The 110,725-nt window shown below is 42.1% G+C and overlaps 9 protein-coding genes and 1 long non-coding RNA gene across 17 annotated transcripts; 6 read left to right on the top strand and 4 right to left on the bottom strand.

Moving 5' to 3' along the window:
* The first annotated feature begins 1,541 nt into the window (after positions 1-1,541).
* Positions 1,542-6,554, top strand: LOC139217071 (SUMO-conjugating enzyme UBC9-like). 2 transcript variants are annotated; one of them, XM_070848350.1, is made up of 7 exons: positions 1,542-1,796; positions 2,100-2,185; positions 2,304-2,387; positions 2,840-2,912; positions 4,481-4,590; positions 4,823-4,902; positions 5,589-6,554. In XM_070848350.1, exons 2-7 carry the CDS (start codon positions 2,120-2,122, stop codon positions 5,650-5,652), a joined length of 477 nt encoding a protein of 158 aa, XP_070704451.1. In that variant the 5' UTR covers positions 1,542-1,796; positions 2,100-2,119; the 3' UTR covers positions 5,653-6,554. The 2 variants fall into 2 exon arrangements, with proteins under 2 accessions (XP_070704451.1, XP_070704452.1); XM_070848351.1 differs by having other exon boundaries at positions 1,542-1,852.
* Positions 6,555-7,695: 1,141 nt separating this feature from the next.
* On the top strand, positions 7,696-9,698 carry LOC139216169 (uncharacterized). The gene is made up of 3 exons (XR_011585560.1): positions 7,696-7,768; positions 9,366-9,476; positions 9,593-9,698. It is a non-coding gene; the product is annotated as an uncharacterized lncRNA (long non-coding RNA).
* Positions 9,699-13,153: 3,455 nt separating this feature from the next.
* Positions 13,154-19,626, top strand: il2rb (interleukin 2 receptor, beta). Its single transcript, XM_070847794.1, has 10 exons — positions 13,154-13,418; positions 15,156-15,253; positions 15,531-15,666; positions 15,857-15,923; positions 16,132-16,225; positions 16,496-16,641; positions 17,214-17,397; positions 17,662-17,767; positions 18,075-18,153; positions 18,777-19,626. The coding sequence occupies exons 2-10, from the start codon at positions 15,175-15,177 to the stop codon at positions 19,554-19,556; spliced, it is 1,671 nt and encodes a 556-aa protein (XP_070703895.1). The 5' UTR covers positions 13,154-13,418; positions 15,156-15,174; the 3' UTR covers positions 19,557-19,626.
* A 6,646-nt stretch (positions 19,627-26,272) lies between these two features.
* c1qtnf6a (C1q and TNF related 6a) lies at positions 26,273-30,559 on the top strand. The gene is made up of 3 exons (XM_070848571.1): positions 26,273-26,299; positions 29,434-29,637; positions 30,006-30,559. The coding sequence occupies exons 2-3, from the start codon at positions 29,442-29,444 to the stop codon at positions 30,557-30,559; spliced, it is 750 nt and encodes a 249-aa protein (XP_070704672.1). The 5' UTR covers positions 26,273-26,299; positions 29,434-29,441.
* A 5,849-nt stretch (positions 30,560-36,408) lies between these two features.
* On the bottom strand, positions 36,409-42,505 carry LOC139217077 (carbohydrate sulfotransferase 12-like). The gene is made up of 5 exons (XM_070848358.1): positions 42,439-42,505; positions 38,919-39,638; positions 38,036-38,188; positions 37,710-37,889; positions 36,409-37,008 (listed from the first exon to the last, which is right to left on the bottom strand). Exons 2-5 carry the CDS (start codon positions 39,282-39,284, stop codon positions 36,460-36,462), a joined length of 1,248 nt encoding a protein of 415 aa, XP_070704459.1. The 5' UTR covers positions 39,285-39,638; positions 42,439-42,505; the 3' UTR covers positions 36,409-36,459.
* Positions 42,506-44,432: 1,927 nt separating this feature from the next.
* card11 (caspase recruitment domain family, member 11) lies at positions 44,433-61,946 on the bottom strand. 4 transcript variants are annotated; one of them, XM_070847745.1, is made up of 26 exons: positions 61,722-61,946; positions 57,758-57,957; positions 57,509-57,646; positions 56,910-57,086; positions 56,177-56,325; positions 55,784-55,963; positions 54,785-54,931; positions 54,251-54,376; positions 53,899-54,093; positions 53,653-53,811; positions 52,874-52,943; positions 52,573-52,775; positions 52,233-52,339; positions 52,076-52,116; positions 51,846-51,969; positions 51,548-51,749; positions 51,178-51,304; positions 50,798-51,041; positions 50,129-50,201; positions 49,945-49,995; positions 48,959-49,054; positions 48,319-48,436; positions 47,232-47,414; positions 46,494-46,615; positions 45,382-45,497; positions 44,433-44,854 (listed from the first exon to the last, which is right to left on the bottom strand). In XM_070847745.1, exons 2-26 carry the CDS (start codon positions 57,945-57,947, stop codon positions 44,650-44,652), a joined length of 3,543 nt encoding a protein of 1,180 aa, XP_070703846.1. In that variant the 5' UTR covers positions 57,948-57,957; positions 61,722-61,946; the 3' UTR covers positions 44,433-44,649. The 4 variants fall into 4 exon arrangements, with proteins under 4 accessions (XP_070703846.1, XP_070703847.1, XP_070703848.1 ...); XM_070847746.1 differs by having other exon boundaries at positions 53,653-53,808; XM_070847747.1 differs by lacking the exon at positions 49,945-49,995.
* A 1,797-nt stretch (positions 61,947-63,743) lies between these two features.
* On the top strand, positions 63,744-71,971 carry ap5z1 (adaptor related protein complex 5 subunit zeta 1). Of its 2 annotated transcripts, XM_070848586.1 has the most exons (18): positions 63,744-63,866; positions 64,723-64,860; positions 65,093-65,273; positions 65,427-65,577; positions 65,741-65,853; positions 66,309-66,483; positions 66,610-66,663; positions 67,950-68,090; positions 68,245-68,282; positions 68,726-68,888; positions 69,008-69,186; positions 69,312-69,454; positions 69,809-69,927; positions 70,467-70,594; positions 70,749-70,846; positions 70,951-71,083; positions 71,272-71,486; positions 71,578-71,971. In XM_070848586.1, exons 1-18 carry the CDS (start codon positions 63,826-63,828, stop codon positions 71,828-71,830), a joined length of 2,463 nt encoding a protein of 820 aa, XP_070704687.1. In that variant the 5' UTR covers positions 63,744-63,825; the 3' UTR covers positions 71,831-71,971. The 2 variants fall into 2 exon arrangements, with proteins under 2 accessions (XP_070704687.1, XP_070704688.1); XM_070848587.1 differs by lacking the exon at positions 66,610-66,663.
* A 72-nt stretch (positions 71,972-72,043) lies between these two features.
* On the bottom strand, positions 72,044-79,699 carry LOC139216665 (monocyte to macrophage differentiation factor 2-like). 2 transcript variants are annotated; one of them, XM_070847855.1, is made up of 7 exons: positions 79,427-79,699; positions 76,602-76,683; positions 75,658-75,818; positions 74,615-74,689; positions 74,413-74,514; positions 74,167-74,236; positions 72,044-73,858 (listed from the first exon to the last, which is right to left on the bottom strand). In XM_070847855.1, exons 1-7 carry the CDS (start codon positions 79,453-79,455, stop codon positions 73,658-73,660), a joined length of 720 nt encoding a protein of 239 aa, XP_070703956.1. In that variant the 5' UTR covers positions 79,456-79,699; the 3' UTR covers positions 72,044-73,657. The 2 variants fall into 2 exon arrangements, with proteins under 2 accessions (XP_070703956.1, XP_070703957.1); XM_070847856.1 differs by lacking the exon at positions 79,427-79,699 and adding an exon at positions 78,026-78,086.
* A 3,204-nt stretch (positions 79,700-82,903) lies between these two features.
* wipi2 (WD repeat domain, phosphoinositide interacting 2) lies at positions 82,904-89,657 on the top strand. Of its 2 annotated transcripts, none has more exons than XM_070847992.1 (12): positions 82,904-83,126; positions 83,939-84,021; positions 84,749-84,918; positions 85,110-85,206; positions 85,644-85,741; positions 86,094-86,186; positions 86,310-86,380; positions 86,545-86,652; positions 87,176-87,340; positions 87,564-87,671; positions 87,784-87,881; positions 88,108-89,657. In XM_070847992.1, the coding sequence occupies exons 1-12, from the start codon at positions 83,053-83,055 to the stop codon at positions 88,218-88,220; spliced, it is 1,278 nt and encodes a 425-aa protein (XP_070704093.1). In that variant the 5' UTR covers positions 82,904-83,052; the 3' UTR covers positions 88,221-89,657. The 2 variants fall into 2 exon arrangements, with proteins under 2 accessions (XP_070704093.1, XP_070704092.1); XM_070847991.1 differs by having other exon boundaries at positions 86,545-86,658.
* A 1,576-nt stretch (positions 89,658-91,233) lies between these two features.
* On the bottom strand, positions 91,234-105,678 carry LOC139216331 (myosin-16-like). The gene is made up of 43 exons (XM_070847426.1): positions 105,469-105,678; positions 105,223-105,366; positions 104,310-104,466; positions 103,866-103,893; positions 103,662-103,758; positions 103,487-103,579; positions 103,340-103,403; positions 103,077-103,175; positions 102,253-102,356; positions 101,903-102,041; positions 101,550-101,651; positions 101,288-101,454; positions 101,031-101,201; positions 100,746-100,922; positions 100,351-100,536; positions 99,987-100,074; positions 99,774-99,891; positions 99,548-99,668; positions 99,168-99,304; positions 98,952-99,033; positions 98,686-98,859; positions 98,473-98,553; positions 98,103-98,249; positions 97,824-97,928; positions 97,650-97,736; positions 97,339-97,484; positions 97,090-97,180; positions 96,634-96,690; positions 96,426-96,512; positions 96,069-96,314; positions 95,838-95,955; positions 95,623-95,750; positions 95,251-95,447; positions 94,989-95,121; positions 94,360-94,576; positions 94,124-94,260; positions 93,718-93,821; positions 93,089-93,281; positions 92,795-92,998; positions 92,498-92,623; positions 92,158-92,328; positions 91,844-92,044; positions 91,234-91,431 (listed from the first exon to the last, which is right to left on the bottom strand). The coding sequence occupies exons 1-43, from the start codon at positions 105,676-105,678 to the stop codon at positions 91,234-91,236; spliced, it is 5,832 nt and encodes a 1,943-aa protein (XP_070703527.1).
* Between the last annotated feature and the right edge of the window lie 5,047 nt (positions 105,679-110,725).

Below are 110,725 nucleotides of genomic sequence, written 5' to 3'. Positions count from 1 at the left end.
AGAAAAAAAAATTGGGATGCTGACGCAGAGGAAATCAAAACCAGTTCAGTCCGGTTCCTGTTCTGGATTTGAGGTGTCTGGCAAGATGCCCGATCCTCAAAACAAAGTTTATGTATTTAGCTTTTGTTATGCAATGGTGGTGCTATGTGCAACAGTACAATGTACAGAATTTAACTCATGTGAGACCAGAAATGTGAACTAATGTGAAAAAGAATTTATAAATGGAGAAGACTCCCATTTTGAGAATGGCTTAGAAGATTGCAGTGAAACTGTGCGCTTATTCCAACCTGCATTATCATCTTTTGTTTCAAGCAATTTAGCATTTTCATCTTTGAACTGTTAAACTTAGCAAGTAATGGGTTATTTTAACCATTGTTTGTGATGTCAGCTGTTGCTACGTTCCACTGAGGTAAAAAAAAAAAAAAAAAAAAGTAGACCAGAACAAAAGAGCATTACCACTGGGCAAATGCGAACGAATATATCATTTTGAACAAATTTTAAAATAGATCAGACCTTCAGCTTCATCAGTGTTTATATGGCCCTGTCTCTCAACCACTTCACTGATGATGAAGTCAGTTTAACATACGCACTGTGTGATGGTATGAACTGTCAACAATCACAATGTAAGCACAACACACAGATTTATAAAGTGTGAATCAATCCATTATATACATATAGATACAATCTAGAAGGACTTTCAGGGAATGCAGACCTCCGCCAAGGCCCATTGGATCCACTCTGAAATGTAATGGGTTCTACCTTGGCGAGCGCAATATGCTTCCACCAAGTTTCATGAAAACTGGGTCATAAACAGACAAATGGCATCAAAAACATAATCTCCATGACAGAGGTAATGAACACAGAAAACTTAAAACACATTATACACACTGAATGCTGGATAAGTACTGAATACTAGAGGTGCTACTGATGTTGCAGATGTTACATGTGCAATCAAAGCCTCCAGTAAGTGTGCTGAGCTTTGAAGCCAATTTGACATAGTGGCCAAACTGTGCAATTACGACAATGACGGCCAAGGTGTTTGGCAATGGTGCTATGGCAGTATTTACTTGAGCTTGATGACAATGCTTTTTGCATTGTATTTTTCTAAAGCTGATATTGCACATGATTGTAGGTGACATCATTATAGTGATTATTATATACCATTTTTGGCTTTGAGAAAAGACATTGATAGTATTATCAATACATTTGAAGCTGTTAAAAAATACAACCACATTTTTCATTATGCAGACACTGACATTTCTAATAGGATAATTGTGCACACAGACAGGTTGGTGTGAAAAATATTAATAAATAAACATAAACCTTTAAAAAACGGGGCAGTGAGAGGTGAATCTTATTGGGGTATATGGTCCTATTTTTTCAGTCTATGGACGTGACTCAAAATGATTGAATCCACCGAACGCGTGAACTGCCCGGCAGGAACGCCACAACAAAGATGGCCGCCCGTCTGTGACGTCTGTTAATCGGTTGTCCCGCAAACTGCCTGAAGGTCCTCAGGAAATAAACAAATTGGGGTCCTTTCTTGCGATAGGCTAGCTGCCGAAACGGTGTCAAGACTCACATTGTTTTACAGAACTGTGGCAAATTGTGAACAAATAACACCAATATCGGTCAATTTTAGTGTTTGGGTAATGTTGAAAAAACCAAAGTTTGATTCGGTTTGGTCACTTACGCCCTAACTGGCTCAGTAGTTTGGTTTTTGAACGTCGAAGGGTGTGTTATTTTTCGGTCGCCGTCAACACAGCAGCAACATTAGCGTTAGCGGAGCAATCAAGGTAACGTCAGTCCTCAAATCCACGTAATTCTGATATTTAGCCAAATAAAACCAGAGGTAAGTTTACCTTAAATGATTAGACGTATCGTTTATTAGTTTGGTAGCTTTTCATTCCCATTTCTGGTATTGTAGTTTCTAAATTAACCTCGTAATCTCTGTTGGTCGCATAAACAAATAGTCGCTAATGTCTTCTTAATGGCCAACGTGTGCTGTAATTGTCCGAATAAACAATTGGCACTGCGGATCTAGTCTAGTAGACAGCCTAAATTGAATAATTAATCTGTTCTGGTTTGTTTTTCCACAGGGAGGCGTTGATGAGCAGCAATGTCTGGCATCGCTCTTAGCAGACTGTCCCAGGAGCGCAAAGCATGGAGAAAAGATCACCCATTTGTAAGCAGCAGCACGGTGGTCCTCATTCAATATCAAACACACACTAAGTAGATTGCAGTTTATTTAAGTTGGACTCAGGCTGCCCAGTGATGTGTTGTGTCTCCTGTAAACCGTGCAGGGTTTTGTCGCCGTGCCCACCAAGAATCCTGATGGAACCATGAATCTGATGAACTGGGAGTGTGCTATTCCTGGGAAGAAAGGAGTGAGTGCACATATCTTAACATAACATGATGTGTACCAATTACTGTCATTACTGCGAGTGACGAAGCCCTCTCATTAATGTGTCCGTTTTTGTGTAGATCTAGCCAGGAACAACATAAATAGGCCATAAACAAGACATTTCAATACATGAAATTCATCTATCCTTTGAGCTCGCTGTAGTAAAAGGAGTTTGCAGGACACGTCCAAAATGCTTTCTTGTTATTTAAGCAGAGCATGAAGGAAACATTGGTCATTATAAATAGGAAGGCAGAAGACACATGTCAAGTTTCATTTTCAGGGGGATTTCTTTTTTACTGTGGGTCCACATTTAAATATGCCGTTATTTCTCAGGACAATTTTTTATGATTACTTTTTTTTAAGTCCTTTGCAATTGTTCAATATCCCTTTGTTGTATTTACTAAAGCTGGTATTATTTCCTTGTTTATTCATTAGACCCTGTGGGAGGGAGGACTGTACAAACTCAGAATGCTGTTCAAAGATGACTACCCTTCCTCACCACCCAAATGTGAGTGCCACTCCACCCTTGGTACATCAGTGTCAATCTGCGTTGAAAGGTCAGAAAGTTCACGCAGCTGTCTATTCAAAACAAAAGCTCAGGAAATGAGAGTTTCGGCAACAAAGTCCATAAGTCAGGTTCAAAAGATGAAAATCCAAATGCAGTGACTCAAAGAATGACATTTGTGAATGTGAGAAACTATTTTCAAAAAAGAATCTGAGATTCTAAAAATAGTTTTCTGGGCCAATTAAAATGTGACACGGTGAGCTGAATTCATAGAAATGCTTGGCTCAGTCGAGGATGTAACGTTCAAGGGTCCATCCCAGAATTTCATGGTGTGATGGTGCTATCAATTTTAAAACTATAAATTCTATATTGCAGGCTAAATCTACATCATTTCTACCCTGTCTCCTAAAGTTAAAGGATGCTGCACTCCACAGATCCTCAGTGTAGACCTCACTGTAATGACCATGATATAGGGGAGTCTAGAGATGGTTGTAACACTTTATGTCTCCTCACCTATTACTCGCTGCATTTGTATGTTAGATATCATAAAGTACCATTATTTGTCTGCTCCAAATAGCAATGTTTCCAACGTGTCCAACTAAACCACAGAATGCACGAGTTGATATGAATACAAGAAGGTAAATCTTTGCAACAATACTGGGGGTGAGTCATAACGATAAGAATAAAATGTTTGTCCTGATCTGTGATGCTGATACTTTTTAACAGGGTTCGTACGCAGTATGGAATTTGATTTTAGTAATCTCAAGGTCTATATATAAAAAAAAAAAAAGAGTACTGGAAATATTTGTATTGCCAGATTACTGTTCTGTTTTCTAAAAAAAACAAATATCATAACTTTATAAAAGTATTGATCATATAAGCAGAGTGGCACTTGGTGCAGCCAAAGTGTTAACCACTGTGCAAGAGGGACATGGGCCAGAGCAAGCTCCATGTCATTGAAAGCAAAGCGAGAAGTGTGGCCTGTGTCTGAACACACACTCCTACGCAGAGCTGCCTCTCCGCCTGCAGAACAGCTCTGCTCCAAGCGCCTCATAACCGTACCAGACATCCCTGACCAAATTAGTTTAAGAGAAAATGTAGCAACATCTTTCAAATGCATATATATATATATATATATATATATATATATATATATATACACACACAGCATCACAAACCAAATATCAACCGTGTCTCAACATTGCAGTTATGCAGTGGTGTATTTATTGATCTTATTCATCTGAATTCAACTGCGTTCATCGTCGTTTCCATGGATACAGTGAATAAACAAGGCTGCATAGATGCACAGATGAAATTCTCTCAGTATCTGCTCGATGCCACATGGCAGATAGAGTATTGTTTGGAGACAGACCTTTTTAAAAGTGTTACAGTTATGAAATATGAAATATTCCACATTTTACCTGAGAGACTCCTCTTTAATCTAATGCAGTTAACATATTAACTTCTAACTGTATGGGTATTAATCTGTATATATAGGTGCAACTGAAATTTTCTGTTTTCCCATCTCAGTCTTAACTTTCTGACTTTCTTTTTCAATGATTTCCACTCAGGCAAGTTCGAGCCACCAATATTCCACCCAAATGTGTACCCATCCGGCACCGTGTGTCTGTCGATCCTGGAGGAGGACAAAGACTGGAGGCCTGCCATCACCATCAAACAGGTCTGAACTCTCCACAGCCTCTCTCGGAAACTCTTTTCAACAATCGAGTCTGGAGGTTAACTTGTCCGCCAGTAATTTACATCACAGCCATTTGCCCTGTGATCAGCTTGTGTGGATCCAGGACGGGTCACTGCTTTGAAGACATGAATGCACAGCTAGTGGGGTTTCAGATAAACCAATAGGCTATCACGCTCACTGCAGTCTGATTGTTGATTGTCGGCTGTGTTTTCAGATCCTGTTGGGGATCCAGGAGCTGCTGAATGAGCCCAACATTCAAGACCCGGCACAAGCAGAGGCTTACACAATCTACTGGTGAGTGTGTGTGCTGTGATGTTTTTATATGGTTATTGAGCTAAAACTTCAGCTCAGTCTAATTTTTTTTTTGTGTGTGTGTCTCTTGAACCTGGTTTCAAGTTGTGATTTTATTCAAAGTACAGACTTATAGATGCCAAAGGCATCACAAAAGCAGGAAGAAATGTTTCCACTTCTTTTTACACTTTGTAAGATAGTTGTGTCTATTACGAAGTAGGAGGCAGACCTAAGAGGCAGTGTTGAAGGTCGCATAGATACATACGCATACACAGTACATGAATACATCATATTATATTGGCATATTAGCGATATCAGCAGCTTCCCCTTCAGACACAGCAGCACTTTTGACGCTGACGCCACTGAAAGTTTAGCAGGCCGGGAACTGAGGGCGACCCCCTCTCACACACCAGCTTCCCCCGACTGGTAAGAAAGTCAGTAGGCAGAGGAAATTTTCACAACTCCTTAAGTCAGTAAAACTAAGGACAATAGCAATAAGCTAGAATAACAATCATGTTTGTCTATTATTACTTAGTTAACCAAAATTTAAGACCGATGGAAATCTCAGGTGTATTGTCGCTATCAGGCGGAATGTAACAGATAATGAGAGGAAGCAGAACCTCTAAATGCACGTGTAGCTAACGTTAGCATGGTTAAAGTGTCTTTTTTTTTTTTTTTTTTTGTTCCAGTCAGAACAGGATGGACTATGAGAAGCGGGTAAGGGCACAGGCCAAGAAGTTCGCCCCCACATAGAGAGGACGGCCGGCCTCTATCCCACCTGAGCAGCCTGAACTGATGGAGGTTTCAAACGGGAGGCAGGCAGCACCTGAAGGACCACTCCAATAAGAATCCAGTTTTGAGTATTATTATACTATCACACAGGTGGCAAGTGACCCTGTTTCTCTTTTTCTTTCTTTCTTTTTTTGAACAACAAACGTTCAATAAGATCATAATTTTACCTGTCTTCAAGAAATATTTATGCATTTTTGATGCATAGCTGATGATCCTAGAACTCCGCTGTCAACACAGACTTTGCTATTTGTAACTCTTGTATAATCCATATCTCCAGTCTTGTCATGAGTGCCGCTAAGATCACTCGCGCCTCCATTAATACTGTAGGTCATGCTAATGTATCGACAGAGCTCTAGAAATAAGATTTCAATGCCCAAACCACTCTCTGTGTAATGTTCAGTCGGTCGTAGCGGAGGGGGAGATTGTTCTTAACGTTCTGGTTTTTATCAAACCCCAGAAGTATTTTAGGTAGCGTTTCACGAATGCGGGCCTGAGCTGGGACAAATCTTAAAGTTTCCAGAAAAGCATCAAAAGAATAGCGCCAACACGTCATATTCAGGTAGAAGACAATCCTGGCACTTGTATATTGGTTGTAAGCTAAACTGTGGCTCAGAAGAGAAGGCGGTTAGCGGAGGGGGCTCACGGGTCAGGGCTGTGCTTCCACCAATGGGTTTAAATGATCCTTCATTGCAGTGGAACGAAGGTAACCTTAATGTCAAAATTCTTTTCGTGAATCCAACTGGGAGTGAAACCATTTGTCAGGGACAGTCATGAGCTTCATGCACATCCAACACCAACACGTCATCTGTAGTATGAGATAGAGGAGAAGCCGCATAGTAAAAGTAACACAAAAAAAAAAAAAACGTTGCTGTGTGTTTGTTTTGGCTCCCGGCCGGTTAGAAATATTATCACGTTCATTTTAGCCCACGATGCTTTTGAAAATGAATATAAACCTGTATAAATCAAAAAGCTATTAAATCTTCAAGTGGATCTGGCTGAAGAGAAGCTGAAGGATCCTCATTGGAATGGCCTCTCAACCAGCAAGAAAGACGGACGAAAGTGCACTTGAGAGGAAGCGAAGGCTTGAGATTTTGTTGCCTCTGAATATGAAATGAGTGCATGTACATAATATAAATAATGAAAAATTGTGGAAGTTATGTTTTATATTGTTTTAGCCAGTTGACATTTGTGTGTGGTATTATAACAAAGAACACAATAAATGGCATAAAATTGTGAAATAAAGTTGAATAAAAACATAAAATGTGTTTTTTTTGTTTTTGTGAATCTCTTTTCAATGTAACTGAAATTATGGCAGCATGATACATGGCTTTGATCAATCTTACACAGACAACATTAGACAACAAATATCTCCCATTTGTTTTGATGCATTGAAAATCGTCATTTATCTTCATTTATGGTATCTGTTTTCACATGTCTGTGCTGTGAGAGTGTGTGGATTTGTCGACGGTCAACACTGCAGTTTTCACTGATAGGATATCAAAAGAAACCAATTTTTTTTTTTCACAGGTGACTTGAAAGACTGCATCTAAAGAGTTTTAGCTTAGATTTCAGCCTGTGTACCATTTGACAAACTGTTATAATCTTCCAAATGTCTTGTCATTAAAGCAGTTAGAGTGCGGCAGTGCGTAGCAAATAACAAAATAACCGAGTAAAATAAGTAAGTGTATGGGTGCATTCACAGTTTTTTTTTCTTCTCTTGTCCAGAGGTGAAACCTGATGTAATGTTCTCAGGTGTCTTGCATGACATTCTTAAGAAATGCAACACCTTTTGTTCTGACTCCACTCTGCTGTGGTTTTTACCTCAGTATGACCTCAATTGGCCAAAAAGACACAAAACCAGCAAAGACGCAGGTGAGAAGGCAGCACTGTTTTTGTCTGTGTGTGTTGTTGCTACTGACGATTTCTTCTGAACACTTTGTGCCGTAGGTGGGGGCAGTAGAAAGCCCTCGGGTGCCTCCCCTGTCGCTGCCTCACTATGTCGATCCTGGATCAGCCCTCTCGCGCCCCAGCAGCTACCACAGCTTGGGCCACTTTCTTCGCACCAACATATTTCCAGGTTTGTGCATCAAGTCTCTAATGACACCAACCACTTCCTGTTAATCTTAATCTGTAACGCTCTTTATTTCATGCCCTGTATTTGCTGTAAGACTATATGGGGAAAGAGGGACTACCTGAGGCTTTACACTTATTTCAGGTCAGGAACTTGTGCATCTGTGATATTGACCACAAGTTGTAATACACTGTTAGGCTGACACAACATTATTAGTTTACAGGCAGTTGCCACATGGACGACGCTGCAGTAGTAAATCAAGGGAATCCAGAGTAGTTGAAACAGAATCTGTTTTATCCTGCTGAATAATTCAGCTGTGAATGTTGCCATGAGCACTGCTACACTGCACACTGTGAAACACCAACTTACTCTCACTCACTCTGTCCGCTTGTGTGCCAGGTGGGGTAACAGTGTTGCCAGATGGGAAATACAAATACAAGAGGCTTGAAATTATCATATGTCGAGTAAAATAATGGTGCACGAGTCAACAGCCTGCAAATCTACGCACATCTGTACTCTTCTTCCTCTTTTTTTAGGTGAGCTGACATTGCTGTGATGCGTGTAAGAGGGTGTGTCTCCATACGTCTGACAATTTGTGTTATAACCTGCTATTATAAAAAAAAAGCATGATTGGAAACCTGTTCATATTCTGCATGAAAGCAAGGCCTTAAGCTAATTATATAGATAGTGAATCAGACCAATCAGATTGACCTCATCAACAGGCTGTTATCTCTTGAAAAGCGGGGCAGCATTTTGACAGAAATTGTGCTTAAATGTTCAAATAAATGCTCACGCTCCCTGTGCCACGATTGGCTGGAGAGAGGTCACGTGACGAGAGATGTAAACACAGTCACTGGTAGCTCATATTTTGCAATCATAATCATTGTACATTGAATGACCATTAAATAGTATAGACCAAAACCAGCTACTCATTGTAAGCGTCACAAAATGGTCAAATTATCATACACCATGGCACTTTTGGCATTATTTATTGTGCAGCGTGCATACGGCAAAATTGTTGTACAAATACGATAAATGACCACACATATGGTATCATTGTGTGCTAAGTTGTTTGGTTGGTATTCAAATCAAGATAATATAACTTTTGAGTGAATGAATCACACATCATTCCTCAAATAACAAGTTGAGTTACCGATAAAAAAGCAGCCATTCTCAATTAAATACCCTCAGAGGTTTTGTTGCTGGAGACTTACTTGGTCTAATTATGAACAGCAGCTCATGGTTGCAGATGTTAGCTGAGGTTTCACAGCTGGATAGACACTGCTGTATATTTCTCTACTTGTGCTGCTGTTCAGCCAAAATTAAGCCACATGTAAGAAGAAGAAATTCATTTTCAAATTTAGCACTATCATCAAATCAAATGTTATCGTAAAATTTTTTTTAATTATTTTCCAGTATGTCTATTTATGGATAAATATTTGAGAAATCATCCCCAGTGGCCTCAGCAAAGTGTGTTTAGTGCTAATTAGCAAATAGTGGCTAACATGTAAAACTAAAATGGTGAACATTATAGCAGCTAAACAAGAGCACATCAGCTTTGACGTTACGTCCCACTGCTGATTCGGCCCACTGAATCCACCAGGTGCTCCCTTCACATGGAAATCGCTCACCAGAGACTCCTACATCAGCCACCCTCTGACTGCCTGGCCCGCCGACCCTCATGTCTGGTACGGCCACAAGACAGATGAGATGGGTAAGCCTCTGGATTTCTCCAGGATTGTTCTGGTCTGTTTGCTCTGATGCCTTTTTTTTTTTTAATTTACACAACCTTCGTTGGTCATAACGTGTCTCTCCGTGGTTTGTCTGCAGTCCAGTGGACAGAGAAAAACATCTTGAACCAGAAGCTCGACAAAAAATTAAAGGAAATGAAAAAAAAGAGCACCACAAAATGAGCTCCTGTTTCCTACCATGCGACCACAACACACACAGCACCCTTGCGATTCACACTTTGGGTTACTTTGTAAATGCAAAAATAAAGTGCGATTTGCAACCATATTTTTCTGTAAGTTTGTTCCTTAACAGTAAACAACCAAGAGGGAGGTTAGAGATGAGATACTACTAAAAAGATTATTGGCTAGATAAAAGATACCTTTGATGCCCCTAAACCAAACTTTAATCAATCTTTGTGCGCTGTTGGTTGTTACAGCAACGTGTGTGTGTGTATGTGTGTGTGTGTGTGTGTGTGTGTACATGTATATCAATACACTTCAAAATGTGTACAGTGAAATCAAACCAAAAATGATCAGTTAGCATGATTCATCTTATTTAACAGACTTGGGGCAAATAAAACACACTATAAAACTAAAGGAGCCTAAACCACTGAATGTGATCAGCAGCTGAAAGGTTTATGTGTGTCTGCGTGTGTGATGTGTAAATGCAGCACAATGGAGGTGGTTTCAACAGAAACCACTGAAACTCGCTTTTTGTCAGTAACTGCTGCCTCTACTATCAAGTCGGGCCTTTAAATGAGCCTCTGCAGAGGTAATCTGATCCAACCTTTACAACGCAGAGACAAGACTATTAGAAATTGCGTACAATGATTCGACAATGCACAATCAACCCTGAGAATAAACCCGAGCTGAGGTGTTCAGTCAGCGCCGAAACTGCCTCCTTGACTCCTTGACTCCTTGTTGAAGCTTGTTTAGTCTGCATCACGTCAAATGAGGTGTTGAGAATGAGAATGTTTAGCCACCATAAACTCATTGTTTGTCCAATACATTGGTTTCTGAGTGAAATGACCTCAGCTGTACTTGTGCTCTGTGTTCATTACCAAATGTTTGCATGATAGCACGCTAAACAACAACAACCTGACAAACATTAGCCTGCTAACTTGTAGCATTTAGCTCACAGACCCGCCGTGCAACCACAAGCACAGCCTCGCCGAGCCACTAGCGTGGCCGTGTCTTGTTCAAGTTTCCGTTGACTATAAGGGCGATAACCCTGTTGGAACTGAACGTGAATCATATTGTGGCAGGTTAAAGTACAACCATTTTCACCACAGGATATTGAGCTTAGTCACATCTGGCCTCTACTTACAGGAATTGTACATATTTTAGTGTTTGACTTCTCCATAAGATGAGTCAATAAACTGTCAAACGAGAGTCAGTTAGTTGTCTTTAAGAAGTATTTTTGTAAGTAGCACTGTGTAAGCAGTAAAATGTTGGAGTTGCGTCATCGTTTGGTTATAGAGCTACATGTTTTGCAGTAAGAGTGTGCCCTCCCTTGTCACTGCTCTCACCTCCTCGCCACTGAGCACCCCCCTCTGCCTTTGTGGTTTGTCGACGGAGTCTGTTTTCTTATTGCCTTGCGAGCACAAACATCGCAATGGTCTTTTTTAGCGACTTCCCGCCTCAGGCACGGCGGACTTTGACCTTTCGGCGAATGCTTCTTGCAACTCCCCCGCATGCTTCAACCCCCGTGCTGCCCTTGTCTCTCCTGTTACCACTGCTTGCTGATGCTGACACCTAAGTAGCTGCAGGAACTAGCGCGGGGGGGAGGGGGGTGCATTAGATCGCCCTCTGGCCTACTGCAGGCTTGGCCCCACGCAAAGCACCCAAACCAGTCGGCTGCTGACTGCCAAGTTCAAACATATTGTATTGCAACACTTGTTGTATGCGTGAAGGCTTTGTGGTTTGTAGTCCTATGTACAGAGCGTGTTACGCAGCCTTCATTGAACTTTAAGACGTGCATTGATCTTATCCCCTCCGTTTGCCGTGCCATACCTACCGCACTCACATGACATTTGACTGCACGGCTTTGAGTGTCGCTCTTATACATGCTACTCTTTTTCCGCGACGACTTAATTTTCTGCATCTAGTACAAGGATTAGTTTCGTTCTCCAATCTCCGATCAGGACACATCAGTCTTGTTTCGTTGCATCGTGGAGGCCCTGACATGATGATGATGATGATGAGTAGGGACTGTATGAAAACTATTGGGGTGAAGTTTGGGGTCTAAACTGGATCATCAACAAGATGGCGCCGCGAGAGTGGCAGCCAGTTGCAGCAGCTCCTCAAAACTTTTCTCGTTTCTGCCTTATTTTTGTGTGTTTCCCGTGTTTTTTGTTGCTTTTCCATATATTTATATTTATATTTATTTTTTGCTATTGCTATTTTTTCTTCTACTATTGCTTCTTTTCACTCTCCCTGTTCAATTGTTGCTGCTGTAACATGAAAATTTCCCCCTATGGGGGATCAAATAAAGAAAAAGTCTAAAGTCTAAAGCTCTCGCGGCTTATTGATATTTGGTTTGGACGCTCCTCTTGACTTGAAATGCAAGTTTTTGCTGCTATTTTTACAGACTCAGAGTAATACAAAGTATAACATATTTTCAACAACAGTCAATAAATGAATGATCATTTATCATTACAGACTGAGCTCCTCGGCAGTAAGTAGTTGAAACTAGTTCCCTGTTCACGAGTCAGAACATCAGCGATGCTTACATGTTAATGTGTATTTGTTGTGCTGACATGGGACATTCTGCATACTTTTACATTTGGTACTTTAGGTATATTTTCATGGCAACACTTCTCTAAAGGTCAAATGTTTGGTTCCAATTAGCAGAATGATTTTTACAGTAACTCTGCCAGAAAACTAAATTGTAATAGAATAGAATAAATTAATCTGGGGCATGGAAACACTAAAGCCCCTTTGCTGACCCAGAAAGATCAAACTACCTTTCATTTAGCAAACAGAAAAAATACATAATCCTCCCCCTTTTCTTACCCCACACGTCAGACGTGTCTCTCACACATTTGAAACTGAGGGAAGTTGATTAGATAGCAACGGACAAACAATCTCTTGAGGCCTGTGGCTATACGAAAAGCTTGGTGACCTTTGAGTGAGGAACAGTTTGCTGCTTCCACTTTCAACCTCTTTTCCTCTCTCCCCCCTGTAGAAGCACCGGTGGATATATATCTGTTTGTCTGCAGTGGTTGCGGCTGTAACAGCAGCGGTTTTGATGCTGTACAACTTTTTGTGTGTGTGTGTGTGTGTTTGCATTGTTCATAACCCCCTGGTTCTAAATCTGGTAGCTTTTGCCTCTTCAATCCTCTGATTCTTCAATTTCAGCTGAGTTTCACTAACATAAACCACTTCATAAGACAACATGACAGTTTCTTTTTATACAGCTCACTATACATTGTGATTGAAACCGGATGTGGTGTCCTGTGTATTTGTTGTTTTCAGTGCAATTATCTTTAAAGCTGTGATTGGGTCCAGGTAGCTGCTGCTGGCGAGCAGGAGGAGGTGCTCTGCAACAGAGCTCACCCCTCCTCACTCCCCCGTCGTCTCCACCCCGGCTCGTCCTCTCTCACCCTCACACACACACAGCTTCACCGGGCTTCCTGTAAGCCCCAGGCGCAGGCTGTGGTTACCAGTGGAAAATGTCACTGGGCACTTTAAAGAAGAGAGAAGGGCGAGAATGAGGAGACAGAGGGATGAGTGTGAGTGACAGAAAGTGAGTGAGGGGGAGATTGCGCAAGAGAGTGAGATAGTGATGTGCAGGTAGAAAGAAAGAGGGACTGAAAGAGTCAGAAGAAAAGGAAACCTTCTAAACTCATCAGTTCGGTGGAGGAGATGACAATGTGCTTCCTCTCAGGGACCCCCAGCTACCCTTACTGAACAAGTCTCATCAGGTACTGTATCACTTTTTTTTACTGATGATTTTTTTAAAATAACTTGACTCTATATGTTCTAGTATTTTAATGTATGTTTCCTGATCTACTGATGTAGTGACAGTGAACAGTTATTAGTAACAGGTTGTTATATTGTAATATGCGCATTGATTGCAGTACCACATCAGCTCTTTTAATTCTAGTTGTACGCAGTTCAAGCTTAGAGGGGAAAACCAACGCCTGATGACTCAAACTGGTGACAAATGTGTGACCTTATGGAAAACATATCTGATAAATGTACAGAGGACTATTTTTTGTCTATTCTTGTGTCCCATACGCTTTCTTAAGCAGGATTGCATGACAATTTGTGTCCACACTGGACTGTAAAAGAGATAAGAGAGACTTTATTTATACCATAATAGGGAAATGTATTATTACAGCAACAGGGGAGACAGAAAAGGTGCAGTAACAAGTGTCAGTAAAAGAATTTGTGCAAAAACAAGGGATATAACTATATAATAATAAATGCAAATATAAAAATATGAGAAAAAAATACATGTATATAAAATAAAAAAGTGGGACACTGGGGCACTCGATGGTGCACCAGCACAGGTGCCATGTGTTTTCAGTCAAGTTTCACTTATAACTGCTTGTCGCCTTGATGATGAGTATTTTGCGCAGTGTGGATCCACTAACGCTCTCTCACTCTCATAAGCACTCTGCTGATGATGATTGGCTGATGTAGTTTCGACATTCAGGTTTCAGAATTGAGTTTCTCTTCTTAAAACAAAAGAAAGTCATATAGAGGTTTGGGTAACTGCTCTCAGTCCACCGTTGCTATGTGGTCATCACCACCACTTGAGTGGGTGCACATATTACCAGTTGAACTTAGATATACTTTAAATGCTGCTTTTGGATTCAACTTTAGACTTCCTTTTACTGTGGTTGGGGAAGTATACAGATTCCTTACTTAAATAAAGAATTAAAGAATGTTAAGTATTAATATCACACTGTAAAAAGTCCCTGCAAGTATAATCAGGACAATGTACTTAAAAGCAAAACTGTTATACTATAATTTATCATATCATTAGATTACAATTACTCATGCAGGATCTTTCTGTTATAGTTAGGTGAGGTGGAGCTCATTTTTAAGCTCATATTTTGGTTCGGACCGAAATGGATGATTCATTCATTATGGATTAATCTGCCCATTATTTTCTCCATTAACCGATTGATCTGGTTGGTAAATATTCTGACAATACTGAGAAATGCCATCACAGTTACCAGACAGCCCAAAGTGATGCCTTCACAAAAAAAAAAAAAGAAATTGAAATAATTAACATAATTAACATTATACACATAATTAGCATATGTTTTTGCATGAAAAATTAAACGATGAATCAATCTATTAGTTGATTAATCAGCTACAGTACTTGTATGTACTGTTGGGTAGTTCAATTTATAACAAATATCTTTTATGAGCTCTTCATATGTTTTATGTGCAAAAGTCTTAATTTATAATGTAGCTAAAGCTGTTAAATGTAGTGGTATAATATTTCCCTCTGAGACGTACTGGAGTAGAAGTAGAAAGCAGCACGTAAAGAACACAACCTCAAATTTGTTGTTAAGGACAGTAACAGTTTTCAAGATCCTTTCTAGTATGTAATCATTTTTCTGATGAATATGTTAATGTGTTTCACACTGCTGATTCAGAATGTCCGTCTGTTGTTTTTATGTTATGATCCTCTCTGTTCACAGTCATATTGTCGTCGTAGTGATGCAGATCCTGTGGTCCTTCTACATCCTGGTGGTTCTGTGTTCGGTGGATGCAGCCCACTCTCACGAAGGCTCGCAAGGTACAATCAGGGTTGTAACTGTAACAGATTACATGTGATGGTGATTACGTTATCAGATTACAAAAAAATGTAAAACAAAAATCAGCCCTGATTGCATTTGACAAAATTTGGATATTTTAAAATCGATCATTTAAAATTTGCATTTAAACTGCTCATTTGTAGAATACACACAGTACACCTGTAGTTTGTCCCTGTGTCATTTTTTTGAGGGTTATTTGAATGAAACAGTGTCCTAATCTCTCTCTTTTTGTCCGGTGTTATGTCCCTGTTACTCAAGGACTCTCTTGTGTGAATGACTTTATCAACAATGTCAGCTGCACATGGAACAGCTCTCTTGTGGCTCCTGGCGAGGACTGTTGGATCTTTGGTGTGAAGAAGACCTGGAACCACATGAAACTTCGGAGCCAAATAGTGTAAGATGTTAGACATATTATACTTGTCATTGCTGGCCAAAATGTTACGCAGTGGAAATATCTCCATGAAGAGAAAAAAAACAACCTTTTTTGTTACGGCCTTTGGAAATGAAAACATGATAACAGCAGCACTCTCAGTTGGTCAAATCTGCAGCAGTTAGTAGTGTCCTTTTTTTTTTTTTTTACTTAGGCGAAGCTGCAAGCTGAATCAGCACCAAAACTCTCCTCCCGGCTGCAGTTTGCACTTTGAAAATCAAGTAAGTCGTTAACATATATCATTCATAAGAACATGTAAACATCTAGTGGATTTCTCGACCTAACCCTGTTAAATCACTGTTTGATATTTGAATTTTTATATCAGCCATCATAGAGAAAATATTGCACCGAAATAAACATTAAATCCATAATAATAATCAACAGTCAATTTCTGTCTTCACTGTTTGATCATATTATGGATCCCTCCAGATATTCAACTCTTATGACAAAATGCCCAACATCAGCATGGAGTGTAATGGCACGTTGGTGGAGATCCTCAAAGAATATCACCCAGTCAGTCACAGTGAGTGGCTTTTACTTACTTTACTAACCTGTTTCCTTTTTATGTTGCTTTTAAAAAGTTATTCACAAATCTGGTTATAATAGAATGACATGTTTATGTTACGTGCCATTGGAAACATTTTATGATACAAAATTCACCAATTATGTTCGTGGATGTCCAAAAAAAAGTTACACAGAAATAACTTATCAACTTTAGTGGACCTTGTTGCATGCTTTTCACACGTTTTGTGTGTGTGTGTGTGTGTGTGTGTGTGCGTTCGTGCGCATACAGTCAAAATGCATCCTCCAGGTGTTCCCAATGTCAGCAGCACCGCCAATGTGACCTGGATATCATGGAGTCCAGGCAGCCCCATCACCAAACACCTCACGGTCTTTAACTTCCAAGTTCAGATCAAAAATAAAGGTCAGACATGGAAGGTGAGAGCCTTGCACCTGCTTGCATGACATAACATTTTATAAAAAAAAATACAACACAGAATTACTACATTCTTTATCACAACATGCTATTTGAGCATAATAATAAATCAAGCACATGGAGGCTTTGTGAGGCACAGCAGTGCTAAACGCTAAACGCTAACATCAGCATGCATATGCTCACAGTGACAATGCTGACATGTTTAGCAGGTTCAATGTTTACCATGTTCACCGTCATGTTGGCATGCGTAGCACTAAATCGAAGTATAGCTGAGGCGAAAACACAAAGTTGGCATATCGTTTCCTCTTAAGTTTATATGGCATATTTGTTAGCAAACATCCTTCAGCTGTGTTTGCGATATTCACTCTCTTTTAGCTCTGTTTTTGGTCTCTTATCTTGGTTTAATGCCCTGGTCACGGCAAGCAGGGCAGTGCTTGTTTCACACATGAGTCAAACAAATACAAAAGGACTCGTGCTGCTCATTATCTAAATTTCTATGACAAATATTTTGAGATTCTGGTTGTTAAGATACACTGTAATTTCGATGTTGTGCCATTGTTCCATCTGTTGTCAGGAGGCCCGAACTCTCTCCACTCAAGAAAGAAAGCTGAAAATAAATTCTTGGCAACTTGAGGGGCACTGCCAGGTCAGGGTGAGAGTCAAACCCTCTGAAAAGTATACAAGCCACTGGAGCAACTGGAGTCCAGCAACATCCTGGGTGGGAGAAACAAACATGGAAGTAATATCACAGGATCAAGGTAACAACAAGAGAAACACGGTGCATTTCCAGACAACTAAAACCACTCAGACCAAAAAAGTAACGTGGAGGTGCTTTTTTACAGACTCAAGTAGTCTGGTGAATGGTTACATTAGTTTTACTAAGCTTCTTGCAGAAAATGCAGGTTTGACCTTGTAAACAAATAAGTAAATTACTATAGATTAGAAGAGAATAAAGATTATTTATTTATCTATTCATTTTGCATGTGCATTTGACACTTTGTAATGACAGCTCTCTGTTTCAGGGTGGATTCTGGATCAGACATGGCTGCTAATGTGGGGAGTGATGTTCAGCTTTGGTCTCATCCTGGTTGTAATGCTGGTCCTTTACAGAAGTTGTACAAGCAGGGGGTGAGCATAATATCAGCATGTATGTGATTGTGTTTGTGTGTTTCTAGCCTTGCTGGCACTGTTTCCAGCATGAACGCAACTTTGTTGGGAACAGTAATTCTCGTGGGGACTTAAGCCCAGTCCTACTGCGGCAAAGATTAATCTCTGAGGTCCAGGTTAAGTTTAGGTTTGAACTGAGAAAATGTGATTTGAGGTTAGGCTGTCCACAATGAATGTAAGTAAATGCAATGTCCTCCCAACAATAGCTGCTCAGAATTGTGCAAACATGCCATGTGTATAATCTGGTGGCTTCCGTTTGCTGTTTCAGGCTCCGTAAAGGGAAGCTAGTACCAAACCCTTCAAAATACTTCTACACTCTTCACTCGGTCCATGGAGGAAATCTTAAGGTAAAATAAAGATGATTTGTTTCTAATGGCAAACATATCTCCTCTCTCCTAACTGGAGTGCCTCAGGGTTCAATGCTGGGACCAAATGTATTTATTTATTTATAGCTGCGCTATATATACAGTAGGCCTGGTAACCCTATAGAAATGCAATATCACACTATAATACCATCAATACCATTTCTATCAAAAGTATTACATTCAAAATCTTACTAAAGTTTTCTGTATTTTTTTTCTGCAAAGTTAGTTCTTAGTCAACCTTCACCAAAGTTAACTTGGGAAGGAGGCAGAGCCTTTACGGTTTGGGGCTCCTCAGCCACTGAATGACCTCTTTGCCTGTTTTCAGTTTAAAGTGTCTCAGTCATTACCAGTAAAAAGGACAGAGTTGTAGCCACAGTTTGTCCCAGATTACAAAACTCAAAATTTGAACCGTAAAAAAACACGCCTCTTCATCCACACACTCACATACAGAGCACTTACAAAAAATGAGAGATAAACATTCACTTTCACATACTGTACACAAAAATACTCAAGACATTCATGGTTATAAATTTAGGTAACACCCACTCTACTATTGCATCATTCTACAAGTGCATTTTCTATTGTGACTCTCTCCTCTTCCGTAGACATGGCTGAATCCTGCCTCAGCCTCTGAATCTTTCTTCATGACCCGGCCATGTGATCACATCTCCACAGTTGAAGTGTGTGAAAGCTGGGATGTGGTCCCCTCCACCTCTCCCTCCTCCAGCTCCACCAGCGCCCTGCTTCACTTCAGGAGCTACCCCTCACCTGGCTCAGACACCAGTGGGGTTGCTGACAATTTCTCTTCCTCTTCTTCATCCTGCTTCTCTAACATGGGCTACTTCATGTCCAGTTCCTCCAGCAGCTCAGCTCGAACCGAGGCCAGTCCTGCCTACTTCACTTATCAGGATGATTTCCACAATCTGCACACCAGCCACAACCTTCACCCCTCCCTTTGCCCCTCCCTCACCATCTCTCCAAAATGTGATAGCTTGAAAAGGGAGCCGCAGAGCCCAGACTCTGGCTTTGACACGGGAAAGGAAGATGAAAAGAACAAAGAAGATAAAAAGGTTGCGGATGTGGAGGGGGAGGAGGTTTTGGATGATCTCCAGAGCTCTCCTCTCCTCATCCTCCCTCTCCAACTTCCTTCCCAGATTTGCCCTCCCTCCTCTCTTCCACCCCCTCCTAATGACCCCTGTCTAAATCAGGTATCCCATGATAGCCATCAGGTGGATACACCTGTGGCAGCTGCTAGTGGTAGCTATGCAGCCTGGCCTTTGGCTGGTGCCATGTGCAGATCTTCCTCTATGCCTGTGGAGCCCTGTAAAACAGGGTATCTGACCCTCAAAGAGCTGCAGACAACATTCAGCAATAAATCCATCTGAAAACATAATGATAATGTTATGTATCTGGAAGAATCCAAGTGTGTCCATTAAATAAATGATCGCAAATTCTTGAAAAATTTGTCATTACTTTGTAAGTAATCTCGCTGATGGTTATTTGCTAATCTGATAATGGATGTGACAGTGAATTCTTTTTCAGGTTTGACTTAAATAATTGTATTTTTACAAATTCCATCATATTTATGCTTTAAACCTGCACTGATCCTTTTTTTTTTTTTGGTTGCATGTTTTGCAAGTGAAAAACTAGTTGAAAGCATCTTACTTAAGTTTTCATGGTGAGTGTGTTAGCAAACTGTTGCCTGTTGATACATCCAATGGACACTGAGCTGTATTGGCATTTATTTTGAGTCAAGCTTCTGGCAACTTGATGAATGTAATTTTCTTTTTTGCTCTGTGTTGGGCTCCAGGAGAATGTCAGGCTCTTTAGCCACTAAATTCTATGTTCATGCTAGTGCTGGACAACTAGCGTAGAGAAGGTTTATCAGAGCACTTTTGCTAAAAACAGCCACCTGCTGCTTGTGGAAATGAGGTAGATAAGAGCAGTGAGAGTGAACTAAAAGAATAAAAGCTGCAGACCGGGAAACCAAAACAATACGGCAAAGTGTAAGAGTGTAAGATATATGTACAGAGTTTTTTTTAAACATCAACCAGTTGTGTCTGCTGCTGTTTATACATGCATACTAACTGGGATTGCTGGGGCATTATGGGGCTAATACAATGTTTTACAATACCTCTGAACATTTCAAAGCAAAGCATAAAAGTAGATAGTACTGTAAACCAAAGGCAACTGTCAGTTAATAATGACACTGTTGTTTCAAAAATACACAAAAATGCACCTTTGGACTTTACTTTAAATCGTGCAAAGACATATTAGCTTTTTAAAACTACTAACTTCATTTCATAATAAAAATAAAAAAAGAAAAGAAAAAGAATTGTTTTTTTCCTGCGAACAGATTATGATTTAAACGTGTTTTGATTATGTAAATTGTAATACGTTACTTTAAATAAAGAACATTATAGCATTGTAGCATATGATGTGTGTTATCCAGGCTGAGTGTATGAAACTAACCAACTCTGCAGTGGCATTGCAGTGCAGATGTTTTTGTCAGCCGATCTAATTTGTTTTTTACTTTATGGAGTTTAAGAGATCAAATCCACAATCGTCAATCATCATTGATTAGAATTGTGTTAATGTACACAAGCGTAACAGATTTACTATGATGTTTATCAGATTGCTATTTCTGGATTCATGAGGTTGGCGATAAATGTTGCAGTTCTTATCTCTACATATTTAGTATATTTCCGTTGCACTCAGTGACATCTGTGCTTAGACCAAACAAAATAAAACCTCTTGTAGAAATGGGTCACCCTTTGACTTCCTGTGTCGTTGTGGAATGAGGGCTGAGGGGTGGGCATGTGAGCCGACGTGATGGAGTGTGAGAGACCGCCTGAGCTGCATGTGTGCGTGAAACATATGTGTGATTGAGTGTGTGTGTGTGTGTGTGTGTGTAGTTGTGAGTGTTTACATGTCCTGTCAGGTGGTTCTGGTGGTGTGTTTGAGAGTGAGCGTGTATTAGAGTGTGGTTTGACATTTAACTTTGACACAACCAGCAACATCCGTTCACCTCACATAGAATTTACAATATTTTGCAATGTCAGTAAGAAACCACACAAGATGTTGCTTTTCATCAGGGTTTCTCAATCTCTTCTTTCCATTTTAATAGCTTAACCTGTTGTGCATCATACGCAAATTATGTCAAGCCACTGCACTGATTTACACACAAATGTCGCAATATTTGTAATACAGAGAGCACTTTTATGTACTTACTTTGTTTGGTATTCAAAACCAAAATCTGGTGGCTAATTATGCTCATCCAAAGTGTTTGAGTATAGCGTCTAAGTAGAACTTGCATCCATCCAGCTCTAGGTCAAAGGTCTAAGGTCAGTGGTGTAAATGTGCTCACTGACTCTGCAGGTTTGTTACACCATACACACAAACAAATCACTGGGTCAAAATTGATCCAATTTGAGTCAATATTATCACAAATGCATTGAATTATTGTATTGTTGACAATCAAAACACAAGGACATGATTAATAATCCATTGCAAATAATTGCATGTACATTTAAAAAGAGCTAGAGTGAATTAGAACATGTTGCTACGATGCCACATTTTATTGTATTTTAGTCTTACAAGAGGAATATAAAAAATAGCATTCAAAATAATCCTTTATCTTGGGTTTTATTGATGATCCACTGGTTTTTCACCCACAAATTCAGATTAAGATTATCAAAGTATTTCATCTGTGCTCTCCTTTTTAACCCCGTGATTTTTAATGTGAATGAATGTTTCTATTTCTTATTTATGTCTGAGAATAAGCTGAAGTATCTTTGATGCACTTTGTTCATTCTACCACTAGGTGACATTAGATAACTGAACAAAACCCTGTATGACGTCTATTCGGTGCGGACGAAAAAAATAGAATCTAAATCATTGTACACTCATTCCCTATGCTTTGTTTCAGTAAGTGTGATGTTTATCTGCTGATTATTCTAGCAGTGGCCAGCAGGCGTCAGTCCAGCTGGATGGCTTTGCAGATTTCCTCTTGGTGCTCCGTCAATCACAGAGGAAGCTTTGACCCAGGAGATGGAGTGAGAGAGGCAGAGAGATCATAAAAGAGAGAGAGGGGGAGAGAATGGCTACAAAACCCTGTAAATTCTGCTGAAAAACCACAGAGAATTAGGAGGATGTGGGCTTGGGCTGACTGTGTGTCTCACCCTCTTTCTGAGGAGCAGAAACAGAAACCCATGACAAGCATGGCTGTCAGGATGAGGAGACACAGCAGGCACAACCACCACAGGGGCCACAGACAGATCCATGAGTAAGATGTGTGGATAACAAGGTATTTATATTTAACACTAGAGCCTGTATGATTCTAGTCCTTGGTCTTTCATGGTGATTCTTGAACTTTCATTATAGTTTCTGTTTTGTTTAAAGTGAACCTTCACATCTGGCTGTTATAGTGAACAGGGACACAACAAGCCTGGCTCTGTCCAAAGCTTAGAAAAGCCCTCCAATCTTCAAGTCATAACTTTGTTTAATCTGTACAAACATTATGTTATGTTAGTTATGTGCCAAGGAACCAGCAGAGACTCCAGGAAGTTACAGTCTGACAGATAATGCCACCAACCACAAATCTTTGTTTTTTTTTAATGGAAACAGAAGATAAAACGTGCTAATAAGTGAGCTGAGGAGGTGCCGATGGGTAGATTTTATTCCCGTTGGACAGACCCATTTATATGTATTTCCCAGCATTATAAACCTGCTTAGAAAATAGCTTCCTCTTCATCTTAAAAAAATAAAATTAAAAATCCATTTACCAGTTTAAAACAAACTCATCTAACCTCCTACTAGAAGTTGCGCTGGAGTTGCCAATAAATGGAGGTTGTTGTCACAGGAATGTGGTAGCCTGTAGGGTAGAGTGGTTAATAATTCATTACTAGAAATTTACTTCATTGTAGCAAATGATAATGAAATGTGTGCATGCTGAGATGGAATTGCTCATGATGTGGGCACCAGATTCGTCAGCAAACACAGCTGTTCAGGCTTCTGAGTAGCTACAGTGTGCTCACTGACCTGCTGTGCAAACCAAATGTCCATTTCTGAGCTGAACCACAAGAACGTTTTGAGGTCTGAAATTTCAACTCACCTCTGGTTTTCCACTTTGCATGCCCCATGATTATGTTAGCCACTAACAATACGCTTTTGGGGCTGTGGAATGCAAAAACCAAATCTGCTTTTGGCCTTTTTTAGCACAGTAGAGCACAAATACCTGATCTTCGTCTGCTGATCGATTTAAACCCAGCCGCACTTCCACTCCTAGTTTTTCTCGCAGGTTTAAATCAGTTTTAATGAGCTGTAAAAGTGAGCAGCTGTGCTGTGGTGTCAGCAGCCATCACACCCTGAAGAGCGCATGGCTCACCTGGAAGGTCAAAGGTCGTGGCACTTTTTATTACCCCATTGTCAGACAGTTAGAGCAATTAGATGTGTGGTGTGGTGATTGTGAGATGCTGCTGCTGGAGCTCTTAAAATACCAAATTGAGAGTTAAATGCAGTTTCTGATTTAAGACTGCAGCACTTTCAAATAAAACACCACCTGAAAGCAAACCAGAGGAGGATTATTGGGGTCAGACAGACCGAGACAGACAGCAGAATTATGAGCTCCTCTGGGAGATGAGCGTCTGATTCCTAAAGACAACAGATAGTAAATGTTTGCAGGAAGATGTCATAAAGGCCGGAAAACCAGAGGAATGTTCTCCTGATGTAACTGCCTAACAGTCTATGAAACCTCATCCCTTGGGACCCAACGGAGGTAATGTCCAACAGCTGTGCTCATGTTACACGTGTGCACAAAGTCTACCTCATCCTTCCTCTTGTTCTCTGACAGGACTGTGGGGTCATAAAATAGTTATTGCTTGGAGTTATTTCAAATAGCTTTTCATCCTCTGCACCTTTCTTCAATAATAATAATTTTTTCTTTAACTAAATGTGCACTAGTTTAATACAGTGGGCGAATAAATGCCTTAATGTGTGTGCATGTCTATGCAAACAGCTAATATATTACTGCCTTAAAATGGTGGTTTCCAAGCAGCACTCGATCAGTGTGAGGGGTCTGTCATCTTTGCTTTTGGACACTTATGTCACTTCACCTCGAAGAAATTATTAAAAATCGATCAATCTGAGAGGAAAACATCACTTTTCTTGCAGAGACTGGGATGAGAAGACTGATGCCACACAAGCAGCAGCTGATTAGCTTAGCTTAGCATAAAGACTGTTAACAGAGGGAGACAGCTAGCCTGGCTTTGGCCAAGGGTAAAACCTACCAACATCTTTACAGCTCATTATAGAACATGCCATATTTTTTATTTGATCATTCGGAAAAAAAACTGTGTAAAAAACATGTTGCTGTTTGTAGTCTTTATGCTAAGCTAAGCTAAGCTAAGCTAAGCTAATTAGCTGCAGGCAGTAGCCTTGTATCACCTGTCAAAAGAGTTGCATAAATCTATGAATCTTCTCATTTCTCAGCCAAACAACACCATTGAGATGTGTTTAAGATATTCCACCGATAAAATCATCTATGATGTTTTGTTAAATTTTATGTAGACGTGTGGTAAACTTTTGGTGGAAAATCAAATGAGGCATTTTTCATTCATCCACTTTCTGTAATAATGTAAGATCCACACCTCATCTGATGAAATCTGTTCATAACATTTTGTCTTTTCATCTGCCTAGAGGTGTCCTGGTGTTGCTGATCTGGGGTCCACGTGAGAGATTTATTGTCAAATGAAACCTGTTGTATCTGGTCAAAACAAAAAAATCAATCCTGCAACGCTGCAACACACCACGTGCCTGCGTCTTTTTAACTGCAGTTAGAATCCATCACTTTCTCTCTCAACGCATCTATTATAGTCTGCCCTGTAATCACATTTCTCTTTTGCATTGAAATACTGTTGAAATCTATACTTCCAGGCCTGAACTGAGACACCCTCCTTCTCTCTGCTCAGCTGCAGTAGCTATACTGGGAGGAGTTCAGCCCAGAGGAAATACAGACCCAGAAGGGAAACAACCAGGAGTTTAGTGACTTTGGGAACAGGCCCTGGAAAGCAGTGGTGGAATGTAATTAAGCACATTTGCTCAAGTTCTGTATCTAAGTTCAAATTTGAGGTACTTGTACTTTACTTGAGAAACTTATTTTTGTGCCACTATATAGTAAAAAAACTCCACTGCATTACGGGGGGGGGTTGTACTTTTTAGGCCACTACAATTACTTGGCAGCGCTAATTTACTTAGCAAATTAAGATTTCTGCACACAAAACAACTCAACTGGTGAAAAACATGTCATGGTTGCTGCTCTCAAATGTGAGGATTTTCAATTTTCAATTTCAGTTCTTTTTGTTTGTAATGAATTGGCACTATATGAATAAAGCTTGATTGATTGATTTTAATATTCTCAAGATCTGGATTTTTGGGTGGACGGTACGAACATGGTGAAGATGTTCAATTTGGACTCTTGCTAATGTAATAGCCTCAATCTGATCTCAATCGATCAGTTGACTAATAGAGAAAAGAATCAGCAGATTGATTAATGATGACAGGAATCATTCGTTTCAAAAATATGACAAAAATAGAATATACAAACTAGTTCAAATGAACTGCACCTCAGTCGACTACAACAGTAAAACCCTGCCCCTACATTATTGCACGAGTAAGGACCATCCAACAGTATAACAGTGTGTCATAGTCAGGGAACATCTTTCTGTAAGTACTTTATCAGTTACATCCTATTACATAAGTGAGATCTTTAATGCAGGCTTTTACTTGGAGCAGAGTGTTTTTACAGTGTGCTGTTAGTACAGCAGCTTAAGTCAAGGATCTGAACAGTTCCTCCCACATCTGCCCTGCCTGTCGTAGCTCCAACAGTCACATCGGCTTTGTAAGTTCAGCCAAGACATCTTTTAACTCATGTTAATAGTCAATAATTTGACGGACACTTGTTGCTGGAGTGTGAGGGAAGCTGGGAGGGATCATTAGGAAACTCCTCACACAGACGGAGGGGTGAGAGTGAGGGGAAGAGGGAGGGAGGGAGGGAGAGAGGGAGAGAGACTGGCTCCTCCGTCCTCCTCCCTCCTCAGCGGACTGAAGCGGCTGCAGAGACGTGAAAGAGGTGAGAAAACACGGATGAATGTGTCACTTATGAGCCGGCTGGCCGCTGGTTGCACGAGTGGCAGCATTGTGATGATAATTTTGGATTATTTCATGAAAGCAGCTTTGCAAGTCCGTTTGCTGGAGCTGCACCGGGCTGCACAGGACACACTCCTCCACAGCCTGATGCATGGGTGAACTGCAAAATGTGCAATGTGTATATTATGTCACTGTTTTAACGCTTTGATGGGATGAATGCGCTTAAACTGTTGAAGAATGTCCTGTAAAACTGCAGAATTAATAGTATAATTAACACATGCAGGCCTATAATCAGATGCTTTGAGACAGTATTTTCAAGATATATGAGAATGCAGCATTTTCAAGTTTCCAGTGTTCCAGTTATGTAATACCCCTGCTTAGTGTATGAGCCATGTCAAACACAGTGAATGGCCATCTGTGGTTGAGTCTGCAAATCCCAACAGAACCACAAGCAGCAGATTTCCACAGCAAGATGAATGATAGTAAGTGAAACACCATCAGGACCAACAATAACATTTTGACTGTATATGCACTGTGCAGATGCTGAACTGCTGTTGGGAATGCACACACACATTCTGCTAATGCACATGAACTTGAGAGTGTAGCAAACACGGAGTATACAGATGCCAATGTCTCTTGAATGTCGCTTCTAAATATTTGTGTAGGGAGAGAAAATGGCAGTGCAGTATATGACACAATAGACATGTAAAAAAAAAAACCACCCCCACCCCTGCTACGTATGGATGTTTTCTGTGTCTTTGTAGTAGTTTTGGATCTGTTTCTAGTAATCTTGTGTCCTTTTGTGGTTATTTTGCTTCTCTGTATGTTTGTTTTGTGTCTCTTTGTAGTTGTTTTGTGTCTGTTTATAGTCATCTTGTATCTCTCTGGTTATTTTGTGTCTCTTTGTAGTTATGTTGTGTCTCATTCTGGATGTTTTCTGTGTCTTTGTAGCAGTTTTAGATCTGTTTTTAGTAATCTTGTGTCCTTTTGTTTTGTGTCTCTTTGTGGTTGTTTAGTGTCTCTTTGTAGTCTTTCTGTATATTGTTATAGTCAATTTTTGTTTCTTTGTAGTTATTGTCTGTTTTTAGTTAAATCTTGAACAAAAACATCAAACAGATGTCCAGTAGGCTCACTCAGTAATCCATCCATGTCCCTGACACATATGTAGAGGTGGATAAAACATTAGAAACACCTTATAACATAATGCAGTGCTACAGACATAGACGTCCTCTGAATGGTCAACATTTGACATAGTTTCAACAAACATCAAGGCTGATATATTTTGTATTGTATTAGATTGTGCATTTACCTAATAAACAAAATAAGCTAATTATATTCTAGTCCAGTTTATGTTTTTATTCCAACCAGTACAGCAACTTGGTTTGCATGTTTTATTTTATTATAGTTATAATCCAAGTTTTGTCTCTTCTGTTGATCATAGCAAATCTGCAACGGTGAATGAAGTTGTTGAACATTTAGAATGTCAGTATTTTTGTGGTCTTTTGCTAAGCCTCTATATCCGGCTGTGTATGAAGGATGCAGTTATCAGTATGGATGCAGCTGTATAAACACAGCAGCACACAGAGAATGGCTGATCACTGAAAGTCTGGCAGACAGCCATCGTTTTCCATTGAAAATTACTCTTCTTGGCTCTCTGTCTGAAAAGACCCACTCCTCTGGCTTTTTCTGGATTAAGTAAGCCGTTGAGAGGAGTCAACCCTCCTGGGCTAATTGATGATAAATTATGGGCTGCCTGTTTTTTTTTTCAGATGATTAATGCTCCTTTTAGCCTTGTCCTCTCCCATTATTTTACCATACTTTTGGGACTTCAGTAATTTGGGTGAGAATCGCATTAGTGAGTCTTTGAGGCACCATTTGCCCTCTCAGAGTCACCTCTGTGGACATGAATGGGCAGAAATCTTCTTTGACGATCAGTGAAATACCACTGTGAATGTATGGCCAACTCGTGAACAAATATCTGGAGTTTGTTGCTAGACGCTTTTGTTTTTTTCCATGATTGCTGACGCCTGTTTCTTCTTTTTGAGGTAATAAATGTTTTTTCTGGCTGAGGTCGAAGATTCCTCTCTCTCTTTTCCACTGCTCTGGGAATGACATCCAAGACAAATAGTGATCTTACTTTCTGAGCAGCTGTCGAACAACTGATATTTCGGCTAGTACACGTGTTTCATAAATTGAAGTCTTTGCTACTGGTGAATTTCTTCTTTCTTCATGTGAAGTGATGATTCTTTTATTTTTGTGTTTCCTGTATCATTTAAATGCATTTAAATATACACTTAAGCGCAATAAACTAACTGTCAAAACAACCAAAATCTTTCATCACTATGGTGACAAAACTTCACCCCATTTGTTCATACTGAAATAGCTCATCAATTTTGGCCATTGCTGTCCTCTGATTTGTTAGGTTTAGGCATGAAACGCTCCAAAACATACCCTGATTTTACTGTGAATGGGACCATAATTTACAAAATTAACATCATTCTGTATTGAAGAACACTTTAAACTATCAATTTAGACCATGAACCTGCTTAGAAAGTGTTTACTGAGGTAAACTTCTCATAAACTTTTTTCAACTATTAGACTTGTTTTTGCAACTAGTGGAGTTGCTCCCCTGCTGGAAAGAATGCAGTTTTAGGTACTGTTGGCTTCACTTTCCAGACCACAAAGCTACATCCACTTCTTTTATAGTCTGTGATGTATCTATAAAACATCAGAATTATACCATTGTCACTGGGAGCATGTTGGCATGCTGATGTTAGCATTTAGCTCAAAGCACAGTTACACAGAGCAACAAGCATAACTTGACTTGGTTCGACATGACTTTTGTAACTAATTTAACTAAATTAACTCTTTTTTTATGAAGTGTACCTATTTGTATTTTAGAGTCAGTGTTTTTTAACTATTTGTTAGCCTTAGTACCCTAACTTGGAAGGCACACATAGAGCCTTTACTTGAGGTGGGGCACCTGAAAACAGCGTTGATTAAGTAAAATAAATAACCAGGATCCAGATCAACCAGCAACAATGAATTCAACGCTAAACAGTTCAAAGTTTTCAGGCTCTTCCAATCATTTGATAGTCTGTCCTGTTCTTACTGTAGGCACAACTATGCTGGGTGTCTTCCTCCTTCTGTCCCTCTCCTCCCTGGTGGCTCTGGTGCCTCCTCCGAGTGCCCCCCCTGTGCCCTGCAGGCACTGCTGTGATCACCTGGAGCCATCAGAGGGCAGCGGAGCCCAGCCTCACGCAGCAGTGTTCGGAAATGTGCCGGAGGTCCGCACCTACATTAACATGACTATCCTCAAAGGTACTACATACATAACAGAAAGGGCCATGCCATTTAGCAGCATTAGAAGGCCCCCAAATACTATATATGTTCAACATAACCCTGCTGTTTTCAGCTTGAGACTCTTTTTTGTCTTGGTTTGTGTTGTTTGTGACAGCTGAGTGGTGCAGATATTTTTTATGTGGCATTTAGTACCATTAACAGGTACAGAAAAAAAAAAAAGGACTCAGCTCCATGTTCGTGAGGCTGTCCAGGTCACTGGACAGCTGAGCCAAAGGCAACTTCACAACAGGTCCAAGAGAAGCTAACGCCTTTATACTCAAGTATCCAACAGGTGACCCCAAAACACATCCACAGCACTGATGGTTGGCAAATGTCACTCTGTGCAGGTGACAAAGGAGAACGTGGCGACAGAGGAACACCAGGTAAATCTGGACACGAAGGCCCCACAGGCTCCAGAGGTCCCATGGGCCCAAAAGGCAGCAAGGGACAGGCAGGTCCCCCAGGAGACCCCTGCAAAGTCCAGTACTCCGCCTTCTCCATCGGCCGTCGCAAATCCCTCCACAGCCTGGAGTCCTACCAGGTGCTCCTGTTCGACACCGTTTTCGTCAACCTGGACGACCACTTCGACATGTTCACGGGCAAATTCCTCTGTTACATCCCAGGGATCTACTTCTTCAATGTCAACATTCACACGTGGAACTTCAAAGAGACATATCTGCACATCATGCAGAACGACACGGAGCAGGCCATCGTGTACGCCCAGCCCAGCGACCGCTCCATCATGCAGAGTCAGAGCGTGATGCTGAAGCTGGAGCAGAGCGACGAGGTGTGGATCCGCCTGTACAAGAGGGAAAGGGAGAATGCAATTTACAGCGACGATGTGGATGTCTACATTACTTTCAATGGATATCTTATCAAAGCTAGCGTCGAGGGAAAATGAATAAGAGAGGGGAGGTAAGGCTGAGGATTAGACTGTCAGAAAGCAAACAAATTGAACTGACATGTGAGCACAATGCAATTCACTGTAACATTTCTTTTCCTGGTAAGATAAAAATGGTTTCCAGAGAATGAGCAATACCGCTTTGAGAAAAGGAAAATGAATAAGGAGGTAAAGTGAGGAATATAAATATAAATATAAATATGCCCATGACACAATAACAAAAAAGGGTTTGTGTGGTTACATTAAAGGAGTAGTTCGCCATTCTGGAAAATATGCTAATTAGTTTTTTGGTCAAGAGGTAGATGGGGGTATTCATAGCACTCTTTCATATGTATGGTAAATATTAAGTAACACCTTGCTTAGCTTTGCTTAACACCTGGCAAAAGTGTAGTTTTACAGTTTTACAGGGGGGTTATGTACCAGACCATTTCTTGACGAGGAGCGGAGACAACTTGACGTACACTTTGGTTTTGTACAAAGTAAACAAGCTGGATATAGCATGTTAATTAGTGAGATTAGTGAGTGATATTTAGAGGTGGTGGTTGGTGGACACCAAGTCTTCATGCTAAGCTAGGTTCCCTAGCTGCTAGCTTCATATTTAGCGTGTGAGTGGTGTCAATCTTCTCATCGAACCCACGACAAAAAAGCAAACAGGTGTATTTTCCAAAATGTCAAACAAGAGCTGCTAATGCTCCCTTGTCAATCTCTACTAAGTAAAGAAAATAATATTTTTAGAGAGATTAAGCGAGTATTATATAGTCATACTTGTATTTGGAGGTCCTACTAGACCAGATTTTACACGATTTAATGTTCAGAATACTCGTAATTTATCTCACGCCTGACATGGCTGCTGCAGCTGTCTTATGTTCAACAGATCTGCTTGTGACATCATAAAGGGAGTCAAATCTAAAAAAGAAAAATATATATACATTTTCACACACCTTTACTGAAAGGTGGAGTAGGAGAGAGGATGGTGTTTTCTCACAGTTTGGAGGCCTCAAGGCACATCAGGGTCACATATTGGTATTGGAACTACACTGAAAAGTGCATCTAGCATGATATGGGACCTGTTAAACAAACGATTTGTAATTTCTTTACTTTTAGTGACGTTTAAAGATTGCTGATATTTAGTATACTCACTCTGTGATGAATAGAATAAATTATATGATATGGTAAGAAAGGGTTAGTTAAATAACAGAATCCTTGGTAATGTGGGCTGTTACTGAGTTTCATATGTGGTGCTAAAACATGGTGCTAACTTAACTTTGGTTGTATGAACCTTGAGTTTGTGAAGCTGCAGGAAGCATAATTCATTCTCTCCCAGTAAGACTTATTGTCTTGTATTGACTTTTTTAATTATGGTTTGCTTTTAAAGTTTACTTGAATGTTTTGTGCTAAACAAGTTTTCCAGAAGGTGCTGACTATCCTGCCCCCCCCCCCTCCCTTAGTATCATGTAGATATAAAATGAATGAAGATAAAAAGTGCATTGTACATAAACTGCTGGCCCAAAGGCAGCGTAAAGCAGTCATAGGTTATCTGACGAGTCCAAACAATATTAAATACACTCATGTAGCATCAGTACTAACATGATTATAAATGCCTGTACTAAATCATCGTCATAAATATGGGTTACATTTTCTAAATGTGACCACAAGAGAACAACTAAAATGATAATTTTATGGTCATTTCTGTTTGTTTCTCATCGTTGCCATTCAGCAGCTTGAGTCTAATTTGAAGATATTGACATGGAAGTATCACATTTGCCTTGACATGTGTCATGATTCAGCTCCAGCGGCGCACACGTATAGAAACACCAAAAATGCTCCTTATCAATGCAGTTATTAAATTTTTATAATACACTTACTTCTAAGTAATCACACTAATGTACTATGTTCAAACTAATAATGATTACACAGACGTTAACGTCGTCCTTAAGCCACAAATTGTATGTAGTTTCCCCACCCTGGCCATTGGAGGGCAGTGTACACTCATGATTTGAAATGTTCTCATTTGTCACATTTGAGATAAAAACTCCAAATAAAACAAACAAACCTGACAGCTGTGTTTCTGTTTATCTCAAGGATTAAACTGCTACTGGCATCACCACTGACACTTGTAAAAGCCACTGATATCATGGCATCTGTCTTGTTCTGTCATTTGTCTGCCTGCTAGTCCTCCACGAATGCAGCTTTGCAGTTTGATATGTTTTGATTTAATAGAATGTTGCAAAGTGATTTCTTATAGCTTTGTGAGCACATTTTGTATCATCGTTAATTACTTAATTAAAGGTAGCACAGGGGAAAATAACCTTCATCCACAACTGTAAAAAAACCTTTGGAAAGGTTAGTGGATGGGAAGCCAGTGAGGGATCTCATCCATTTCCCAGATCTTGCCGCACACACACAGCTTGGTCTGTCTCTAAAAGGTCTTGTGATGAAGATTCTGACAAACACAACATTTTGATGAATAAAGACAGACTTTGAAAATGACACGGAGGGTAAATAACTGTGTTTTTGTGTGATAGCTTTAGCATTTTCCAAAGCTTTTTTTCTGTTAACTTTGACTCCATCAGACTCCTAAAGGAATTTGTTTGGTGTCTCACTTATGCTTCAAATCATACACATACAGTTCACCGTCATGGATGTATCGTGACGGTTTCTGGGCGCTAGTTTGGCATGTTAACTTTTCAGATAGAAACATCAAGAGGTTTTCGTGAACTGGCTGAACTGGTGACGTTTTCCCATCCTCTTGTCCTGATACTTGTTAGCTTCTTCCCCCATCCCTGTAAGGCTTTCATGACGATCCTCACTACACAAAGTGATTATTCTCTTTCATTGCGTTGAGACAATACCATGATGAATTATTCTCTGGGCGACAGCTCATAACATTTTAATATGGCAGGTCAATATGAATTTTGTGCCTATTTTTTCATATGAATTGTAAAGTGTCATTATGTGATATATTGCCAAGTTAGAATGGATAATCCTTCTTTAATTCACTTGAAACAAGTAATTTGCACAAAGACAGACTATTCATTTTTCCATCATGCACCATAACCTTTATTTCTCTTGTACAAAGATCAGATGATGCATGACGCCGTAACACTGATGGAAGTGAATGAATACTCTGCATTTCCTCATTTATGAGGGAAGGTTTGTCACACTGAAAAGTCTCTTATGACTACATTTTTACAAAAACATGAATCACAAAAATAGATTTTAGGTTTTTGGTCTGTGACACTATTTAATGTTAGGAATTGGCATGAGGTCGAAATGTAGGATGAGGCTTCGATGCTGCAGCTTCAAACCTTTAAGCTGTTTAAAGCATGAATGCTGTTGAATCATCAGGTCACTGAGGACAAAAACAAATGCACATCAGTCACACTCTTTAACCTTCCTTAAAAATGATTTTCCCTTTACAAAAGCTCCGTGTACTCATAGGGTTTATTCTGCCAGTAAATAAACTGTTTCTTTTTGCCTTACAAAACGATTCAATTCAGCCGAGAACATAAGGAACATACAACAAAAGAACACAGCAAAAATTCAATAGATATGAAAATCTGAGAATCCAAACACTGGTGAGGTGGGAGTGTGTGATGACAAGGTGTGTTTCTTTTTTTCTTTTTTCTTTTCTTTAGCATGGATCTGTTTTTCTGTGTGCATATTTAAACCTACATGGAAAAACACACCAAGTGATGATGACGCACTTGTAGGAAAACCAGCCATAGATGATATAGAATTCCAGCCTATTCAAGTGATGTTAAGTCATAAAGGGGTCAAAGTTTGACACAAACCACGACGCTGCTGATTCGATTCCATCCGACGACCTTTGTTGCATGTCGCCCCCCCACTCCACCTGTTTCCTGTCTGCTTCTTCACAGTCACGCTGTCCAATAAAGGCGTTAATACCCCAAAAAAAACACATCTTTTGTACACTTATCCAAAACAAATGGACCAAAAGACAGTGAAACAACACAGAGTCAATAGCGTGAACATGTACATCTTAGTGACTTGCAGACTAATGTGGCACAGAGCATGTCCATGACATTACGTACAGTACAGACCACGCAGGAATCCTGCGTGTTAAATAATACACAGAGCGATCCGCTGGACACGATCACAAATGACAGAGTCCTCACAGAATCACACAAATTCTCATAAAGACAGTTAGGAAGTTCTGCTGACGCGCTCTGTTGTTTGCTCTTCTTGTGGCGTTGCACAGCTCTCACTGTTTTGTGTTCAAAGTAAAAATTAAGTCCGTCTACAAAAATACTTTTTTTTGCTGTGTAAACGTTTGCAACCAAAGGCACTATCTTATCTTCCCACTCTAGTCATATAAAACATGTAGCCCACTCCATGCCCCGATCGTGATGTGATTAATCCTGACTCTAACCATGATCAAACCTTTGCTTGGAACCTCTGACATCTTGCACCAGCTGTGCTTGACATGCTAGCATCAACCAAACTTGTGGAGTGATGTATCTTGCATAAAACATTGCGCATACTGAGAAACACTCCTTGTCGGCTTCACGTAACGTGTTCAGCTCCTTGCTACAAAATACTAGGTGGGGGAACAACAGCACTGTTGCAGTATCCAGGGTTACCCAATGAAGCTCAGTGTTAACAACTGCGGTTTGTGCACGAAAACTCAAATGTTATCAAATCATCGCCATCACACCGTCATGGTGAAACAAGCAATAAAAGAAAATGTTCCCTTTGGAAAACTGTCTGTTTCAATAAACAGAGGCTCACCTGTGTACATGCAGCTGAGACGACAGCAGAAGAATGTTAAAACTCCAGTTTTAAGCCTCAAAGACAAGCCGAGACAAATCCAGCTATGTAGTCTCATGTTTACTAAAGCTGCTGTGCTTCTGTATGATGAGGCTACAATATATATATATATATGTATATATATATATATATATACACACACACATATATATATATATCCCTGGTCAAATAAAGCAAGCTGCTAAGAAGTGTTTCTGTTAATATGATTTAAAGGACTTCTCCACACTGAAAACTAAAGAAGAAGCAGCAGTGGGGTTTGCTGTTAAGGTGGTGCAATATGTGTTACATAACACAGGGGTGTCTTCTAATTCTGTATTTCTTAGGTATAAAATAATTCTACCTGTTTCTGATGTTGATAGCAGTCATTAGTATGCTACCCCCCCCCCCCCCCAACATAAAAATCCCTTTAATGCAGAACATAAACACTGCACGTGCACAATGTGAAATAAATTAGATGACAACAAACACTCCAGTGCAACTACATTTCTAGTAAGACCTTGTTTTCACTAACCTGCCCCGGATTTTGTGACCTCTGCATCTCTGGTGGTGGTGTCAACAACCAGAGGGCTCTCTGTGACATCACAAACATAAAAGTATGGCTCTGAGACATCACTTCAGCTAGGTATGTTTCAAACATCCAGCTTCAAAACCTGCGCGATCATCACAGTCGGTCACGACACAACTGTGACACCACAAATGACAATGGCAAACATCGACGTGACATCAAAGTTGGGAGTGCAAGACACCGGGCGCCCAGTTTTGAAATAAGGACAACACTGAATGTGCGACATCTTAGGGACACGTTCTGTTTGGAAAAATCCGTCTCCTCAGCTGTCTCAGTCTAGCTTGTGTGCTTCTTGTAATCTTTGTGATTTAAAAAGAACAACAATAATGCATGAAGGCTAGTACCTGATGTCACCCCATTCGTGTGCTTCCTTAGAGTGTCCTAAATAATGTGCACATTCAGTGCAGAATAAACCAGACTGGAGAACACGTCTGCCAGGCCCAGACTGTTGTTGGAGTGTGACATTATTTCATTACTAAAAAAACATTGTGTGTGTGTGTGTGTGTGTGCGTGTGCTGCTGTGTCGGTCTTGTAGAAACATGAGTCACTCATTTAGGATTGAATCTGGTCTGTCGTAGCCGAAGAGCCTAAAGTCAGGTTCATAGAGCTTGTAGAGTTCTCTCCGGGCCTCGACAGGCACTGTGCTGAACCAATCAGCCTCCCAGCTGCTGGCTGTGAGGTTCCTGTGGGAGGTGGGGAACTCCACCACATTGTCCACCCGCAGCTGGCGTAGTAGGTGCTCGGCATCTTCCTCTGCCGTCTCCAGGTGGCCCACAAAGTCATACTGAATCTGACATGGGTGGCAAAGCCGATACACCTGCCGCCAGTGCTCATTGAAGGGCATCTCCTTCTCTGTCTGAGGGTCCAGGAGGTACTGGATGAAGTGGGAGAAGGAGGGATGCACACCCACACCAAACGCCTCGTCCACAGAGGCAGGAGGTGTCGGCTGGTTGGCGTAGCGGCGCAGCATGACCTGCGCAAATCGCCGATAGAAGTCCTCGTTGCGCAGCTCAAATTTATTCCGGTAGGCGGAGATGAGACGCACAAAGGGGTCGCGCACAAAAAGAAACTTGGTATACTTCTTCAGCTTCACCTGCAAAAATGAAGTAAACTTGTGTTAACACATAACATATAGCATCACACATATAATGGACAATTAATTGAGATGGGGAACGCATGGTCAATATTGACTATGGCCATCTTGGTGACATTTTTCTAATGGAGAGAACAGCCTGGAGCAGTTCCACCGAAAACATCTCAAAAAATAAAAGTTTTGTTCTTGCGTGGGAGGCACATAATCAATAAGAGCGAATTAAAGCCCGCAGATGTAATTAAATGACGCTGATATCATGATGTGACACTAGCAGAGGTAAGTTAAAACCCAGATGCACTGCTGGCTGAGGTGGCGGTCACAGAAAAATGCTTTGCTAAATGTGTCTGCGGCAAAAAATGCATGTTTGGGCAAAACACCTCAGCTCAGACACTTGAGAGTGATTAGCTGTTACTGCGTCACAAAAGAAAACATCCAAGAGAGGAGCTCATACCAGTCACACTGCATTTGATGTTTCAGCAGGTGTTACTTTCACAACATTTCACTAAAATTCCAAACAGTTGCAGTCGTGAAGCTCTGCATTTGAGAACAATGCCAATTCACCAGCACAAAGCCTCAGCATGCAGCACATTTAACAAAAAACAGCAATGAATGATGAATCATACTAAACTGTGCTACTGATATACTTTCTTATCATTATCATAATATTATTGTACAGAATGGAGCATAGTATTTGAACTGACCTTCATGAGGTGCCTTGCAAACTTGCCGTAACGTTTCCAGAACTTGTTGAAGGTAAAGTGCATGCTGCTGTTGTGGACCAGGTCCCTGGGGATGGCCAGCGGGTCTCTCTGAGGAACGCCGTCCTGCAGCAGGCTTTCACTGAGGACGATCATGATGCGCTTCCAGTTGCTGCACGCTACCTGGGGACGGGACACATGGGGAAAAGGACATGAAGGGTAATAAAGATGAACAGAACTTACAGTACGAGAGCTTTTAACATGCAGACTTGCATCATAAGTACACTTTATGTTACCAAAAGGATTGACGCGTGTAGGCGTTTGCGTACCTTGGGGACATAGCAGTAGATAATACCGTGCCTGTCGTCCACAATAAGGTGATCCAGCTCTTTGTTGGGAATGTCGTCAAACGAGCGGTTTTTGCCAGGAAATACCACGCTGTCGTTAGCGCACATCTCCTGCAGTAACCTCCTCCGCTGCTCCTGGTTACGCCATTCGATAAAGCACAGACATCTTTGTTATTAGCAGTTGAAATGATTTTCTTACGGTGCAAAAATAAATGTATACAAATGAATCAGTGGATGGCTAATTAAAGGAGACATTCAGGAATTCAAAAGCTATTTAATGTACATATAAATGGATTTATAATGAGTGGGCATCAAATATGTGGTCAGAATCATCATAGTCTTTACTTTAATCAATAGCTCCTGACCTTAGGGCCCTCTACACCCACACAGGTGTTTCCACTTATTGTGGCAGTGCAACAGTTAATAAGAGGGCCAGAGAGATGTCAATCAAACACAGTGTTTACACAGAGAAATAAGCTCTTTGAAAGAAATTCAGGGTCTGTTAGAACTCATGTTGGGACTGTAGAAATGTTAGAACACATATTGTTCTGCATGTGAGTCCACAGGTCTGTCATGGCAGACGTTTTGACCTCTATAGCAGGAAAACCAAAGAAGGAGATAATGACGGCTCTAAAAAACGATTCAGATCTATTTATCTAGCCATGCAACATGCAGCCGGCGTAAATGGAATGCAGCCCCTATAAAAGTTATTATTTATATGTGTTTTTCCTGCTATGACGTGTAAAAGTGTCTTCTGTGACTATGCATTCAATTAACCCAGCCCACCCTAACAATTAAATATGTAATGCTACTAGTACTGTTTCTATTGAAGACAACCATAACAATAATACTGTCAGGTATTAACCTGTCTCTCACGGAGCTCTGCTGCCACTGGAGTCAGGTGAATCTTCCACTCCCGCCGCGGTATATACCGTTCCTCCGCTTTCTCTGATTGGTTGCTTGTATCAGCTGGGGCGGGGTCTGTGGGCTCACCAGTTCCTGGCTCTAGGAACTGATTGACGAAGGCATCGATGTCAGACAGGAAGGACGGGGTTCGGGAGGTTTGAGGCCGCTGCTGGGGAGCGGGGTGTGGGACTTTGGGGCCAGGTGAGACGGGAGTGTGCAAATACAGATGGGAGGCTCCGACGTCATCCCAGTAGATGATGATGAGAAGGATCATGAAGGCCGAGCCCAGGACGACAAAAATGCGGAACATCCTGGACGTTCCCATAGTGACTGTTGCTTGCTACAGGATCACCATAGCAACTGACTATGACTTTACAGGGTGTCTGTAAAGTGCAGCATCACTATGGCAGCAGATTGATATAGTTACCTGGGTCTTTTTACGTTATCACCAGGGCAACAGATTGGAGTTATAGGGTTCTTGCTACAGGGTCACCATGGCAACAAAGTCACGGTCCAGGAGCTCTCTCTCACCATGGCAATAGATAGATGGCAGCTATAGTGGAGCCTGTGGTTGGATGGGGCTTATCATGATGCTGGTGCACTGCAGGAGTGTGCTGTGCGGGAGTCTAACTGACCATCCAAGGATTAACTCTCACCTCTGCTCCATGTCTGCAGCAGCCTGCACACAGAGACAGCACACAGTCATGTATTTCATCTTTCTCAGAAGTCCATTTCTAAAATCAGATTATGCGCTTGCCTCATCGTTGGCTTGCAAAAACATTTTTAACAGACATTTGTCAGCAAAACGTCTGACTATGTTGCAAGTTTGTAAGCACATCTGATGAGAAGAAACACAACAGAGGGTGGAACAGAGACACTTTGATGAAAACCCGACTTAAAAATAAAGAGGAATACACAGACCAAGGCCGTGCACCAATTATTCACAAGTGCTGGTGAATTCCTACCTACGAAGAATATCATGTCTCCAAAAGCATCCAGAGTTCAAGGCAAGAATAAAAACAAAGGAAAATTGGTCTTTTAATATTCCTTCTCTTCTGTAAATAAAAACAGCTTGAAATCCAGCAAGTCTGACAGTTTATTGCCTCAAATTTCTGACAAGGTATGAACTGAATTTCTCCTTCATCTCTCTGAGTTGACTTAACTCTACTCCCAGCAGTAAAATCACAGGTGGTTGTCAAATATCTGCATGCCAGCGGCCTCCATAGACCATACAGTAATAGCTTTTGCATTGCACAAGTATCCTGCTGTACCCATACCAGGCTTCCTATGGATTATGGTGAAACATCAGCACACTTTAATACTGAAGCCCCTCTCAAGAAATAAGAGCCCTTATGTTCACCTTTGAAAAAGGGCCAATAGCAAATATTTTACACACCTAACTATGACATGTTCTGCATGGACAAACACACACTGAAGCGGACTGTGCTCATGCAATAGCCTATAAAAAAACAGCCTTTTCCTGAAAAAAGAGGACCTTCTAGGCCTGAAGAGGCCCAGAAGACAAACAGCGTCTGTTCTACGTTACCTCAATCACAATTCATCTTTCCTAATTCCTACTTTATCTCTAAATTCCACTCCAGTCCATCCTCTCCTTCCTGTGCAGTTTTTAAAAGTCGCTGGGCGTCACTTTTCCATTCCGACACTCTTCTAAATTTGGCACTCTCGTGCAACAGTCCGCATATTATTTCCTCTTTCCTGGAGCTAAGAGGGGACCATTGACATGGAAAATCATCATTCCTCTCTCCAGAGGCTCCAGACTACACTCCTCTTCCTCTCTGCACACCAAAGCCTGTATTGCTGCCGTATAATGTGCATCTAATCAGACATATCAGGGGCAGAAGACATTACGATCTTCTGTCAGTGGTGGAAAGTTAATTTACTCAAGTGCTCTAATTAAGTACAATTGAGGTCATTCAGTATTTCTATTTTATGCTACTTCACAGTAGAAATATTTAAAATGTGTTTTTGCTCCATTACGTTTATCCGACTGGTTGGAACTTAAGACTTTTACACAGAAAACATAGGATCATCTCATAAAATGTGATGCATTCTTGTGGATTAGACAATTTAACCAAGGCTGCAACTAACAGTTATGCTCATTATTGATTAATCTGCACAGGATGGATTTATTAAATGTCTAGTTTTTTCCTAAATCTAAACATATTGATCATAAAATCATGGAAGACCAAGAAAAGCAGCAAAGTTTCACTTTTGGCATTTTTCTGAATGACTTAAACTCAATTGTTAATAATTTATCAACCAACTGTTTCAACTCTAAACACATAATTTAGCATACAAACACACACAAGAGCCATATTTCTGCCCTTGGCTACTTCCACTGTTCATACTTGATGTGTGCTTTGTTAATAATCGTTACATACATATACTTAAAGTACCAAAAGTAAAAGTACTCATAATGCAGAATGGCCCATTTTAGAATAAAGCACATAGTAGCATTGGATTATAATTATCGATCATTAATGTCTTCATCGCTTTAATGATGCAGCTGGTTAATTTAGAGCTAATTTTAATTGATGTATATATTGTATATGTTACACTGCTGGGTAGATTGTGAATTTCCCCTTGGCTTCTTGATAAAATATTTGATTGATCATTTTTTATACTGAGTATATCTGAAACTGCCGACAGATTAATTAAAAAGTAAAAAAGTACTGTTTATAACACTGACAGGAGCTGGAGCTGGAGGTAGATATTTAAAGGGCTGTTTCACCGCTTTATCCCCACATATTGGTTGAATGCTTCAGCCTTGTTGTCCACAGAGTGCGCAGAGGTGGAGTGAGTATTTCTGTACTTCAGTAAAAGTACAAATACCACATGGTGGAACAAGCAGGGGCAGTGTACTCACTGGGTATTTCTATCTTCTGATACTTCACACTTCTACTCAAGAAATACTGTAGCCTACATTATGTGACGACGGACACGTTAAAGATCATATTTCCCGTTTATCTGCCTCATAACTCGCCCACCTTTGTAATATTCACCCCCCTCCAAGTCAAACAGGGGGTAAACATCAAATAAAGACCCGTAAAGCAGCCCGAGTTGAGCCTGTGGCAGATATATCACACCGTCCTGTCCGCTGCAGCCGCCAGCGGATGCCAGACCGGACACAATGTAGCCTTTGACGGGAGAGCAGCGCCGCGGGGACTGCCTGTTCCTCACACCGGGGGGGCTTTCGGCATGCGGCTCGGTTCATTAAGAGCTGTTGGTCAAAAATATGATGCTGAGTGGGAAAAGACGGCAAGGAGCTTCCGCACAGCCCAGTGGTTTTATCGATATGCGCTGACAGGCAGCGGGGGACTAGATGTTAAAGTGCCGCTCGGCGCTGGAGCAACAAAAAAGTCGCGACTGGACTGAGAGCTACAGTGTTGTGTTTCTTTCTGCATTTCTTCTTAATAACAACAAAGACGAGTGAGGGGAAAAAAACAGCATCTTCTCACCTCTTTTCGTGCCCGCGAGCTCCCAGCGCCGCGTCAGCTGAGCCTGCCTGCGATGTGAACCCCGTTTTCTCGGAGATGGAGCGGGAACTCGCGAAGTATCGCGAGAGGATCGCGGCTGAGGTTTCTGCAGAGTGAGCTCACAGTGGGGGGAAAAATTCACTTTTCTGGGTCAGCTCCAGCATAACATGTCTACACTCAGGGATGATTTATGTAGACAGTCTCTCTCCCACTCCCCCTCCTCCTCCTCCTCCTCCTCCTCTTCCTCATCTCCTCCCTCTCCTCCCCCCATGTTCCCTTGCTGAAAATAACCCGCTCTACCTGCAAAAACAAATGTCATCATTCAAAATAAAAAAAATGAAAAAAAGAGCAAAAGAATAATGATGAGGAAATGTGGCTGAGAGGATCTGTGAGTCTATTACTGTTGCCTCAGGCTTAAAATCCTGTTATCTGTGAACTTATTCATCCTGTGACTTCAAACGCAGCAAGGAGCCCCTGCAGAGCAGCTGATACACACACACACACACACACACACACACACACACACACACACATGCAATCATCTGCTTTCAATCATATTTCACCTCCACTCCTGACTTCACTCTCAGCCCTGTGCTCTCATGAATTTGCTTAATATAACTTTGTACCCTGACAGTCATTCTAAATTTGAACAAGCTCACACATGCACACACACAGCACACACACAGCACACACGCGCGTTTTGTGCTTCTTATATGCAGTAAGAAGCTAATATGAGCATTTTTGGGAATATAATACTGCGTATTACTGTGTGCATGTCTTTCCTCGCAGATGAGGAGCTTATCCAGGACCCTTTTGAAAGAGGTTACTCTAAATCCCCTTCTGGCCTGCCCATTTTTGTCAAATTGAACCTTCTGGTGTCCTTTAAAAAAAATGTCTCACTGATTTATAAGCTGCAGAAATCAACAAAGTGACCAGAGCCGACACAGTTTTGGAGTTATGGATAATGTTGATGAATGGACAAAGAAAACATCTTTTTACACGAATCTGTTCAGAGGGGTTTTAAGGGGTTTTAGCACCAGAGTCATCCAGCTAACTGTTAATTAGCTCTTCAGATCTTTGTGTTCTCAGCTGAGCTTTAAAATCAGTGAGCTTGGAGGACGTTTGGCAGCCTTTTTACAACCTAAAGTGATGCATGTTTGCATGGAATAAAGGGTGAAATACAGTGCTGGTGATCAAGGGCTTCAGTGCGAAGAGTATTAGACTTCAAAAGCTTCAAGGTAAGAATCGGTGATGTAATAAGATAAAAGCAGTGCCATCAAAAAACTAAAATCGCATCATTGGAACTTGCTATCATTTCCAAAATGTAATAACAGACCCAGTTAAGGTTAAGTCTGCTGAAACTGTGTTTATTTATGACCTTTTTGTATTCTTTGTATTCATTCTGTGTAGTTTCACCTCTTCAAGCCCTCTGAAAATTACTCAGAATAAACCATCTGAAAAGAGAAAATTACTTTTTGGCTTAACTTCTCACGGGGAGTTATTGCTTCATACTGTATTAAAAGGTCACAAATGGAAAAGAGGTTTACATCGCTAACGTTGGACTTTACAAAAAAAAAAATACTGATTAGACATTTAAAAGCCTGGTGTTTATATGAAGTGTGTTGCCTAATGTGGTGCAAACCTGTAATGTGTTCTCTAAAAAATTAAATGGTCAGTTCTGTTCTACTGTATTATATCAAAATAATGATGACTTATCTCATTATGTGACGTTTCTATTTTCACATTATTTCTGCAACATTCCTCGGAGAAGCACGGCATAAAGAATTTGGAGAAAGCCCTAAATAAATAAAAGATTGACTCGATTTGTCTTTCCAGTGTGAAAACCCGACATTAGCCACTAGAGGACTGTCTAATCAAAGTAAAGCAGGATGACACAGCTCATCTCTCACTTTTCTGTTGAGAAAATGTCAGTAAAGTAATTAAAAAATGACCCTTTTGGATGATTTTCATTGTGTTTATTTTTCTAAATCAAAGGGAAGGCACACATTTACAAAATATATAATGCAAGTATCATAAGTCTACAACAGAGTGTCCACATGTGCATCTTTGAGTCTGAGCATAAATATAATAATATGCATATAAGCGTGATGTACAAGGTTTTTGTGTGTTTAGCGGCACTAAGCGACACATTTAGTTTCATGTACAAACTGTTATGTGTATCTGTGTGTGTATCTACAGGAGGTCCTGCTCCACCCACACCATCTTCTTCTGCTCCTCCAGTATTCGGTCTTTGATCACCCTGATCAGGTCATCGGTCCCTGCCCAGGCCTCGGGCTCCAGGCTGGCGTAGAGGCAGGGAATGCCTTCCAGCTCCTTCTCTTTTGCCCGACACAACCTAACAAACTCCTCCTCCGACTCCACGCGCAGAGGCAACTTCCTGTGTGGACAGGAAACAGGAAGGAAGCAGCGCTGCAGTGGTGAGTGTGGTAATGTTTGGAACACAGTATGTCTGATGAGATCCTGTAGACACTTTGCAACAGTGGTTTGTGTGCTTTGTTGTAATTCTCAGAAAGGCTGCACTGACAGTAAAGGGTTCACAGACTTATTTAAAGGCACGATCCACCAGAAAATACATCAGAGTATCAGGTCTAATTCACACTGACCAGTAATTATAGTGATCACACACAGATAAACAGAGGAATGTATCTCCACTGGCATTATCATCAACACACTAGACTCAAATACAGTCACAGCACAGCTCAAGAGCCACGTTCTCACCATTGTGGAAAGGAAAAAGTTCATGATCAACTCACTACAACTATCAAAACCTCATATATAAATGCTTAGTTTAAGCGAGTCAAACACCGTGTGTATTTTGCATTTGGAAAAAGGGTTGTGGTTTGCCGCTGTGGGTAAGAGGCAGTAGGTAAAAGTATGAGAATGAGTGAGGTTTGGCAGACATACCGTAATTTCTTGACATTTTTCTCACAGATCTTGACGTAGATGATGATTGGGTAAATCTCTCTGCGCAGAAGGTCTTTGACGCAACTCAGCTCAGCCTCCAGCAGGCAATGTTTGCCCTGGTGACGGGTGGAAAAAATGGGCAGATTCTATACTGTGAACTGCGGACACGTGCGTACATGATTGAACACACAGATAAGGCACACCTCACATAACACAGCAAAAAACAATGCAACTGTATCAGAAAGTGTATCTATTTAGATTTTTGATAGCTGCCATATTCTTTCTAAATATATTTCTTTTTTTCTTTTATGTTTCGCCCCTTCAATTGCCAACAGCCAGAATGTAAAAATAATGCTCAGTTCTGAACCTTTTCAATTCCTCATTAACCACTTCATATTCATTCATGATTAAAATAAGTGTCCATCCATTGCATTTTATCATATTGTTTCGGCTTTTTCAAGGCTTTTATAGTTTTTATCTGTAATCACACATGAAGTTTTCTGTTCTTTTTGTAACATGCTCATTATACACTTCAACCGCTTTCATCTTAAACGACACTTCAATTGCTTTCACCAGTTACACGTCATTGTGAACAGATTTTTTATACTTCAATGACTACTTGACTACTTCCAGATTTTAGACGTCAGCTGGAAAAATGGGCAGATTCTATACTGTGCGTACCACACAGTACACGTGCGTACATGATTGAACACACAGATAAGGCACACCTCACATAACACAGCAAAAAAACAATGCAACTGTATCAGAAAGTGTCTTGATCAGATGGGACGAAATTACAAAAATTAAGTGTAAGCAACAAAATCCACCTATCAGCACATCTAGGACTCTCTAATTAAGACCTACCTTTGGGCAAAGTAATGCTAGCTGTTTCCCCCTGTTTCCAGTCATTATGCTAAGCTACGCTAACCGCCTGCTGCCTCCAGCTACATATTGACTGTACAGATGTAAGAGTGGTATTTCAAACAACTCTGTTACGTGCAAATGCTTCTAGAATCGGAAGGACATGAACAAATACATGGGCAGATAGGTGCAGGTGCATACACACACACACACACACACACACACACACACACTAGTAAATAAAAGCACACCTTAGCAGCTACAGCCTCTATGTTTTCTCGGGTGATGCATTCAAATGTGGCGTGTTTTTCTTTGTAGTGAATGAACGGCTCCACATTCTGTTTCAGATGAAACTCTTCCTTGGACAGGGTGTCTAAACAATAGAAGAGACAATATAGAAGTAAATTACAATAGTTACAGAAAGAAAATATTATAAACATTTGTGAAACTGCTGTGACTGTGTTCATTTGTTAATCATCACTACAGCACATTTGAGGTTTTTGCCCTGGGGAATCTCTACGTAACAAAGGCGTCACAGAGTCTCTTGGCTCGCCAGATGTTCCAGTCTGTACTCCGGCAACTCGTCTGACCCCCCTCTCCTGGGAGCAGTCGGTTTGTCGTGGGACAGAGGAGTTAATTCTCTCTGAGCCTCACAATAATTGTTACTTTTTCACATTACAAGTGCACTGATTTAAGTGTAATATCTAAAACATCCACGTGCCATTGTCATGATTTGCATCATCCTAATTATCAACTAGGCCATCTTCCTTCATGCCCTCACCATGTCTCTGGTTACACTCCTTAACATTTACACTACAGTGCAGCACAATACCTGACCTGAATCTCAATAGGAGCTTCCTTCTCCCGCCTTCTCCCTCCTTGACTACCTGTCTACCTCTCTCCGATCTCCTCCAGACTCACATTGGGAACAAGGCAGAAATATTCCTTAAAGACCACATGTTTAGCAATGAGCTTCCCCACTCCCTGACCTGGTTTGCAGATATTAAAGTCCATGGCTCCCCCCATGTTGAGTATTTTCTGGATAATGGTTTTGGCCAGAGCGGTGGGAGTGAATAGGACCGGTCTTTTCCTCTGGGTCCGCTGGGGGGTGACGGGACTGTAGGGAATCAGGTTCAAACTCCTGCTCAGCTCACTGTCTGGGTCAGCAGCGTCTGTTTCCAGCCAAGACAGCGCACATACAAAAAGATGTACACACGATGATATATTTTGTAAAAGATCATATATAATAAAACAATGGTTTTCACATAATTACTGAGCTTGCTTTCCGTGATGCTCGCTCATATTCTCCTATTTATACATTTCTTTTTCTGGACACTCTTCTGGAAACTTAAAAATGTTCATTTAAGACATTCGAGTATCTATTTAGATTTTTGATAGCTGCCATATTCTTTCTAAATATATTTCTTTTTTTCTTTTATGTTTCGCCCCTTCAATTGAACAGCCAGAATGTAAAAATAATGCTCAGTTCTGAACCTTTTCAATTCCTCATTAACCACTTCATATTCATTCATGATTAAAATAAGTGTCCATCCATTGCATTTTATCATATTGTTTCGGCTTTTTCAAGGCTTTTATAGTTTTTATCTGGAATCAAACTTGAAGTTTTCTGCTGACGTCAGCTGACATTTCAGCTGCTTATAGTGCACACACATCAGCACTTCCACTTCAGCTAAACAATCTGTACCGCGTACACGCCAACTGACAATTCAGCTGCTTTCACTGGTTGGTCAACCGACATTTCGACTTCTTTTGATCTCTTGCTCCTCAGATGACAATACAACTGTTTTCACTCCTCATCAATTGACATTTTAACTGCTTTTTTAGCACTTTCACTTCAACTTTTCAGCGCATACATGTAAATTTGCACTCATTCGGGGCTTAAACTTAAGCGGAAATTTTCAGCAACTCTATCTGGACTGCTAATTCAACCACTTTCAGTGTTTGAATTTCTGCTGCACCTTTGAACACAACTTGCCGGCATAATTTAGTAAGTTTTCCTGTCCTAGATGTTTCTAGATGTTTAGTTTGTTCCCCCTTGCGTCAGTCTGCACTCACCTTCTGGTCTAAGCGTCTCCAAACCTTGTCTGGGTAGTATTGTGCAGCCTGAGTTGATGATCCTCACACGCTCACTGCTGTTCATTCGCTTGTACTTGATATCCACCTTGCTGACGAGCTAAAAAAATCCAAACAAACACAGAAAAATATTACTGGAGGCATCTGAGCTGTACTGTCAATTCACTCATTTTTAGGAAAATAGCTGCCAAGGCTGTGAGCTCTTATTAATAATTCCACCTGGGGGAAACATTTTGGCATGAAACTCCTCAATCATTCATTACTATAACTTCCTCTGACTCATGACTTTGTTTTAGGTCACACCAGCAACTGAATAAGTATGGCACAGTAGCATGGTTTAACAATTATTACTGTTATTTAGCAGAAATGCATGGTTTAAAATATACTAAACATACAAAATGGCACTTGAAGCTATTTATAGATGTTTTGATGTTGTTTTGCAGTTGTTAAATAAAAAACCATGACATATTTTTGGGGTGAAGCGAAGTATTCCTTCACAGAGATGTTTCAGTGCATTCAACACAGGACATCTGAGCCCGAAGACTGTGGAAGAGGTGCGCCATTGTGCCGAAGAGACTAAAGCCTTGTTGTACAACAGGAGGTTTTGTTTGCACCTCATTACCTGCAGTATCTGAGTGAGGAAGACGCTGGCTCTAGACAAGCGTGGGCTGGCTTTAAGCTCAGGAGAGGGGCTGGCTTCTTCTGGCTGTAAATTGTTCTACAGAGGCACATACACACAACAGGTTAACAACATTTTTCAGTAGGAGTGTGAAATTCTGGCTTGAAATAGTACAGAATCTATGAAATAGTAAGTGTAATAAAAAAATAATATATAGTATATAATAAAAATAATAATAATAATAGTAAATAATAATAGTAAGACAAATAAAAAATTATAAATAGCCTGTAAACAGAAACTAGTGAAGGGGATAGTGACAAGTAATGTAAATTATTTGGCAATAATGTAAATCATTCATGTTGGGCGACATTACTAACAACACCAAGACTTAACACACCAATAATGATCATTAGAGTACACCCATCCATTATCTACAGAGCTTCTCCTTAGAGGGCCGTGGGGGTGCCAGACCCAACTGACTTTGGGTGAGAGGTGGAGTACACTCACAGCCATTCACACACCTCATGTTTTTGGACTGTAGGGATGAAGCTCAAGTATCTGGGGAAAGCCCACGCGAGCATTGGGGAGAACGTGCAGACTCCACACAGAAAAGCCCCGGCAATCAGGTTCGAACCCAGAACCCTTCCTACTGTGAGGCGACAGTGCTAAACACTGCACCACCACGCCGCTCTTAGATTAGAGTATGAACATCTTTAGTCAGCGTACTAAATCAGCCACAGTCCCCTGTTATAAGTATTTCTTATTGGAAAGTGACGGGGCTTAATCAAAAGTAGGGATGTCCAAATCATGTTTTTTTTTATTCTGATCATTAAATATTAAATATCTGCTGACACTGAGTAATAATTTTCTTCATACATTTTTAAAGTATATATACATATTTTTCTTCATACAACTGCACAGTGCATACGGCCTGTATTAAACTTAGTTAAACAATTGAAATATGTTTGACAGCAGAATAGCTAAGCTACCTGGAACAAAGATGGTCCTTTGATGGTTTCCTGATTTTTTTTGTATAATATCTGTGGAGAGGAGTTTTTGCTTTAGTCATATGGTGAATGTGATGTTATAATAATGCCATGCATTTAAAAAATATGTGCGTGTGTTTCACTTTGCTGAAAAAAATGAGGCAAAACTATTCAGGAAGTTTCTTACCCTACTGTTGCTCTCCTCTTTCCCCCCTCGGCACATTAACTTCTGAATCTTTACCAGGAGCAGCTGCTGGGCTCTATGTTCACACATTTACACACACAAGTGACACAAGTGTATCAAGTCTTCAAAAAATTCTTGAACTCATGATACTGGCACGATCACAGAAGTAAAAACAACATGTACATATTATTGTTTAAGAGTCTGTTCTCCATTAAGCTGCTTCTTGTACTTGTTGGTGATAAGAAAAGAGTGTGGGACTCAGTGGGAAAAATGTACAGTGGTTCAACCCAGTGTTTGTGTTTGTGTTTGTGTGCGTGTACGTGCATGCGTGTATGCGTGTGTGTGTGTGTGTGTGTGTATGTGTGTGTGTGGAAAAATTTTCTGCTGCGCTAAGGAGATCAGTGAAACTTTGCATCCTGAAAGCGGATGTAGACCCCTCAGACCCCTGTGAAACTCTGCATGGTTGCTCAACTGTTGCATTATGCTCAGACTCCTGCAGTGCTACAGCAGAACAGATGCATGGTACACATGGTTACTTTCAGTATCTAAGTGGTCTTTCACACCACGCTGGGTTTGTAACTTATGCTTTAAATATGCAGGCTTCAAAACAAAAAGGTCTAATCCAACTCTTAGAGTCAAGTCTTCATGTCAGAATGTCAGTACTGTCTGTACCGTGAGTTGCTGGGTATGGTGCCACAGTCGGCCAGGTCGGAGCCGGTGTAGGGGTCGACACGAGCACAAAGCCACTCAGAGCGGCCCTGGTGCCTGGTGTCAAGCACGTGCACCACCTCATCACAGCGCATGCTGAGAGAGCAGCTGTCTGATTGGCTGGAGATGTTGAGGTTGACCCGTATGTAGAAGGAGTCGCCAGAAGCCAGTGTGCCATCCGCTAGGTCCCTCTGAAGACGACGGAAGGCTGAAGCACGCACACAAACACACAGTGAACTGAATTTGCATCTCCTGTATATGTATATCACACAAACAGATACATAAATACATATACATAACATCTACATACAGATACATAAAAGTCCACTGAAAACAACACTTACAGTCATAGTTGGCCCGATAATGCAGATTGATTGGTCCAGAGCAGTGCTGCAGTGTCCAATGGGCTTCTTCCTGAGTGCTGGTATCCAATGAGATGCTTTGGTTCTCCCCACGTATGCATCCCTCAAGCTGGTCAGCCAATCACAGCACAAGACAGATGTATGACGGATCAAATCATTCATGTTTTTGGTGTGTTATGTCTAATTTTGGCACTTTTTGGCAAATTAGTCCCTACTATAGATGATGCTTAAGGGACAAGGGAAAAAGAAAAACAACATCTGAAAATATAAAGAAATACTGGGTTGTTGATGGTAAAAACGTTTTAGTCTTTAGTCTGTGGAGTTCAGTGTACTTAGTGAGTAGACTACATACCAACAAAAGGTGGTGGCCTTCTCGTAGCCCCACCTTCTCAGCGATGGAGCCCGCCTGGACAGACGAGATGAAAATCCCACTGTCGTTGCCGCCAACCAGAGTGATGTCTTTTAGCAGGTTGTCACCGGGCAACGACAGCTCCTGCACCGGCTTAAGGGAAGAGCTGACCCTCGAGAAGGAGGACAGAGACGGACGGAACGGCCTGCGCACAGACGTATGTACACAGACACAGTGGAATATGCTTATAAGTACGCTTGACTTGCATTGATCCTTTTGTATGTGAGTGTCTGTACTGTACCTCTCCAGAGAGAGCTTCCTGAAGATGTTGTTGACCTGCTCCAGGTCGTACGTGTCCATCCCCTCTGACTGATGGGACGACGAAGATGAGTGGACCGAAGGTGGACCACGCTGTACGTCATCCTCTAAGGAAGGCACAGGAAGAGACAGAGAGATTAATAAAAATGTTGAACTGGGGATAAATGCAGTCAAAAAGTAACATTTTGGGAAACGCGTAAAAGTATACTTTACCAAACTCCATTTCCATGTTGTCACTATCAAAGTCCAAGAGGCTAAAAAAACACCAAACATCAGACTACTTTGAAGCCATTCATACCAGGAAATGAATTGATGCTTTATTAAATAGTTCAGATTAACTGGCACATAATCTGGCATTGGCGGTGACTACCTGCGGGGGTGGAAGTCATATTCCTTCTCCCTCTCTCTGCGGTAAAGCGATGCCTTCTCTGGCGGCTCGGGGAGTATGGACAGGATGCTGTCGTTACGGAAACGCAGCTGGAGATTTTACAAGTGAACAAAGCAGAGGTACCAATCACACGCTGGAAACTCAGGTTTTGTCGAGTCAAGCCAGCAATGTATTAGAGTTTGAGAAATAATAATCATTTTCATCAATAATCATTTTTGCCCAACACAGAACAAAGCGATACAAGATCCAGCATTTTTCTATATTAATCCCTGAGATGAAGCTCTGTACTACAGCAATCTTTCTTTTAGAGAGTACATCTCACCATACTTGGCCTGCTGGACTGTTCCATTATGGTGAAGGGGAGTGGGGAAGGTAATGGGGACATGGAGGAGGAGAGGGGTTGCGCTGAGGAAGGTAGATATATGGGGGATATCGGCATGCTGGGGGAGGAAGGGAGGGAGTTGCTGTGGATGTGTGAGTTTGGCATCTGGATTTCCAGACAATCTCCTCCGTTGACCGGCAGAACTGAGAGTAGGAGACAAATGCGTATGAATTTAGTCAAAGGAAATCTCATTGTCATGGTGGAATACGTTGTATGAATGAGCTATGTGACCGTGTGTTACCTGCAGAATGAGTGGCCTCTGAGTTGATTTGGTGGTCTTTGGGTACACAGACTGGAGACCTAACTCTGTTCTAAAATACAAAATACAAAAGTATTTTAGTCACTGTTTAAAACCTTTTACTTTACTGTACTTCCTCTATGACCAATGACTGAGACGTAGATAGGCCTGAGTTTGACTGTTAAAAGTGACATTTTGTTAATATACTTTTAAATTCAAGAAAGACTTAAGAGACAGAGGTTAAAACAGAATATGTGTTTTGGGGTGATTGTACAAAATATTGTGGTTTAATTCCACCCCTTGGTACATATACTATATTAAATATATTGAATTGTTCATTTCACATTTTTGGGGGGCGATTTCGAATCGAGAGTCACACTCTAATACTCTGTACAGATTGTAAAGCTCACTGAGGCAAATTGTGATTTGGGATTTTGGGCTATATGAATAAAATTTGAAGTGACTCAACCACTAAGGAGGCTTAGAAAGAATAAATAAATCCCTGTCTTTGATTGTTCTTCCTCATACATTACATTAACTACATGAATAATTATATGATCACTAATAATTTGATAATAATAATCATTTTGCTCTTAAAGGCAACTCTAGCTTTGTAAGTAGGAGCAAGTAGCTTGTGTGGTATTGTGGTAAGTAAGTAGCCTTTTTATCCTACATTGGATCTTCTTTTGTGAGTGTGATACTTAGTTTGATAATTATGGACCCTGGTCTTTGCCATAGTGTCCAATAAGTTAAATCAGTGTGAGTAGTGGACAGTGGCTGACCCCTGCTTTGAGGTTTGGTCTGCGTTTTAGCCGAGGCTCCTCAGATAAGAACTTATCCTCAGGCGACTCATCGCTGGACCATTCTGATTGGCCCTGGACTGGCTTAAACTCCTCCCCCTGAGAGATGATGGCCGGAGGCAGGTCCCTCGGCAAACTCTGCTAATACGGAGAGAAAGAGAAATTTAATGGAAACATCAGCAAACCTTCAAATTAGGCGTGTACATCATTCACTCTACTGTATCTCACCTGGTCCAAAACAATGTCCTTGGACAGCCGTCGCAGGCGAGACTCTAAGGTGACCAGCTTGGCTTCTTTGCGTACAATCTCGATATGGAGTTCATCGCTCTTCTCCTCCAGCTCTCTGATCTGCTTGCGATATTTGTCTTTGTCAATGAGACTCTGGGAGAACTGGTGCTGGGCGTCATCTCTGGCTCGAAACGCCTGCAGCAGTTAGGGAGAAAAACTTCATATTCAGGAATACAGACAAACGTGCAAAGTTACTTGTGGTTGTGATGTGCAGCGGCTAATGTCTGTGTATATGTGTGTGTGTGTGTCTGTGTGTGTGTGTGTGTGTGTGTGTGTGTGGGTGCATTTTCACCTGGTCCCTCTCCTTCTCCACCTCCTCTAGCTGTATACTGAGGGTGTCCATGCGGTTGCGATACATCTCACAGTCCTTCTGCAGTGTGGAGCACTTTAGCTCCAGGTCCTCCTTCTCCTCCAGGTACTACACAAACACACACACACACACACGCACATGCACACACACATAGACAACACAGGTGGAGTTATTTATAGTTAGACAAAAGCACATACGGGAAGAGAAAACAGAGGGAGAGAGAAGAAAGACCAGATTACAGAGAGAAAGGCCTGAGACGAGATGGGGGTTTCTGCACAGGGCGTGTTTCATAGATGGTCTCATGGGCATTAAACTCTCTGGTCATGGGTTTGTGTTTCTAGGGTGTGTTTTTGCGAAGCTTTGTTTCTTCTTCTGCTTCACATTCGTACAGTTCCAGACAATCATGCACTCAAACAAGGATTCAAACAAGCATCCATCTTGTCACAGGACCACATATCTACCTTCAACATCTCGTATGCAAATATATACTCGCTTGTTGGTTGTAGCATGTGTTACCTTATCTCGTAGCTCCTCTGCCTGTCTCACTTCTTCATGGAGGTTGTAGAGGCGGTTGACCAGATCCTGTCTGTCTTCTAATGCTTCCTGTCTGTCATGTTCCAAAATGTCAAGGATGGCCTTGTCTGATGCAAGTAGGGGGCAAGGCTGCGTATTAAGAAACACACACATAGTTTGGTATGAACTTTTTAAAAAACTGGCAGCTGGATAATTATTATTGAAAAGCAAGAGGGCTCCTGTAAGAGAAGATCTCAGGAGGACTTTAAATTATCGCTCGACTCTGCAGTTCAGCTCAGCTCTATGGTGCAATTTGGGCTCCTTCAGCACATTGTTTTGGTTTTACAGCCTCCAACTTTACTGTTTGGGTTCATTCTCACTATTCTAATTAGCATATTTTTAGTATTATTTCAGCAGGAGGCAGCTGTTTTTATCAAAAAGCTCTGACAAGCCCACTGTGTGCTAGCACCATCAAGCAAACACACAGTTGGCAGCTAAACATAGTGGAGCATTCAGCATCTAAAGAGCCAGATGATCTCAGGAGTTGGTGGAGACCAAAGCAGAGCTTAAACCAGAAGGAATATTGGACTTATGTACGTTTGCTAGCCAGACAAAAACAGCTCCAAACTGATAGAACTAATGTCGCTCCACATCTGTAAATCTTTTGCTAATACGTAGCCACATGCCCTGAGGTGGCACAAACAAATCAATTAACATGTATGTTATCATGTTGGCCTGCACATGAAGATTAGAGGTAGCTCATAGTAGGTTGTTAAAATCATCCTCAGCTTCTGCACTGGCAACAATTGTAGAGAACAGAATACAAAAAAATACATTTATAGGCAACCGTGCTGTTTGCCAGTCAAGGCCAAAGCATTAAACTGCTGTTGAATAAAATCACAGCCGTTCTTGATCTACCTGAGCAGTTAGACTACTCGAGCTTTGCAGGATCCAGAGTGTGTGTGTATGTGTTCGTGGTTGTGTGTCTCAGGCAGGTCATACCTGTATGATGGACTGTAGCTCCTGTAGTTTGATCTTGAGCATTTCGTTCTCTCTCTCCAGCTCAAAGATCTGCTCTCTCTTTGGTCGGTTCTCAATGTCGTTCTTCAGCTTGAGACTCTGCCTCCTCTCCATCTTACATTCTTCCTCCAACTTGTTCAGCCTGTGCTTCAGCTGATCAATCTATTTATGCAGAGAGGACGCTGAATTAATATTAGATATCGATACCAGCATTAAGCTGAGAGTGAGCTGGTTAATTAATGCCCTAAAATCCCCACATTTCCTCCAAGATCATTGCTAATGTTTTATCATGAATTGTCATTTCTTTCACATTTTTTACACAATACAATGAAAATGTATAATTGTGTTTTCATGCATTCAAATGTCGATCAGTACCTCTAGCTGCAGGTCTCGGCTCCTCATCACTGCCATGTTCTTCTCCTCACTCAGAGTGGCGTACCTCATGGCCAGTTTGTAGTTTTCATCCTTCACTCTCAGCAGCTCATCACTGTAGGTGTTCCTCTCTTCTCTCAATTTATTGAACCCTGGGGAACCAAGCACAGTCATTTATACAGTGACGGTAGCGCACAAGTGTGTTGTCCTGATTCACACATAATGGCAATCATTGTAAAATATGTAAAAAAGTATGTAAAAAGCATAATATGGAAGAATGCCAAATTCATTGTAAATGAGCACACTACAGCTTATAAGCCACAGCTCAGCAAAGCTTTATATGTAACCAATGTAGCTGTTAAAGTCGTTGGTTTCGGCTTACACAGAAAAGAAATATATCTTTAATCTTCATCATCAACATCATCATGAATAGCGTTCACACAGAAAGTCTGTTAGAGAACTGGTCTGAAACATATCCTCTCTTTTTTATTCAAATTACTTTATTAACATGAATGTGCTTAGTGAACCAGCTACACAGGACATGATGGTAAATGCCACATCATCCTAGTTTCGAAATTCGGCGAAGATTGACAATGTGATTGGAACTCAGCTGTGGCATACTGATAAGGCAGTTCTGTTTGTATGTGTGGTGGTAAGTTTTCATTTTGGATGTAATGCTAAACCATTTGGGACACTTATTATCTAACATTAGTAAAATAATGTGATGTATTTTTACTCTGCTGGAAGGCCTGGAGCTCCTGATTGGCCAGCCGTAGCTTCTTCTGCTCGTCCTCCAGGGTGCAGTTCTTCCTGCTGAGCTCGACCTGCTGCAGGGTTTTCACTTTGGACTGCTGCTGCAGCTTCATCACCTCGTTCATCAGGAACTGGGTCAGACCCTCGTGACCCTCCTCCACTGCAGAGAGGAAACAGCAGGTGGAGAGTAAAACATATTCTGTGTATATTGCGCCACCTGCTCTATATAATGTATGTACTGTAAGGTGATTTGGATAAATCTCAGTAGAAGCAGAGCAAGCTCTATAGAGAGCATTGTTGGGTTGGACAAGACCAGCTGCACAACGGGCAGTTATACATGTTTCTTTTTCATTTCTTAAAAAAGTGATGTACTATAATGATCAGATATTTTCCTCACTTCTTGACACATTGTTTGGGGCAAATGGTTAAAAATCAGCATGCAGTATTGGTGGCTTACTTCAGAGATACAGCATATTGTCCATTAAAACCCATATCAGTCGAATTACGATGAAAAGTGTAAGTAAAGGTTGTGTGTCCATGCGTGTGTGTGCGTGTGTCGGCATCCAAAGGTGTGTCTCTCACCTACAATGGTGGAGAAGCGGCGCGTGGGATCCTTCCCTGTGACCAGCTTGTACAGGTCAGGGTAGTAAAACTCCAGACTCTCCAGAAATGCCACATATCCACGCTCTCCTTTAGTGTGGAGGATGTCAAGTAGTCGGCCTGACAGGGGATTGATTAGCACACTTTAAGCTCAACACCCGCCAAAAGAACATGCCTAATACATCAAAAAGGGAATTCTACTTCTACATGCGCACACATCCCTCCACCTACTTGTGCGGTTTGCCTTGGAGACCAGCAGCATGGAGTTGAGGATCTCATCCTCGTCCTGCTCGTCCAGGACTTTGCACTGGCGGAGGTAGGGGGTGAGCTTTGCTGGGGAGATGGTGCGGCACAGTTCGTAACGTTTGCACTCGACCTTCTCCCACAGCACCTCCACATCATCAGACGTCCCGTTTTCCATCTCTTACGCCCTGAAAAGTGGTAAAACCAGCAGGGGCTATTGGCTGTGTGTGCGCAGTACATTAAAGTATATTATGACTGGGGAGTATTTGGTATATGTGGTTGTTTTCTAACAGATTTCCCATGTATAATATTCAAATGCTGAGTGCGCAAAAAGTAGGAACAAAGAAGCCATTCATTTTGGGTTTTGAGGAAACAGAGGCTGACATCATGTTATCTCATCGTGTGGTTATTTTCCACAAGCCTACAGGATTTTTAGATTTACCAAATCTAAAAATATGGGCAGAAATATGAATATGATAATAATATGAAATACAACATTGCAGTTTTATTAATACGTTTTCATTCAAGCCATAGTCAATATCCTTAACAAAACAATAAAGATCATTTATGTCAAATGAATATATTTTTAGCTGTGTGATTGGGGCGTTCTCTTTCCACCAGTCTGAAAGGAGGCATCTTAAAATAGGCCAAAATCTGAAAATTCAGCAGCCTGTAGTGTCTCACCATGCTGCAGCTGAGTAACAAGCTAAGGCGCAGGACGACACGTGCTCGTGCTCGTGTTCATGTTCGTAATGATTTTTTTTTTATCAATTAAAGGCTCCATGGTAAAGTAAAGAGCAGAATAGCCTATGTAAATTCACTCTACTCTACATTAAAGTTAACAGTGCATACTACAACTTTAAAAAAAACACAAATGAACACCAGAAGATGCACTAGATCCCTTTGAGGCAGACTGTGGATGGGGTGTGAATGAATGAAGGAATATAGTGAATTGAGTTTTGTACCTTGTAGCTATTTCCTAATATTAAAAGGTTTTTTTTTTATTTACGACTGACGTGCATGTGTATGCATGCGTATCTGCAAAACAGAGAACTCATGATGTCTAGACAGAGCCGGAGTGAGTCTTTGCACATCTGGGTCCCACACATTCTCCATTTCATCCGTTTCCCTCACAAACACATGAACTTTAATCAACTGATGTCTTTCCATTTGCCTCGATTTTTTTTTTTTTTTTTGAGAGACATATTTCTACTCTATCTTCTACTCACTCCCACTTTTTTTCCTCTCGCTATCATTTCACTCTCTCTCTCTGTTTCTCTCTCACACACACACACACACACACACACACACACACACACACTGTCCATCTCCAGGATTTGCATGCTGCCTGGCCAGTGGGTGTTATCCTACAATCCTGCTTTGTGACTTGCAGCCTACAGTTAGGCAAATCTGATGCCGTTAGTCACGTAAACACACACAATCACACTTACTTTTGCATGAAAATGTTGTCTGCACACACACTGATTACACCGTAGGCAAAGGATGCATCAGTTTTACTACAATTCAACACAGCTGTCAGCGTGTGAATAACTCAGCTCTTATCAGAGACTTTCTACATCTTGTCATTATATTAAAACCTTTTCAGATATTTAGACACTCACATATTCAGCTACTTTTCAGTTGCAGTCGGACGCAGACAGAATTATAACACCCTCTCAACATTTGAGCCTATTATTTGTATCTACAATGTGTATATACTGCCACAGTCTCTGCCACAGATGATGAAACCGCAAGCGCTCACACCAACACACATCCATGCACTCATGCACATGCACAAGTACACAGTGCATGAAGGCACTTGTTGAACACACACATGCACACACACACACACACATAGACACCTTCGGTAACCACATGCATGTTTCCTCTTCTCTGTTCTCTTATTTTGGAGTTCATTTTCGAGAAAGCTCATCCTTGCTTCCTCCTTTTCAAACCAGATGTGAGTACTAGTTCTCTTCCTGTATTCTGTTTTAGTTCTTTCAGTCGGTGGCTATGTTTATAGTAATGTGGTCAGGGGAGTTGATTTTTTTTTTTTTGTTTTTTTTTTAGCAGTGTGCGTGTGTATGTGTGTGTCCTCAGACTAAACCTTGCATTTTTTTTTGCTTTTTTTCAGCTACTGCAGGCTGTGACTTTTGAACCACACTGTCTACTGTCCTATAAAGGTGTATAATTAGAGTCAAGTGGGTGTAAATTTGTCGGATGAGATTTCACACGTTTCCGTTCTGTCTGAAATGTCAGTATCTCAGCCCCACACTGCTCTTTAATTTGGGTGTACACACAAGTCCAAATCAAATCAGTGCATATGAACATTTCATGAATGACTGCGGAGATTAAGATGAGTTTTTTCATCCCCGCAGCATCTGCATGGGATGACACGAACACGGGTGTTCATCTACAACCACATGTATCCGTCCCATGCGTCACAGTCACTCTATATTAATCTATTGCTTCTCATTTCTTGCTTCATATTGCATTTGTATGTTTCTGACTTTTGTATTGTTGGTTCAGTTGTTTCTAGATGAGACATTAAAGCAGATTTGAAGACTAAAGGAGTAACCATTTTCATTTATGGTTTAGAATTTCCAGTGATGACTATGCTGACGTTAAGTTCTGAAGCTGATCTAAATGTATTTTTTTATCCAGCTGTATATTCAGACCGAACAGACTCTGTGTCTCCGGATCTCACACAGATGTTTTGTGACAACTCATTCACATGATGATCGATGTCAGTTAAACTCATGAGCGGAGCCCAACAGATTTTGTGAGACGCATATCTGTAATTTCCTGTTTGTTTTTCTTAAAAAGCCAAACATGTATGAGTTTGTATCACGTAGTGGGCATCGCCGTGGCCCAGATTCACTACACTCTCAGCAGACAACTCCTATACTTTTCACAGTGTCGAAAGCAATAGTTTAATCTCCTTATGGCTTCACAGTCCATGTCAATGACAAAAGGCTCAATGATCCTATGGGGGCTGCATCCAGGTCGACTGTTGGTATACTGGACTGGGATTGGCTGGCCAGCCAGCTGATGTGCAGATATGACTGGTTCAGGTGTACAAAGCATCATAAAGGCTCCATTGTCCAGCAGAATAGCTGAAGCTTATGGGAATTTGATATCAGGAGGGAAGAGAGACAGAGAAAAGGGGGCAGCGCTCCAGCTCCTCTAAAGGCTCACATATGCAGTCTGGTCCGCTTATGTCTTCCCTATGGAGCGTTTTCTGGTTTATTAACACTACGCTTGAAAAGTTAACACACATTTGCTGTGAGGTTCGATTGGAAAAATCGTTTTTCATGTGCAGAATTTCTCGAAGCAATACATGAAGTGGAAATGATTGCATCATAATGAAGGAGCAGAAAGCCACCACATCAGTGTGAACGCTCCGCGCTGCATGATTCATGTGTCTCTGTCTGCATCTCCCTGATTCTCCCTCACTGGATCTCATTGTCTCCTGCACCTGCTGCTGGAATCCCAAACATTTTGATAATGCCAGATGATGGCCAGATGATGACAGGGGTTCGGTGATTGTGTTACCAAAACCAATAAATCTCTTCATATGCAAGCCAAAAGGCTGTCGAGCAGAGGCAAAGTTCAGGTTTCTTATCCACAGGTTCTGCTGATAAACAGCACTCAGATACACAGAGTGCAGGTGCAATAACTGATTTTCAGACTGAACGTGCAACACCTTCAGCAACTTCTCAGGGACAAACATGCGCATGTAAGTGCTCTGGTCTTTAGTCATGACACCACTGTGACAGGCTGTCATCGCTGCGGTGATCTGAGGTGTAATATCACATCTTCACTTGTCGCTTTTTCATTTCAAACCGGCACAAACGTTTATAAACCTGATGGCCAACTTTTCAAACGCATTACAACGCTTAACGTGCTTGGAAAACGCGGCTGATTATTATTTTCTGATCATTTTACCTACCTGAGGTGCGACGGAGAAGTGGCCCAGAGAGTGAAATCAAACTTGGCCGAGGTGTGGTAGCCTGTTTGTTGTTTTGCGAGTTTTGGATTCAAGAAACCGGTTGTTTCGCCATCAATCCATCAGGCTCAGGTCGTCTCCATTTATCTAACATAAAGAGAGAGAGAGAGAGAGAGAAAGAGAGAGAGAGAGGACTTAAAGAAGGACTGGAGAGCGCATGGAGCTGTGGCCCCGACGCACCGCCTGGGATGTAGACAGACAGAGAGAGAGAGAGAGAGAGAGGGAGAGAGAGGAGGCGGGCGGTGTGAGCTCAGATGGAAATAACAAGTTGACAGCAGAGAGGTGAGGAAGAGCCTCTGTGACCTCAAATACGGTCACAATGGCTGTACGAATATCACAGTATTACAAAATGACATCCATACCCTCCCTATGATTATTGATCAGTAGGGAGGACTTCATGGCTCCATTATTAGCCTCTCGTGCAGGTAGGTAAAAGTTTGTCTCATCTAACCTCACTATTCACTCCTCAAGCACAAAAGGATAATCTTCTCTTCAAATATAAAAGGACTCAAGCAGCCTACAGATGTATCTTTCATTCCAATTATGTGATGGCTATTTGCGTTTTAGGATTTGACATACAAAACTTATGATGATCTTGTGAAATATGATGCGCTGTTGTAGATTAAACTTCACCACCAGATGTGGTGGATTGTAACTAAGTACATTTAGTCAAATACAAATACGAGGTAGGCTATTTTACTTGAGTATTATTTTACTTTCTATTCATTTTTCTACTTCTATTCCACCAAATCTCAGTGGCAAATATAGTGACCTACTTTTAAACTTTTCAGATTACACTTTTTCACACCCTTTCTGCCCACTGAAACCCATCTATCTTCAAATGTGCTGATTTTGAATTGTAATGCCTCTGATAAAGCGATGGAGTAAATGGTCCTTTGTGGGTTGAGAAAATGTTCCTACCTCTTAAGTTAAATAAACTATTAAGAAATCAATATATAAAACCTGTTGATCGTCACATAGGTGAAAACAGATCATGAAACGCACAGTTATTTTCATAGTGTTGAATTAGTATTTTTACTTAAGTAAGTGATCTGCATACTTATAATCAGCTATAACATTGACTTTTTTTCTGAGTTATGAGTACTTGTACCCCTTGTACCAGTACTTTCCTTGTAATGGATTATTTTATGGCAATGGTAAACTTTTTCTCAAGTAAATTTATTTCTTTATTTATTCAGATCGATCCCTTTAGCTTCCGCTACCATGGTTGCTAATCTTCCTGGGGTCCACAAGTAAATGATCTGATTACTAGTAAAGGCTGGATTCAGATCCCTATCATCTGGAGTAATTAGTGGGGAAAATGTATGATATTACATCTAAGATGCAGTACAGAATATTATAAGCTATCTAAAATGGAAATATGGAAGTGCAATTACCTTAATTGAGTAGTAGAAGAATTTGGCTAAAAATAGCTTGTTTCTGCAGTTTTTCAGTAACATATTGGGGGAAAGTGTGTTCAAGAAAACCTGTAAATTAGGGGCTTTATTCCTCAAGTATCAGTGAAGTAACCAGCTGTAAAATACTCTATTATATCACTGTTTGGTCCTCATGGAGAAAATGTTCCCTGGACGATAATCTAAAACCAAATGTAAATGTTAAACTGCATTTTGGTGCCTAGTGGGAAAAAGTAAACAGGAATGTGAGGTCATTTTAAAGGAAGTAACCCTAAAGTCATATAAGATTTCCTTTTTTAAAAAAAATAATATATGAATTGTACTGTTTTTAGACACATGTAATCATTAGCTTTATCAACATCATGGTTATATGTGTACTGTGATTTGTGCTGTGTGTGTGTGTGTGTGTGTGTGTGTGTGTGTGTGCGTGCGTGCGTGCGTGTGTGTGTGCGTGCGTGTGTGCGTGTGTGTGTGTGACACCATTAGCGGACAGCTGCTCCGTGACGTCCCGTTTAGAAGACGGAACTACAGGGTCGATCATGTGATTGCAGTCCGGACTTGACTAGGTGCTACACTGTATACCTTCTGCTGCAGACAGAAAACAGCAGAGGAATGTACGACTTTCTGTCAACATGTACTCTCACGGCTCAGAGAGTTTAATTAAACAAGCTCGGTAAGAAAGGATTAAAAGAAAACTCTCTCCGCCATCTTCGGCTCTTTTATCCTGCTGTCATTTCCTCTGCTGAGCTAACAAGGCTACGGCTAGCTGCTAGCTAGCCTGTCAAAACATTGATATGTCTCTTAAAGTTTTTAATGTTTACGTTAATTTTGCGTCACTGTCGCAGCTTTTTTTAAAATCACATTTAAGACTCAGCACCTGTTGTGTTACAGTAGCAACATTATTTTATCTGTAAATAGTCTAATAGTCGGTCTAAGTATGCACGAAAGAAGAACGAAACAATTTTATTTTCACGAGAACCGATAATACAGAATATTTTGTTACTCTTTCACTTAAATGGCAATGACTTATCAATGCTGAGCATTTCAATGTATTTTTATTTATTTATATTCTATTAATATTGCTAAGTAAAGGCTCTAACTTCCTTTATCTCTTACATTGACATTGACATTTTGCACAATTTACTTTTGATACTAAGATCACATTTTGTCCTGTAAATCATTGTGTGATTGCAGGATTTTCCTTGTAATGGATTATTATAGTAAACAGCGGGTATAAATGAACTGTACATTAATATGTCTAGTAGGACTGCAGCCAATAGTCAGGTCAGGTCTGTTGTGTTCTTAGTAATGTTGCCAACAACAATTAAATACATTTAAAGTGGTCAGTCGCTTTTGTAAGACTGTAACTGGCAATATTGGGGATTATCATTACTTCCCACAGGTAAACGATCTTAAGGCTCAACCAGTTATCATATATGGAACAGATTAATGTCGATCAGGTGGCAGAATGTTTTAGCAATAAGCCTTTATTGAGACAAAACCAGGTACACTGTGTATGTCATTTCCAGGGAGATCCAGGAGTCTGAACTGCAGAAGTTTAACAACAGATTAGTCAAGCTGCTCCAGGGGAAGGAGCTCGGCCATGAGACTGTTGACTGCCTGCAGAGGCTGCACCTCATCCTCTCTGCCACCAAGTACACCAGGACGTAAGAGCTGTTGATTCGTTCACGCCTTCCTGTCTTCATTCCATTTAACTTGCTCTGTCAGTCTCCCTCCCTTTCTCCTCCCCATTTACTGTCTGTGGTGAGACAGAAGATGAGCTTCACCTTCCCAGACATCTTCTTCTATTTGCGCTTCAGACTCTGCGATAGTCAATATGAACGTTTACTCATAACACTCCGGCCACTGTCTTGTGTCTCCTGTTGTCATCGACTAAAGGCTGCCTCCGGAGCTTCAGAAGAGGATTTTATCACTCCTCTCATCACCTGTGGAGCAGCTTCAGGTGCTGAGCTCAGCTGTGCTCAGAGAGACGCTGCCCCTCCCTGGTCAGGAACTGCACTACAACCAGGAGAACACCAGTCAGCTCAACAGCCATGCCGCTGCCCTGCTGCTCTCACAGGTGTGCAGTAATGCATGCGTTTGTACGGCTTAATCCAGATGCTAAGATTATAGGAGGCTGTTTTTTGCCTCTCAAAGTGTTGGTGATTAATTTTTTGTCAATGAACTGGTTGATTAAGTCATTAATCAGTCATATTGCCACTATCCCCAACAGGCTGGATCTAGAGCAGATCTATCGTCTCTCTGCGCTCAGCTCCTGCGCAGTCTGGAAAGCCGACAATCAGAGCCGCCGGCTCACTCGCTCACACACACCCTACCGATCCTTAACACCATCCTCGCACACAGCCCTGAGTGCCTCACTGAAGGTAACAGGCAGATTGTGGGCCAAAGTTTCCTGCAATTTTACAGCAAAGTAAAAACAGACTACTAACATACACGTAAATCAGCATCCTTTGTTTTGTAAAGTTGTTCCCACACGCAGAGGAGAAGTTTTCATGCAGTTCTCTCTCTGCTCCTGATTTGACACAGATCACATAACCCTTGTGAGTAAAAAGCTTGTTGATTGGCTGCGATATGCTAGCATCATCCAGGGAGGCGGTACTTCCTCTGGAGGATTCTTCACAGGGCCCAGGTCACGTCAGGTGAGCAATCTACTTTCTTAATGGGCCTGTAAAGCACACTCGAAGTTTTAACTCCTTTATTAAGTTAGGGATAATATACAACAAGCCAGTTGTTATTGCCAAACGAACCCTGACGGGGTGATGTGGAGAGGAGGGAAGGGATCCTGCTTATTACACAGCTTTGCACTAAAGAAATCAGCATACTGAGACAAAATACTTACTTAAAAACAATGTTATTGATTTAAAAGTGATTTTATGGCTTCCGCTTTCAGACAGCGTCCGTAGCAACAATCTGTTATACATAGAAATGGTCTGCTATACAGAAATAACAGACCGTAGACTGCCGTAACTGACCAATCAGAACAAAGAATTCAACAAAGCGTTGTAATAATGCAAAATAACGAAGAAGATACAAACATTTCATCAGGCTTTTCTACATCATCATATCTATTGTATTTGTGTGTGTTTTCTATCAGCCGGTGCCCATAGCAGAGCTGGATGGGACGGTGTCAGGTGATTTCTTCACTGTGCTGTGTGTGGGCCAGAGTTTCACTGACGACCAGTGGATGAACGTCTATTCCTTTTCCTTTCTTCGCCATTGGCTTCTCACCTACCACTCTGTTTCCAACAGCAACACCACAGCCGACACTGGTATGGCACCCATACAAAATGCAACCATTTGCCATCCCATGCTAGAGAGGCTCATTACTTCCTGTCATGGGCTCATTTCATATCAGCCATCTCAGGTGACCTAATTTGTGTTTTCATCATCTCCAGCAAACAGGCTACAGCTCAGCCTCTCCCTTTCCCACTCCCACTCCTTTTCTAATGGTAAGACATGTGAGTTTGTGGAGCCTCCCTGCATGCCTCTAAGAAGCTGTAAATACACATCTTCTGTTTAACTCGGGGGCAACGCGGGTCAACACTTGATATGATCATGACTCACAGCCGCGCTTCATCTAACGAACCATCTCACCAGAAATCCTGATCCTTGCTGCACTTTCACTGGTGTGGGCCCCTTTTTTAATCTTCCTTTACTGCTCTCCTGCGTTTGTGAACATGAATGAATCACTGTGATGAATGACTAATAAGCTGCTCTGACTGATTGGGATCCTACTACACTAAACACGCATCTGCCATAGAGCTGCAACATGTCGCTTCTGGTGAGAGAATGAAGAGCAAGCCAGATTCTGTCTTTTGTGATTTTGGTTGTTTTTTTTCTGAGCTTAGATCTTAGAACAGTTATTTCTTTCATCTCTCTAAAGGAATGTAATTGGGTCGGTGATTGACCTAACTGCCTCTAAGCCATTCTTATAATGTCTCATCTAAACCTCAACAGCAAGCTTATCTTAAGGCTTTTGGTTTAAAGCAGCGATGGGCGGATGAAGTATTATGAAGCTTGGGGGCTTTTCTTTCTATTTGAGGCAAAAATAAATTGGAATCATCAGGGCTTCAAACGCAGCAGCAAGGTGACATCAGGTGGTTTTCAGAACTCACTCAACCCTTCAAGACCGAAGCCGAAGCACCACAACACCTGACTGATTTTTAAGTTTTAGTCTTGTGTGTGTGTGTAATAAAAGTCCTGCGTGTTAGTATTAAATCAGTAATAGAGCCATTTTCAATATTTTCTAGATGTCACACAAGAGCACAGAGATCTCAGACCAAAACAAATGTATCTGCAAAACTTTTCAAACTGAACAAAGTGCTTTCTAATGCCAACAGGGAAGTTTGAAGATTCAAATGTCATCAGTCACATGGTTTTCTTCATTTGACACAAGATCTGAGACAGTGTATTGAAACAATGTGCTTCACAGGAGTGAAACAAGCTTCGGTATCAACCGCCCATCTCTAGTTTAAGGGTGGAGGTTTCTCGTACAATAGCATGCAAAGTTTCTGGTGGCTAAACTGAGAAGTTACTCTTGGCTGGAATCATAGTGTTTGTTTTCTGTAAATCGAGAAATTTGACATGATCTCCATAGACAAAACCTTTCTAATCCTCTAACTCCTGCCCTCTGTTCAGATTTGGCAACAAGAAGTCTGAGAAGACATCAGGCGGGATTTAATTTCGTTAAATCATCATTTATTTGACCTCTCATTCCTGGCCTCCCATGTTGCAGATGACCGGTCGGAGGTGGACGGATCGGTGGTTTCTATGGTTTCAGCGACTTCCTCCTCCAGCCGATTGCTGCCTCCAAAGGAGCGCCTGAGAGAGAAGGCCTTCCAGTACTGCCAACGCCTCATTGAACAGAGCGATCGCAGTGAGTGTGTGTCCGTCAGACTAGTATGTGAGAGAAAATGTAGTCATGTAGTTGTAAATTCTGATTATTTAGCTTATACAGTTACGCAACTGTACATTATAGTTTACCCCGTGTGAGCATGAGCAGTTGTGATGTGCTCTTCTCTTTGTCTCAGAGGCACACAAAAGGACAGACACAGACCTGCAGAAAGCGGTGAGCCTGTTTAACATTTATTAACATAAACATATAGCACATTCATACACACATACTGGATTCAGTTTCCTATATGTCCTCCTAGTCCTATCCACTATATGTGGTGCATGGGCACTAATCCAATTCAAGCATGTTGTACTGAAACAAAAATCTTCATCAATAATTACCCGTTGAGTGTATTTTTCTTACCTCCAGTACGTTAGCAACTTTGACATTCAGATTTAGAATATTTTCCTCCTCAGAATGATCAATAAAGTAGTGTAAAATTGTGTAGCACGACTCAACTCTTCTTAATTTGGGAGAAAATGTTCTCTTTTCTGTTACTCTACTCTTGGTTATTCCCTGCACACCTACGCATTTAACAGCTGAATACAAATTCAGAAAAACAAACACCAGATTTTATACTGGTGCCCTTATTGTACCTGTCCTGTTTACTCTCGTAGTGTCTGGTGGAGGCAGTGTGTATCCTGGACTGTGTGTGTGCAGAGGATGCCTCGCTAGTGTACCGAGCGTTCCCGTGCGTTAAAGCGCTCTTTGGTCGGCTCAGCTCAGACCTGTCGTTTGCCAGAGTCATGCTGCCCATAGCACAGTTCTACCTCAACCATGGTGTGTGTACATATATATATATATATATTTATGGTGGTTCTTTCACACCAACCTTGATTCACAAATATTGAAAGCATTTGATGTTTAAAACAACTAAACATGTACTTGATCTTATGTAGGTGAGATGGCTGCGGTGGATTGTGAGAGTGTGTGGAAGCTAATGTTTGGCCGATTCCCTGCCGAGCTGTTCAACGACCAGTTTCTGGCACATGAGCTCTTACGCTTCCTTCGGCTGAACCTCGAGAGCCTGCAGCTCAGAGTCCCACAGTACACCCACTACTTCCCAAACCTGCTGAAGGTGAAAACCAGAAAATCCACACAGAGATCCCTTCTACTCTACACATGCATACTGAAGGCGAGTGAGCAGTACATGTACAAGTGAACAAGTGAAGGATTCACAAGCTGTCTGCTTTCTGTCTGTAGTTTTTGGCGTGGGACAGCCCGGCGGCGGTGGATGACTTTGTGGATCTGCTTCCCTCTCTGGTGACTGCTGGAACTGCAGTGGAGCTCCTCCACACTCTGCTGGACCTGCCCTGTCTCTCTGCCACACTGGTCTTGCAACTCAGGTACACAAACCAAAGTGCCCACAAGAGTGATTTGACTATGTTCACATTTTTACCATCATCTCACTGTGTGCGTCTGTCTGTCTCTGTCTGTCTCTGTCTGTCTCTGTCTGTCTCTGTCTGTCTCTGTCTGTCTCTGTCTCTGTCTCTGTCTCTGTCTCTGTCTCTGTCTGTCTCTGTCTGTCTGTCTGTCTCTGTCTCTGTCTCTGTCTCTGTCTGTCTCTGTTTGTCTCTGTCTGTCTCTGTCTCTGTCTCTGTCTCTGTCTCTGTCTGTCTGTCTGTCTGTCTGTCTGTCTGTCTGTCTGTCTGTCTGTCTCTGTCTCTGTCTCTGTCTCTGTCTCTGTCTCTGTCTCGCAGGTCAATTTGCTTGCCCATTTCCGAACCAGGCGGACGTGGCCTCCTGTCACTTGATGCGTTCCGAAGCCCCTCTTTCCGTGGGCTTTTCCTCTTCCTGCTTCGAGGGGAGGCAGGAGCGGGTAATTATAGTCACACAATTCAAGGAACAGTTTGGCATTTTGGGAAATACAAAATACGCCCCATAAAACCACCTGTTGTTTTATATCACTTTGCTTTTGCACATACAGAACACGTTCATATAGAGGTGTTGGTTGGCAGATTATTGTTAGCTATTAACAAAGCCAAGATAGCTGTTTTTTATGCTATGCTTGTGGTTGTAGCTTCATATTTACCATGACATGAGAGTGGTATCTTCTTTTGGAACTATCGGCAAGAAAGTGATGGCAAGAAAGTATATTTCATAAAATAGTGAACTATTCCTTTAAAGACAGTGGTTTAAAAATATGTTATTGAAATATTTATTCATGCCGCAATCAATATTTATAATAAAATACATAAATTTGATGTAGATTAGCTAACAACAGTGTATTTCAATTCCTTTCTACAGTGGCTAACATGGCATTTTGTTTCCACAAGCAACAGTAGTAAATAATAAAGGGTGACCATGGTTGTGAAGACATAGATAACCGAACCACTGCTTTTCTTTCTTTCTCCACAGGTGACACAATAGACCGGCTGAGCAAGCTCCATGAGCTTCTAGCTGAGGCGTCCGATTGGCCGAGAGTTGTACAGTGTGCCCAGACCGTCCCCGTGCTGTTGCACATTTTTTTCAACACAGTCATCACGGTGAAGAGACTCAATATTCTTTACAACTGTAAATACTGTGCGTTAAAATGCTGACCGATTGGCTTCAGTCTGTAATACTATAGACTATATTTATACATATAAATATTTAACTATACAATATGTAAACAATATGACGAATGTGCCTGTTTTCTAGGTAGCTGATGAGAAGCTTTTAGCTCACTTGATTCTGGTGATGCTGGAGAGAAGCAGCCTCCTCCTCAACATCCCTAAATACAGCAAAGAGATACACAGGTAGACGCATGCAGTGGAACTCAAGTGTTACTCTACTGTAAGCCTTTACCCTGATCTCCTTACTCACTCCGTCCCTCTCTCTCTGTCTCTCTTTGTTTCCACAGGGTGTTCAGCCGCCACCTGCTGACGCTGTGTAAGCTCCACCCCTCCCTGGTGGTGGACCAGTCTCATGAGCTGTTGGAGTTCGCCGGAGCCACAGCCAACGTCTACAGCAAAGAAGAAATCTACACACACGTGGTACTGAAACTGTGTTTTTGCATGAGGTGGAGGACCATGTTGGTTTAAGGATGATACTTCCTCCTGTCGATGTATTTTGGATCCTGTTCAAACCGCTTTGCATTTTATTTATCAGGGTTATTCAGCAACCTTTCCCGAGTATTGAAACACTCTGAAACCTGACACCAAAATACTTGTTTGGCTTTCAGGTGTGGGTGCTAGGAGAGTACCTCTCTGTTTCGTGTGACTCTCGCTGCTCCGTGAGACTCATCACTTCCTGTTTTGAGGCGTTGGAGGCGGTGCTGTTTGAGATCACGTCATCCGGCTCGCCACGCGGAGCGGTTTGCCCTGCTCCCAGAGTGATCACCACTCTAATGAGCGCTCTGGCTAAGCTGGCGTCCCGCTCACATGACCTCATACCCAGGTGACTGAGGACCGTACACTTATGTTTTCAAATTAATTCTTAATCTGCAATGACATGTGATATAATGTGTGCGTGTGTCTCTCTATTTTAGGGTGTCTCTGTTCCTCTCCAAGCTAAGAACGGTAACCAGAAGCCGGTCAGTTGCCTGGTGCTCAGATGAAGAGGATCTTGTTGCCATAGTAACACGAGGAGAAGAGTTGTGGTCGTTGCTGAAAGCCCCCGGTGTGGCTCAGAGCGTCCTGACCCCTCCTCCTTATGTCACCACACCACAGTGGCACCGAGACACCAACGTGGCCATGCCACTGCGACTGCGGGCCCTCACCAACCTCACACAGTCACAGTGACACACACACACACACACACAGCCTCACACGCACACCATACATCATCACTGGTGACCCAAGTGTAAAACTTGGGCATCCTAATGAATATAATTTGATTTTTGCACATTATTTTTGTAAATAAAGTACATTATGTGATTGAAACTTGTCGTCATGAAACGTTTTTGGCATCCACAAAATACACAAATCCCCCCTGGTGTAATATAGTGTCTCATCTTTAATACTGTGAAAATAAAATTTTACAAAATAGCTCATCTCATTTAAATAAATTCTCACTTCCTGAGTAAGTAGTGGTGTTTTCTAAAAGTAAAAACAGCAACAGTTGAACTACTAGAGATTAGGGAACACCTGCTTGTGCCATCTATACAGTGTTTGAAAAAGTATAAAAAATTGCATATATAATGTACATGTATAACCCATGTCATATTCAGAGGATTTTATGAAATTCTACTTTATTCATCACTGTTGGTGATGTGTTGGTGAAAAGTGCTAAGGATTAAGAGTGCATCACTTAAACAAAACAACTGGCAATCATAGTCCTCGAAACAAGATAATCCATAAAAATAGCTTTTTTTCACCTAGAATACAGTTTAGTGTTACAGTAGCTCTGTGGTAAACTTTGATCGATTCGATTCGATTTTGAGGCCAATTCTTGGCAAATATAAATCAAGAGAATTACAAACAGGCTGGTTTAGTGTGTCACCAAGCTATTATATGGTGGCCATAAGTCTGTCTGCAGGTTGGTGAGATCAACTCAAGTATGTTTGTTTATTAAACTAGCGACAGCAGAGATGTTGCACACTTGAGACTTTAAAACTGAAATACTCTCAGAGGAACATAAAGCATGTTGACCTAAAACTGTGACAGCTAAAAAGAATAGTTTCCAAATGTGAACCATCTTTTAGTGAAAAGTTTGTGGGTTCTAATGCCGACTATTCTGCACAAAAATATAACTGTGACTCCACAAGTGACAGTTAGCACCAATATAAAGGAATGCCAGTGTGGAAAGTTTTGGCACATGAATGGTTGAAATGTGGAGGGGGTGGAAGTTACTGGCCCCGGATTTTTTAGGTGTGGTCACAGACTTCTTATCGCCAGTTCAGTTGCACAGATGTCTGATTAAAGGAGTATTGCGGAGTACTGATTTCTTGCAGAGAGTTACAAGCTGAAGCCACTCATATCTACTGTATGTAATAAATATGTCACTACAGCCAGCTTAGCTTAGTTTAGCACAGAAGCAGTGACCTCCAATCTCAGAGTGATGATGAGTCTCCAGGAAGTAACGTCCTGCATGATGAACTGAACATAAAACTGTGACGTTCATTATTACAATTTAATTTTCAGTACAAACGACCAGTCTTTGTGCTGTGCTAAATGAACCATCTGCTGGCTGCAGCTACATATTTAGGATACAGATATACAGACTCTCTGCAAAAAAAGTGAATAACTGCATTTCTCACAATGCCGAACTCTCCATTGAACTGAACATCAGTCATCTAAACTTCCTGGCACATTATGTGCTGCTCTCTTTCTGCAAACATCTCCCATGAAGTGATGAAGAAATGCAGATTCATACCCAGGGCTGTTACTGTAGCATATCAAAATGATTTTCAGTTTAACAGTAAGAGCGTTTGCTCCTGGGGTTTTGGCCCAACCTGCAGAATTTATCTCATCTGTCACAGTGGCGGTCAGATCATCTCAGCACCACCTCTCCAGGTAGAGCCTAATGAGTCAGCTTAGTCAAAAACACACTGGTCTTGTGACTAAAACACACTTTTCTCCATCAGTCACGTGGTGTCGGACCATGTGATCTGAGTGGAGAGCGGCTAGTCACCTTGATGTCTGCAGCAGTGGCCCAGGTACGTACAGGTACCGCCAGATGGCGTAGTAATGAACGCATGCTCCTGCTGCGACGAAAAGATGCCAGATGGCGTGGGCGAAAGGGACGAGGCCGTCGCTCTTAAAGAAGACCACGCCCACCACATAGAAGACACCTCCCACTGCCAGTTCACACACGCCTGCACGCTCCACCTGGAACATTTAACAAAACACTCATATAAGTGAAGACATTTGCCTCAAACATATCAGGTGCATTGTGTTGATAGAATATGTTGAAATTAAAAATAAAAAAGAAGAATAGAGATAGAAAAGAGAATAGTTGGTAGTTATGTTAAAGTAACTAGATATGATTTGTCAGAAATGGGCTAAAACAAAACCGCCAGTGTTTCTTTTTTTTTTAAATACTGAAAGTATTCCATACAATAGCAGGAAGCCTGCAGCAGCAGAAGAAAGTTTTCTGTTTCTCAGACAATGCTTCGCCCTTTGTGCTTTGTGCTTACCGTGGACAGGATGACTAGAGCGGGAACAGCCCCCATGGCCACATATCCCAACAGCTCTACCAGCTTGTACCTGCAGGCAGAAAGGTGGGGCGTGAAAGGGCAACACCTCCAATTTTCCGTGTAATTGTTTCTGCTTCAAACAGCCAGCGTTTCCAGTGTTTGCTGTAAACACTTGAGGACTGGAGTTTGGTTTCAGGTTAACTGTGTCAAACTGGGACACAGAGACGCAAAGAGAGACCGTGTTACCTCTCATGGAAAAAGAAGACATACATGGATCCTACACAGGCCATGACCCATATCAGCCAGCGCATGTGGCATGCCCAGGGCCCCAGCTCCCTCAGCATCAGCCTGAGGAAACACATCAGTACATCCACCGTTTGCTATGTTATCCACCAAACTCCTGTTTTCTGTGTTGCTATACATACTGTACTGCAATCATCCGACCCACCAGGGAGCGTAGGAGGCTGCTATGAAGAAGTAGATGGCCATTCTGTCGCACATGTGGAAACGCTGCTCAACCGTCCTACGCAGGCACAAGGAGGACGAGAGATTTCTTAAAATCATTAACTGCATCTCAGCGTTATACAGGGAGCAGCCTGCAAAAATTACATCAGTAATATAAGAATTAAGTTACTTAGGACCTGACGCTGTCCCTCTTTAGTTAAATATGTTAATAAAATCATAACAATCACACAAACTTTCAAATTTTACCATCAATATGGCTTTTTGTAGCACACGCAACTACGAGGAGCTAAAATAGTGCAGGGTTATATGAGAATTACGCTAAATGAATTTTGTCCTGGGCCTGAGTTAGTTTGATTTGATTGGTTAATTTTCACGTGAGTCTGGATTTCTCAGTTCTTCAAAGGTGGCTTCAATTAATCATCTAGAGCTCCATAGAAACAAGTCCTTCATTAAAAAAAAAAACCTGCAAAATTGCAGGTTTGTTCCGTTATCTGGATCATCTGGAGCTCATTTACAGATTCAAGTGAATCCTTTTATAGTTTCCTGATTAAAAACATGTAGGTAATGATGACTTATAATTAATTTAATACTTGATAACATACATAAAGTAAAATAGGTTCACCTAGAGTCATTTTAGCCTCAGAGTATAGTTTAGATTAGTTAAGCCATGTTTGAAGAGCAGGGCTCTCTGAAATAAAAGATTTCCATTAAATGTTTTATGAGGGGCACAGAGGGAAAGCGTGAAAACATAATGTGGAAACTTTTCGGTGTTCTATGTGAGAGTGTGATTGACTGTTAATGTGTGACTGAATGTTTTTATAGGGTGTGAGTTGAAGATAATGTGAAATACTTTCATTAAGACGCCACATCTGTTGTTTGGTATCTGGCCTTCTGGCTGCGTCGTAATTAACAAACTGCAAGTCTGAGTGTGATGTAAATGTCTACATAAACACAAACACACACACACATCTGCCAATTCCCTGCCGGTGTTTTCTGCAATGCACATACACACACACATACACACACCTAAGGTGGCTGATTTTCCAGGCAGCGGTGTGGAAGAGTGTTGAGGTGACGAACAGGCCAGTGAGACCGCTTCCATAGAGCCAGGCAGCCAGGCGATGCCATTGGTCCACAGACAGGAAGTAGAGCACCGACCCGCCCACCAGACTGGGGAGGATCCACAACTAGGAAACATCAGAAAAATACAAAAAAAACATGGTTTCAAGTCAGTTTCTCATAATACACACACACACACACACACACACACACACACACACACACACTGTGTTGTACATCTTTTACAAGACTTTTCTTTTAAAAAGATTTCTTAGACGTGCATCAACTTTAAATGAAATAAATCTCTTGTTATGTTTAGCGCTAGGCTAGCTGTTTCCCCACTAAGCTAACTGGCTGTTGCAAATAAGAGTATTTCCCAAAATGTCACCTGTCTATCAAAAGGGGAAGATGATACTTGATGTTTTTGGGATACAGTGCCGTGCAAAATGATGCTTTAGCCAGCAGACGGAATGACTGACTTCAAGCATCATGAAGAGATTTCGCTCTCGAAACCGTTGCCCAGTTGAGGTTTTACAATCATTATTGCCATGTTTTCTCAGTTTTCTTTCATGTCTCTCTGTGTTTCATTTACTGTCTGTCTTGCTCTCTCGGAGGCAAGAGTGCACAGGGATTACAGCAGATTAGAGAAAACTACAGGCTGAATCACGGATTATAGCCCACCGCCTCTACGGCACGGCCAAAAATCCTCCCCATTCCGCCCCATTCCTCTCAATCCTCTCCATCTTTTCAGAGGCGTCTCTGAACTGACAGACTCACCAAACACAGACAGCACAGGGGCAGTCTGGGTTACAGAGAGTAAATCTGAAAAAAAAAAAGCTACAGGGGAACAGCTATCTTTTACTCTGAAAGCACGCAGTTCTCTTGTCTGTCTGTCGGTCGTCTCGGCTCACCCCATGTGTGGCACAGTTTGCGGCGTGTTCATATTCAGTGGGCTGGTATCTCTTACTGGCTGGGACCCTGCAGTTCATGAACCTGAGGCAGAGGTGAGGTGAGGTGGGAGAGAGGGAGAGGCAGAAGAGGGAGAGAGACAGAGGGCTTTTAGGTAATGAATATAGATCTAGAGGCAAAACAAAGTACTGCTTTATTAGTTAATAAGTTACTGTGTGCTGAACCCATGAAGGCCCGTGTGTGTGTGTGTGTGTGTGATGGTCATTCTTGGCGGATTTGCAGGTCCCTAATCCACATCACGTTGTCTGAATTTTAGTGTGCCTCATCGTTACTGGGGCAACTGTCTGCGTTGCTGTGGCCACCGGTGATGTCACTGCCTGTACTACAACAACAGGATGCCAGTGACCACTAACCATTAACTAAGCCCATATCTGCATTATTTGTCACGTTGCCTGCTGCTACAGAGGGAGTAACTTTGTTCGTATGTGCGTGCATGTGTGTGTTGTGTAGGCTATTTAATCAGCAGTAAATCTCTCAATCCCAGCTTAAAGGCGAAAAACACATCTGGAGATGTTACGAAACCACATTTTATACGTCATAAATACACACACACACACACACATACACACACACTAATTTGAATGCAGCTTCTCATGCAGGGGCCACAGGTGTGTCTGTGTCGGTCAGCTGTGTTATTTGATTACACATTTAGGCCGAGGGCTCGTCATCACACACACACACACACACACACACACACACACACACAAACATACCCTACAGCTGTTGTGTGGTAACAGTCTATTAATTCGGCAGTGTGAAGAGAGCAATCAGGAGAAAGTAAATCAAGAGAAGAAGCAGACAAAGGGTTGTACGACTTATCACAACTCTCATCTAAAAGTCTATGAAAACACCAGATTACCAAAACCCTTCCGTTGCATAACACAATGACCTGACATCTGACACACAAAAAAAGTATAGTTTTCAGGGTCCGAACCTTTCAAGCTGCATACATTTAAGTTAAAAAGTCACTCCTAATCATCCTTTGAAAAGTAGGACTACTTAGAAACGACTAGAAAGAGGATCTGCAGTAAATATTATTATCTCGTGAGAGGAAGGAAACCTTGTTGAGATGTCATTGGGTGATCAAATGCGCCCTCATTAGATTCAAAGAACGTGCTTCATATCTGATTCTATAACAGACAATTACATTTTATAGTGCTGGATTTATGACATGACATTTTTCCTCCAACTCCAAATGAATTTCCTTTCTTGATTATCGACTTTTATCTTTTCAAAAAGCTTCAATGTGTGACTGCGGTCCGATGGACAGAAAGAGGCTTGAGAAACGTACATTTTGTGGGTTGTCTTGTTATATGTTTCAGTAAGTGGTGTGTGTGTGTGTGTGTGTGTGTGTGTGTCCACTCACCACCAGAACCCTCATAACAAGAGGTGTGTTTTCCAGCTGTAGGTCTGGTTGGTAGTAAAAGTCATCAGGACTCTCTAATGCACAAAGCACACATCTCTCTCTCTCTCTCTCTCTCACACACACACACACACACACACACACACCCTCTGTACCTCTTCTCTTCTTTACTAAAACGAATATTGCAGAATATCAGGGGTCGTTACCTCAGCCTTGCTCTCTTTCCTGCTTTTAATAGATGGTTTGGGAAAACATTTAGTAGCATTAGATTATTGTGTGGCTGCCATTTCTTTTGTTTGTCAGTTCCACAGGCTGAGCCAACAAGAGAGCGGTATTTTTCTGAGCACTGTTGTGGTATTGTAGGGCTATCAATGGACCTGAATGTCGCACTCTGATGTCCTCTAATCGGTTATGACAGAACTCTGTGTGTGTGTGTCTGTGTAATGAACTGAATGGAAGGAAAGAGATAGGGATTCACGGGCTCTGATCAGAGAGAGCATTGTTGTCCTCATCAGCACACTGTTCTTTCTCTTTTCTTTATTTCTTCTGTCTTTCCACAAATTTGTTTGTTGTTACGTGTGTATGTTTTGTGTGTGTGTGTGTGTGTGTGTGTGTTTTCACCTTACAGTATTTGGCCAAAAAAGCCTATTACAGCACATTCCATACATTAATAGGATCGGTTGCATCTAAGAGGATCACCACCCTTAGATCATGGCATTATAGTGTACACTATAGGAATGTGTGTACATGAGTGTGCGTGTGTGTGTGTGTGTGTGTGTGTGTGTGTGTGTGTGTGCTCTCTGTAACTCCAGGGCTGTTTTAACAGCAAAGATCAAGTTCAACTCCTCTGAGACTCAAACTCCGGTTCTCACGATTATCGCCATCTCCCTTTTAAACCCCCCCCCCCCCCCCCCCCCCCCCCCTACCCTACACACACACACACACACACACACACACGCGCGCGCGCGCACATAAAAACAGGAAGACATACACACGCATCCAGGCCAACTGACTGATAAAAGCACCCAAGCAGAACTGGGAGAAATGCAGCAGCACATAGTAGAAATAATTACAAGGATCCTGGTAAGAAAAACAGGGATTCTGATAGTAAAAGTGAAAATGAAATTGTTATTAGTGCTCTTGTTAGTCTGTTTGGATACACTCTCTCTCTGACTATCTCTCTCTCTCACACACACACTCTCTCTCTCTCTCTCTCTCTCTCTCACACACACACACACACACACGCACACACAGTCACTCTAACTAATCTATAACATCCCCTTGATTGTCCCTGCGCCAGCGCGTCAGTGCGCATGGACGCACAGGATCTGTCACACATGGAAAATATGATGCCATGTACAGGCGATCAAACTTTCCTTCATACAATTTTTGTTTTTTAATTACCTTCCAAATTTTGTCCTCTTAAAGTCCATCTCGTGCGTAGGCTCTGTGCGCGCGCGCTTTGGTGCGCCCGCGCTCTATTTGCCAACAGCACACCAGCGAGCGCCGTCCCCTCCTACGGATCCCCCATTCCGGATGTCCCGCCGCCGCACGTCCAGATATAAACACATAAGTCCAACAGGGTGCAGACTCGACTACACAACAGTTGGAGGGTTTTTATCTAAAGTGTCGGGACTTCTCAGAACAGGAGCAGCTCGCACTGAGGGGGGAGGCAGCGCAGAGTTTTGTGCCGAGTGGATGTGTTTGCAGGATGTTCCGCGGGACTGGGTTGGTAACCCCTCCTCTCCCCTCCCCTTTCCTCTATCCAGGCCGATGATAACACAACCAGCAAACAGCAAACCCCTCCCCACAACACAACAACACTTCCTCCTGCCTCAGTTTGCATTTTCTACTGGCTGCACTGGTGTAACATTTAAATGTTTGTGGGACATTGCCAGCAGGGAAACAGAGCCAAAGGTGATGGCAAAGCCTGGACAAACTATTTAAAAAAAAAAAAAAAAAAAAATGGAGACAGTTATTCGTGTTGTGCCACCCTGAGAGGAAATATTACACAAACGTACACTTGGAGGGATTTCACTTCTGAGAGGTGGGGAAAAAAGCACAAATTGTCAGCTACAGTCTAGAGCACTATTCAGCTGTCTGGTGAATTTGATCTGAAGGTAATTTTCACAGTCACTCAAGCAGTTCTTTACTCGACTATTTCCATTTTATGCTTCTCGACTTTATTCCAGTATATTTCAGAGAGAAGTGTTGGGTATTTATCTGATGGTTTAGTTACTTTCAGATTAAGATTAAGATTAATAGCATGACAAGATGATAAAATGTAACAAATTGTTGGAGAAAATCAGTGGTTCTTTCTTAGCTTGTGACACCATTCAGTAAAGCCGTTGGGGCACCTTTTTATGTTGGTTTAATTTAAATAAAGCTGTACAATTATCCAATATTTCACATTTCTATGTGTTTTTTAATGGAGTTTCACGTGTGGTGGAGTATCTTATATTAATGTATTGCTTTTATTTTAGTAAAGGATCTGAAAAGCTCCTCCACCAGTGATTTAAATTCCCTAAATGGGCAGGTTCTAAATGGTTGTAGTCACACAGAGTCCTTTCTTGGCCTAAGAAGTGGGGTTGTTGACCATGACCAGATGACCGTATTGAAAAACAGTATTTCCAAAGGTAAACATATTGAGTATTAAAAAAAACATATAAACATTATGAATTTTCTAAATTGCCTTCCAAAACTAACAGAGCTGCAAGGAGGCCAAATCAACTGATGAAAGAGAGAAAGAAAAAAAAAAAGTACATGACTCAATGTCTTTCTCACCACACACACACATAGTCATACTCAAACTGAATGGAAAATTAAATATTATCCAATAACAACAACAGTGGCCAGCAGAGCCCCTTTGTGGCACTGAGCAGCTGCTGTGTGACACTGAACAAATACCTTCTGCAAACACACAGACGTCCAAACAAGATTCCACGCTTCAAACTGAACATGTTACACATTCACTCCCCTGGCTGTGTACGGAGATAAGACTGAAAATGTCAGTGTCAGTGTCCAGCTAGGTGTATTTGCACAGGTCAAAAACAAAGTCTATTGACTGTGTATAATACGCTGTAGGTATGACAAACTGCACACGTGTAAAGATTTCAACTTTGTGTTCAATCTATGTATTTGTTAGGTACATTTTCATGGTAGCATCTTGCATCATCAAAATAAACATGAACTTTTCTCTCCAGGGGTACGCAGCTTTGCTTTCTATGTCACAAACCCCTGCTCTGTCTCCCCGTCTGTCATGTTTATTTGGAAGCTATGGCTTGTGTAAACCTAAAGGCCGGTACACAGTGTGTTGGACCTCTGCTTGTGCTGACAGACCTCTGGAGGGGAGGCACCCACCCGGTCCCCGAAAAAACAGTGAACTGGACGAAAGGACGCAGCTGACACAAAATCTCACAGGAGCAAACACAGAAATGTGATGCTCTGATTGACCAACTGTGATAACTTTACAGATGAATTTGCATCTGTAATGCTTTTTAGTAGATTTTAGTCGTGTAAAATGATAGTCAATATAGTGCTGTGATAGTGCAACAATGTAATGTGAGAGTGCTTTATCATTCAGATGATTCTCTATGTTGAAATTGAATAAAATACTACTAATAAATATTATAATAAATAATATTTACCAATGCCATCTTCTTCATAAGGGTGGCTTAGTAACATCATTGTTGTTAAGGAGAATGGATGCATTCATTTTGTCATGTTTGTTGCATCTTGTTCTTGCTTTCTCGCCCTTTTTATATCCACTATTAATCTTTTGCTCCGTGACATGCACGCGCAGGGTGAGCAGCTGTCTGCAGAGTCTGTCTCAGTCCGTCACACTCCAACATGCTCAGACTTACACCAGAAACTGCAATGAAATTAATACACGCAGACAGAAACTGTGACTCACTCCCCAAATTACACAGTCAATCACTGTTTCCTCCTCATCCCACGCCTCAGGTGTCCCTGCCCCAGCCATCAGAGTCATCACTGTACATTAGGTTTTGACACTCGTATAGGCCATTCAGAAAAGAATCTGTATCAACATCTTTCCTTTTCAACAGCTGAAAAGATTAAATGGAGCCAACAAAAGCTGAAATAAATGCATTTTAATGGAATTATCTGCCTTCATTTGTTAGAAGCACTGCGCCAAAACCTGTGATGTGCAACTGACAGATACACAAAACAGACAAAAATCTTTTTTTAAGGCAGCCATGCTCCATCTTATAGACTAAATTGGGAAAGAACTTTACATTTTCAAAATAATATTTATTATAGTATTTATAATAAACCAGGGCACCAAATACACAGTGTTGAGCTGCACAGCGTTATAGTTTAGTACATAAAGTTTCAAATGTGGATTTTTACATTTTTAAATTCTAAGGAAAGGTAAGAAAGTGGAGATATTTGAATACAGATAATTATTTCTAATCAACAGGAGAAGAGCTGTTCAAACTGATTGATGTCCATATTGAGGCTGGGGTTAAGAGGGAATTAGAACTGGACTGTGTCATCAATTATAAGTAGAAGAATTATTACTGTATATTATCTTAAACCTACTAATTAGGGTCTGATGTGTATCTGTCCATTCATTCTGGGTGTCATTTACTCATATTGACGGCAGGGGGCGCGGTTACCCCATATCATGAATAGCTGCAGTGCAGCACAGTGTTTCCTATATGGTGTTTCCAGGAGAATTTGCACCTGATTCTTCTCTTCTTTCAGACAAAAAGGACACCGTCCGTATCATGTCGGACAGAATTACATCAATGTCATCAGCACTCTGCACTTACCCACCAAAAGAAATGCTCTGGCCCTTTAAAGGCTCCGCACGCTGCGTCGTCGGAGCATGCGCAGTAAGGGGGAGCAACAGCCCCAGTGAAAAACAACAACAATCACTACTGCGGGGCTAAGAAAAAGAGATGGCTCCTTGAGGCTCAACACTTCTGGCCCCTCATTACAGCAGCAATCTCAGCCCGACTGCTGCTATTTCTACAGGAGCGTTTTACGTGGATGGTGCCGGGCCCATGAACTTGGCCAGTCAAAGCGGGGATGCGGGCGGAAGCCAGCTCCTGTTCGCCAACTTTAACCAGGACAACACGTAAGGCAGGGCCGGGGAGAGTGTCTGGGGGATCCGATGGCCTGTGCTGTCAAGCTAGCTGACGTTAGCTAGCTCACTGTGGACATGTCTGGGCGTCTCACGGGGTGACGGGGCTCCATGTGAAATAGTCTGGATGTGGTTTGGCACGCTAGAAGCTCCTACAAACACACTCTGGTTTTAGCTAGCTAAGTTAACTGTCCAGTGAACGCTAGCGTTACGTCATTAGCATAGCTGTCTAGCTAACATGATGCTGTGTGGCTAACTTTAGCCACAACACACATGTAGGTTATGTGTCATGTAACTTCTTGGGAGGCTGATTGCTGTGGTTAATATATTGTCTTAGTGAGGGGACATTAGTGAGGTTTAAGTTAATTTAAGTGTTATTGGCGCACGCGTTCATTGTGTGTTATTCAGGACTGGCGCTACATCTGGAAGCCTGATAAAGCTGTAAAAGTCTCAAATTAAGCCACCGTGCGTCTTTTAGACAGACTTCAGCACGATTTGACGCGACAGATGTTGGTTTAGTGCACGTGAGGGTTGTCAGCGAAGTTTCCTGGTGACTGCAGAAGGCTGATCTTATTGCAAATCAGCCTCAATCGCGTGACCCCAGCCACAGCACCAGTACACCCAGTTACACCGAGTCAGCCGAGACCACTGGGAGTGAACCAACACGCTGATTACTCTGCTAGAACTGGTGTCCGGTTTGAAACGCCTCTGTGAGCTGCAATAATGAAACTGGACTCAATATTCAGTGTGTGTACGTGTGTGTGATATCTTGCTGATGCAATGACTGGTCACTGCTGCTCTTGCAGGTCCTTAGCTGTTGGCACCAAATCAGGATACAAGTTTTTCTCCCTGTCCTCTGTGGACAAATTGGAGCAGATATATGAATGTAGTAAGTATTGTCTGAGCTCTGTTCTTACTTCCTATCAGTATCACAACTCTGGCACGTTTTTGCTCTGTCAGATTTTCTTCTGTGCATGCCGTCTAGAGAGGACAATCACAGCACCATTAGAGCACTGCCATTGCTTTAAATATTAATTAAGTTTGTCAGCACTTTCCCCACAGGCACATACTAAAATGTCAAGCTTCTTCCTCGTTATTGGATTTACATAATGCCTATTATGATCTCTCCTAGTACGGCCTTAGCATGTCTTTTCACTACCCATGTGTGGTGAGCGAACCTGTACCTTTTGATAAGCCTGTTAAATTTGAATAGCCTATGCAAAGCAGGCCGGAGGAGACTCAAGTTTTATAGTCAGAGGAAGACGATGAGAGTTTTGGCCCCGTAAGTGCTGCTATTCATGATTCATGAACCGATCAACTGCTCAATCACTCATTCACTAACCATAGACGGTGTGCTCAAAGTTTTTCAGGAAGAACAGAATCAACACAAAGATAGAAGAATGTTTAAACAGTCGGTTTATGAATCAGTTGAAGTGTGCTCATAATGTGATGCTTTCATTTGCACCATTTCACTCCCTTAAGTTGTTACCACAAGGGTCACAGAAAGGCAGCTAATAAAAGATGAAAGGATGCCACTGAGCGAACACTGTGTGTGTGCGTCTGTGTGTGTGTGTGTGTGTGTGTGTGTGTGTGTGTGTGTGTGTGTGTCCCTGCAGCGGACACGGAGGATGTGTGTATTGTGGAGCGTCTGTTCTCCAGCAGCCTGGTGGCCATCGTCAGCCTGAAGGCCCCCAGGAAGCTCAAAGTCTGTCACTTCAAGAAGGGAACTGAGATCTGTAACTACTCCTACTCCAACACCATACTGGCTGTCAAACTCAACAGACAGGTAGGAACACGAGGGCCAAGAAATACCTGTCTGTCACGCATTTTCACTTGAAATACACCAATAAGTCACATATTCATCCAACGACAGAAGACATCTTTATCTTGTGCAAAGGGCATAGTTATCCACTAGATCAGTACAGCGAAATAAATAGTCTACGGCGATGATGCTGATGTTCTGTGTTTCCTCTGCAGAGGCTGATTGTGTGTCTGGAGGAGTCGCTTTACATTCACAACATCCGAGACATGAAAGTGCTGCACACTATCAGAGAAACTCCACCCAATCCTTCAGGTGAGTCTGACAAATGATGGTATGGTATAGTAGGTAGCCTGACGGTGAAGTGCTCAAAGTTTGGAAACGCATTAAAACACTCCCATACAATATACTACATGCTCATACTGAAACCAGGGATGTGCCTTCTCTCAGGTTTTTTGGTTTCTCTTTAATCTCTTTTAGTTTATTTTTAGTTCCCAGTTAACTCAGTTTTCTTTGTTGTTACTCTAGAGGCTGAAAACTGTCACTTCGGTCTGACTTACATCTGTGATATTTGTGGTTTTTGCTGCCAGAACTATTCTAAACATTTAGATCAACGCAGTCTCACTTTGCGAACTCGAGTCATTCTTTCAGTTTCGACAGATAAATGTGGTTCTGTCTGTGTCTCATTTTACCTCCTTTCTTTGGCTTCCTTTTCTTAATTGGTTTTGCATTTTGTGCTCATTTGTCTCCAGGACTGTGTGCCCTCTCCATCAGCAATGACAACTGTTATCTGGCCTACCCCGGCAGTGCCACGATAGGAGAAGTTCAAGTGTTTGACACAGTAAACTTGGTAGGTGAACGCGAACACAGTAAAGCCCTCTGCCCTTTACTGTCCATCTTTTTATAAAGTCTTTTCTATTTAACCTTTCACACCAACCTTTTCTCCTCAGCTCTTATTTTCTTGCTATCATACATGACTTTTCATGACATACAAATACTTGCTGCATGTATAGCTGAGGCACTGTATCTGGTGCTTATTTAATTGTATGGTATGGCGTTTATTGTATGTCAAAGCTAAGACATAAAGTAACTTGCTCTGTGAGGCTCTGTCCTCACTGCTCTGACAGCCACTGTCTCTAGTCGCTATTTTTTTCCTGTCTGAAGTAGCGCATCTCTAACTAGTGTCTGTATTTGTTTTCCAGCGAGCGGCTAATATGATCCCAGCCCACGACAGCCCATTAGCGGCTCTGGCTTTTGATGCCAGTGGAACCAAACTGGCTACAGCCTCAGAGAAGGTGAGGTTGTTATTGTACAGTACATTGGCCCTTTGTCTATGTTGCTTATTTGTGTGTGATTTTATTTTCCGCCTGAGCAAATGCGAATCACTGTTGTTGCCTCAAGTGTTGTTTTCCCCACAGGGCACAGTCATTCGTGTCTTCTCGATCCCAGAGGGACAGAAACTCTTCGAGTTCCGAAGAGGAGTCAAGAGGTAGACGATCTGATGATTAAGATATCAAAGCTGTTTTACTGAAATGAACAAGCATGATTCTGTATCTGTATCTGTGTTTGTGCATGCATTCGTATGTAGTGTATGTTTGCTCTCATCTGCTGCCCTGTGTGTGTGTGTCTGTGTGTCTGCGCTGCCTCTTGTAGGTGCGTGAGCATCTGCTCACTGGCGTTCAGTATGGAAGGCCTGTACCTGTCGGCCTCCAGCAACACAGAGACGGTCCACATCTTCAAATTAGAGACGCAAAAGGAGAAGTATGTGTACGTACCTTTCTGTCTCCGTCCTAATTCGTCAGATTCCCTCGGATTTTCTGCCCATTCACCACAGACCGTATATAAGAGTTAGATGTAGCTTCAGGGTCAGCAAATATAGAAGTGCCCTAAACCTGCATTCTGTCTAATGGCCAGCAGGGGGCGACTCCACTGGCTTCAAATTGAAGTCTGGTTGAATGGAAATCTGAGAACTCTACTTCTCACTGATTTATTACCTCAGCAAACATTTTCCTAATGAGTTTAATGGTCTAGTTTCAAGTCCACTTCAATACAGCATTATGGAATAAAACAGGATATACTTTAGGGTGGAACAACCTTCTATCAGAGGCAGTCGTCACAGAATGAGCATCACTTCAACTCAAGGCTTTAAAACAGCAGTCCACAATCCAATGGGTGACATCGCAGTGGCTATGTCCACTTCTTATATACAGTCTGTGCCATTTACCTATGCTTCACGTTCCTTAGAGAAACATAGGTTTCTCACATTCTGTGTGTGTGTGTGCAGGCCAGCGGAGGAGCCCACCACATGGGGAGGTTACCTGGGTAAGGTCCTGATGGCATCCACCACATACCTGCCTTCCCAGGTTACGGAAATGTTCACCCAGGGGCGAGCCTTCGCCACCGTACGTCTGCCCTTCTGCGGACACAAGAATATCTGCGCCTTAGCTGTGTGAGTGTACTCCTGCATGCAGCACTTAATAATTGTTGTGTTATATTGGCCCACGATATAACAGAGTCATTTCAAGTGCTGTAGATCATTACTTCAGATAACTGTGTTTCAGCAGTTGCGCAACAGCCATGGTAGCTAAAAGTGGTGTTCAGCAGATCAGAGGCCCTTCGTGAAATGGGCTCCAAGATGTTTACGTATTTTTATTTTCCTTGTTTTAATGTAGCATTCAGAAGATTCCCAGGTTGTTGGTGGCAGCGGCTGATGGTTACCTGTATCTGTACAACCTGGATCCACAAGAGGGAGGGGAATGTACGCTTATGAAGCAGCACAGGTAACACACTCACACACTCACACACTCACACTCAGAGTGAATGCAGAGTGATGATGCACGGGTCACTAAAGGCTATAGTCTGTTACTGAATCTCTGCTGTTATTGACCTCAGGTTAGACGGCAGTGCTGAGCCGTCCAATGAGATCCTTGAGCAAGGGTCACATGACCGCCCACTTGTGGCCCAAACCTACAGTTCTGCTGTCACTAAAGGTATGTCTATTGTATTGTATTTTACTATATTGTTTTTTTTATTATTTTTTTTTGGGTTCCCAGGAAGTTTGGTGGAAAGAACTCCATTATTTCAAAACAGTTGCAGTCATTTCAGGAAGGAAACTAGACAAGAAGCTTTCTTTCTTCATGACAGTGTGTTACAGAATGTGACTCATGTACAAAGTTTGTTTCGGTGTTAGTTTGATGTTGACCTCTTCTCTCTTAGGTTACTGTGAAGAGCAGGGTGCCGTAGGAGGGGCGGGGCTAGAAGATGACCTTAACGACTTGCGTTTGGAGGAAGAGAACGAGCAACCGCCACTCATTCTTGAAACTGACTGACTTAGCGGACGGCTGTACCCACCAATCAGAGGGCTCCTCTGGTGCTGCTATGAACATGTGACACAAGGGGGGCAGGGGCAGGATCAAAGAGGGGGGTGTTTTTAAACGCTCAAAGCGTTCAAGAGCCTGTCTGTAAGTCTGTCTGTGCATTTGTCTGTTCACATACACGTCTATCTTTTTCTCCCTCCTACTTCCCGCGCTCCCTTTTCCCTCAGTTTCGCCTGCGCAGGCCAAGCTGACGCTTTGCATGTACATGTGCCAACCGCTAAAAGAACATGCTCCACTGTGAGTATCTGTGAGTGTGTGTGTGTTGAACGTTTGATTTAAAACAAAAAAACAAAAAATGTAGCTGTGTCATCGGTTAAGAGACACACACACACACACACTGACGCAAGCACTGTGTAAAATGAAAGTGATTGTGTAAGTGCCTCGCTGCCCCGGTGTCATGGTTTCTTCTGTTTGAGAGGAGGATCTCTTTTCATTGGCTTAATAAAATCTACCTTCAGTTGTCGGATCTTAATGGAGGGTGTGTACTATCCTTTCTGACCTTTTCCTCTCTCACACGCAGTCACACACTGTCCTGCAAGGAGCACGGGATCAGTCATCCGGCTCGACTTGACCACCCCCAAAGAATGATTTCGAAGCTTTTGGCATGAGGCAGAGGTGTTTGCGAATAAGACTGTGTGTTTGTGCGCTTGTGCTGAGACCTGCGTGTGTGTGTGTGTGCGCGTGAGTGTGTGTGTGTGGGCCGGGCATGTACATTAGCAAAACACTGAGTAATTAGCCTCCACTTGTACCCCTCTTACTTGTACCTCATTCAAACAGATGCTCAGCGGACCCTCCCACCCTCTCCCCCTCTCCTCAAGCCTGCAGTCATTGGTTGATTTTTAAGCTCTGATATTAATGATTTTTTTTTTTTTTTTTTTTAAATCTACATAACCAATCATAACCCATGATGTGTCATGCGTAAGAAAACATGCATGGTGTTGTTGACGTGGTACTTTGTCCATACAGCGATGACATGCGGGTGGTGATGTTCAGTTAACAGCAGATCAGTTGAGAAAGGCAGGAGGCCTCTTACTCCTCATCCTACTTAATTCTCTACTCTGTACATTACTAGATGTGGCAAGATGTCGCTGTACCATATTGTCAGGTTATGACCGTGGCTTTGAGATTGTACACTCTCTGGTACAGTGGGTGTCTGGCCATTGAGTGAACTGTGGATTATAATTTGATTGATCTGGAGCTCAGGCTGAGCCTCATCAAGTGGTCCCAGATGCTGCATGATTCCCCATTAATCCTTTGGTGTCTGAAGCCGCTAAACTAGGATTAGTCATGGGATTTTGGAGTGTCAGGCATTTTCTAATGATTTTGTATAAAATGTGAAACATTCATCTGAAACTAAAATGAAAATAAATTCCATGTTGATGTATCAGATAGGTGCCTTTTTGTTCTTATTAGACTGTGGTTCCTTCCTTATATTCATTAAGAAAAGCAGGTGGGGCGTATTTAGTATTGTACTAGTTAGCATCACTGCTGCGATGAAAGTGTTATTTTACTTAATCTCTGATTTAATGTAACAATCATTTCATGGAGTAGGTAAGAAATCATCACTGTTAATTAGACACTTTAACCAGGAGTGTGTAGTTATCACACTCTTCTCATTCATAACCATGGGTGAATTACAACCTTGGTAACTAGGAGCCCCAAAAGGCTCCAGGTTAACTGTGTGCCAGGTACTTTGTGCTGAGCTTTTTGTCTCCACCAACTCCTGCGCAAAAAGTCTGGCTGTATATACAGGAAACATAATGCGCCACCGTATTCTTCTGTTTTAGGTTCTGTGAAGCCAGCACACAGTGGATTTAGCTTTTGCTGAAAAAGGTCAATAAGAGCAGCGAGACTGGACCAAAACTGTTTGGAGGCATAAAACCAAAAAACTGAACTGAAATGTGCTGAAAAGCTCCACAGAGCTGAGAGGAACTGCAATACTGGGTGATAATTTGTCACTAAAAGTGACCTCTGTCACATTATATTTGTACATTTGATCCATTGCTAGTAGAAAAATTTCATAAGAGCAGCTTTCAGGTCATTGTAGAGTCATTAGGGCCCCTAATGGATTAATTCACCTCTGTATAATTTGGTGCCAATTGAAATGACAGATGTGTTGAATAATGTACTTATCAATACAACAGGAGAACACTGCCTGCATGAATATTGTGTGATGTGGTTTTTATGAATTCTTGTAGACTCTTCAGCTTTAATACAGATGAAAGAGTCAAAACTCTACATTAAGTGTTAGTAGGATGTTAAACGTGACTCCCGTTTCCTCTGAATAAGTCACAGACCGGTCTTATCATTTGCTTGCAGTTTATTAAGACTTTGCAGTCGGCCGCCGCGCACACACCTGCGGGAGCGACACACACAGAGGCGGGCTCTCTATCGTTGATGTGAGAACGCGGCTTCGGCCACTCCCCCCTCCAGTGTGAAGACACCAACTGAGATCGTGCAAGGCACAGACACACACACACACAGATACACACATCGAACGAACTCTCTGACACGTACTAATAAACAATACTGGATCCAAAGCACTTTACAGAACCATGAGAGCAAAGGTCAGACACAACCAGAGACAAATACACAGTGACAGTACAACATAACATTCGTGCAGGCTAAAATTGTCAGCACAGGTTAAGTGGCCAATTCTATGACTACACCGATTAAGACTGTTGGTGATGTTAAAGACTCATTTAATTATTTAAGACTTTCTAAGGAGCTCCCTGTGGGCCTTTAAGACTTTCCCCGGCGTGCCTGATCTCATACTTCCTCAGTCAGTCGTCCTCTGGAGGGCTGAATGGATGTGTGTCACTCTGCGGGAGCACAAAGACAAGACTGAACACCATTGTTATGTGATACACATATCTGAGTATACTCAGATAGATGATCTTCCTCTGTTGTGTGTGTTTCATCGCCTACCTGCTGGCGGTGCGTGCGTGTGCGTCTTCCTTCCCCTCTACTCCCCCTGACCTCCACTCATGGGCTTGTTGACCTGGACGATCTCCACCGAGGTGAAGCCTTTGGTGGTGGAGGCTCGGTTCCTCATCCTCAGTTTATTTAGGCTCATCTCCGCCACTTCTGCACGTTCCTCAGCGTCATCCAGGTCGTGGATCGTCTTCCTGTATTTGGACAGGCTGCTGTTGGCCTGCTCCTCCTGCAGTGGCACAGGCAAATTTGTCTCATTGCAAAAAAACATCAAACATGTTTGCTTTTGAGAAATGAACATTTAAGGCTCTAAAGGAATCCAAAAAGTTTAAAGTGTCACCATTTAAAGGAATTGTTCAACATTTTGGGGCATGAGATAAGCACATAACTACCATATAAGGGCAAATTGTTGTTTTTACACTTTTTTGTACAAATCAAACAAGATCAGAAAGCGTTAGAGGTGCTGGTAGAGAGCTTTTGTGCCAATTTCCAGTTTTTATGCTAAGTTAAGCTAACCAGCACCTGCCTGTAGCCTCATTGAACGTATGGACACAAGAGTGGTATCAAATTTCCTATCTAAACAAATCTAAAAAAAATCCATTTATCAATCAATCAAGACCAGAGGCACCACCGCTACTCACAGCTTCCTCTATCTGCCGTTTGTAGGACTTGAGCTTGTTCTGGAGTTTCTCCACCAGCTCCTGCATGCGCTGATTGGTCTTGTGGTCTTCCTCCGTCTGAAAGATCAGCTCCTTGAGTCGACGCTCTCCCTTGCGGAGGTTTTTCACCGTCTCCACGTGGCGTTTCTGCTCCTGGTCCAGCTCATTCTCCAGCTCCTTGATCTGGTAGCAATAAAAAGGGAGGAATCGCCAAAATGGATGAGAAGCCAGTTGTACGGGTGTCTGACCTCTTCCCATTTTGTCACTTTTAAGGTAATGCCGACCCAACTCCTCACCCTGGTTTCCAGTTTCTGGATGGTGCGTTTTCCAGCCTTCAGGGCCTGCTGCTCAGCCTCCTCCAGCTTCAGTGTGAGGTCTCTGAGATTCTGCTCCTGGTTCTTTTTGACCTTCTCCAGGTGGGCGCTGCGCTCCTGCTCCTGCCGAAGCTCCTCACACAACCGCGTTGCCTGGAGGCAGAAACACACGAGTGTGCAATTGATTTTTTTACACCAAAACAAGTACAGAATTGACAAAATGAGTATAAATCATTAATTTAAATCTTTTCTGTTTCACTTATTTTATGCCTTAACAATGACACTTGTGTGTGTGTGTGTGTCATGCAGTCATGCAGCTCACATCAGTCACAGCCTTCTTGGCTCTCTCGTCGGCAGAGCGGAACTCTGAGATCAGCTCCTCATTTTCACTGGACAGTCGGGCGAGGTCGGCCTCCAGTTTTCTCTTCAGGATAGTCAGACTTTGGTTCTAACGCAAGACAAAGTGAAGAAATTAAGATGACATGATTCTTCAATGGAGAAAACTACAGCAGCGAGAAGTCATGGAACACGTCAAAAGAAATGATGTTAGTAATGATTGTGTGTTTGTGTGTGTGTGCTTCCGTAGTGGATTCCCCGGCCTTCCGGTGCAGCCACCTACCTGCGTGCTGATCTCACTGAACCTCTCGGTGATGTCCACCAGCTCCTGCTCGATTTGCTTGCGGGCCCTCTCGGACGCCTCCAGGCCTCCCCTCAGCTCCTCCATCTCTCCCTGCATCAGGCACAGACGGCGCTCCTGGAGGCTGTACTTCTCCCTGAGCTCATCGTGGTGACGGGCGTCCTCGTCCATCTGCACCTGCAGATCCTGGATGAGACACGAGCATTGTTGCTGTAGTATTTAACCACAAGAGGTTTTCAAAGCGCTCCCTTGAGCCGCCTCAAATAAAGCTCCTACTTTTATCTGCTGCTGCAGCTTCTTGAGGGTTTTGACCAGCTCAGCATTGTTCCTGTTGGCATGCTCCAGCTGAATCTCCATCTCGTTCAGGTCTCCCTCCATCTTCTTCTTCATCCTCAGAGCCTCAGCGCGGCCTTTGGCCTCCGCCTCCAGGCTGGCCTGCAGCGACTCCACTGCACGCACATGGTTTTTTCTAGGCGTCACAAATGAAGCCAGGTCATAGTTAAGGACTAGTTGGTCATGGAGCACAGATAGAAATACAAATATATAATAATTACTTAATACATATTAAGCTTAAAATCTCAATTGAGTTGAGGAATTTAAAGTAAGGAACCCTTATTAATAAACCTGGGGAGAATCTTTTTTATTTCAAAATGTCAAAAGGTTCTGCCCCCCTTCCCCACCCAAATAATTTTCATACAGTCCCTAAAGAAATTATGACATTTTTGCTTTCTTGGAAGTTTCTGAAAACATTTGTAAGACGTTAAGGTTTGACTCTTGTCTGTGTTTTTGACGAACATAGTAACATTTATCTTTTGTCGATGCCCAAGTGTGATTTTTTATTTATTTAACGATTTAACGCATTTTTCTTTTTATGCATTCACGTCATAGAATGTCTGTTTCCTCACCTGGTGACTTCAAACTCCTCCTCCTTCTCATGGATTCTGCGGTCGATGTCGGCTTTGACCTGAGCGAGCTCCAGCTGTACACGCACCAGCTTACCTTCCTCCACCTGGACACACACACACACACACACACACACAAACAAACAAACACACACACATATATATATCTGGCAACTGGAAAATAGACAGAGGTATTATGGACAGAAGCAAAAGCTCCTTGTTTCTTCCAGCGTTCAACTCTCCCCATCAAATTCATCACAAAGTCTCTCGTCGACTACCTTCTGTGTCAACACTGCAAGTGTTGATGGCTGCCTTAATCATTTTTGATCATTTTCTTTTCAAAATGTCAAAATGTCATTATTTCTGAGATTTTTCTATAATGCCAAGTTTCTTGAAAGACTCTTTGTACCTCCAGTGAAGACTCGGCCTCCTCCAGAGCCAGCTGCAGCTCCTCCTTCTCCACTTCCAATCTCTTCTTTGCCTTCTGCAGCTCGTGGACGCTGCGGCCTCCCTCCCCAAGCTGGTCTACCAGCTCTTTGATCTCCTCTGTAGGGAGAGAGGGCACATTGTCGAGAAAAAACATGACACAAGACAGATTTTATTACCTATTGTGGACTGCTGCACCACAGCATCTGCAGCAGTTACCTGAGAGGGTTTTGTTGTCCTTGCGGACGGTCTCTATCTGATCCTGGCTCTCCTCGTAGGCCGTCTTCAGCTTGTAGAGCTCCGTCATGTAGGAGCGGCTCTCCTTCTGGCTGTTGTCCAGTTCCAGTTGCAGCTCCTCATTCTTCTGGCTCCACTCGGCTGCCAGCTTGTCGAAAACTCGCTGCTTCTTATCCAGAGCTGCTGCTGCTGCATTGGACTGGCCACAAAAACAAGCAAATTAATCTTCCATTAGTCATCTGAGATTTTATCTAAACTAAAAATGAAAAAAACGAAATTTGAAAGTGCAGAATTGGCTGGATAAAATAGTTTCCAAATAATGCATGAAGCATCCCAAGATACAATGTCATGGGCGAAGAGCTGATACAAAAGGATCATATTGGATATCTGATTATTGGTATTAGTGGTAGAATACAGTTGCTGTAAGATTTACAGTTGGTCAAAAACATCGTTGCGGGCTCTATTCATTAGTTTTTAAATCGAAGACAAATAAATATATATATGAATCAATAAAATCCCAAATATAGAACTATAGAGAATTCCTGCAGTGTGAGTGTCCTATGAGTTGATCAGATATTTATTTGTGCGCATTCATGTGTGTGTGTGTGTACCCTCTCCAGGTCGATGGTGAGGTCCTCCACCTCCCCCTGCAGCCTCTGCTTGACCTTCTCCAAGCTGGCAGCTCTGGCTTGGGCCGCCTCCGCTGCCTCCTCAGCCTCCTGGAGACGCACCGCAAGTTTGCGCCTGGAGGAGAGTGGGTGGAGGGAAGGAGAGGCAACCGTGGGATTGAATTAAAAAAAGTATCGAGACAGCCACCGTGTTTCATTTATGCACAAGACCGAAAACTTTAGCTCCCACTTCCATTCAACCTACTTGGTCTCCTCCAGCTCCTCTGTGCGGTGGATGGCGTCCGTCTCATACTTGCTCCTCCAGGAGGTGACGTCAGCATTGAGCTTGGACACGAGGCGCTGCAGCTCGCCACGGGCCTCTGACTCCTCCTCCAGCTGTTCCTTCAGCAGGGAGAGGTCATGGCGGGCGTTGGCCAGGGACACCACGGCTGTGTTACGACCCTGCACAGAGTGAGAGGCGAGATTTTATTGGAGGTCTGATTACAGGCAAGTGTCAAAGGGAACAAAATGAAAACTACAGAAACAAAACTAGACAGATCACCTAAAGGTCAGAGAAAGACTTGAAACTGAAAGCTCAGGTGTGTGTGTGTGTGTGTGTGTGTGTGGAGGCTTATACCTTGTTCTCCTCGTCCACCTGTCTCTTGAGCTCATCGATCTGCAAGCTGAGGGAGGCCTTCAGCCTGGTTACCTGGGTCAGCTTACTCTGCACGTCCTCCAGCTCCCTGCTCAGATCGTTGTTCTCCGCTACACACACACACACACAAAACAGGAATAGATGTTAAAAAAATCCCAAGACAGAGTGTTTGTTGGGATCTATGTGTGCGCTCTCACCTGTCAGATGGATTTTGGCGGTGCTGAGCTCAGTCTGAGTGCGTTCCATCTCAGCCAGGCGAGCATTGGCCTCGGCCAGCTGGTCCTCCAGCTTATGGCCGTGGGCCTCAGAGTTCATCTACACATGTGAACACCCAATTACACACAGGTGGAAAAGAAGGAGCATGTGCAAGTTTAGCTATATGAAGTGTTTTCTTGATGGAGGTAATCACAGTAGATTTTCCTTCATACCTTTGCTTTGTGAGTAGCCTCCAAGGTGACGTTGAGGTCTTCGATCTCTGCCTTCATGCTCTGTTTGTCCTTCTCCAGTTTCACCCTCAGCCTGGTCAGGTTCTCCAGCTGCTCGCCAAGCTCAGCCATGGCGTCCGAGTGCTTCTTCCTCAGCCCTGCCGCAGTGGCATCTGATTGGAGCGCTGCCTCCTCCAGCTCCCTCCTCAGCTTCAGCAGGTCCGCCTCCCGTTTCCTGTTCTGGTCAATCTAGCCACCGATGAAGGGGCAAGGGTGTAAAAGGACAGATGTCAAACCAACCAAAACAAAACTGAGGCTTTACTACCCTCTGATCGATTGACAGCTGTCAGTCACGCTCACCTGGGCGACGGTGGCTCCTCCCGCCTCCTCCAGCCTATCACTGAGGTCCTCCAGATCCCGTGATAGCTCTGCCCTCTGCTTCTCCACCTTTCAGAGAACAGACAGACAGACTACTTTAATCTCCAACTGCAATAAGTAACATCCCACCTGTCAGCCTATTCAGACTTGTCAACATGTGAGGACGTAATTGTCCTCACAGAATCTGTACCTTGGCTCTCATGGCTCGTTCAGCTTCCAGTTCCTCCTCCAGCTCCTCAATGCGGCCCTGAAAGGAAGATTGCACAAATATGAGCTTGAGATTACAGACAAGATTACAGATGAATTTGGAGCTTTAAAACCAGATCACTTAAAGCATCATCCTCCTTTCTACTCTTTCAACTCCTCATTTTCACCTTGATTGAATGATTTCTCCTTATTTCCTGTCCTTATATTCACACCGCACTGTCTCTGTCATGCACACACTCGTCTCTCATGTCACATTCACCATCCCATAATCCTTTTCTTCACATTTACCACTGTTAAGAAACAATCATGTCAGGCTCCTTGCATATTTGCGATGCAGTGAATTCACCCATAATGTGTCTGCTGTTTGTTCATAACTCCTAAATTAAAAATTTAGTGATGATCATCATGCTTGGTAGAATAAAATCCTCTAACCACAAACCTGGTGCTCTTTGAGTTTGCGGCTGAGCATTGAGCTGAGAGCCTGTTCGTCCTCCAGCTTCGAGTTCATGTTGTTGATCTCAAAGTCTCTCCTAGATGAACGCACAGCAAACACACACGTGTTTTACTACAGTGCTGTATGAGTTGGTTTTATATGTGTCTAGAGGACGTCAGACATCCTGATACTGCTAAAGCTTTGACAAACTTGTTAGCGTCAGTGTGTGTGTGTGTGTAGCTGTTTTTCTCTCACTTCTTGATGACCTCCTCCAGGTCAACCTTAGCGTTCTCCATCTCGTTCAGGTTCTCTATGGTCATCTTCAAGTCTCCCTCTGCCTTCCTCCTCGCTTTCTCCACCTCCGCCCTGATCCTCTTCTCCTGCTCCCAGCTGTCCTCCAGCTACATGCACGCACACAAACACACCCACACAGCACACAAACATAAATATCCAAAGATGATTAAGGCACTAATTCAGCTGCAGGGCTACACATATATCTGCTGCACAGACTTTAATAAAGTCACGAAGACAAACAGTCTTTTCTGTGAAGGTGAGGAGTCTGGTACCTCATTCACTTGGGTGTTGAGCTTGCTGTTGGTCTTGGTTAGATGGTTAACTTTGTCTTCTTCTGTTTGTAGATCCTCCAGAGTTTTCTGATTAAATTCGAAAGATATTTAGCTTGGTCGCTGTTAAACTCATAAGCATAAGAAGGACATTTGTGCACATGCGTGCTCATCTACCTGTTGCAGTTCCTCCAGAGCTCTCTTTTCTTTCTGCAGCCTGCCAATATGGTCGTCTCGGTGGCTCAGGTCACCAGTCAGAGTTCGCACCTTTAGGTCCAGACCCTAAAAACACCATTTAACAGAATTGGTCAGCTCTTAATCCTTCATCAAGTTTCCTGGATTTCCGTCCATTAAACCAGATGTCTCCAGATACAGAAAATATCAAGTGAATTAGATATTTCCACAGCTGCTTTGCTTCGTCTCCTCGCTCCTCAGCCGTGTCCTCCTCCCCTCTACCTGTTTCTCCTTCTCAGTCTTGGCCAGCGTGGACTCCAGAGACTCCAGGTCTCTCTTCAGCTCATTCAGTTCCCCCTCCAGCTGCCTCCTCTGGCCGTGGAGGGAGGCTGTGTTGCCTTCTTCTTCCTCCAGGCGCTCACGTAGATCCTAAACTCATCATTTTACACCAAGAACAATTATCAGCTGTTTTCATCAGGGTCATAGAGTCAGATTTCACGCATATCACAGATCTATAATGAGATCATCTTGCTCTGTGCGTGCTTTAAACATTAGATGTGTAATATTATCAGCCATCACTTATAACTGTTATTCTTCTACATTGTCTGCAACACTATGCAACATATGATGTGCTCAATGTACAACATATTACCTGCACTGACTCCTCCAGCTGGACCTTTTGGTGCATCAGCTGGGTGCAGCGCTCCTCAGCATCGCCCAGCGTGTCCTGCTCCTGTGGGGAGACAAGGAGATAAAGTATGTATATGTGTGTATGTAGCGCATTTCCGTGAAGGGTGTAATGACAGAGGAAAGGTATATCACTCTTTTCTCGTGTTAAATGAACTGTGTGCAGATGTATACTTACTGCAGCCAACGCCAGGGCGAGGTCGTTCTTCTCCTGTGATAGAGTGACCATCTTCCCCTCCAGATCTTTGATCTTGCCCTCCAGCTCTTTGACCTTCTCCACGGCCATCCTCAGCTCGTCTTCCTTAGCCTTGAAGATCTCCTCTTGACGGGCGACCATCAGCAGGGGCTTCACCTGCAGGAGCCAGGGCAGGAAATAGAACGATGATGGTGATAGTAATGATGATAACTGCTCATTTGACATAAAGTAAACAATCTACATTTTACCTTGGTGTAAAGTTTCCACCAGCCCCAGAAGCGTAACTGGAGGAACTTCCTCACATTGCGCTGGATGACCATCAGTGCAATGCTGCATCACACACATACAAAAACACTGGTATTACTCACAATCATGCACTGAAGAGTCCATCTTTCTGGCCCTGGCTTTCTTGAAGGAACACATATTTTCTACACATAGACACAGAAACGTGGGAACACACTGACCGTCTGTCCACCATCTTCTTAAACTCAATCCTCATTAGAGTTCCTCTGAGTTGAGCCTGCAGCATGGTTATGATCTTTGCCAGCCGCTCGTCGCGCATGTCCTCCAGCTTCGCCAGGACACCTGCACGGAAGAACACCTGGAGAGCAGTCAGAGGAAAGGAGGGAGAACGGGAGGGGTGAGATAAAGAGGAAAACAGTATTTCAATCAATATTTATCATATATGTGAATGATGTGATATGTTATATGTTGACAGTTATGTGTGGATTCTTTTCAAAAAATAGAAAAGATTGAATTTATTATCAATATATGTTGACATGTATTTTCTCAGTAAGACATAATATTTAAATGTGTTAGACATGGCTGATTATAACTGGTGTACCTTGCTGTGACCGATGCGGTACTCCATATTATCTAGACCAACTGAACTCAGGAGGAGCTCAGAGGCCTTCTTGTTGTCAACGAATCCTTTAGGGATGACGTTGGGGTTGAGGATGTAGTACCTAGGAGACGTAAGGAAAGACAAAATGTGACTGCAGTCACATAAACACACACACAGATGAACAATGGAATAATGATGGTGGATAATGAAAGAATGAGAGTCAGACCTCTGTTTGAATTCTGGGTACTGTAGTCTGTTGGGGAAACCCTTCCTGCAGATACGGATGCCTTCCAGCACACCGTTACAGGCTAACTGGTGCAAGATCAGGTAGTTATCTGTCACACCTTTACGACATGAAGGGGAGAAAACGTGTCTCATATACAAACAGCGGCTTTGAGATTTTTGCCAAAAGATCAGCACACACTCTTCATCCACTGACCTGACTTCTTGAACTCATTGGGCACGATGCAGCGGACAAAGTGGGGAGCAGTGCTTCGCAGGGTGCTCATAAGCTTGTTCAGTTGTTCCTGTTGTGCAGAAGTAGTTTAAAAGACATCTGTGGGATTGTGCACATGTTGTGACAGTTGCAGTATTCTTAAATGATCAAGTAGCAAGGATTGTATGCTTGTTACTCATTTTAGTTTTGGTTAAGACTTGTGTTACTGTAGGTTCAGCTTTACGAAAAGGTGGAATGATAACTTGGATGAGGCAATAGTAGGACACATTTTGGAGAATATGATTATACTGTCAAATGATTGCACTGCACATTGAAGACAGTGTGTGAGGCTGTGTTTGGGAGTTACCCTGTAGAAGTTAGAGACGGTTTGAAAGGAGGAGCCTTTCTTCTGTCTCTTTACTCCTGCAGCGGCCTCTTCCTCTTTGAAGAGCAGAGCCAGCAGGGGCATGGAGGACTTCTGGAAGAGTCCCACCACCGTCTCGTTCAGAGGGTCTTTGTTCTTCTCCAGCCAGCCGGCGATGTTGTAGCCCACCTGTGAGGGGCACAAACAGTTTTACTGCACCCATACACGAGAAGACGAAGACACACATCCTGCTTTACATTCAGAGATAACGGCTTTGCTGAGAAATCGAACACAAGATAATTAGGAGAAACAATGGCATGATTCTTTTCAGCTAAAAGAGAAACAAGGTAAACTTATTAACATTTCTATGTAAAATGCTACAACACTCCAGTACTCACAGTGCCGGCATAGTGCACCAGTTCAAAATGAGCCTCTGCTCCTTTCTTCCCCCCTTTTGGCTTGAGGAAGTTGGAGGTCTTGCCAAGGTGGTTGTCATAAAGAGCTGCTTTGAAAGTCGCATCTGTCGCCTTTGGAAACACACACTGCTCCTCCAGGATGGAGAAAATCCCCATAGGCTAGAGAGGGGACAGAGAGAGAGAGAGGTGGAAATAGAAGGAATGCGGCCCATGTCCATGTTTGTGCACTTTATGTCTACTGCGTGTGTGTGTGTGTGTGTGTGTCACCTTCTCCAGCAGGTCGATGCAGGCCTGCAGGTCCAGGCCGAAGTCGATGAAGACCCAGTCGATGCCCTCCTTCTTGTACTCTTCCTGCTCCAGCACAAACATGTGGTGGTTGAAGAACTGCTGCAGCTTCTCGTTGGTGAAGTTGATACACAGCTGCTCAAAGCTGTTGTGCTGGAGATGAAAGACAGGAGTTGGATCACGGGAGGATGAGTTGAGATGATCGTACCTTTTACTCGATAAATCTATTCAAATCTCACCTCAAAGATCTCAAAGCCAGCAATGTCCAGCACTCCTATGAAGTACTCCCTCTGCATCTTGGTGTCTAGTGTCTTATTGATGCGGGTCACCATCCATTTGAACATGCGGTCATAGATGGCCTTTGCCAGAGCGCCGATGGAATACACACACTGGTCCTGGTTCTGACCTGATATTTCAAGTTCAAATATGTAACAAGTGCATTGTGTACCTTTGTTCAATAGTTTTTTGACAATTTGAATCATATAATCAACTTTGCAATACCTTTGGTCACAAACTCGTTGCCAACTTTGACCCTGGGGCGTGTTATACCCTTCTGCAGCTCCCCAGAGTTGATGGCCATGAGGTGGGCGACTTTGTCAGCCACTTTAGGAAGGGAATTCAACAATGTCTCATAACTTGTGCAGCAAAAATGGGTCAGAACAGAATAGACAAATGAGGTAGGGACAGATAAAAGGAGAAGAGAAGAGTTGGGACACCAGAAAGAGAGAGTAAATAGATAGAGAACTAGGCCAGATGGACAGGGTACAAAGCACGATGATGAAGAGGAATGTAGATAGAAAAAGAGAGTCAAGTCCGGAGAGAGAAAGAGAGAGAGCGTGGTGGACTTCTTATACCCTCAGTGGAATCCACATCAGCCTGTTCCTCTCTGGCTTTCTGTTTGAACTTCATGTTGCCGAAGTGCATTATGCCTCCAGTCAGCTTGTATATGCTCATCTTCTCATCAGGAGTGAAGCCCAGGACATCAAAGGCCTCCTGTGGACACACAAACACAGAGAGAGAGGGCGAAAAGGAGAATATCAGCGCTGCACAGCAGAGTTCCACAAATAGAGGCAACAGCACCATCAACAGGCTAATGAATTTATATTATTTGCCATTGGTCATGGAAAGAAGTGTGTAAGTATTTACTACTGATTTAAAATCAATGCACAGAATAAATAACTGAGCTGAAAAACTGTGAACTCACATCAGTGAGCAACAGTTCCTCCCCATCATCCATGTTGTCCACCACAGTGACTCCCTGACACACCCACACATACTTTTGGGGGTCTGGGTTCAGCAGCAGAGCCTCTACAAGACACAGTATGAAACATAATGAACAACCACATGTCTTAATATTATATTATATTATATTATATTATATTATATTATATTATATTATATTATATTATATTATATTATATTATATTATATTATATTATATTATATTATATTATATTATATTATATAACTAGTAATAGTAATATCAATGTAATCAATTTCACATACTTTTAGCTAACTTATTTCAAACATGTATCCACCATAGCAAATTATTTAAACTGTTTATCCATTGCATTTATCCACTACTTTTGGTTTTTTCACTATTCATCCATTACATTTATCTTTCTATTCTAAGCCTTGGTTCATTCATTTTAGCTAACTGTTCAGAATTATTTGCTAACTGCTCTTGCCAACTACTTTTCATGTTCTCTGTTACAGCTGACATGATATGTGGATGTTTAATGGTAATTTCGGTGTCATTAAATTAGTTCATTTACTCCTTAATCTCTCCACCTACCCCCTGACGACTGCAGAAGTACCCCCTGGGGTATAAGTACCCCTGGCTGCAATTTTCTTGATTGCAGGTTTGATATTGTCACAAAAACAGGAAATACTTGTGTGAAAACAAAAGGGTGAAGAAGATCTCTAGTTTGTAATTTGTGCTGGCATTCACCAAAATCCCATTTTAACTGGTGGTCAAAGTGCAGCTTTATCTGTCTCACCCCTCTTTTGATACATCCACGGTCTCACCTATGAGCTCCGGCTTCCTTCCAGACAGGAGCTGGTAGAAGATGTGGTATCCTCTCTCAGCAGCCTGCTGGGAAATAACTCTTGATTTCTCCAACAGATCTAGACACAGAAAAAAATGTTTTTAAGGATGCTAATTCCACTCCTTTCACTGCGTATGTTTTTTCACAGGATAATATCTTTTTTGTGAAACATAGGATGTGTAACCAAGATCTGCTATTTTACCAAGCTGCACTTGTGCAAAGTAAAACAAGAAATCCACTCACAGCTCTCAATGTCGGCACCAGCCAGCTTAGCTGTTGGCCCGAAGTGGATGCGGATAAACTTTCCCTAAAAAGACACATAAATATCATTTTCACAGATTTGGTGATTGTACTGTTGTGATGATCAAATATTTTTGCTTGTGTCCCTACAAAGCGTGAGGAGTTGTTGTTCCTGATGGTCTTGGCGTTGCCAAATGCCTCCAGCACTGGGTTAGCCTGAATGATCTGGTCCTCCAGAGAGCCCTGAGAGAAGATTACATTATGTTGTTGGACCAGAAAAGTGACATATAAAACCATGTCTATGCGTACACGAACACACACTTGCCTTGGAGTCGGAAGCTTTGCTCCCAACGGCTCCAACGTTGGCAAAGTACTGGATGACTTTCTTAGTGTTTTCAGTCTTGCCAGCACCAGATTCTCCGCTGGAGGAAACAATAGTGAGACATACAGGCTACATCTTATACACCATTTGTAAAAAACTAAAGAAAGAAAACAACAACTAAGTGAAATGAAAAAATCATGTCCTTACGTGATCAGCATAGACTGGTTCTCATGCTCTGCAGTGATGGGACGTAAAGAGGGCGGGAGGGGAGAGAGAATGTGAGAGAGACGAGAATAATTACTGCTGATTTCCCTCTGAGCAGATCAGAGAACTGCTGATGTTCTCGGTCAGCAGTACCAACAACACAGACAGCTGTCAGCTCTCCCCTGATGCCATATAATGGCTTCAAATACTTTTCTACTCCCTGAACAAATCATCACATGCCACACTGATTACACACCTCCAGCAACTGCCCCGCTCCCTCTTTCCACATAAAGGCCCGTGTAATGGCTTTCCAGCAACTCCTCTCGAGGGGGTTCATCCTAAATCACCACATACCACTTGCATGCTTACTTCTCCTCTCTGCCAACTTAACGTCCCTCCCCTCCTAAAATGCCCCTCCAACGCTTCATTCTGACGCCCTCTCCTCACCCATCATCATGTCGTGGTATGCGTTGTCAGAGATGGAGAAGAGGTGAGGAGGAACTTCGCTGCGTTTCTTCCCCTTGTATATCTGGGCCACTTTAGCGCCATAGATGGGCAGCCATTTGTATGGGTTGATCGTCACGCAGAAGAGGCCTGAGTAGGTCTAGAACACATAAAGAGGTGTGAAGGATGTAGCAGGATAATGTGATGGTTCATGGGCACCTTTATGTGCCTTTCCTTGCCTTTCCCCTTGTGTGTCTTGCCTTTTCTATCTAAACTATACATTAAAAGAGAAAAATCTGGTGCTATTAAGGGAAAAGTCCCTAATTTGATATCTGGATATAGAAATATCTACTCTTAAATACAATTGAGGAGTTATTATGTGGAAAATGCTGTGTCATTAATGCAACTTCCACTATTGTTTCAACCCTGCCTAGTTGTGTACGCCCTTGTCTGCAAGTTATTACCTCTTTGAAGGGGTATTCCACTGAGCTGGAGCCGAGATATTCAGATTTTTAGTCCCTTATATCGGCCAAGCCTCAAAAACATTCAATCCTACACTTCCCACAATGCAACCAATAGCATCTTTTTGATTAGACCCATCCTGCCTGGTAAATGCCCTTGTCTTTAAAGCTGCATGTCCCCATTTTGTAACACCAGCCTCTCTCACTAAATTTGTAGTGTCCAAACTGGGATAAGCCAGATGACATCATTATGACATCATCAGGGTTATCTTTTTCAGACTTGACAAAGCTCCTCCAGAGCCACAGAAGATGTCATACAACTGCTTTCACAAGTAGAGTAGTGCGAGTAGAGTAGCGGCACCCCTACATAATTTTGCTCCTGCCTTCGAGGTGTAATGTGAACGTGGTTTGGAGTTTTGTGGTGCCGTAGGGCCATTGTTCATTAACGGGCTTACATAGATCCTCATGCTGACGTAGCGACTGCGCAGGTTTTCCAAGACGCTGGCCTCGTTCAGAAAGGTGAGGTTGGCCATGTCGCTGGCTTGGTAGAACTTGGGAGGGTTCATCTGCTGAATGTCATCCTTCCTCACGGTCACAGTCTGATCAGAAAGGATAATCACTCAATCAGTCATTTCATCATCATGATTATCATAATCAAAGTGACATTATTAACGCTACAATAGCTTCAGTGTTAGTCTTACAGTGTTCTTGCTGGTCTTGACGGTGACTTTGTCCCCATCTTCAGACTGAATCTCCCCAGCAACGAAAGCCTCTTTTTCATCTTTGACCCAGCAGGAGCGCTTGATGTCGTATGGTTTATTCATAGCATCCAGGCGCTCCTTCTCTAAGGGAACCAGGAACGGCATGGGGTCCACATCGTCCCCGCACTCCCCCTTATATGCACCCGGCATGGTTACTGCTGCTGCTGCTGCTGCTGCCACCAATGGACACCAACTAACTGACTGGCTCACTCACCAACCGGCTGCTACAGAGAGAGGCTTGGCAATGGAGAAACGGCAGAAATGAACGTGTTAATAGTAATAAAAGGAAGGACATCAGTTAATCAAGGTCCAATATTTGACTCAGGTACTCACCAATGCAGGAGGTGGAGGTACGTTCAGGAGGAATATGGGTGTGTGAGCTGAGGCCATCCTGTTATATATCAGGCCTTCTCCTTCCTGATATGGTCACAACTCTAAAACCAGACATCACCCTGAGGTCTCATCCCTCTGATCTGCCTGGCAGCCCGAGATCTGGGAATTCTTCAGTCTGCCTCCGTCCATTTAGGGTTGCCTTGGAAAGCCATCACTCAGGCCAAAACCATCTCCTCCGCCCCCCCACACCTCCATGTTCCTCCTTATCATCTATATATGACAGGGTACATGTGTCATATGCTATCTTGAAACTGTCCCTTAGAGAGTCGAGATATTGACAGATTGCTGAGGCAGAGCTGAGTTTGGTAACTAACCTAAAACTGGCATGATGAGCAGGAAAACTTGTGTCCACCAAAGCTTGTTGTGGCTTTTTCTGGGAAATATCACTGTCTTGATCTTGTCCGGAGTGTAACCTCAATCTTGACTAGATTCCTCAGAACTGAAACAGCTGTTGCTCTTGTTCCCCAAAGGGAAGCTCTAATAGGTACAGACTGACGCTAATCACACTTATGGAGTCAGTTAATGGTTTGACTCAGTCCAAAACTCTCTGTAAGGTTCATAATTTTCATCTTTCTAAAGTAACGTTTTTATAGCTTGAAATATTTAAAGTCTCTACCACTGTCCCGCTTTATCTTCTTTTCTTTTGCTTATTTAATGTAATTTAATCGTCTTTTATGTATTAATTTACACCAAACTCTCTATAGCTGCAATAGGATTTTTCAACTGTTTTGTGCAATGACTTTTGGCGTTCGATGTAGGTTGTAGGCTAGGTTAAGGGTATGGTCAGGGTAAGTCCTCAGGATGTTAATACAACACACTATATTGTGCAGGTATGTATACCACTTTAACTCCTCCTGTGAAACATCTTCAAGTGAGGGCTGGTCTATAAACAGACATGAATGAATGGCAATACAATACAGCTGTAATAGTATTATCACAATCATTCATATATATATATATATATATATATATATATATATATATATATATATATGATTCTACTCCACTTTGACAAAATTTTGGAGGGACATATTCTACCTTTTATTTCGCTGAATTAATTTTACAGCTACAGTTACAAGTTACTTTTCAGATTTAAATGTACATGCAAAACAAATGTGACCCATTTATAAAATATGATGCAGTTAAAATCAACAAACAGCTAATACAGCTTACATGTGGATGCATCAATAATAATGATCCAGTAATATAATAGCATAACACTGACAGGGCCATACTGCATAATGATTACTTTTAGTTATAATACTTGCATTGCAGTTTGTTACTAATATTTAGTGTACTGTACTTTTACAATGAAGGATTTATTTTACAGTGTGGTATTGCTACTTTTACTGAAGTTAATTATGTAAATGCTCCCTCTACTGCTGGGGGGTATGAAATACTAAAAAAAAATGTTTTTTTCCAGCAGAATCCAAATGTCAAACAAAGCCCTCTTGGTCCACATAAAAAGGAGAATGAGGCAGAAAATTTCAAAAACAAAGAGCCAGATTCACTTGCCACCACGCTCGTCTCTGAGACACTGGATTGGACTGCTGCCAACGAGCTGATGCAGTCTATCTCCAGGCGGGAGGCTGAGGAACGCTCCAGGTCGAAGGGTGATGAAGATAAATCCTTGGCAGCCCGCCACGACCATGAAGAGGTGGAATAGCGCTTTTTGGCCTCTGGTGAGTGTCTGCAAAGAGCCAAGGAGAGGTACCGGACAACCTGGAGATGGATTGCACACCAGGACCATCAGGAGCTACAACTGTCAGCACACAGAGAGTGTGATTCAGACAGGACAAATGAGAAATCTGCAAGCAAGAATGGTAGCAGGAAATGCTGCTTCATATTAAAACCAAGAAAAAATGCCCAGCTCCAGGACGAGAGAGCCAGGTCAGACAGTAGTGACTCAAAATCTTTGAAATCTCTTTCTGTGTCCTGAGGATACATCTCTACCATGTCCAGTGAGGACATCAGAGCTGCTGAGAAAGCAGACCTGGTGACATCCATAGACATGGATGGAAGACCTGGGCCTTCCCTGGTGCTGCTGGGAACAGAACATCTAGAGCAGGTTGTTGGGTCAGCCAGCAGCCAGCCAACACCTTGTCATGGACTCACCACCTAATGTATTTGGTTATGTACTTCTTGTGTTAAATGTAGTTTGATAAAAAACAAATCCAGTTAGCTTCAACTTCTAGGCATCTTGTGTCGTCTTTATTGGATGTTGAACTATATAGGCATATTTTTCATCTCTGTGTTTACCCTGTTATTTTACTTCAAATAGGATAAGAGGAATTCAGGTCAGGGTCAAGCTGTCTGGACCAAAAGGCCTTCCTTGCAGAAGATAATCTTCCTCTCTCTTCCTCTCTCCTCGCTCTTCCTTTTTTCCTTGTCCGAATGGAGAATCTAAGGACAGACGGTCTCGTAAACTGTGCAGATTATAAAGTCCCCCTTGAGGCAAATATGTAATTTGTGATATTGAGCTTGGTTATGTAAATAAAACTGACTTAAATGGACTTGTGGTCTGTCTGTTGAATGGTGAATGACGTGGTGGCTCTGGCTGTTGGAAAGAGCTGGATCATCAACAGGTTAGACAACCTAACAATTTAGTGGCTCCTCTTTAAATCATATTACCTGATCCTCATCAGCAGAAGGAGTTTGACAAATTGAAATGAAATTGGTGATGTTATAAGTTCTATTGTTTTCTGAATTTTTCAAAATGGCAGTATAACATAGTTGGATTTACATTAAATATGTCTTAATATGAGAAGGTATGCTGTAATGCTTTTAAACTACTGTAGGCCCAATAATATTTAAGGAAAGCATGTTATAATGTGTTATAAACCATTTATTATGTGTTTATTAAGTGCTTATAGGTGAAACATGGAGGCAAAAAGTGATAAAGTAACGTGTGTGTGTGTGTGTGCGCGCGCCCTTATGTTACACACTTAATGGAGCCAGAGAACTGGGAACACACCCACAGCATGGGGCCCGCAGTGTTTTGTGGGGTCATTTGGATGAACCACACTGGGAGAACAACTTTTTTTCTGAACTGTTGTTAATGACAAAAGTAAAAGTGTCAAAATATTTGTTTGGTGATTGTTAGGGTCAGGGTCAGGGATAGGTTAGTGTTTTTTAGTTACAGTATACATTGTGTCAATGGCCTCATAAAGATAGTGAAACGTACAACGTGTGTGTGTGTGTGTGTGTGTGTGTGTGTGTGTGTGTGAGTGAGTCCCTGGAGCTACAACTAAAGATGTCTCTATGATTGGAATAATCTAAGTAGTTGTGAACACACAGTTGGTCTCAGGGGGTCAGGCGTTCCAACAGCAATTTTAATAACACACACATGAGCACACACACACACACACACACACACACACACACGCACACACACACACACACACACACACATAATCACATAATCATACTAACAGCTGTACATGAATGTTTTGGAGGGATAAACTAATTTGTGTGTGTGTGTGTCCCTGGCAATACTACAGCCACCTGTGGAGTGTCGACACATACATGATACATACATGATACATGATCCACACCAACACGAGTGAGAGTTAGATAGATGTTGTGCGGTTGTAGATAAAAAGTGGGGAGGAAGAGACTAAGAAGAGAGATTTACACAATCACGGGCGTATGTGTGAGCGGATATAAGGTTTGCAACTGCATGTGTGTGTCTGTGAGACAAAATGTGATATGTGTGTGTGTGTGTGCGTGTGTGTGTGTGTGTTTGAACCTTGCCTCTGGAAGTGTGTGGTGTCCAGCAAGTTGTTTCACTGCTTACGTGGATTTACTGTGTCCTGTAAACAGGCTGGTGAGAGGGTTCATTGTTCCATCAGCTAAGACTGCAGCCGTGCTGCTAAAGCGCCAAATCCCTCCAGCCATTATCCCTGCCCACCCAGCTCTCCTTCAACCTTTAACAACCTCGCCAGTGTATACTTTACATTCCTGAGCAAAATTTTTGAAGTATATCATATAATTTTAAATAGAGTGATGCATTTACTTTAACTTGATTTGATGCCACTTTCTTGAGTGATAGTCTCATGTAGTACACTCATGGTGCCCTGAGGATGGTTTCTTGACTATTCTATCTTCTTTGGTCTTCCTGTCAAGTGTTTTCCCAGGATGTCCGCCAGGCTTTGAGACAAATTCACAGACTGCAGTAAAGACGTGATCTGAAAAATGAAGCCAATGCTTGAGTGCCTTAAACCTGCATTCTTTCTAACGGCCAGCAGGGGGCAACTCTGCTGGTTGCCAAAAGAAGCCCAAATGAATAGAAGTCTATGAGAAAATGACCTTACTTCTCACTAGATCTATTACCTCAGTAAACACTGTACTTTCTTTTTTATGTTTATGGTTTATGGTCTTAGTTGCTAGTTTCAAGTCTTTCTCAACACAGCATGATGTTCATTTAGTAACTTTTGATCCCATTTAGAGTAAAATAGATGATAAAGCAGAGTATGCTTTAAGTCAGAGGTGGTCTTCGTGTAACAAAAGTCACTTCTGGCTCCAGAAAAGCAAGATGGCGACGCTCACAAAGCCAAACTCCAGGCTTCAAAATGGCGGTCCACAGACCAGTGGTTGACATCACAGTGGCTACATTCACTTCTTTAATACAGTTTATGGGCAAATTTGACACAGCTGCCAAACTCTGTAATTATAACAATGTCGTCTTTCATGTGATGCCATCGGCCCAAAAAGATTTTTTCCTTAGGGTTAGGAAGTTAGGTTACTTACACTTTGTGAGAGAGACATCTATAGATCAGCAGATACAATTTTTTAAGCATCCCGA

This window comes from Pempheris klunzingeri, chromosome 17 (genome assembly GCF_042242105.1).
Source record: "Pempheris klunzingeri isolate RE-2024b chromosome 17, fPemKlu1.hap1, whole genome shotgun sequence".
NCBI classification, from domain to species: domain Eukaryota; kingdom Metazoa; phylum Chordata; class Actinopteri; order Acropomatiformes; family Pempheridae; genus Pempheris; species Pempheris klunzingeri.
The sequence above is the reverse complement of the archived record's forward strand: the minus strand, read 5'-3'. Positions and strand labels throughout refer to the sequence as shown.

Coding starts and splice junctions, on each gene's coding strand:
- LOC139217071 (XM_070848350.1), top strand. CDS start 2,120: ATGTCTGGCATCGCTCTTAGCAGACTGTCCCAGGAGCGCAAAGCATGG. Junction 2,186..2,303: donor GGAGAAAAGATCACCCATTT/GTAAGCAGCAGC, acceptor TAAACCGTGCAG/GGTTTTGTCGCCGTGCCCAC. Junction 4,591..4,822: donor CTGCCATCACCATCAAACAG/GTCTGAACTCTC, acceptor CTGTGTTTTCAG/ATCCTGTTGGGGATCCAGGA.
- il2rb (XM_070847794.1), top strand. CDS start 15,175: ATGCAGATCCTGTGGTCCTTCTACATCCTGGTGGTTCTGTGTTCGGTG. Junction 15,254..15,530: donor CTCTCACGAAGGCTCGCAAG/GTACAATCAGGG, acceptor CTGTTACTCAAG/GACTCTCTTGTGTGAATGAC. Junction 15,924..16,131: donor GTTTGCACTTTGAAAATCAA/GTAAGTCGTTAA, acceptor GGATCCCTCCAG/ATATTCAACTCTTATGACAA.
- c1qtnf6a (XM_070848571.1), top strand. CDS start 29,442: ATGCTGGGTGTCTTCCTCCTTCTGTCCCTCTCCTCCCTGGTGGCTCTG. Junction 29,638..30,005: donor TAACATGACTATCCTCAAAG/GTACTACATACA, acceptor CACTCTGTGCAG/GTGACAAAGGAGAACGTGGC.
- LOC139217077 (XM_070848358.1), bottom strand. CDS start 39,284: ATGGGAACGTCCAGGATGTTCCGCATTTTTGTCGTCCTGGGCTCGGCC. Junction 38,189..38,918: donor CAGAGCTCCGTGAGAGACAG/GTTAATACCTGA, acceptor TGGCGTAACCAG/GAGCAGCGGAGGAGGTTACT. Junction 37,890..38,035: donor TCTACTGCTATGTCCCCAAG/GTACGCAAACGC, acceptor TCCCGTCCCCAG/GTAGCGTGCAGCAACTGGAA.
- card11 (XM_070847745.1), bottom strand. CDS start 57,947: ATGGAAAACGGGACGTCTGATGATGTGGAGGTGCTGTGGGAGAAGGTC. Junction 57,647..57,757: donor CTCCAAGGCAAACCGCACAA/GTAGGTGGAGGG, acceptor ATCCCCTGTCAG/GCCGACTACTTGACATCCTC. Junction 54,094..54,250: donor TGGAGAAGGAGAGGGACCAG/GTGAAAATGCAC, acceptor TAACTGCTGCAG/GCGTTTCGAGCCAGAGATGA.
- ap5z1 (XM_070848586.1), top strand. CDS start 63,826: ATGTACTCTCACGGCTCAGAGAGTTTAATTAAACAAGCTCG. Junction 65,274..65,426: donor CTGCCCTGCTGCTCTCACAG/GTGTGCAGTAAT, acceptor TATCCCCAACAG/GCTGGATCTAGAGCAGATCT. Junction 69,187..69,311: donor ACTTCCCAAACCTGCTGAAG/GTGAAAACCAGA, acceptor TTCTGTCTGTAG/TTTTTGGCGTGGGACAGCCC.
- LOC139216665 (XM_070847855.1), bottom strand. CDS start 79,455: ATGGACTTTAAGAGGACAAAATTTGGAAG. Junction 76,684..79,426: donor AAGAGGACAAAATTTGGAAG/GTAATTAAAAAA, acceptor CCTCTGCCTCAG/GTTCATGAACTGCAGGGTCC. Junction 74,237..74,412: donor GTCTTCTTTTTCCATGAGAG/GTAACACGGTCT, acceptor TTCTGCCTGCAG/GTACAAGCTGGTAGAGCTGT.
- wipi2 (XM_070847991.1), top strand. CDS start 83,053: ATGAACTTGGCCAGTCAAAGCGGGGATGCGGGCGGAAGCCAGCTCCTG. Junction 85,742..86,093: donor TGTTTGACACAGTAAACTTG/GTAGGTGAACGC, acceptor TTTGTTTTCCAG/CGAGCGGCTAATATGATCCC. Junction 86,381..86,544: donor TTCCGAAGAGGAGTCAAGAG/GTAGACGATCTG, acceptor TGCCTCTTGTAG/GTGCGTGAGCATCTGCTCAC.
- LOC139216331 (XM_070847426.1), bottom strand. CDS start 105,678: ATGCCGGGTGCATATAAGGGGGAGTGCGGGGACGATGTGGACCCCATG. Junction 98,250..98,472: donor AGCTGGAGGAGTCAGTGCAG/GTAATATGTTGT, acceptor TGATGAGTTTAG/GATCTACGTGAGCGCCTGGA. Junction 95,122..95,250: donor GAGGAGCTGGAGGAGACCAA/GTAGGTTGAATG, acceptor ACTCTCCTCCAG/GCGCAAACTTGCGGTGCGTC.